Raw genomic sequence first — 115,292 nt, forward strand, 5'->3', positions numbered from 1 at the left:
GACATTAACTAAATGAATGACATTAGCTATGACATATATTTTGAGGTTGTTAACCTGCATTGTAGCTTTTAATTTTTAAAATTTTGATTTTTAATTGGTTTTCGCTTCTTTCTTTTTTTCACTCTGATTTTTTTTTTTTCTTGGAGCATCAGTCCTTGGTTTATGTGGAACAAGGCCTTGCTGTGTCGATGGGTGATTGGGCCTGGCTGGCCCCGCCCCTGGGATGATGCTCTGATTGCTCCGTTGAGCTCCTGAGTGATCCATTCTTGAGTGACTTGTGACTTTGGTCTCTTTTGTGCTCATCACTAGTGTTTTCGATCCTTTTTAATTAAGATCTTTAATGAAGAGTATGCTTTAATGATATTATTTCTACAATGTGAGTTTATTATTTAATATTTTCAAACAAATGTGTTCAGTAGAGGTGAAAACAGAAAAACTAATTTTCCATAAGCAGAAATTTAATTTTTTCTTAACATAAGACAAAGCTAATGGTCCAAATATTTTTCTACCCTTGGATAAGTTAAAACAAGTCATAATCAGAGGGTGCTGTGTGTGTGATCTGTGTTTATTAGTTAGTAACAAATTAGTAGACATTTTGTCTCTGGAAACTTCCAGTTTTATTTGATTAATGCATTCTAACTACAGTGGGCCTCATGGACTTTCAAAGGGAACATACTGATCTGAGAAATCATTAGAGATTCCCATGTAAACCTGTTGTATTTAGTTTGTCATATGCTTAGTTTAAAAGTACTTTTTCTGAGAGATAAAATGTCTTCCCTTACTATCTCAGCTCTAATTGACATCAGCTGTAGTTAGTCTACGGCCGCGGCATATAAAGAAATTCAGGGACTACTGAAGTTCAAAGCCATGGACCAAAGCCTGCTCTGAGTTGCTTCCTCTGTAACAGGAGAAAAAAATGGCCAGGATTTGGGAGCACTTTACTTTTTGTAAGTGTAATGTAAGTTCATATAAGTCCAGTTTTGAACACATTGAATGTTGAATCTTATCTCATGTTTCAGGCTCCAAATTAACTATTTGTTTAAACATCAGGGTATTTTAGGGGAAAACTTAAGTTTTAAGTTTTATTGAAGTCTCTCCTATCTAGTAATTCACTCCAACTGGATGTGTCTGACACAGGGTGCGTGATGGAGGGTGCGTGAATGAGTGTGTACTTTCTTGCTATTTTCTGTTGCAACATTGGAGAGGCGGCCACTCAGTGGCTGAGAGCTAAGACCAAAGACGAACAAGGCGAGATCGGAAACCCAGCTGTCCCACCTACTGCTGGTGCCAGTGCCCCGTCTGTAAAACATGGGTGATAGGAGTGCCTACCTCACACTCACAGGACTAAAGCACTCGGCTGGGGCTTGGCACATAACAAATATTCAAGTACTGAACTGGTAGCCATGATCCTGTTACCATATTTTTCTGTGTAAGCGCCTATGAATCTACACTAAATGTTGACAGGAAACTGCTCAGTGAGTTAGACATCAGACTGCTATCAGCCCCTCTTCTCCTTAAGCCAACTGGAGCCCTCTTCCCCCCCTAACCCCCTGCTACACCCCCGCTTCTGCCCATGTGGTGGAAGCGAAACAAGTTAAAAAGCTTTGCATTTGGAAACTGGAAAGCAGATGCGTAGAGCAGCGGCTGCCTCTGAATGCACATTGAAATCAGTTTTCTAATGCCGCCTTTATAAAGATGAGTTAAGCGATCCATTGACATATCATTATCACATTCTGAAGTTAAACAGCCACAGGACCTATGAACTCTCATCATGCAGTTAATTATTCCTGGATTTTTCTGTGCTCTTAAAACATATTTTATTTATTTAACCATCCCCTGGGAGCACTGGCTGCCTTTGTCCCCATGACAGGACCAGTGGTGTAAAACCTCTGCATCTGTCAGATTTCCCCATGTGCAGCATAATTGCCTGATTTCCATTTGAAAGTACAGCCCTGACATTACAACTACATAGACCCACCAATGATAACAATGACGCGCTGACACCTACAAGGGGACGGGGGTCCGGGGGGCATAATGCCAAATGCACCCCCGCCTTCAGATGGACCAGGCCTGAATTTACAGCTGCAGTGAAGTGGTCCTGGGGAACAACACCACCAACAAAAAAGAATATGTAAAGGAAATCAACAGATTAGCATCCGTGCAAGTCTGGTGGAGCCAGATGGCTCTGTGTAGAAATGGAGCTGCCCTGTTTTCTCCCCGTAACCCCGACCAGCAGACAGCAAGCCTGCTAAGAAGGGAGAGCAATGATCTCATTCCTCAGCCAGGCACAGACATGATTCGCCTTCTTTCTCTCACACACAACTCACACTGGAGGAAGTTGGAGAAGAAGAAAGGGTGAAAAAGAAGGGGTGGGGAGGTTGGGTTGTTACAAAGAATGAGCCAGTCATAGCCCAGCGGGAGGGTGAGATGCCAGCCCCTGGCCAGGCCCAAACATTCGAAAACAGGACTCAGATGTCTACAAAGGAAGGAGAAAGGGGAGGCAAAGGACCCCTGACAGATTCTTACCCCTCTGCTCGCGGCCATGAGCTCCACCTCCAGAGGCTTGGTGTGTGAGAGGTTGAGAGGTGGGGCAGCACCAGCTGAAGGCACCATGGGATGAAGCTCTGGGCTCCGCTGGGGAAGGATGGTGGACAGTTTTTAAGTTCTTACTGATGAAAGTTTCCATCTCTCTTCACGGGCTGGAGGCCTGTGAATTTGTAATGGTCTGGCCTGCTAGACCAGGTCAGAAGCCAGACCAGCCATCTGCTTAGATCTGAGTCTGCCCTGCCCCTGGGGTGGAGGGAGCTGAGGGGCTTGGAGCCAGACAGGGTCCCGGGTAAAATGAATGTAACCAGGTGTTGGTGGAGGGAGATGCCTCTCCTGGAAGGTCCTAAGGCTGGAGCAGGGCTCAGCCTGGAGTCATCCTGCCTTCCCGGCTGAGCAAGGCATTCACTTCTCGTAAACAAGTCTGTTATCTGGAAAGACAGCCAGAGGCCTGGCTGATGGTCACCAGGCAGACACCAGAGGCTGGAGTTAGAGCACTGGCAGAGGCTGCAGAGGGGCAGATGTCCTAAGAGCTACTCTGCACGCTCAGTGGATGTTCACACACTCAGGGGCGCTGGAGGGCTCCAACCTGGAGAAGTGCATCCGAGAGAGAACGCTCCCCTAGGAGCCTCAGGGGGGTCACAGAGCACACCAGCAGCCTGCCTGGGTTCCCTGGGCACCTGAAGTTGGTCTCTACAGTGTTTGTTCCAGAGTAAATAGTAGGCTCCAGGGGACACCAAATGCAGGATGGAGCCATCCGTTTACATGGGAAATGATTATTTCAATCATAATAAACATTGAACAAAATCCTCTCATTTTCAACCAGGGCTAGGGCACCTGCTTCACAAGGTCTGGCAGTCTCAGCACAGCTGCCAGCTGGGAGCCGAGGCCTCAGGTTCCTGCTCTTCTCCTTCCACTTCACCAAGCAACTGCTTTGCTCTTCATCTCATGGGCAATGCTACCGCCTTACAGAGTTCATAGTCCCGTTGGGTTCTTGCTCATAACTGAGCTGAAGGACTTGGAAGGAAAGCACAAGGGAAGTAAATAAGAATTATCTCTATCTTTTCTTGCCCCTAATTTAGCAGGGAGACCACTTAATAGCAATATTTTAAAAAATGAAAAGTACTGGCATTTAAAGATGCTTGCGAAGTGTGGGTGACTCTTTTAAGTGCTTTGTATATATTTCATATAATCCTCATGACACCCCTATGAAGCAGGTCCTCTGATCATTCCCATTTTACAAAGGGGACATTGAGGCACAGAGATGTTAAACAACTTTTCCAAACTCACACACCTGGTAGATGCTAGAACCAGGATTCAAACCTGCTTCCACCTGGCTCCAGGGTCCATGCCTTCGGGCTATCCTGTCCTTTTTGATGTTGTAATAACATAAACAGCACATGTCCTGTCTAAGCTATTCACCGGTACCAGTGGCGTGATCTCAGGCCACCAAATCTCCCCGAGTTTCTGTTTCCTCATCTGTCAAGTATCTGGAAGAGCTGTCTTATTACTAGGTTGTTGTCAGGAACGGAAATAACGTGTAACATGTGCGCAGGCCAGCGCCTAGCATGTGGTGGACGGTCAACAAATGTTAGTAATTACTATTATTGTATCACATTCATCTTTGGGCTCTTGTATTTTAATGACCCCATTAAAATACACTCACACACACACACACACACACACACACAACACCACCCCACCCTCAGACACACACACAGACAAAAACAGAAAACAAACAAAAAACACACCTGTGGGGTAAGTGAGGCAGCTGCCACTAACCCATTTTATAGTGGCTGAAACTAAGATACCAAGCCATCAGGTGGTGCAGTTTGGACAAAACCGTACCTCTTGACTCAGCACTTTTTGCTCAGTCTAATCTGGAGACTGTAGCCCTGTGAAACTATGGGCCACACCTGCCTATTTTTAGAGACAAGACACAGGTGCTATCTAGAAGAATGAATCAAGTTATTCAACTCTCATCACCTTTCCTTCACCTCCTGCCCCTGGAATTGGCTGGGGACAGAGTCAGATCCTGCCCATGCCCTCCTCGGAAGAGCTGAAAGTTAATGCCTCTGGAGAAAAGTAAGGACCTAATAAGCATGAATCACAAAATTTTGTGTGCCCTTAAGATTTTCTTTATTACCCAGGTACCAATATATATACATACATATATCTTTCACAGACAGTAAGTACAGCTGCACAGTCCATAGGTCACCGCACTGCAGCCCTCTCCCCACGCCGCACACCTCAGAGAACATTTCCAACCCTCTCCATTCCATGGCAGGTGATCCCACGCCTGCCGCGGGAAGCAGTGCAGGAGCGTTCTGTGCCGTCAAGGAAGCCCGCCAAGGGAGCCCGCCAAGGGCCCTGGGCGTCTGGCTGTGCTCTGCCTTGATTCCCTCTCTCCTAACTCTGCCCTTCCTGTGATTTTCACATTTTCTCCCCCACTTTACTTTCAGGACATCTCTGGGGAGTGCAGTTTCTGTTCTATTGCTTCATGCAATTTCTAAGGCTGGGAATGAAAATTATTTCCTGGCTGAGTGCCTTTCCCATCCAGGCTGTGTTGTGGGACGATTCATAAACTGGGGGTCTGGGTCTCCTTCCTCCCCTCTCCCTAATCCCAGCATCATTTAAAACAAGGCACTGCATGGACTGAGCTCCAAGGCCCAAGGTCAGGGTGTCCTTTGAAGGTGGCCACTGGGGCTTTTGCTCAGAGGCAGGGATTCAGTGGAGCTACAGTGATGGGAGCTGAAAGGCATTCACTCCTATAGGAAGAAAACAGAAACAACCCCACAGCCAAACTTGTGACCTATGAGAACAATCAAGACCCAAAGTCTCAAAGTTGTCTTTGACCTGAGACTATAAAAGCACATTTTCCAAACTTGTCATGATTGTGTTTCATTTCTAGACTTTTATTCTCAAAGGGACAGTGAGGAAGAGATGCAGCTTAAGAAATTTTGAGCTGAGGAATGAAAAGAAGTTACTTTGTTACCATAAACCTGAGTAGGGGGAAAATTAAATCAAGGTGTTCCCTTCCCCTCTGTTACAACAGAGCACAGACCCCAGAGGGCAGAGTGTCATTAACAAAGGGATGTGTCTCTGTCTGATCTGAAGATGGTTCTCTGTCAGCTGCCTCCACAGAGTCCTGTCCAGACGCTGGACTCCCTTCAGGCATCCACTCCTCAGAATCTGAAACAAGACAGACGACAGACGGGTGAGTGAATCAGTCAAGCCTCAGGCTGGTCTTTGCTTCAGGGGTGTCTGCCTAAGCCAGGCCCCAGAAAACACGGTGTGGGCACCAGAGGCTTTCTTTCCCACCTCCTGGGCAGGAGCCCATCTTCACAGCCCAGGCCAAAGAGGTGCATACAGGCCTCAGCCGTGTTGCCACATTATTTTTTTTTCATTCCACACTGTGACATCTTGTTGGTCACATACCAAATCTTTCCCTGTCCATAACTCACATACGAGCACGAGCATCCAGACTTGCTGCTCTGCGACTGTCCACAGGGGTGGGAGCCTGTTTCTGCCAAGGGCCATTTGGATATTTATACCATCATCCCCAGGCTATACACAACGATCAACTTAAAAATCACCCTGCTGTATTTGGCCAAACATTTAACCACCCTTATTGCCTTGGCAGGGCCAGACTACATGATTTTGCAGGCCTTATACCACCCTCAAGCCAGACTTTCCCCACCCCTGAAGGGGTCTGCGCATCAACAGCACAGAGGCAAATGCTCATACCCAGCATGGCCACTGCTCCTTATTACCAGCTCTGGGCCTCATTTGTCCTCATCTGAAAAGTGGGGAAATAATGATTACACCTGCCTCCCCGGGTCATTGGGATAATTAAATTAGATGATGTATATAAAGTGATTAGCACAGTGCCCCACATAGAGTACAACTCAAAGATGCCTGTTCTTAATTCTAAGTATGGAAAGACGACCCGGGAGAAAGCCCTGGAAAAGCCCCTGGCTCTGCGAGGCACAGCGAGGAGGGAGGGAGAGGACTCAGAGAAGGAGTGAAACACTGTCTCCACCTCCTGCTCTCCCTGCAGTTTCATTTGGAAAGGTCAGCATCTAAGATTTTAAAGTCATATAGCATTCCCTCTTCTTTCTTTTACACTAACCATTGTTCCAGAGACATTCAAGTTCAGAGAGGCTCCCATATTATATTTGAGGCTCTAGTGTCCTAGAAATCAGGAAATGCAAGAGGGGCTTCTATCTTTAGCCTCTGGATTAACTTTGTCTTAAGATAAAAAAGCAATGGGTAGTTTCCATCACAATTAGACTGAGACAAAGCTCAATGTGCTAATGCACTAGGCACTAATGAACGTAAGGGACGCTATATATGTATAAACCTCTCCCTAGTCTCTTTCCAGTCTCAGGCCCAGGAGGAGGTGAAAATTTGGGAAAGGACCTTCTAGAAAAGAAGAGGGCAGTTCCTGGGACACCTAGAACCATGTCACTGGTGCAACTCCAGGAAATGATTCATATGGCATATTTAGCTCATGCATAAATTGGGGCTAATCTGATAAGGAGTCAAGGTTCAAGTGTGACATTTTTATAGGATATGACCAAACTAGAACTGGCCTAGTGGAGATGTCCTTAGCTACACATTCACTGTACCACATCCTCCCCTCACTTCTGTCATTGAAAGACGGAATTGCGTTCAGCAATGTCTTTGAAAATTATTAATTTTTCAGGTATGGGGTTTTATTTATTTATTTATTTATTTGCTAATTGTCTACTAGTTTTATTACTTCAAACACTCTTTATTCCTTTCACTTGAAATTACAGGGTTTATTATGGTACTGTTTTTCTTTGAGATGTAAACAATATTATAATTTTAGGAGGAATTAAATTTTCAAGCATGGAGACAGGCAAGATAAATAATAAGGACAGAGTGTTTGAAAAGTTTGAGGTCAGGTTGGTTTTGGTATCATTGTAAAAAAAGAAAAAAAGGAGTTCATTTCAGATAGAAATGTAATTTTTTTTTTTTTTATTAAGAAGATATAGCTGTCTGCCTCCAGGTCTATAAATGTTCATCAATACTCCATCCAACATCTCTCTGTGCCTCAGTTTCTCCAGATGTAAAAGGAGAGTAAATAATACATCTATCTCCCACTCAAGTCACAGAAATGTTAAAAGGACATATGAGAGAAAATATCCACAAAATAATACTATGATCACAGAATTTACTTGTTTTGTGTCTTTGTAATTTTACCAAATGTTGAGGGTTACCCTAATGAAAATAAAAACAACCAGAAGGGGTTGGAGTTCTTAAGAAAAAAAGGAGGAAATATAGCAAAGAAAACTTTGCCTTCACCTGTCAACACTCAGGGTCTGAGTACAATGTGTGCCCACTGCCAGACAGCACCATGATTTCTTTGTAACCAAGATGAGAAATCTATTTTCTGGCTTAACCTCACACAAGGAATTCTAGAAGTAAACTCAATACTAGAAAATAACATTTTTCGTATCTCTTAGTCTCCCCTTTATTCAACACTTTCTGTTTTGTTTTGTTTTGTTTTTTTCCTTCTAATTTATCTTCTCAAAAGTTTTCCACTGAGCTTCCCATTACTGGTTTATTTCTCTCACTTCCACAGCATATTTCTCTCTCTTCTAACCTGGCCATTTTTCATTTTCTTGTTTGTACCTTCTCCATTTCTACTCCCATTTTTCTTACATTTCTATTAAACTAATTTTCCTCTTTCCTTTTCACTCCTTGAGGAAAATTTTCCTGGTCAACAGGGAGAAAAAGATGACGTGCTAGGTTTGTGTTGGGAAGAGAACTGAGAGGGCGTGTTGAAGCTGGACAGGCCAAGGATGACTCCATCAGTGCGAGTCAGTGCCGCCTGACAATTCCAAGCAGGCTTGGTCGGCCCAGATTTGCAAGACTCTCTTGAAATTTCTACCCGTATATATTTGACATTTTAACCCCAATCTAATTCCACAATACAGATGGTGGAAGAATTTCTTTGTTTACTTGAAATGAATTCTCATACATCATCAGTTGCTCCCACAAGACCATTGTAAGAAAAAAGTATATATGTATACACATTGGTCACCACCCTCTAAGATTGCCTATTAGTGCCATCATTTTCCTATAATAAATGCTCATCGTGCACATTGGGAAATGTTGCCTTCTGGTTAATTAAGTTTTATGATTCATTGAGAATTGCAATGTACATCATCCATAGATTACTGATATCTAGACATCTGGAATAATCTAAATACCAAAGCTAAATTGAACAAGATTAACCGTTCTTTGAAAGTTCAGAGGCAACATCAGGACTCACGGAATAGCAGGGTCCTTGCAGGTATGTTGTAAATGTGCAGAAGTGAAAGATAACTGGGTTTCCATTTGTTGCGATGTCACTGTGGCTTTTGATATGTGACAGCACAAGTTTTATGGGAAATGAGTGTACCATTTGAAGCACCATATGTACCATGGTACCATATGTACCATGTGAAGCACATATGTCTTTTTAAAAGGTCTCTTCTCTGTTTTGAAATATGTTTATATGTTCAAAAGAAAGTCATGACCTGTCAAGTTACAGAACACTGTATATGTGACAATCCCAATTTTATAAGAAAAAGTATATATGTATACACATGCACATACATAGACACATATACAAGTCTGGGAAGATAGGCACCAAAATTTTGATAGTAGTCTTTCTGATGGAATTACTGATGCTTTTGCTGTCTTCTTTTGGTTTACCTGTACTTTCTTGCTTAAAAATATAATATTTAAATATTCCCTCTATGATATAAATGAACGAACAAATAAGCCTTCTTTAGTTGAACAAACTAACACAGCCTAGTAAAGAATTAAAAGCACCACAGAAACCCATTTCAATATAAAATAAAATTGATTAAATTAAAAGAATGGTTGCAAAAGAAATCTTTTTCTCTATGGAAAACAACCATCACATGAGTCATGTTCTCCTATAGCAGTGGTCGGCAAACTCATTAGTCAACAGAGCCAAATATCAACAGTACTTCTTCAAAATAGACTCGCCCAGGCCGAAAACTGACTTCTGCACATGGGCCACAAAGTTTCAATCGCGCTGTATGTGCACCCGCACGTGGTATTTTGTGGAAGAGCCACACTCAAGGGGCCAAAAAGCCGCATGTGGCTCGCGAGCCGCAGTTTGCCGACCACGGAATAGCAGGGTCCTTCCAGGTATGGATCTATAGGAACTTGGGGTGCAGGAGTGATAGCAATATGAAGTTTCAGGAAATGCTATTATTTTTAGGAATGTGGGTGGAATTTGGGTCATTGCCCAGTTGTTACCGGCAAGGCTCTGTGGGTCATAAAGTATATGATTTGGGGTTATAATAAGGGATTCTTACATTGGCAATTAAAATAATTTCTTATGATGAATTCTGTACCTTTTTCTAAACTCCTAGAGAGAATAGATATGGGAAACCACATTTTGGTTTCAATATGACTCTCCATCATGTTGGGTGGGGGGCTGGCTTGAGCCTGAAGTCAGACCTTCAGCGGAGTTGTCTCAGTTGTCTAGGCTTTGCCCCTCCCGGTACTTCCCGGCCTGGGGCCTGTGGTTGGACGTCGTGTCCCTCTGTACCTCTCAGCCTGGCCCCCTCCTGGCCTTTACTCTGTTTGCTCTCCATGTGTGCTGAACACCCTCTATCCTTTCACTTGGTTCTGTCTGGGTTAATTTTACAATAAATCCACCTGCTCTGGGGAAAGGGCAAAGTTGACCATACAAGAGGTGTGAACAGAGAAAGGAGCCATGAATTCTAGAAGTGATATTTTTGGAGGAAAACTCCACCAGCAGGAGAATTTTATCCTAGAAATAAAAAGGGTGCAATGGATTCCCCAGCTTTCAGGAGGGGTTGCCATTCTAGAATCACCCACCCCCTTGCCTCCTATGTCTACGCACAGGCAAAAGAGGCCACACCCTGGAGAACTAGTTCTCCAGCACCCAGAAGCCCCTGCATTCTCTAGAGATCAGAGAGGCCACATCCTTGTTCCTGCGTCACCTGCACCTTCTCCTAAAGGTTTTCCATGTCTTTGGGGTCTATCCAGCGTCACCTGTGCTCGAAGCTGGCCCTGTAGCACCTTGCACTAGGCTGAAGTCCTGACTTCCATGTGCATCTCCTTCTGCCTGCTGATCTAAAGCCCCTTTGTGCAGCAGATCATTTTTATTTTTTTTAAATCTTCACCCGAGGGTATTTTTTAAATTGATTTTTAGAAAGAGGGGATGGGAGAAAAAGAGAGAGAGAGAAACATCAATCGGTTGCCTCCCATATGAGCCCTGACTGGGGATCAAACCTGCAACCTAGGAATGGCCCTGACCAGAAATCTAACCACATGTTGGTGTACGGGATGACGCTTAACCAACTGAGCCACTCAGGCAGGGCTCATTTTTATTATTTTAAACCCCTGTAGTACCTCTTACAGTTTTGTGCCAAGACTCATGGATTTGTTAAGTGAATGAATTCTCAACAATAGGGTCCCTAAGTGATTAAGCGGCTGTCGTTCCTGACATGTCTTCTGCACTTTAGTTTTCAGATGACATGTAATATCTCATCCAGTTCTCAAAGGTACCCCAGAAAGCAGGCTGTTGAAATGCTGAGACTAGGGGCCCAGCCCTAGTCTATGACCTCAGCCCTCAGAATAGAGAAATAAAGCATCTATAGAACATTGCTGTGTTAGCAGCTCAACTCCTAGAAAGACTGAGGTTAAAAACAGCTCTGCCATTCATCAGCCCCAAGCAGAAAAGGTCAGGAGGAGTTAACAGCCACACTTACAAAGGCCTCAGGAAGGGTGTTGAAACGCTGAGACTAGGGGCCCAGGCTCCAAGCCAGCTGGACCCAGGTCACCGGACATGTCTGGGGAAAGCGCTTGTATTGTCAAGACCCTGCAAAGTGAGGGGCAAGGACCTGGCAATAAGTGACCACAAGTGCATCCAAGAATCACCCATCAGGGGGACTACAAATTGTGGGGAAGTTCTTCCTGTTGAGAAAATAGAGCCTAATTTGGAGGAATCGGCAACCCCCTCGCCCCCAGCAGGCAGACTGCGAACCCCTAACCTCAGTCGGCAGAGGGACCCTCCCCACTAATATCCACCAGAGGAACAATTGGAAGTTGGTGAGGAAGGCCTCCAAACTGACTTCACCTGCCGTGAGCCCAGCAAGTGGACACCCTGGGCCTGTGATTTATGAGGAGGGGTCCCTGACAGAGAGGGGCCAGGGCTACCTGCCTCAGTGCTCTGTGAAGGTCAGCCTGGAGCCATTTCTATAATCGCTGGGGAAATCCGTTAGGACACAAGTAGAAGCAAGCTGGAAGTTGAAAAAGACACTAACAGGGGTCTGGCAGATGCCGGGAGAGCCTGCCAGCAGGGACAGCTGGAAGGCCAGTTTTTAAGTCACTGCTGAAAGGTGGTTGCTCAAATATCCAAGTCCACACACTGATTTCACTCTGGCTCAATACTCCCCTTTAATTGCACTGGGGAGTTTCTCCACAGAGATGATCTAACACCCAAATACAAAGTTCAGTGAAAGAAAAGCGTGTTATTGAAGTGCAAATGAGGCCCTGGGTGCAGCCTGCAGGCCTGGGTCCCACTGGAGTTTTTCCATTACCCCAGCTGATGGGCGAATATTGGATGGGCCTCCTTTTTAGAGAAAGCTGAAGGAAGGGGTGAGCATCCCATCTCAGCTGGCCCTCGAGAGGGGTCCAGATGGTGTGCTCCTGCCACCACTGCAGCTGCATGTGCTGCCACGACCCTGAGACCTCACAGGAGCAAGAGTCCTCACGGGAGCAAGGCTGATTCCCACACCAGGGAGCCACGTCAGATGGAAATGCCCCTGGAGAGCGGTCATAAGTTTGTCAACCAGGTAATATAACCTGTGAGTTTTGTGGCAGACGTGATCAATGAGTTGAGCCTGGAATGTTTTCCCGACTGCCTAGTGCCTGGGAAACAGGCAGATCTCTAAGGTAGCAAGATCTAACAGCCATTTAATTTGGGAGCCCTGACAGGTTTGGGCTACTGGTGGAAACACTTTCCCATAATGACGTCCACGTGGGGGCCAGGCGGAATGGCCCTGGGGCTGCAGGTGAGAGTGGGGGCTTCTGCAGTGACCCTGGCAGCCTTCACCTACCTCATAGCTAAGTATGACATTATGAGATCTAGCCAAACCCCATGAGAACTGGGACCTAAACCTCAATGAAAGGCCAGGCGCTGAGAGCAGGTGGTACAAAACCGTCAAGGCTAAAATCTGTGTCTGCTGCCAACCATTAGAGATAAGGAAGAAGCCTGTGTTGGGTTAAATTCAAAATCAAATTACCTGGGGAAGTTGTTAAAAGCAGTTCTGACTCGGTAGGTCTGGGTTTGGATAGCTGAAGTGAGGCCCAGTGGAGCACTGGCTTGGTTCTCATTTCTCCAAGCCTTCGGCTCATGTTGCACTTTATATCAGTCCCTACAGTGTGTCAGCTATTCCATATTAATACATCTGCCAGCCACACCCAATGATCAGAAATCTGTTCAAATGGGGCCCAGAGGATCTGAGAGAAGCATGGCTGGGCCACTGTGAAGCCAAGCAGTCCAAGTGCAGCAGCATCCCACTTGGGGTAAACGAAATCATTTTGGCCTGTCACTCAGAGGGCTCACATGGACATGGTCTGCCCCACACAAACAAGCCTGAAGATCAAGTCTTATTTCTCCCGCTTATGAGTTGTGGGCTGTTATATAAATTACTAGAGGCCCGGTGCACAAAAATTTGTGCACTCAGGGGAAGGGGAAGTCCCTCAGCCCAGCATGTGCCCTCTCACAGTATGGGACCCCTCAGGAGATAAGGACCTGCTGGCTTAGGCCTGCTTCCGGGTGGCAGAGGGCAGGCCCAATCCCTAGGTGCAGCCCCTGGTCGGGCTCAGAGCAGGGCCGATTAGGGAGTTGGGGCGCCGCCCCCTGTCATGCACAGAGCAGGGCGGATTGGGAGGTTGCGATGCCACCCCCAGTCACACTCAAGGTAGGGCCGATTGGGAGGTTGGGGCACCGCCTCCGTCACACTCAAGGCAGGGTCGATGGGGAGGTTGCGGCGCCACCGCTGTCACACACAGAGCAGGGCCAATCAGGGGGTTGGGGCTCTGCCCCCTGTCACGCACAGAGCAGGGCCCATCAGGGGGTTGGGGAGCTCCCCCCTCTCACGCACAGAGCAGGGCCAATCAGGGGGTTGAGGAGCTAACCCCTGTCACTCACAGAGTAGGGCTGATAGGGGAGTTGGGGCACCGCCCCCTATCACACACAGAGCAGGGCGGATCAGGGGGTTGGGGCGCCGCACCCTGTCACACTCAGGGCAGGGCCGATGGGGAGGTTATGGCTCTACCCCATCACACACAGAGCAGGGCCTGTGGGGGGAGGGGGGGGTGGTGCGCCACACCCTGTCACACAGAGCCATAGGGCGATCAGGGGGTTGGGGACCTCCCCCCTATCAGGCACAGAGCAGGGCTGATCAGGGGGTTGGGGTGCCTTTCCCTGTCACGAACAGAGCAGGGTGGATAGGGAGGTTGTGGCCCCGCCCCCTGTCACACACAGAGCCGCAGGGCGATCAGGGGGTTTGGGCACTGCCCCCTGTCACGCTAATCCCGGTGCCTGGAGGCCTCTCAGTTCCACTGATCCCGGTGCCGGGAGGCATATTACCCTTTTACTATATAGGATAGAGGCCTGGTGCACGGGTGGGGGCCGGCTGGTTTGCCCTGAAGGGTGTCCTGGATCAGGTTGGGGGTCCCGCTTGGGTGCCTGGCCAGCCTGGGTGGGGGGCTGATGGCTGTTTGCAGCTGGTCACACCCCCTTCAGGGTGGGGGTCCCCACTGGGGTGCCTGGCCAGTCTGGGTGAGGGGCTGAGGGCTGTTTTCAGGCTGGCAGGTGACAGAAGCTCCCAACCGCTCCTTTTTTCCTTTTTCTTTTTATTCTGGGCCAGCTTTAGCTCTGAGACTTGGCTCCAGCTGTGAGGCCTCGGCTGCTGAAAGCAGGTATCTGGTTAGTTTGGGTTCTATAATCGAAACACTGTTTCAACTCCAGCTCTGAGATCCCAGCTGGCTGAAAGCAGGTTTCTGGGGTTTTGTTTAGCTTCTATATTTGTAACAATGTTTCAAACTGCAAGCTCAGAGGCTGGCAGCAGCAGGCGGAGAACGTTGGAGTCCTCCATCACTGAAGCAAGCAAGCCTCATGTTCACTTCAAGCTGCCTGCCTGCCGGCCGCCATCTTGGCTGGCAGTTAATTTGCATATCACCCTGATTAGCCAATGGGAAGGGTAGCAGTGGTATGGCTAATTACCATGTTTCTCTTTTTTAGATAGGATATGACCTTTCAGAATTTCTAGTTTCTTACCAGTGTTCTGAGAATAGCCATGGGACTAATTCCATACTGTAATAGCACTGACAGCTATCGGGGCTTGAGCACTCTCAGAAGCATGCAACTGTAGGAAGTGCCTCTGGGTAAGGGCACAAAGTCCACTTCGAGCTTCCCAGAATCCAAGGATCCACCTGACTCCAGATCAGGAGGAGGAAAGCTGTGCTTGCTCTCCTCTCACCAGAACTGAACAGAAGGGTGCTGATCATTCCCTCAACCTCAGGCACTAGGATCAAACTAGAGAGAAGCCTTCAGGCATCTGGGCAATGCCCAATGCCAAGGGCTCAAGTGACACTCAATCTAAGAGACATTGTCTAATAAAAGTAACAATAGCTAACTCTTCTGTATATGAATCATTAAACTGTTCTAACTCTTCACATGAATTATCCATTGTCTTATGACACTTTCTCAGTGACCACAGATGGTTTTTGAGAAATCCCTGGGACACTGTACTCTGTCACAGACACACCCTGCGGCCTTGTCTCAAAGCTTCACTCCATTTGTGTCGTTTAAGGTGGGGTTTCCCAAAAGGGAGAGGGTGGCTGGGGCTGCACAACCCAGAAGGGAGAGGTGTGGGGGTGCTGCTGCTACAGGGACTCATTCTGCAGGCCCTCCCTGGCCCTTCATCATTTCCTGTGACCCACCCTCAAAACCCAGCTGTGCCCGAGCATGGCTCCCCAGGGAGCCAAGTGGCTCACCAGGGCAGCTGAGAGCAGCTTGAATTGGGAGAAACCTCCCCGCCCTCCCACTTTCAAGGAAAAAGTGGGGAGGGGGATCACGGGGCCAACTCTCTGTGGCAGTGCCAGGGATCTGGGTCCTCTATGAAGCACCATAGGGTGGCAAGGCGAGAGGTCGCCCACACATCTCATTAGGAGGCCCGCACTGCGGGCAGTGTGCACAGTAACTTCATTTAGTGGGGGCGTGGAGACTATTAGTTTTTCTGAGCATTAGAGATACTCAGAGGGGCCTCCCTGGGACAGTTGGGGTGGGGAGGTGAGTGGGTGGGAAAGCATTAAAAAACTTATTCAAAATGCAGTAAGCAGCTAGTCCAAGGCTTCCGGCCCAGGACCCCAAATTCCTCCCGAGCTGTATGTACCCTTCTGGCTCTTTCTGTCTCCCAGGAGCCGCACTCTGAGCCCGCAGCCCTCTCCACGCGCAGCACAGCGCTGGGGCTTCGCGCCTGCTCTGGCACTCACCACGGCCTGCGTCTCTGGGCAGGACCGGCTGCCGGCTGTCTGCGTACCTCATGACCCCTGTGACCGCCACAGTTTCGCTGTCTTGACTTTCTTGAGCACTAGCTCCTGCCAAAAAGCATGAGGAGAAGGAAAAGTGAGAACACACGTGCGAGCAGCCTTCCCTAGCGGTGCCTCTGACATGAGCAGCCCCTGGGATTCGCTCAGGTGCCCATCGCGAAGGACTGGACAGACAGGAGCGTCCCCTGGGCGACATCACTGCTGGGGAGGCCACAGGACATTAGTGTGTTTAATGCATTCACCACCTGGAAGAAGGAGGCGCAAGTCCCTGCTTTGGAGAGCGAAAGGGGGAAAGGAGAAAGGCTTGGGGAAGAGCTCTCCTGGACGCCATCCTTTCTTGTTCCTGTTGCCTCCTGGGTATCCTCTGTCAGGGGCAAGGCGGGTTGAGAGGGGGAAGGCGCTGCTGAGGCGCCTGCCACCTCCTGCTGGTCTACCGCTCTCAGCACGGGGTGCGCGTTCAAATCTCCTCAAGTCCATCTTGTTGTGTCCCTCCCAGGCCTCCCTGAACCGCCTGAAAAGCCAGTGTGTGTGTGCGCGCGCGGTGGGAGCCAATCTGAGAAGGAGGCGCCCTTGGGAAGCGCATTGCATGCATCTTAGTGCTTCTGCGTCCCCTCCTCCGCCACTGGCTTTGAGAAACTCCGCCCCTGCTGGTTAGTGGGGTCACATTCCGGAGCCTCTGACATTTAGGAAGCAGTGTCAGCCAGGGTCTGCTGCCCTTCTAGCTCCTGCCGGAACCTCCCAGGCTGCACTCCAGTGGGGACAGGAGGGCAGGCACGGAGAGGCAGGCACCCCTGCCCCAGAGCCTGGAGGCTGAGGCTGCCTGCGGAAGTCCTAGGCCGATGAGGAAAGGGCGAGGGAAATGCACAGAAGCACAAAAAGAAAGGCTGAGACCTCCACTCTGGGTTCCACACACTAGGTTGTGCCATTTCTCTTTGGAGGTACTAGTACCTGGCCAAGGGGATCAGGCGGGGGCGGGGGGGGGAGGGGGGGCGCTGGTGTCAGCCCAGAGGAAGGGGTGACTATTATAAGCCGTGCCTGGGGGCTACCTACTTCCCAGTTTGCACAGAGACACTGTTTGCGTCTGAGAGAGGCGACCTCTCCCTCTCTGCCCCCGCCCCCCTCCCCTGTTTCTCAGGGTCCATACTGAGATCTTCAGTTGAGGCACCATTACAAGTTTTCTACTTGGTTATTTTTCTTTTCTTTGGTTTTTCCAGCTCAGAACTGAAAGGAGGCTAGATTCTACTGACCCAGACCTAGAATCCCGTTTTTCAAACTGGAAAGTTTAGGAACCCCTGCAGTGGGAATGGGAGAAAGTAGTGTCAGGTTTGAGCGAGGCACGCCTTCTGAGCAAGGTTCTTTCTGGTCCTGGTGCTAAAGCCTTCAGCTCTGTCTTCTTCTCTCCCACGAGGAGGGGGCAAAACACCCCACCCCCTTCACTTTGTCTGCTTCTGATAACCAAGAAAAAATAGAAAACATGGTTCTTTATCCCCCTCTAGCAACCCTTTGTATTGTGGGGAGGATATGGAGGAGGAAGAAGATGAGGTTGGTGGGCAAGGCCCCTAGAGCCTAGAAATCCGGAGACCAAAAGCTCGCATAGCAGTCAGGGCGGCTCCTGACTTTCATTAGCCAGCTATTTCTAGTTTTTAGTTTAGATTTATCTCAGTGTCTCCATCAGTAAAATGTGGCCCAAACCAATAGCAGCTCACAGGGCCACTAAAGTGAACTGGTATAAGAATAAAAGCTCTGTGAAAACAATTTTAAAATTCCTTCAAATACCCATCTGTTTGTTGTCCCAAAGACACATCCTGCATACATTAACTATGTAAATGAGAAACCAGTGGATTTAGAAATTGTTCTTTGCAGGACCCTGGAGCAGCTAAAGATTAGTTTCTGTCCAAATAAATCCATGTTGTTCTCCAGTTTGGTTCAGCAGTTCATGATGGTCTGCCTCGTGCTACTGGGTTTCCCTTCCTGTCAGCGTGTCCCAGCATTAACCTGGATCCTTGTTAAGGGGCCCTGACCACCTGGGGTGGATGGGATCCACCTTGCAGCTGAAGGAGACCCCCTTGTTGAATTGCATGTGCTGCTTTTTTTGAGCACAATGAGCCAAACAGTGATCTCCGGTCCAGCTTAGCACTAGGTGGTTTAAACCCAAACTCATTCTTTTGCCATTCCTGGAGCTGGGTGAGTCACGGATTTTGTCCTTCTTCCCAGTTTTGGAAGCCAGCAGAAAATGAGGAAGGGGAAAGGTTCCAGTGTGTGAGGAAAGCCTGTTCCTGAGCCCCCGAGGCTGAGGAGCAGAGGAAGGCTCTGGAACCCTCCCAGCCGCAGGAGAGGCTCATGGGAAAAGCTCATTTCTAGGACAGGGAAGAACCTTGAAAACAAATTTGTGAGAGACCCTTAGACTGTCTACCAGCTTGGCTCAAGGAATGGCATAACATCCAGGATGCTAGGGAAGAGCGTTCAAGGCAAAATGGCTGCATTGATTCTCTGGAGCTGTTACCGAATGGAAGGTAACAGCTTGGTTGTGGTGAGGGATGATACCCACGCTGACCCTGCAACCCGAAGGACCACGCTAAACATGTCTGACATGGTCAGTGGGAAAATATTCACACCCATAATGAGGCTTCTCTTCTTGGCTTACCTTTGTGATCAAGCAGAGTTTGAGGTCTCCCCATGATCTCATCCTCTGAGGCATTCAAGTTCTGGATCAGAAAGTATGTGGTCATTTTCCCTTTTCCTTTCACTTGGATTTCACCTCTCTTAATTATTTCAAACCCTTGGTTTTCCAGGGCTCTGCACAGAGGGAAAATAAATGCACCAGATATCAAAGATCACAGGTCTGTAACGGGAGAGTTGGCTGCAATGGGACGGATAATGAGAGAGGAGATGTCTGAGGCTCAGGCACAGTGGAAGCGTGCCTGACACATCAGTAGGGCCTGCTAAAGGTGGCAAAGAGGCAAGAGGCAGGAGGAGGGAGGCATGAGCTCAGACACCTGAACAGGGTGCCAAAGGGAGAGGGAGAGCACAGGAGTCCCACCAAAACGCTGTGACCTGATCACCACCTCTCCTCCCTCTAGCACCCGGCTCAGACCCGCAGCCCTCACACCTCTACAGCCACATCCCAATGCCTGTGTGTGCACCATCTCTGCATGGTTCTGAAACAAGGGGCTCCAAGGAGATCAGCCCTCTTCTCTCCACCTTCTCCAAGTCCCCGATATACCCCCAAGGTGTCATCATGCTCATCCTAACTACCGAAGCTACTCCTTGATTTCTGACTGCCAAGGAAGAGGATAAAAAGAGGACCATGAAAAGAGACAGAGTTATGGAAAAACTATAAAATGTTTATTTATTAACTGGCCGTTGAGAGATGTTGGAGGAGAACCACAGAACAGTGCGAACTAGAAATGTTTCCAATTCATGGTCAGTTGCCTCAGCCAGGTCTCAGCACTCATCAACCTTCCCTTGTCCTGGACCAGTTTCATGGAGGTTTCAGACATTCACCACACTCCTCAATTTCCCTCATTTGGCACCTTCTCTCCTCACTCTCAACCAGCTGACTGTGCCTCCTAACTTGTGATCTGATTAATCTATGAAATTTTAATCATTATAGGTGAGACCCAGCAACTGCTCATCTCGTTGACCACATCCACCCTTTCCCCCAATCTCAGAGGATGAGGTGTCTTGTTCAAGAGCACCCCATCCATGCTTCCTTACCACCTCCTCAGGCCCAGGCCCCATCAGCCAACTCTCCCCTCAGCTTCAGCTCCCTCTCTATCTGCATCCTCCCCTCAGCCTGTAAGCATGTTAAGATCTCTTTCATCCTAAATAGAAACAAAAGAATTTCTCACTTGATTCTATCCTGCTTTAATCCCTCCAAAATGCTCTCTTCTTTTTATCCTTCAACCCATAATCCAGTGTCTACCCCCACAAGTCTACCACAACTTCTGAAAATGCCCCCCAAAACCTCTGGTGAATATTTTTCAGTCCTGTTACTATATTTGTCATGTTTGTTCAATTTCTCCCCCATAAAAATATCCACAAGGGCACTTCTCTCCCTGAACTTCCATGCCTGGTTCTTTTCTGTTTCTTCCACCTCATACCCGGCCTCCTCTTTCTCTACCTGCTGCTGTTCTTTTCACACTGCATCCTTCCCCCGGTGATCTTACCAACTTTCATGGCTTAATTACTACCTATGTGTTGCTTACTCCAAGTCTGGACGCCCAACCAACAACTCCACTTAAGATATTATTCATCCATTTCATTGCACCTTTACCTAGATGTTCCACAATTCCTTTGAATTCAACACTCCCAAACCTGAATTCGCCATCTGCCGTGATGACCGGGACTCCCTCTTACCTGTCCTATTTCATGTGATGAGGTTCAGGCCCTAGTCCCCCAAGGTGGAGACCCGGGAGACATTTGAGGCATCTCCCTCTTTCTCATTCCCCATTTTTAGTAATTACCAAGTTTAGCTGATTTTACCTTGCCCTAAATTCCCACTGCCAATGTCTGATTCAAATCAAACTCCTAACGGCTCTTCTCTTTCCCGTTTCTTGATGCTCATATCTGTGTTACTTGGTTTTGAGCGGAGAGCTCACACAGGACCCTGGCCTGGCCACTGTGCTCTCACCCTCCTTGGGGGCTCTTCCTCGCCTACTGCGTGAGCCCCAGCCCCTCAGTAAGCTAATTGTTTATAAGTCTCTGTACTGATTCTACCTCAGTGTTTATCCTGCTTGTTTTTCACTCCCAATACCCCAATTTGAGCTAAATCCTACTCTGGAACTCCTTGCTCAAGATTCCACTCAGGAATATCCTCCTCCACAAAGAATTTCTGTATTGGGTTGGGCATTCTTGCCCCATCACACACACTGTAATCCCTCCAGGCCTGATCCCCTGGGTTGTATCCAGGCTCTTCTCCTTCCTAGCCTACCTGTGATCTAAGGCAACTAGTTACTAACCTTTTAGTGCCTGATTTTTTCCATCTGTAGATAATAATAATAATAGTATATTTTCATAGAATTATTGTAACAATAAATGAACTAACATATGTAAAAAAACTTGGGACAGCCGAAACAGGTTTGGCTCAGTGGATAGAGCGTCGGCTTGCGGACTGAAAGGTCCCAGGTTCGATTCCAGTCAAGGGCATGTACCTGGGTTGCAGGCACATCCCCAGTAGGAGATGTGCAGGAGACAGCTGATCGATGTTTCTCTCTCATCGATGTTTCTAACTCTCTATCCCTCTCCCTTCCTCTCTGTAAAAAATCAATAAAATATATTAAAAAAAAAAAAAACTTGGGACAGAATGTGACCTCTTGTAAGTTCTCAAAAAACCATAAGTATCATTTTATGTATAACTTTATCATTTATCACACTTTTAAAATAATGATCTGTGAATATTTCTTTCTTCTTCCACTAGACCAGTGGTTCTCAACCTTCCTAATGCCGCAACTCTTTAATACAGCTCCTCATGTTGTGGTGACCCCCAACCATAAAATTATTTTCATTGCTACTTCACAACTGTAATTTTGTTACTGTGATGAATCATAATGTAAATATCTGATATGCAGGATGTATTTTCATTGTTACAAATTGAACATAATTAAAGCATAGTGGTTAATCACAAAAACAATATGTAATTATATATGTGTTTTCCGATGGTCTTAGGCGACCCCTGTGAAAAGGTCGTTCGACCCCCAAAGGGGTCGCGACCCACAGGTTGAGAACCACTGCACTAGACTGAGGGTCAGCAAACTTTTTTTGTAAAAGAACAGATAGCAGCCCAGCCCATATGTCTCAGTGGTTGAGAGTCAACCCATGAATCAACGTTCAATTCCGGTCATCGTTCAATTCCCATCAAGGCACATGCCCTGGTTGCTGGCTCCATCTCCAGTAAAGGGCATGAAGGAGGCAGCTGATCGATGATTCTTTCTCATCATTGATATGTCTAACTCTCCCTCTCCCTTCCTCTCTCTGAAGTCAATAAAAAGGTATTTTAAACAAAAAAAACAAACAAATAAACAGATAGTAAATATTTTTGGCTTTGTGGGTCATCCAGTCTTTCATAACTTCTCAACTCTACTGTTGTAACATGAAAACAGCCATAAACAGTGTGTAAATAAGAGCATGGCTGTGTTCTAGTAATACTTTATTTATGAAAATAAACATAAAGTGGCAGACTGAATTTGGCCTCCGGGCTATTTTTTTTGGTAATATTAAATATACATTTAGATTTTATGCTCCCTGAGAGCAAAACTATCTTATAGCAGAGGCTCAACAATATCTATTGTCTGACACAATGTCTTCTGTAAGCTAGTGTGGAGTGGAAGGAAAAACACAAGTTTCCTCCACTACCCAATCTCCTGGCTGCTAGGCCCTCTGTAAGTTCTGGAAGGAGAAGGGACAAAGGAGAGCATGAGTGAGTGAGTGGTTACCTGTAGGCTGTGGGGCTGAGGTGCACTTTGTCGGGAAGCCCATGACTTTCCATCCTAGAAGCTGTGTTCACAGTGTCACCAAACAAGCAGTACCGTGGCATCTTGTCCCCCACGACACCTGCTAAGACCGGTCCAGTATGAATCCCTACTCTGATCTGTAAAGAGAGAACCTCACTGAAAAGAGACCATCAAATATTCTTGCTCTTATTTTTAAACTGTGGAATAATTTACATAAAATAAAAGATCTTAAGTGTTTCAACAAATGTGTTTATCCTATAGCCACCATCCAAAATAAATTATAGATTAGCTAATATAGATCTCATAAAATATGTTGGGCTCCTTCCAGTTCAGTTCTATCCTCTCAGCAGAGGCAATCACCTTCTTATTTCTTTGACCATAAATTAATTTGCCTGTTCTAGAACTTCACGTAAATGGTATTATATAGTACAAGAGGCCTGGTGTGTGAATTCGTGCACCAGTGGGGTCCCTCAGCCTGGTGTGTGGGATCGGGCCGAATCCGACTGTCCAACATCCCCCAACAGGTCCCAGATTGAGAGAGGGCACAGGCCAGGCAGAGGGACTTCACCGGTGCATGATTGTGGCCGGGGAGTGATGTGGGAAGTTGGCCAGCAGGGAGGGACCGCAGGAGGGCTGCAGGGCATGTCTGACCCATCTCGCTCAGTCCTGATTGGCCGGACCCCAGCAGCAACCTAACCTACTGGTTGGAGCGTCTGCCTCTTGGTGGTCAGTGCACGTCATAGCGACTGGTCAACCAGTCGACTGTCTGCCCCCTGGTGGTCAGTGCATGTCATAGTGAGCTGTTGAGCAGCCTTAGCATATCATTAGCATATTGCGCTTTGATTGGTTGAATGGCCAACCAGTCAACCGGACACTTAGCATATAGGCTTTTATTTTGTAGGATATCCTGTTTTGAATCAGACTTCATTTATGCAATATAATGTCTTTGAGATCCACCATACTGTTGTATGTACCGGTTGTTCATTCCTTTTTTGCTCAATACTATTCTAATGTAAGCATATATCACAATTTATTTATTCAGTGTCCTATTCCCAAACATAAACATTAGGTTATTTCCAGTTTGAAGCAGTTAGGGACATTCTTGTACTGATCCTTTTATGGACATACATTTTCATTTTTCTCAGGTAAAGACCCAGAAGTGGAATTTCTGGGTTACAAGGTAGATGTATATTTAATGTTTCCAAAGGGAAAAAAAAGAAAAGTGAAGGAAACTTTGCCCAACAAGTCTCCAAAGTTGAAACCATTCTACATTCCTATGAGCAATGTGACAATTCCAGTTGTTCTCAGTCTCACCACCATTTGGTCTTATAGTGGGTATGAAATGATATCTCATTGTGGTTTTAATTTGCATTTCCCTGATGGCTAATGATGCTAAACACATTTTCATGTATGTATTGTCCATTCATATATCTTTTGTGAAAAGTCTTTTTAAGATTTTTGTTCATTTAAAAAAATTTAGTTGTTTATCTTTTATTATTTATATAGAGGCATTCTATATATATTTAGATATGTAATATGTACATTATAAATATTTGTTCCATTTTGTGATTTTGTATATTTAATTTCTTTAATATACAGAAATGTAAAAATTCTAAGAACATATTGGTTCGCTAGGGCTGCCATAACCAAATACCACAAACTGAGTGGCTTGAACAACAGAAATTTACTTTCTCACAGTTCTAGAGGCTGGAAGTCCAGGATCAAGATGTCAGCAGGTTTGGTTTCTCTGCAGCCTTTCTCCTTGGCTGGCAGGTGGCCACTGCTTACTGTATCCTTGCATGGTTTTCTCCCTCTCTGCATGTATCTGTGGCATCTGTTCATGTATCCAAATTTTCTCTTTCTATCAAGACACCAGTATGACTGGATTAAAACACACCTTAACTGCCTCATCTCAATTTAATCATCTCTGTAAAGGCCCTGCCTCCAAATAATGATCTGTGAATATTTCTTTCTTCTTCCACTATCCTTCCTTATCCCTAGCCTTAGGCTGAATAACCCTATGTACTTGGTTACATGTAAATATGTAAATTTCAGGGGGGGGGCACAATTGGCCCATAACATTGAAGTTTATCTTTTTTTCTTTTACTGTTAGTGCTTTTTTGTGTCCTATCTAAGAAATAAATGCTTACCCCAAAGACATGAAGCTATTCTCCTATATTTGCTTTGAAGAAGCTTTATGGTTCTACAATTTATGTTAGGTCTGTAATACATATTAAATTAATTATATATATATAAAGTGAGGGAGGTTTGAGGTACATTTTTCTTTATTAAATTATTAAATTGTAACAGAAACATTTCTCAAGAAGGGCTCCTTCCCACACTGAATTGATTTGATGTCCTGGTCAAAAATTAATTGACCTTAAATATGTACTCTATACTGCTAGGCACTCTATACTACTCCAATGATTTATTTTTTAATCCTTCTGCCAATTCTACCCTGTCACTATTACTCTAGAATAAGTCTTGAGATTCAGTATTCTACATCTTCCAATTTTATTCTTTTCTAAGATTTAAGACTAGATTTAAGACTAGTTTGTTTTTATTTAATTTCTAACTTTTGTTCTTAGAATATAAAAATTCAAATATTTTTTGTGTATAGTCCTTGTATACTGAGACCTTGACAGACTTACTAATTAGATCTTGTAATTTACTATAGCTTGTTAAGGTTTATTAGATGCACCATTATTTGGGCTGTGAATAATGATCATTCTACTTCTCTCTTTCCAGTTTTTATGTCTTATATTTATTTTTTTTGCCTTAATGCACTGGTAGGATTTTTTATATACAGTGGGGCCTTGACTTACGAGTGTCCCAACTAACGAGTTTTTCGAGATACGAGCCGTCTCTCGGACGATTTTTTGCTTTGAGTTGCGAGCTAAAATTCGGGTTACGAGCCAGCTTCAGATACCCCACCGCTAGTTGGCGCAGCAAATATCACAGTGAATGCCACAACATCAGCCCAGCATCACGTGTCATTGGAATGGTAAAAATTGATTTGACATACGAGTAATTTGAGTTACGAGCTCCGTCACGGAACGAATTAAACTCATAAGTCAAGGCCCCACTGTATGTGACTATATATTATATGTATTGTATTTATCCTGTTGTAGTTTGCTAAGCTCTTAGAAATGTGGGGTAATATCTTTCATAAATATTGAAAAATTTCAACCATTGTTTCTTCAAATATTTCTTCTGAGCCATTCTCATTCATTCTATTTTCCTTCTAGGACTCCAGTTCCACATATGGTGGTCCGTTTCATATTGTCCTACAGATGTAGGATGCTCTTTTTTTTTTTTTTTTTTTTTTTTTACAATTTTCTTCTTTGTGTTTCAGTTTGGATAATTTTTATTGCTCTGTTTTTATTTTTATTTTTTATTATTATTATTTTTTTAATTGCTTAAAGTATTACAAAGGGTATTACATATGTGTCTTTTTTTTTCCTCCCCCGCCCTTGTATTGCTCTGTTTTTAAAATCTCTGATCCTTTCCTCTACTTTGTCTAGTCTCTTTTAACACCATAAAATGAATTCTTTACTTCTGATTTCTGGTTCTTATTTCCATGGGCAAGATAGATAGATTGATTAATAGATAGGTTCATAGAGAGATAGTAAATAGATAGATAATAGAGAGAGTAGATAAAGTGTGTGTGTGCTTCCAATCTATTCAAACTTTTTCCCCCTTTCCAATAGATCCTTTAAAATATTTATCATAGTTATTTTAAAGACTCTGTCTAGTAATTCCAATATCTAAGCCATCCCTGGACATGCTTCTATTAACTATTTCCTCTCTTGGCTATATAACACATCACCATTTATTATGTCTTCTTGCATCTCATATTTTAAATTATTTAATTATATGTCTCATATTGTGTGTGAAAGTACAATAGAGACTGAGGTAGGTAATATTTACCCATCACAAAAGTTTATAGTCATTCTTTGTCAGACTGTTAGAGTGGAGACTGAATGAACCAATCTGTATCTGAGTGGGGTCTTGGCTTTTTCCAGGTATATTGCTGGTTTTACAGAGCACTGATTTCAAATGTTACAAAGACTGTATAGGGACTTTCAGTCAGCAGAACTTGGGATCTGAACACTAGCAAAGTTCTGAGAACCTCATCAGTCCTACCATGGCTCTCCCTACCTGAGGAGATTTCTCTCTGCCTCCAGACTTCAAAGGGTCATTGTAATATATTTGTTGAACTCCAAGAGTACCTCAGAGGGATTTCTCTTAGTTCTTCTTCTCTAACACCACCCTTCCATAGGCCACTCCCTTGCATTTGGGGAAGGCCCTATATACTTCAGGAACTGAGATCTCTCTCAACTCTCCTTTCTGATCCCTCGCCTTTGGCTGAATAACCCTATGTACTTGGTGAAGGCCTATGGAAAAGAGTTGGTAGATGGGTACAGCCTCTGTGGCCAGGACATATCAAAGACAAGATTTGGGAGATTCTAACCTGTCATTTCAGCCCCAGAGTGGCCATAACATGTTCACTAAAATTTAGACTGGTTTCTCCTTACCCTCAATTCTGGTGGATTACTTCTGCCACTCTACTAGTGGTGAATGTAATTATGGGTGTCTTCTCCTTGAAAGGGCTTGACATTTTCTAGAATTTAGCTCATTTATATTTCTTTGCTCTTTTTTTGTTGTTGTTGCTGTTTTTGTTTTTTAAGTTCTAGTATGCAAATAGCTCTTGCAGCTTTCTACATCTTAACCAGTTTTACTTTTCTTTTTGTTTTCATTATAGATTTTCTCCTGAAATATGATTATAAATTCCTCTAGGAAAAGGAGCCTTTAATATATTTCTCTGAATCCTTCAAAGCACCTAGTAATATTGTCTCATGCATTGTACGACCTCTGCAAAAGTATACTAAAGTCTATATTAATTAAATAATATATCTCAAAGAGTACTAATTTTAAAACTGTAGAAATGAAATATGAAATAAACTGAATATGACAACAAAAGAAGCTAAAGGTGGATTGTAACTGGATGCCAAGATTGATTCTAAATTATTCATGTGGTTATGGTAACAATGCAGTCTTACCCTATCAGCAAGTGATTGAAAAGACCAAAAGCCTTTCATTTAGAAGCCAGATGTTGACCATGAATATTGAGAAGAAATTTAGTCAGAATAGTAGGCCAGAGTATGCTAACTGGTCAACTTAAGACTCTGGCTTCTACTAAAAGACTATAAAGGAAAGCCAAAAACATAAAAATAAAAACCACCCCACAAACAACAACAAAAACAGCAAATAAAGGAAAGATAAAATAATAAAATCATTACATAAAGGATGACATACATTTTAGAAACAGCACATTGAGTAATAGTTTTTGAGAATTTGAATAAAATTGTCTTTGTTTCATTATCTTGTAAAAAAAAGAAAAGAAATGCAGCACAATTATATTAAGAGAGAAAATGTTTCTAGTCCTTTTCCTACTGCCTTAAATAAACCCACATGACATGCTGTTCTGATGGATACTTAAAATGCTCCTAATTATGTCCCTATTCTTATCTTAGAAATGACAATACCTTTTTCTGTTTTTTTGTTTTTCTTGGTAAACCCACCATGAGAGTTTCCAGTAATTTACTGTTTAATTTCATTCTTACCGTTGTAGCATGATTTATACCTCTGCTGCTATGCTTCTTTCACACACACACACACATACACACACACACACACACTATTTACACAGTAGTATATTTTCAATCATTTTTTTCTTTGATAGCTTCCATTAGTCCTTTAAACATATCTCTTATCTCTACTCCCCTCATTCCCGTTCATCTTAATTGGTTATTTCTTATATTGGAGGTTTTATTTAACAGGTTTATCTGTGTGCATACATCAGGCCAAGTATTGTAGACATAATGTTCTTGCAATTACCTAAAGCCAACTTTTACTCAGAAGACTACAGTGGACACAATGACCAGTATCTGCAGCATTTCTCAGCTTCGAAATTAGTGTGGTGAGGGTGAGTAGAACACATTTTCAGAGTCTCCTGCATAAGGGTTTATTCCATCCTACAATTGGCTTTATTTCTGTTTAGTTGGCTACTTGAAGATCTGACTGATTAGAACAGGGAAGTGCTTACATTTTAAAAGGCAGAAACACTGTTCTAAGCCATCTCAGGACAGTTACGATCTGCTGAGCAGACAGAAGGGGACACTTACTTTTCATTTCCTAAATTGCCCAACTTTTATAGAGTGAACTAGCTGCACAAGTAGCTTCCTGTGAGAAAGGAGAGCAGATGTCTCCCTAATGGCCATGTGGTGGAAGGAAAGCTATTGTGAATATCTTATGGCACCATGGTGTCTGGCCTGCTGGCGGGAGACAGTTTCACACCTCAGCCTGGGTTCTGAACCTGTCAAACAGCAAGAGGGATTCACAATTTTCTAAGCAGGAAAAGTTGGCTAGTGAGTGAACCTGACCACTTGTTGAAATGTGTGAACAAAAAGGTGGAATTATAAATGAGCTGGCTTCCAATAAAGTAAATGACGAGGCGTGCTCAGCACTGTCCTAAATTATGGGCATAGAAACTTGCAGTGAATCATGTGAAAATCCTGAGCTCCAAAGGCTCTTCTGAAATTTGAGAGAAGTTGGAATGATAATATCCTGACTAATATCTCTATTACTTAGTAACATATGCAAGAGAAGAGCTGGGAGAAATCATTCACTTGAATTACTGTAACATACCCAGGAATCATTTAAGCAGACAAATAAGAAGAATTCTACTTTTTTGTGTGAGATGGTTGGTATTAAGCAATCATCCACTTGCTCTCTACCTGGATGGAGTCCCCAGTAACAGGATTCATCACTTCTTTTGCAGAGATTCTCATTCCCAAAGCAAAATTAGCCACTCTTTGAGCATGGCTTCCAATAGGTACTGGAACACCCCCAACCACCATATAAGCATCTCCTATTGTTTCCACCTGTAAGGAAAAGAGGGTATTCAGAGGTTTTCCTAGATGCACCAAATATATCATTAGATATTCTTGTCATTTTTCACATGTTGGTAGAAGGACCATATCGGGGTGGTAATTATTTGCTAGGGCTATGAGGAGTGTGAAGAAGGAGGTGGGAAGAAAAATGACTCAGAAAACAACCAAGAGAAAGCCAAAAGCCTCTCTGCTTCTGGTAGAAACAAATCACAGGGACGATGAAGCTGCTGGGGTAGGTGTAAGATGCCGTGTATTCAATATGCATTATTTGGGTTTAGATTTGATGCTAAATTTAAGGAGTAGGAGGACACCTCTCTGGGAAAACAGTGTGCCCACCCCCACCCACCCCCCAAGCATCTTAGTATTGGGTATTATGAGGGGTTCCTAAGAAACTAAAATTTATAAAATACTTCCAATTCCCTTTGAGCTCTTCCTCCTCACCCTGCTCTCATCCACACCAAGCACCAGACCAGTAAAGAGAAAGGCCAGCAACTGAGGACCTGCCTGCCCGAGAGCACAGACAAACACCCCGCAGGACACAGACACTTACTTTGTAGACTTCGTGGACACTAGTTAATCTGTCAAACTTGGAGTACATTGAATTCAGCATATTCACTATTTGGATAGGTTCACAGGCAGCACAGATGTTCGTAAATGTCACCACATCGCTAAAGAGGATTGTGCAGGTTTTAAATTCTCCTGCAACAGAAACCAGGTATTAGTAATAGCCAAGGATATGGAATAATAATTCTATGAATTCTAAATTCAAGTGCCCCTTGTGAACCAAATCTGACTATGTCTTGAGGAAAATGAGCCAGATGCCACTGACCATTCACCATTGACCCAGCTGACATTTACTGAGTGCCCGCTATGAGCTAGTCATCATGCTGGGAAAATCATATAACATGATGCAGGCACAGACCCTGCTTTTAAGAAGCTCCCAGTCTAGAGAGGGAGACAAAAGAGTAAACAGATACTCAATAAGATGTGCCAAGTGCTGGGGATGTCAGAAATGGGTTGAGTGGGCCCTGACATAAGAGAAGCTCCAGGTCCAAGGCAGAGCCTGAGCTACAGGAGACCAGAGTCAGGGCTGGTAGAGACTGGTCACCATGAAGGACAGTAGTGAAGCTCCCATACCCTCACCATGTCCTTAACTCATCTGGCTGTTTTGACTCCTTTGCCATGCTTGCTAATTACATATAGCAGCCAGATGCTCTGTTTAAATCACATCCCTGATTCTTCTGCCTCAAATTTTCCATGACTTCCACACTCTTAAACTAAAACACAACATCCTTACCATGGCCGAAAAGGGGACCTGCTCTTCCCCACCACCTCTCGGGCTTCTTGTCTCCATCCCTCCCTCCAGCTCACTCCAGCCCAGCTGGCCTGCTTGGGGTTTCTCCAGCATAGCAAGTGCCTCCTGCTTGGGCCCTTGCCCCTGCTGTTTCCTCTGCCTGACACACTCTTTTCTCAAATATCCACAGGGCTCTGTCTTACCATTTCAAATGGAACCACCTCAGTGAGAACTTTCCCGACAACCCTATCAAAAATAACAGTTCCTAGATCTGTGTCCTCTTAGTCTGAATGCTGCCTTCCACCCCATAAGACTTATATAGCACGATATATATATTAAAGAAACATGCTAATTAACCAGGATGCCTTAACGGGTCAACCAGACAGGAGGAGGTTGCGCCTGCAGTGTCAGGGGCAGGGTGGCAGGGTCCTCCATGTGCCTGCGCTGGGGGAGGGCCTGATCAGCAGCAGCCCTGGCTGCTTCAAGGGCTGAAGAGGAAGGCAGGGTCAGACTGGCAACTCGAGGGTGGGCGGCGCCATGTGATTTCAAATCGTGCGCTGGCCTCCTAGTTTTAAGACTAGAGGCCTGGTGCATGAAAATTCATGCACTGGAGGGGCGTCTCTCAGCCCGGCCTGCCCCCTCTCATAGTCCAGGAGTCCTCAGGGGTTGGAGGCGACCGGACAATCAGTGGAAGGTGACACCCCATCACACCTCTGCTGTTGCCACTGCCGGCAGCGCAAGCCTCAGCCAGCCCTGGTTACCTGAGCCTCGGGCGGCCCTGGGTGGCTGGGCAGCTGACATCCAAGGCTTGCCATCACCTCGGGCCGTCCCTGGGTGGCTGGGGGGCTGAGGAGACTGGAGGACTCTGAAGGCATTGCTGCGCGCCTGCTGCCCTGGCGGGGCTGAGGGGACTGGGCACTGCCATCTTGTGGCTGTGGGTGCCACCACCTTTGAGGGCATGGCAGTCAATTAGCATATTCTCTCCTTATTGGCTATGGGCGCCACCATCTTTGCAATGGCGTGAGGGTCAATTAGCATATTCCCTCTTTATTAGATAAGATTGTTTATTAGGGTATTGCCTATCTCCTCCATTGAAACAAGCTTCATGAGGTGAGAAACTGTTTTGAACTCTGCTGTAACTCCGGCACCTGGATCAGGGCCTGGCACATAGTAGATGCTCAATACGTATGTGTTGAATGACTATATGGATATCTCTTTGACCAGAGCTGGATGCCTTCTGTATTATTTGTACCTATGGTAATAATCTCCCATTCATCTAACTTTCTATTCCCTGTGGCTTCTGGCCTACCATTCTCTCTATAGTCTTCTTACTTTTATCATCTCCTTTTTTTTACTGGCTTTCTCCCCTATTTACATAATAGGTGTCCCCTAAAGTTCATTACACACTGTCTTCTCTTTTCACCTCATGCCCCCTAGGTGACCTTCTCCATCATTCATAGGGTCTATGATGAACTACCATCCACCTTGGGATAACTCCCAGATCTTTGTCCTAGAACGTACGTTGAGCTCTCCCTACAATTCCTGACCACCTGTTGGTTATGTTATAGAGAGCATCCCATGGGCATTTCATACTGAACAGCTCTAAAACTGGCCGGGCTTTGCTGCCCTCAAGACTACTCTTTCTGTGAGCAAGATATTGAAAACCTATTTGAAGAAATAATGACAGAAAACTTCACCTACCTGGTAAAAGAAATAGACTTATAAGTCCAGGAAGCACAGAGAACCCCAAACAAAAGGAATCCAAAGAGGACCACAACAAGACACATCATCATTAAAATGCCAAGAGCAAAAGACAAAGAGAGACTCTTAAAAGCAGCAAGAGAAAGAAAGTCAGTTACATACAAGGGAGTACCCATACGACTATCAGCTGATTTCTCAACAGAAACTATGCAGACCAGAAGGAAGTGGCAAGAAATATTCAAAGTGATGAATACCAAGAACCTACAACCAAGATTACTTTATCCAGCAAAGCTATCATTCAGAATTGAAGGTCAGATAAAGAGCTTCACAGATAGGAAAAAGCTAAAGGAGTTCATCACCACCAAACTAGTATTATATGAAATACTGAAAGGTATCCTTTAAGAAGAGGAAGAAGAAGAAAAAAGTAAAGATACAAATTATGAACAACAAATATGCATCTATCAACAAGTGAATCTAAAAATCAAGGGAATACATAATCTGATGAACAGAATGAACTGGTGATTATAATAGAATCAGGGACATAGAAAGGGAGTGGACTGACTATTCTCGGTGGGAAAGGGGTGAGGGGGATGCGGGAAGAGACTGGACAAAAATCGAGCACCTATGGATGAGGACAGTGGGTGGGGAGTAAGGGCGGAGGGTGCGGTGGGAGGAAAAAGAGGAACAAATGTAATAATCTGAACAATAAAGATTTAATTTAAAAAAAAGACTACTCTCTCTGTTCTGGGGGAAAAAGAGGAACAAATGTAATAATCTGAACAATAAAGATTTAATTAAAAAAAAGAGACTACTCTCTCTGTTCTGTCTTATGATAAAGTATCACTTCTTTCCCTGCTATAACCCTTACACTCATCACTGACTCCTATCTTTTCCCTTCCCCATCTTATCAGTTATGAAATCCTCCTGATTCCTACTCATGCTGTCTTAATTCAGGCCTTTCTCATCACTGAAATGCACTTTTATGGGCTCTCAGTGTGCCTCCCTCACATGTGTTCTCTGCACTGTTACCAAAATTATATTATATTTAAAAAGCTAATCATATCACTTCCATTATAGGAAAAATACTTTATTGAATTCCCACATTTAAAATATAAAACAATTTTCTTTCCCATAGTAATCCAGATTCATCACTCTATCACCTAAGCCTCATCCCATCTGCCAGCCTCATAAGGCACCACTTTGCCATGTACCCCCATGTTCTAAGGACAATACCTACAGTATTTATTTTTACATGACCTTACCTTTCCTCTTACCATCTCACTCTCGCAAATGCCTCCTCCTTTTTTGCTGATATTCAGCCTCATGACCCAACTCAAGTGCCACACACTTTATATAAGCCTTCACAACACCACCTATTTGTTCTTAATTTCCCTGTTATCTGTGTTTCCACAGCACCTTATGTGGTAGAAAGAGCATGAATTTTTGAATTTGATAAACTTATTGGTTTACTCATAAGCTGGGGTGAATGTAAATTAGCTCAGCTGTACAGTATGGATAAATAACACCCCCCCTCCTGGAAATATTCAGAAAATTAAATGAAATAGCAAACATAAAATAACAGATTCTGGCACAATTCTTGCTCCTAAATGAATGTTCATTTCCTTTCCTTTGACCATACCATGCCCTCCCCCACTAATTTATTCCATGTATATCTCTCAAACCCACAAAACTATGAACTATTTCGTGTTCCTAGGACCTGGAATAGCACCCTGGCACTAAGTAAGTTCACCTTGCATGTATGGTGAATGAACACATGCCCACTACAACTGGAAAGTTCAGAGTGAACATAAGATCCTTCCTTCCAGAAATAGCTTGCTCTCCCAGAAGGTCCCCAACAGGCACTCCTTGATTTAATGCTTAGGTGTCTAATTTCCAATCATAGTGAAGAACTCTATTCATGGCCACTGAGCAAAGGCCAGTCTTCGGATGCAGCTTTAAATTTCTGGGGAACACTATATATGCTGGTGTAGCTGACAGGCATTTTTATTTAATCCCTATTTCACTTCTGTATTACTTTGATTATTGTCAAAAGTAGACAGGAGAAAACGGAGGATATATAACCCAAGATCACATTGCTCAGAAGCTATGGAGCCAGAATTCAAGTCCAGATCTGCCTGGTTTCAGATCCTATCCCCTTAACCAGTAAGGCACACTGCCTCACACTCGGAGGTCCTGTGACAGGAAGGGAGGGCCTTACCTGCATCCACCTTTTTGCCTTCCTTCAGCTGGTTGGCCACATGCTCGGGTAGCATGGCATAAAGCAAGGTCTCTGTTTTTTTCTTTTCTATGGCCAAGTGTTTAGAGAGGACCCGCAGCTCTTCCTTCTTCCTCTCCAACTGGGTGGACAGCTCCATCTCAGCCAGTCGCTGCTGGTTCAGCAGGATGAGATCCCTGGTGGTGTCGTGGGGGGCGAGGTCGGAAAGATGCATCTGGCGTTCCTCCAGCTCCTGCAGGCTGCGGAGCTTCGGGGAGCACAGGTATATCATGCACCGCACGGACTCCATCCAGATCATCTGGCCTTGCCATCACGGAGAGAAAGTGACAAGAAAGCCAGTCACCAACAGGAGAGGACCTGGCTCCCAGACCATCACCACACAGTGAGCCTTCCTAGCCAGGGCACAGTCTCACTCCTTCCATTTTAGTCAAATTTCGTGAAAGTTATCTATACTTCCTGCCTCCACTTATTCATCTCCCCGTCTCTACATGGCCTCCAAACACCTGCTCCTACACACGTCTGCCAGTCTTTCCCTTCCTCAGCCAATCTGCTGTTTGCTGGTGTGCAGCAGGCCATCCTCCCTGACACTGCTTTCTCCCTGAGGTTTCCCTGCTTCTCTCAATTATTCCTTTAGGCTTGTTGTTGTTGCTCATTCGTTAAATGTTGGTGTTCCCCAGGGTTCTGTCTTGGTAGTCTTCTCTTTTAGCATTCCACAACTTCATCTATACCGTGCTGAGAGTGAGTCTGTATTTCCAGAGGAAACCTTGCTTCCCAGACTCAATATGCACATTTCTTTAAAAATATGTATGCTTATTGTTTTAGTATAAAAGTAATGTGCATCCACTGCAAAAAAGGAAAATGTGGAAGACAAAAATTTGCTTAGAATTTCACCACATAATTACTGTTAATATTTTGCAGTATGGGTCTGCTTTTATTTCTTTTATTATTATTTATTTATTTTTACTTTTATTATTATTATTTTTTTTGTTAATCCTCACCCAAGGATCTTTTTTTCCATTGATTTTTAGAGAGCGGAAGGGAGGGAGAGAGACACAGAGAGAAACATCAATATGAGAGAGACACATTGATTGATTGCCTCCCACCTGCACCCCAACCAGGGCTGGGGATTGAGCCTGCAACCCAGGTACTTGCCCTTGACCCTTCAGTTCAAGGGCTGAAGCTATAACCACTGAGCCAAACAGGCAAGGGCTCTTATTCTTTAAATTTTGATTCTTTATTGTTGAAGGTACTATAGATGTTCCCTTTTTTTCTCCCATTGACCCTCTCCAGCTCTTACCCTTCCACCCCCACAACCCCCTAACCAGGCCTTCACCACACTATTATCTGTGTCCATGGGTTATGCATATCCTATATAATAAAAGCCTAATATGCTAAGTGTCCGGTCAACCAGTTGGCCGTTCAACCAATCAATGCATAATATGCTAATGATATGTTAAGGTGGCTCAACTGCTCATTATGACATGCACTGACCACCAGGGGGCAGGCACTCTGACTGGTAGGTTAGCTTGCTGCTGGGGTCTGGCCGATCGGGACTGAGCGAGAAGGGCTGGACATGCCCTGGAGCCCTCCCCAGCTGGCCAACCTCCCGCGTCTCTCCGGACCTCAATCGTGCACTGGTGGGGTCCCTTGCCTGGCCTGAGCTCTGTTGCAATCCAGGACTCCTCAGGGGATGTCAGAGAGCTGGTTTTGGCCCAACCCCACAGGGGGAGCACTGCTCAGCCAGAAGCCAGGCTCATGGCTGTCGAGCACAGTGGCAGTGGCAGGAGCCTCCCCACCTTTGCAGCAGCACTAAGGATGTCCGACTGACGGCTTAGGCTCCCAGGGGATTGGGCCTAAGCTGTCAGTTGGATGTCCTCTGAGGGCTCCTGGACTATGAGAGGGCACAGGCCAGGTTGAGGGACCCCCCTGAGTGCTCAAATTTCATGCACTGGGCCTCTAGTATGCATATAAGTTCTTTGGTTAATCTATCCCCACCTCCCCCAACACTCACTTTCCTCTGAGATTCATCAATCTGGCCCATGCTTCTATGTCTCTGCATCTATTTTGTTCATCAGTTTATTTTGTTCATTAGATTCCACGTATGAGTGAGATCATGTGATACTTGTCTTTCTCTGACTGGCTTATTTTGTCTAGCATAATACCCTCCATGCTGTCTCAAAGGGTAAGAAATCCTTCTTTTTTATAGCTGCATAGTACTTTATGTAATATATATTTTTATAAGCCCTCCCCTGCCCCCCAAAAAAGAGTTATCTGGCATCTTCTTTTTGTAATCTGCATTTTTCATTTAAAATATATAATAGATATTCTTCCATGTTATTAAATGTAGATATGCATCTTTTTTGCTGGCTACACTTATATGACATTTAAGCAATAAGCTAGAATTGATTATATTCCATCTCGTTTACTGATCTAAACAACATTCAATGAGAAAGTAACTTAAAGTAACTCATTGTGTACAATTATGGCTATTAAGTTAAAGGATATATTTTTATACATTAAATTCCTGAAACAAAGAATATGTTCATTTTAAGGCTTTGATACATATTGCTAAATTGTCCTCTAAAGAGATTGTGACAATTTACACTCCCATTAACAGTGATTTTTAAAATACCTATTAAGTATTTATATACATAGATATCACTGAATTCACCTTTTATCCCCTCTGCCCATCTTCTCTTTCTTTATTAATTCTTTCATAACATATGCACTTAGTCCCTGCTATGAGCCAGGCACGTGGTCTTAGACATTGAGAATGTAGCAGTGACTCAAACTGATGAAAGTTTCTGCTCTCAAGGAGTTTACATCATATCTTTTCTCCGTTAATCACCTTCATCATCCAGTTACCCAAGCAAGAAAATTAATAATTATCCTAAGTACTCGTTTTCAACTCCTACACCCAGTCACCAATTTCTGCCTTAATTATGTTGTGCCTCTGTTCCCTGATCACCACCCAGTGCCACTGCCTGAGTGCACTCAGTGCTTTAAAGCTTCCCACCTGTTCTCCAGTGGCAGCCTCCACCTGGCCTCCAGTGCTCCAATTCCCTACTCTCTGGGCCATCCTTCAGACGCCTCCTGAGTGCTCATCCTAAACCTCATATCTGGACATGGCAGACACTTAAAAATATTCCCAACTGCACAATAGAGCTCAGGTCCTCATCTTGCAGCCTCATCACCCATCACTCTACTCTACAACTCATTTGGGATTCCCAGAGCACATCATTTTCCTCCCCGGTATCTCTACTGTTTATACCGAGAACACCTAACTACAAGTTTAATAAAAAGACAGCTCAAAATGTGTCCTCTCTCACACCATATATAAAAATTAACTCAGAATAGTTAATGTAAGAGGTAAAACAATAAAACTCTTAGAAGAAAGCACAGAAGACCTGAGTGACATTGGATTTGGCAGTGATTTCTTCTATGTGACACCAAAAGCACAGTCAATAAAAGAAAAAACTAGATAAGTTGGATCACATCAAAATGTAAAACATCTGAGCATCAAAGGACTCAATCAACAGAGTGAAATCCCCCCCCCCCGCCCCAATGGAAAAGAAGAAAATACTTGCAAATCATATTTCTGATATTTAGTGAACTCCTACAACTCAAGAACAGAAAGACAAAATAATTAAAAAATGAGCAAAGGATTTGAATAGACATTTCTCTAAAAATATATATACAAATGGCCAATACACACATTAAAAATGCTCAATCAGCCTCGGTGGTGTAGCTCAGTGGTTGAGCATCGACCTATGAACCAGGAGGTCACAGTTCAATTCCTGGTCAAGGCACATGCCTAGGTTGTGGACTCAATCCCCAGTATGGGGTGTGCAGGAGGCAGCTGATCAATGATTCTCTCTCATCATTGATGTTTCTATCTCTCTCTCCTTCTTTCTTCCTCTCTGAAATCAATTAAAAAATATTTTAGAACATGCTCAATCATTAGGGAAATGAAAATCAAAACCATAATGAGATACCAGTTAAAATCCATTAGAATAGCAATTATAAAAAACAAACAAACAGAAAACAAAAAAGCAGGAGATAACAAGTGGTCATGAGGATGTGGAGTAATTGGGATTCTTGTGCACTCCATATGGCAATTTAAAATGTACAGCAGTTTTGGAAAACAATATGGCAATTCCTCAATAAATTAGAAACAGAATTATCATAAGACCTAGCGATTCCACTTTTGTTTTAAAGTCTATTTTGTCTGATGTAAGTATTGCTACTTCAGCTTTCTTTTTGTTTCTATTTGCATGGAATATCTTTTTCTATTTGTTCACTCTCAGTCTGTATGTGTCTTTTGATTTGAAGTTAGTCTCTTCTAGGCAATATATAATGGGTCACTTTTCTTAATTCATTCAACCACCTTAACTATGCCATTTTATTGGAACATTTAATCCCTTTACATTTAAAGTAATTATTGACAAGCATGTGCTTATTGCCGTTTTGTTAATTGTCTTGGCTGTTTTTATAGTTCTCCTCTGCACCTTTCCCTCCCCCCTTAACCTCTTCCTTTATGTCCTTTTTGTCTGTTTATTTTCAATAGAGCCTTTTTGTTCATATCTTTTTTTTTTTTGTATATCTTTTATAAGTTGTTGGTTTGTGGCTTCCAATGAGGTTTATGTGTTCCATTCTTTACATATAGCAGTTTATTTACGTAGAGCAGTTGATACATTTTTACACCTCCTCCCTCCCATTTCATGTCATTGTTGCCATATTTTAGAACTTTTATGTTTTTTGTGTCTTTATTTACTCTAGTTTGAATTGAATTTGATACTTTCTTTAATCTTTGTAGTAGCTTTTTAAATGTCTGATTTGCTGTATTTATGTTATGCAAAATTTATCACAAAGAAACTAAAATGAAAGCAAAATGTGTGCCCTATTAACTATAGGTCAAATGATCAGGTTATTATACAAAATACAGATGTTAAATTAGTACCAATAGTACCATGTGCGCTCTAAAAATTTTGGTAACAGAGGCCACAATTTCATTTTATATAAAATAAAATATATTTTAATGTTTTATAAAACATGCCATATAATGCACATGGTACTACTGGTACTAATTTAATGTCTGTATTTTTTATAGTAGGATGATATATAGTGTCCATTTGTGTCTAAACCAGAATTGATTGAAGAAATAAAATATATTGCTTACAGATCAAGCCAAATAGAAATGTAAGAAAAGTAACTGTTCTGAATGCATTCCCTGTCCCACTTTTTATCCAACTTTTTTCAGGAAATTGGAAGGCTCTGCCTCTTTCATTTCTAACCAATCTCCCAAACAGCGGAGAGCAAGGGGGGAGGGGGGAATTACTACCTCGGAGTTTGAGTGTGGGTTGACGTTTCCATGCTTCAGGCATCATTTCTCTCCGTGCCTTCAGGACAAATTGACTGTTGATAAATTTGCAGATGCTGGAAATGTTGAAGGTAACTTGAGGATGAATGATGGAGAAATATTCATCTAATCGAATCTTCTGTGTTTGGAGTCCTGGGACATACTTCTGAATATTCACTCCCATTTGCTTGACCCTCAGCTATGCACAGAGGACAAATATAAGACTAAGGAATGGAAAGCAACCTGCACCATTAACGTTCCCTTAGAAATATCTTTCTGGCCATTCTGTGTGACTCACTGGCCGGGGAGCGGGGAGGGGGCATGGGGGGGGGGGTCAATAATGGAATAAACACCAGGGAAGTAACAAATGTTATTTTAAAACTCAAATCCGCAGCTAATCTCTGAAAGAGAAAACAATAGTATTGAAGTGCTCAAAAGCATATCTTTGACTAACGAGAAACAGAAGTTAAAGCTCTCAACTGGGCTAATAGTACTTCCCTAGCTCTGTGAGACTTCTCTCTCTTCCTCTGTTTAGAATTAATTAATAAAGAAACTAGCAAATTATATCGCATTGGACCTGATATGCAGGCTGGGTCCAGGGAACACACAGAAGGAAGGAGCAAGGTGAGCACCCTTTACATGAAATGCCCAGTGCTAGTACCAGCTGTCCAAGCATACTTAGCTTTATCACCATGGGGACTTTGGGAGGCTATAGAAATCAACCTAACCTTATGAATTAGTATCATTAAATTTTCTGTTATTCTATTCCCAAAACTTAAAGATAAATGGATTTTTAAAAGTAAATCAGAATTTAAAATATTAATAGTAGCAATAATAATATCCTCGGGACATTAGGGAAAACCGAGGAATATTGCGTTATAATTTCCTAGTTAGTTCTTATGGGGTGTTTGGTTTCCTCAATTAGATAAATTCTTTGCAAGCATAGATGATCCTCAAGTGATTAAATGCCATAGTCTCTGTAACCAGAAGTTCACTCATAAGTGGTGATTAGCATATTTATGCATTCAAATAAATAACAGAGAGAGTCACAATGGCTGATAGCATGTTAACTAATCTTTTGAGTCAAATTTACTTTGCCTAATTGGCCTTTTAATGAGTTCATAATCAATTTAGTTGACATATGTTTTATCCAAGGAAATTGAAAATGAACAAACCTTATTTGTTAATGGTCATTCTCACAACACCCACAGTGGCCAACTTATGCCACTGACCTCTTCCCACCTTCAAGTTGCAGAAAGTAAAGCCGGATTGGCACACCCACGGAGGCATAAGGTTGATGAGTGGTCACATTTAGAATTCCTCTGCCATTGCTAATGACAGCGTTCCCTTATTTCTTGGGATTGTGAATTTTAGTGTCACTTCCTTTTTCTCTAGTGGCAAACTTTCTTATGCACTCACTAGTTCAGACCTCTTAGCGCTGCTTCCTCCCATATTTACCAAGAAGATTCTGCATCTGGTTTCTGGAGGCTGCCACAATGAAAAGGAAGTCAATGGTCCTATGCAGCTAAGTCCTGGTCTCCCAAACCCTGGGCACTCTTCAAGAACTTAAAAGTCACTACAAGCCAGAATGACTATACAACATGCTCAGGTCCCCAGAGTATCCCCAATCCAAGCTCCAGAGAAAAAGGGCCCCTTACTGATTCATCAAATACGACGTGGAAAGGAAAAGCATTGCAGAATGTCTTAACTTCAATCCAGAGCTGCTCGGGATAAAGCGGCACAAAGGTGTTCAGGAGATGCCCTGGAAGGAAAAACAGAAGAGGAGTCCTGTTCACAGACCACTTGCGCCACCAACCTGGCACAGAGTGGCGCTCAGGAGAGGATCTTAAATGTTTCCCAGGCAAAGTGCAGTCCCACTCTTCTGCACGCTCCCTCCGCATCTCCAGATGGCCACGGCAATTCCTCTTCCAAATTAAAACAAACGGAAAACTTGCTACCAGGTTGAGAAGTGCCCCTGCCCCCGCCAAGTTTCTGCCTGCCGCTGAAGAGTTTCTAGGCCAATTATGTCTCGCCATGAAAACAGAGTCTGCATTGAAACAGTGACAGCCAGACAATGAGCTCACAGAGCAGAGTGTGTGTGCCGGGCCCAGCGTCAGGGACATTTGCCATGGAGCTTTTGAGACTGACAGTTTTGGGTGACACATTAAAATTTAACCAACAGCCCTATTTGGCAGAGGGTAGAGATTCTAAATGGAGCCTTATTGATATGAAAATGTCCTAGACAAAGGATGTCAATTGTGTGTTTGAGTAGCTTGCCATGGCTCGAGGGACTTAAAATGCAGCCCTTTGAGCCCTGCAGACCTTCTCCCAGATGCATGTCATCATGATCCAGGGGGACTTGATGAGGACACGCTAGCTCCCTTCTCCTGGTGGGTCAGAACCCTTATTCTGATTCAGGCATTAGGTGCTGATCCGGAGACCAGCCAGCAGAGAGACTACTGACTTCACTTTTCAGATGGAAGATGAAGGACCTTGTTCAAGATTACACAGCTCCCCAGGGACAGAGCCAGAAATCTGGTCTCTTGCCTCTTGATTCAGTGTCCTTTGCATTACTGGACACCATGCTTATTAATCACAGACTTCTAGGCCAGAAATGCATGCCAGTGCAGAAGGCCTGAGGAGCCATGGATAATTCATTGTTCTTGATAATATGTCAGTACTCATCTTCCTTCTCTTCAGCACAGTCACCCAGTAGAGCTGATTCCAATCCTCTCTGACTACAGGGGAAACTGTATCTCCATGCCACCCAGCACAAATCAAGGGGGCAAAGGGAGGCAAGTTAGAATCTGACATTTTAAATTTAAAAACCATACCAGCCAAATCCAAATTCTGCAGAACCAGGGACATAACAATCATTGAGGACTTTGCCCTTTTGTGTGCAATCACTCTTGGGAGCCAAGGTTGGAAGAATAGCCCACTCACCTTTTCCAAACATGACTATACTTCTCACAAGTTCCCAGCGAGATTTCTTCACAGGGCAAACAGAGATACTCAAATATTTCTCCTTCATCCTTAGGAAAGCTGCCTGGAGGGCCTGCAGTGACAGGGAGAGAAGCATGTGCGCCTGGTCACATGACTGGTCATGGAACTGGAGATGTACAAGCCCCATTTGCTGTGATTGGGGCCACAGGAACAGCAAGAGCTGCAAGGTCAATCCTACCAAGACTTTGTAAGCCCTGAGATTTTTATATAATTAATCCTCAGGCTGGTTCTCTCTCAAAGGCAGCAAGAACCTTTTATAAGAGTGGGCTGGCAGGAAATCACACATGGTCATCTTCTCTTCCCATGGTTGTAGATTCAGCAGCGAACAGACTTGAGGTGGGCTTTGCTGTAAGATATAAACACTGTGTACTCCAGGAATCACAGGCTTATCTGAATATTTGTACAAGCTATGTGGATACAGAGCTGTGCATCTAATATATGTGGTGCCTAAAGAGATAATAGAACATCTGTAAGTCACAACTGAGGTAGCCAACCACAGGATCATGAGTTCGCTCCAGACCCCTGACTGGTCCCAGCTGCATAAATGGGCACTAAGGACTTGAAAGGTCAGTTTATTTCAGAAAGGTTGCAAAATAAGCCACAGGGTCAGATTTCAAAACTTTTATATTAGTATTTCTATAGGTGAAAATTTTCCAGGCTAAGGTATACCCCAGAAAACTTCCCAACACATATTTAGGTTACCTTAAACAAGTGGTTGTCAACTAGGAGTGATTTTGTCCCATACCCCTAGCTGGGGACATTTGGCAATGCTTAAAGATATGTTTGATTGCCACAATTGGGGGGCAGGGTGCTGCTAGCATCTAATTGGTAGAGACCTGAGGTGATGCTAAACATCCTATACTGCACCGGAGAGTCCATCACAACAAAGAATTATTTAGTCCTGAATGTCAGTAGCTCAGAATGAGAAACCTGCCTTAACCCACTAGCAGAAGGTGCCGTGACTCTCCCACGAGGAGGGACTATGCTTCCTGAGGACACAGCAAACCCCGTACCTCCGGGTCTCTCTGGATGTCCTGACCACCTTGTAACCTGTTTGGCTTTGCTCTTCTTATCTGTCTGTGAGGCTTCTGCACAATCAGAAACACAACGTGCTCCATCTTCCCTGTCCTCTCCGCTTCCTGATTCATGTCAAGTATATCCATGGACACATCAATGTCAAAGAAGTCTTTGGCCACAGCTTCAATGATACCTGTAGCCAGCAGAAGAACACCTATTAGTGAGGGATGGCAGAAGGCAGTGTGTCAGCAAAAAAAATAATAATAATCAAGTTATACAACTTCTGATGAATATTCCAGAGTTCACCAAGTCCGTGCCTTGCCTCAAGACAAGCAGCATATGAGATATTAATAAAATTAAAAAATAAAATAACTTTACAGAGATTTAAGCTATACATGGCTTAAACTATACATGACTGACTATACAAGTATATCCCTGCCACTCTAAATTAAGCATCTTTTGTGTGTTGGTTTATTTCAGGGAAGTATTTAACGTATTAAATGAACTCTGGAAATAATGTAATCAAAATTCATTGTAAAAGCATTAAGGACCATGTTTTTAAAGTGTTCCTCTGGGAATCTAACCCAGGGTTATATAAAAAAGGTAAAAGCATGCCTGAAGATGTTCATCACAGTACTGTTTACAATAGCAACAATGGTATCAACTAAAATATCAAAAATAGGGGATTGGTTAATTACAATGTTGAATATTGGAGATGCACAAACCCCATCCATAGATGGTGGTTTTGCAGACCGTACGAACATGGGAGGATGATTTTTCTATAATGCTGAATACAAAAAAAAAAAGTTGATACAAAAGAATATATGCAGAATTATTACAACTATGTAAAAACCAGCCTAATTTTCAATGTTGAAATAAAAGTGAAAATCATTCCTTTTTTGGCACTTTGAAAACTTATTTTAAAGACTCAAAACTTTGGGAATAATGGTCAAGGTGGCAAAGCGTCAGACACTGGAAGAGATGGAGTGTAACTTCCTGCCCACAGCTGGCTCTGAGCCACCTGGAGAATTTGTGGGGAAAGCCACCGAGACCTCATAGCTGTGCGACGGGTTAAGCTGTCCCCATACCTGGTACAATGTGGCACAGACCACTTCTGTCAGAGTAGTAATGGAGAAGCATTTTCTCGTCTGCTCCTTTCTCCAAACGAAACGATGGTGCATTCATCTCCTAATTAAAAGACACAGCATGTTTTTCCCAGTGAATGCAAGTTGTTTAAATTATGCTTCTTAAGGCTTTGTGAAACAAAAGTACTTATCCATTACAGCACACAGAACTATATTCCAACCCCCCTACTCATACAAAAACAAAATCTACCATGGTCCCTATATGTCAGGGATATATATTATAACTAACCCCCTAACCAACTACATATGCAAGTATGACCTTCATTTTAAAGTGGAGGAAACTGAGGCTTCAGGCAACTAAAGCTAAATTCATAATGGCACAACATTTTGACCCTCACAAAAGCCTCTCCAGCTATCGTGCTGCTTTCCCCCTCACTCCAAGGGTTGCCATGCTTGGTTTGTGACCAAGTTACCATGGATATCTTCACTCTCAGAAAGGTCAGGGGCTCAGAGGAATTTGCAAGTGGAAAAGAGTTTATTTCTTGTTCTGGAAGAATAATGTCCTGTGTAGCGAAAATTTTCACATTTGAAACATCAAGGATGCATCAGCAGAGATCATCTTTCTCCAGGAACTAACCATGTCACGTTAGAGGAATGTCAGGACGTGAGGGTGAGGACTCTGTCGGGGGAGAGGGTCTCTGCTTGATGAGCAGGTAGCTCAGCACCCTGGCTCACAGCTTTTGGTCTGAGTGAAGGAACAGATTGAGGTGCATTCTTTCTGAGATCTTCGCTCTCTCCCATGGTGGAGTGGATGTGTGGGAGGTGTGTGTGTGTGTGTGTGTGTGTGTGTGTGTGTGTGTGTGTTGGGAGAGTTGCCAGTTAAAATGAGAAGTTTTCCCCAAAATAATTATTTTATCTTTCCAAAAGTGTATACAAAGAGAGAGTGCGTGTATGTATGTATGTGTGTGTGTTTGTATCTTGACAGAATATAAAAAAGATTTGAAGTATCACATATAAAATTATGTGATAAAACAGGAAATTAAAAGTTACTTTTTAAAAAATTATATCCAAACCCTGCACAGTGGGGAAAATAAAGGAGTATAGAAGGACTAATTTAAAAATAGACTCACTCCTGTGACTTTCCCCACTCACGTCTCGTTCCCAGCCTAGGCCACTTCCCAGAGATACTTCTCAAAGTTTGAGCTTTCAATTCTGATCAGTGGCTCCAATGCTCTGAATAACATAACTATACTGTTATTTTTTTTATTAAAATGGGGCTTTATGGAAGTGGAGAATCAGAGCAAAGAGAAAGTAATGAGAAGCAAACCGGAGCATGGTTTTTGGAGTCAGGCACACCTGGATTTGGGTACTAGCTCAGCGACCACAACCTGGGCGATTTAGAACAGTTACTTGACCATTATGGACATCAGTTTTCTCATCTGTGTAGTGGGAAAAGTAAAGGTACCTAATCTTAGGGGTTAAGAGGATAATTCAATGTTTATAAATTAGCCCAATACCTGCCTCATAATTAGCACTCAGTGAAAGTTAACTACAGTTATAACCAGAAAATGAATGCCTGTAAGGGACTGCCAAATTATTAGAGACAACCATAAAGAAAAGCTGACATTATTTTACTTTTACCTAAAAAGACAGTCGATAATATTTTGCTGAGTATAAAGCAGCACTATATAGCTATCAGTTATCATTGCCATGTATTTTATTTCAGCTTGCATATGGCAACATTTATGTATTTTATTTATCTTATGCAAAATATCCTCACTTACCCCTAGAGACGTCCTATTAACTGCTTCTTGAGCATTGGTTTGACATATGAAGGAATAACTACCAGAGGGAAGGGAGCAGAAATGGGTATAGAAACAGTAGACTGGGGATTTCAGAACCTTGATGCCTTTCCCTCTTATCGTATTAGCGACAGTCACATGCTGAGAACAATATGTGGAACATAAAATATATTCCGTAATGTTTTTGATATAATGAATAAATGGAAGAACATGTTACTATGTTCTCCAAGACTGTGGCATAAAGTATTAGCCAAATTTTCAGATGAAAGATATGATATTAAAAAGTATTATGAAAGATTATTGAAAGGGTCTAACTATACTTTTTTATATTCTAATTGTAGAGTTTTAGCTAAGAAATTTGACAGTAAGTTACCATATAAATTATCAGAATTTTAAAACTAGCTATATTGACTGGAGAGAAAAGGAAGGGGAAGGAAGAAAGTCATTAAAAATGGAATGCTCCTTCTGGCCTGATTACAATGCTGGGGACTTCCACATGTTATCTCTTTAATCAAGACATCACTATGAGGTAGGATTCTCCCCCCACTATTTATTCTATTTTTTCACTGTGTGTAATGTCTAAGAAAGTGCTTGGCACAAAATAGGTGCTGAATACATATTTATTCAATAAATATGTGAAAAAATTGAGGTCCAGAGAGAGCAACTAACTTGTCTGGAATCACCAGCCAGGAAGTGGCAGTGTCTGACCTCCTAGCCAGGATCCTTTCACTCTCTCTAATCTATATGTATATTCTAGAGGCCTGGTGCATGGGATTTGTGCACTGGTGGGGGGTGTGTGTGGCCTGTGGGGATCAGCCTGCTGTGGGAGCACCGCTCATCCAGGTCAGCCGAGCAGCTGTGGACCTGCCCTCTGAGCAGCTGCTCTCTGGTCCGGCATCTTCCGTCGAGCCGGAGCACTCGCCTCTCCAGGGGGCCTGGTCAGGGCCAGGCCCAGGGTCAATAGCACTGAGAGGCGGCAGAGTAGGCCTCAGTCCACGGTGGCCAGGCCACGAACCTGCCTCCCAGCCTCTGGGGTCAGCTCTGCCAGGCCTGCAGCAGCACTGCGCAGTCTGTGGGCTTCCGGAGGAGGTGGCAGGTAGCGAGGAGGAGGAGCCTGGGGTGAGGAGGCGAAGATCGTAGCCTGGGTTCCTGCCAATGGGCCCTGGGTTCGCAGTGGGAGCAGCCGCTCATCCCAGTCAGCTGAGCTGCACTCCCACTGTGGTAGCGCACTGATCACCAGGGGGCAGCTCCTGCGTTGAGCGTCTGGCCCCCCCCCCCACCCCCCCACCCCCACCCCCGCCCATGGTGGTCAGTGAGTGTCATAGCAACTGGTTAACTGGTTGTTCCACCGTTCGGTCACTGGGCTTTTATTATATAGGATATTTATTTATTTCAGAGAGGAAGGGAGAAAGACAGAAACATCAATGATGAGAGAGAATCACTGATCAGCTGCCTCCTGCCTGCACCCCACTGGGAATTGAGGCTGCAACCAGGCATGTGCCCTGGCCTGGAATCAAACCATGACCTTCTGGTTCATAGGTCAATGCTCAACCACTGAGCTACACCAGCTGGGGACTGTCTCCATTCTTGAGTTGTTCACATTGTAACAACAAGACAGAGCCAGCTACTCATCCTACTAGAAGTCAATTAAGGTTTCTAAGCCTCTTATTCCCTCTCTGGAAACTGGAGGAAATAATACTTTTCCCTTTTAACATCTGTAAGGGTGCACTATGATTCATGACATTTTAGCATACATTATCGCATTTCATCCTCACAACAGTCCTTCAAAGGTGGTGATAAGCATTAAATATAAAAATGGTAAACTATAAAGGGCCCTAAAATAAATATAAACTAATTAAAATAATGAACTATTATTATGGTATGTGTAAATGTTGCTTCGTGTTTTCATTAAAACATTTTCTTTTCTAACACAGAAAAGTGAGTCTAAGTGTTTGAATTTTCAATGATCTCTACAAACAAGAAAACCAAGGCATGAATTCCAGAAGGACACTCCCCAATAGGGAAACTGGTTTGCTAAAACCTCAGGCAGTCACTCCATGGGTTAATCAGAGTTGGACAGTGTCCGATTCCGGCTCTTGGCCCTGCCAAGTCTTTCCTTCTGATACATGAATAAATGAATCTGGCTACAGAAGCTTTTTATCAGCTCCATCAAGGCCAGAAAACCTGAGGAGAGATTTTGCAAATCCACTGAAACCTGGCTGTTACCCAGCCTTAGTTCCGTGGTGATCAATCTTCTAGACTTAATTCCAAACCCACACCAGCCCCGTTAAACAGGTCATCCTCCACCACAAAGCTGACCTCTCTAGCTTGCCCTTCTTCTAGGGTTGACTGTTTTATAAAAGTGGTCAGCAGGTACACATTTTCCATTCCTTTCCCAAGAAAACTCTTCAGTCCACTGACACCAGGTACCAAGGATTCTGCAGGCCCCTTGCAACTGCCTGCTTTTGGGGGAGGCAGGGAGATGACCCCGGATGACCCAGAATGCCTACAGGCACTTCTTCTCTGGACCACCAAGACCAGCCTCAGGTCGCCTTACCCGATAAGAAAGTGCAAGGTAACTGTGGAGGGCATCTAGATTTTCAATAAACTCCGTGAGATCTCCTCCCAGTGTTCGTAACATCCTGTCATAGCCAGACTTCTTACAGAATTTAAAGAAGTATTCTCCAAAGAGTTTCAGAATGGCTTCCATGGAGACACCTGAGGAATGCAAAGCAGACCCACAAAATAAAAGCACCAGCAAGTGTTTGTTCTCATTTATTTCCAAAGAGTTAAACTCCTGGCTATGTGATATGTTGCTGACCTTCTCTCTAAGGCTTTACTTTCCACACCAGTAAAATGCCGATGATAACACCAAAGCCTGAAGGAGCTCAGTGCATCGCCGGCACCCGGTAGGTGCTCATTAAACATGAGCCCCCTCTAACTCTACTTGGATCTTTGCCTGGCCCCATAGCATACATTTCTCCACAGGCCAGAGGGCTACAGAGCTGCACAGCCTTGTGATGGCTGAATCCAGGATGAGGTTCACTCTGGCTGGGCAGTGTGTGGCCTCTGCAACTTCTCTACCACCTCTAGACATCGTTAAACACAATGGCCTTTCACTATGATAAAAAGCTACTTCTGAGAAATAGTTAATACTCCAACTAAAAAATACCGACAAATTTATAGTATCCTGATTTACCCAAAAGATGATACCAAATGCATGGAATGACTTCCCTTTTCTCTCTCTTCCTGTCCACACCTGGTCTCCCTTCAAGGTGCAGTTTGCACGCCACATCCTCATTAAGATTTCTCTCAATATCCCAGGTCACACTGAACTCTCTCTTCCTAAGTGCTGCATTTTTCTTTCCTTCCCATCTGGATGGCAATTCGGAAGGCAGTTACCTCTTTCTAACCCTTTCTGTGCTGACACACAGTCAGATAAACTCCTGGGGGTGGGCTTGCAGCATTCTTGGGGCTGCTGCCTCTGCCTGCACTTTTGGAATAAACCGTCTGCCATCGTTTGCTTTGTGGAGAGGCAGTAAGAGTTTTTAAAGAACATTTTTAAATTTCTAAAACACATATTAATCACTGTTATTTTACTAAATGTTTGCCAAAACCTTGCAAGAGAGAAATCTCTATTATCAGCTCCCTGTTGTACAGGCCAGGCCATTGACGATGAGAGTCATCTTTGTGAACTGACCCAAATCAACAGAGTTGCAGGGACTCTAACCCTAAATTTGGTTCCTTTTGTACCATATCCCACAGCCTCTGAGCAGCAGGCAGGGAAATAAGGGGTCTCCCCTGAGGTGGGGACTGCTGGTGGGTTTTCACCATTTGACACAGGAGACAGGGCATCCATCCACGCTGGTGGCCTGGTGCCTCTGTGCGAGAGCATGCTCTTCTTTACAGTGGTGAGGACTGGGTGCTGGGGCAGGTCCGAGAAGCTCAGGCTGATGGGAGACCTGCGGTTCACAATGACCAGCTCCTTGGCTGAACCCGGAAGGGCCCTAGGATGCTGTGACCAGGTCTGGAATTCACAGCCAGGGGTTTTCCAGGCCTCTTGAACTATCCATAACCAATTCCTACAGAGATGGCCGGGGGTCAGAGGAGGTCTTTCCAGCCTCTACTTGCTTCCAAAGATTCTGAGCAGCAGAATCCCTATAGTTCATTGTCCACAGTCAGACAAATGGGAAAACAGTCATTCTGTATCTGAACAGGACTGACCCCACTAAGTTGGTCTGGTCTTGTCAGAAAGGAGTTATAGATATGTCCCAATAATGTATTAACCAAGTTTTCTGGATCTAGATAAAGGCCAGGACAGAAGGTGGGAGGTGGTAATGGCCTGTGTTAATAAGGGAACTGAAATTAATTCCACTCAAGTCTTTTCCAATGCTTATGAGTTCTTGGAAGGAGAATTCCTGGGAAGTAAATGGACAGGTGTGTAATTGTTTCTTCCTGTTTCCTCCTTCCCCTCCTCCTTCCTGCTAAATCTAACTTATTCAAGTTGAGGAAAAACAGCTGCGCTGTGTGTCCTGTAGGCTCTGAGCAGGTGCAGCCTGCAAGCTGCCAGGAAAGCACAGACCCCATAGGCCAGCCGTGGGCAAACTACAGCCCGCAGGCCGGATCCAGCCCGTTTGAAATGAATAAAACTAAAAAAAAAAAAAGACCGTACCCTTTTATGTAATGATGTTTACTTTGAATTTATATTAGTTCACACAAACACTCCATCCATGCTTTTGTTCCGGCTCTCCAGTCCAGTTTAAGAACCCATTGTGGCCCTCGAGTCAAAAAGTTTTCCCACCCCTGCCATAGGCCCTTCTCCCAGGGACCTCCCTCCAGAGCACTGGGCCGTCTGCAAGCCAAACGAAGTTGTAGGAAGGGGCAGTGGTGGCCCTGTGTAGAGAGTGCCTGCTTGACTTTCCTTTTAAATCTGTAAACCTACACAAATCCATGAGATTGCTTGTTTTAGACCCTGGTTATTTTGCTTCTGGATGCCTAGCTCCAGTAATAGGAAAGGACATCTGGCTGACAGTGACTGTTCCTTGAACGAGGATCTTGGGTTTGGGTGTGGTGTTTTCCATCTGCACTGACTTGAGGCTTCTTCTGGGATCCTTGGGCAAGAATGCTTGTCTAGCAGAGGACAGAAGTCACTTTTTAAAACTACACCTGTATTGTGTTTATACCATTTTACGTCAGTGAACTTAGGATTCCATGAGCTCTCTAGTCATGGGGGATCAGGGATATACAGGAAATGGCAAGAAAATGCAAAAGAGAACTGAACACAAGTCATAGGTGTCTTACATATACTTCACAGTGCAAAGGAGGATCGATTGCATTCTTAGTGTTCTATCCTTTGTGCAACAAATAAGGGGCAATAAAGAAATATGCATCTATCTGCTTATTTGTACAGAATGAAACACAAGAAGGATAAACCAGGGACTATTGAGATTGGTTAGCTACAAGGCATTGATGGGGATGAGATGGAAAGGTTAGAAAAAGCATGGACTGGGTTGGGGGACTGACATTACTCTGAACACAGCTTTTGAACAGTTCTGGTTTAGTATATTATGTTAATGACTCATATACTTAGAGAAAATAAATAAGATCAATAGGAATAGGGAAAACCCTAAGATGGAATAGAAACAGATTAACAGAACAATATTTCAACAGAACAGTTTTGAATAACCTAATTATTCAGGAATGAAATCAACGCTGTAACATTTGAACACAGTATTTTGACTGCTTTGTCCTCATGCTAAAGACAAAAAGAACTTTAAATAAATATTTAACTGTAGTTAGCGGGCTTTCTTTTCATGTGGTGTGGGTTAGCGATTTTGAAACGACTTTCTGATAATCAAGTATTAGATAATGGGAACCAGGTTTTTCACTGTGTGAGAATAAAGTTAGTTATGGGAAAGAGAAAATCAGAATGAAACTTGGTGCTGTGTAGATTAGGAAATCTACCTTGTAGGACCAAGAGGCTGATCTGGTTTTAGACAGATAAATGGATGGATAGATGATAGATAGCTAGATAGATAGATAAAGGAAGGAAGGAGAAAGAGTGTGTGAAGTGTGTTTTTTTAATTAAATCTTTATTGTTCAGATTATTACAGATGCTCCTCTTTTTCCCCTCCCATAGCTCCCCTCCACCTGGTTCCCACCCCACCCTCTGCCCTTACCCCCTCCACTGTCCTCATCCATAGGTGTAAGATTTTTGTCCAATCTCTTCCCTCACTCCCACACTCCTGTCCCCCCCGAGAATTGTCAGTCCACTCCCTTTCTATGCCCCTGATTCTATTATATTCACCAGTTTATTCTGTTCATCAGATTATTTATTCACTTGATTTTTAGATTCACTTGTTGTTAGACATTTATTTGTTGTTCATAATTTTTATCTTTACCTTTTTCTTCTTCTTCCTCTTCTTAAAGAATACCCTTCAGCATTTCATATAATATTGATTTGGTGGTGATGAACTCCTTTAGCTTTTTCTTATCTGTGAAGCTCGTTATCTGACCTTCAGTTCTGAATGATAGCTTTGCTGGATAAAGTAATCTTGGCTGTAGGTTCTTACTATTCATCACTTTGAATATTTCTTACCACTCCCTTTTGGCCTGTATCATTTCTGTTGAGAAATCAGCTGACAGTCGTATGGGTACTCCCTTGTAGGTAACTAACTGTTTTTCTCTTGCTTCTTTTAAGATTCTCTCTTTGTCTTTTGCCCTTGGCATTTTAATGATGATGTGTCTTGGTGTGGTCCTCTTTGGATTCCTTTTGTTTGGGGTTCTCTGCACTTCCTGGACTTGTAAGTCTATTTCTTTCACCATGTAGGGGAAGTTTTCTGTCATTATTTCTTCTAATAGGTTTTCAATATCTTGCTCTCTCTCTTCTTCTGGCACCCCCATAATTCAGATGTTGGTATGCTTGAAGTTGTCCCAGAGGCTCCTTACACTACCTTCATATTTTTGGATTCTTTTTTTCTTTTTTCTTTCCTGGATGGGTGTTTTTTGCTTCTCCATATTTCAAATCTTTGACTTGATTCTTGGGATCCTCTAGTCTGCTGTTGGATATTTGTGTAATATTCTTTATTTCAGTCAGTGTATGCTTAATTTCTCATTGATCCTTTTTCATATCCTTGAGGGTCTCACTAGATTTATTGTGGGTCTCACTAAATTTATTGGCGGTTTCTAGAAAATTCTTGAAAAACCTTATAACCATGGTTTTCCTTTCTATATCCAGTAGTTTGCTTTCCTCCATTTCTGTCATTTGTGACCTGTTTCTTTGTCTTCGCATTTTGGCTGCTTTCCTATGTTGATAGAGTGGCTTTCTGTGCTAGGTGTCCTATAGGGCCCAGTTGCCAAGCCTCCCCAATTACCTGAGGTGGACACTCTTGGTGCACCCCTTTGTGGGCTTTGTGCACAGTCTTGTTGTAGTTAAGCCTTGATTGTTGTTGGTATCACTGGGAGGAATTGACCTCCAGGCCAATTGGCTGTGAGAATCAGCTGTGTCTGCAGTGGGAGAACTTCTGTGCTGGAGACACCCTTCTGGGGCAAGACTTGCTTCAGTGGGGCTTTGGTGCTCACTGAGTCTGCCCCCTGAGTGTGTCCCTTATGGATCTGAGGAGTTGTAATCTGGATGGTCCCACTCTGACCACTAGGTACACGGGCCCTTGGATCTCTAAGGAAGTGCTAATTTAGCCTCTTCCTGAGGCTACCCAGCAGGAGCTACAGAGAGATCTGCAGATTCCTCTTCTTTGTTTGGGGTTTGGAGGTTCCCAGATGAGGCCCAGCTGTGAAGCAATGCAAGCTGCTGTGGGGCTTTGGGCCTTCTTTTGGATGTTCTGGGCCTCTCTGACCCAGCTTCAGTTTTTTAGGTTATTTTAGATTACAAAGGGCCAGGTCATTCATATGCAAAAGCCTCTGCACACAGCATGGGTGGGGCAGGGTCTCAGGGAATCAACAGGGTGGAGCAAACTGCTATGGCTGATCCTCAGCCCTTCCCTAAGAGGCCCCAAGTCTCAGTGTCCCATGGTAATTGCTGCAAGCACCTCTGAGAGAAAGTCGCCCTCAAGTTCCACCTGATGCCAGACAGTCCAGTTTCTCCCTGTAGGAGTCTAGGTCCCCAGAGACTCGCCCGGAACTGGAGGTCAGAGCGGGAGCATGTGTCCCCCTCCCGATTGAAAAGGACAACGGCGTCCTCAGTTGCCAGCCCTTTCCGAGTGCACCTCCGTACCTCTGCACTTTACTTCCTCACCTCCTCTGAGTCTCAGTGTGCTTTTCTCTTTCCTTCTAGTTATAGAATTTTCACTCAGCCAGCCTTCCTGTGGTTCTGGATGATGTCCGTTTTGTCTTTTAGTTGTATTTTTGAAGTGGTTGTGCGAGGCAGCAAGTTCCGGTGTTTACCTATGTCGCCATCTTGGTTTCTCCCTGTGTGTGTGTGTTTTCAAGGTTCCTTGGGAAAATATTAAATTTCAGGATTGGGGCAGGGAAAGATAACATCTTGTCATTCCAGAAAGTTTTTTTTAAAACATATATTTTATTGATTTTTGACAGAGAGGAAGGGAGAGGAATAGAGAGCTAGAAACATCAATGAGAGAGAAACATCAATCAGCTACCTCCTGCACACCCCCTACTGTGCTCACAACCAAGGTACATGCCCTTGACCAGAATCGAACCTGGGATCTTTCAGTCCACGGCGTAACACTCTATCCACTGAGCCAAACCAATCAGAACATTCCAGAAGGTTTTTTTTTTTTTTTTTTTTAAAAAAGAAGACCAGAGAATAATGAGAACATGTTAAAAGGGCACAACAACCAGCTTAGAGGGGCTCCCACTAGCTAAATTCTGGAGAACTTGAGTACCTAAATAAATAAAGGATTTCAACCTATTTAAAAAATAAGAATGAATAGTTCACATTGATACAAATACTAGTAAAGAAATGAAGAAGAGGGGAAATTCTTCCTTTTAGAAGAAATTCAACTAATAAATGTAAAAGCAATGATATACTTAGAAAATCCCCATTTGAACACCATCAGACACATTGATTCAGACAAGAATCACCAATGAATAATAAAACTAGGGAAGGAGGAGCTTCAGAAGCAACAAAATATTTACATAGTCTGAAAGTATCTTTTCACAAGATACTAATTACAAAGGGGAAAAGAGTAACTTTACAGTGGAGAACCCTGGAAGATTCCATGCTAACCAAGCTATCATAATTTAATGTCAATAATGGGGCATAATGACATAAAATGCCTCCGATATGTGAAATGAAATGAAAAAAACATCACATCTGTGGTCTTTCTGTCAAGAAAGCATAACCTGAGGAGAACCAAGATGGCAGCATAAGGTATATACTTGTACGTGCTGCCCCCCACAACCACACCAAAACTACAACTAAAAGACAAAATGGCTACGGGAAAGCTGGCTGAGTGGAAGTTCTACAACTAGAAGAATAGAAAAAAGCTCATTGAGACTGGGTAGGAGGTGCAGAGGCACCAAGAGCAGAGGTACAGAGGCGGGCAAAACAGGCTGGAAACTGGGTGCACTGTTTTTTTTTTTCAATTGGAAGGGAGATACAAGCTCCTGACTGCTTTAAACTCCAGTTTTCAGCAAGACTCCTACAGGGAGAAACTGGACTGTCTGGCATCAGGTCAGAAAGCGAGGATGGCTTTCTTGCAGAGCTGCTCACAGGGATCATTGTTACTGTGGGGGCGTGGGACTCAGGGACGCGGAGATGCAGAGACCCGGAGACGTGGAGATGGCTGGCTGACAGCCACTCTATCAACACGGGGAAGCAGCCAAAATGCGAAGACAAAGAAACATGTCACAAACGAAAGAAATGGAGGAAAGCAAACTAATAGATATAGAGTTCAAAACCACAGTTATAAGGTTACTCAAGAATCTTCTACAAACCTCCGAGAAACTTAGTGAGACCTTCAAGGATCTTAATGAGAATGCCAAAAAAAATGAAAAAGGACTAGTCAGAAATTAAGCATACACTGTCTGAAATAAAGACTAATATACAGAAATTCAACAGTCGACTAGATGATCCCAAGAATCAAATCAAAGATTTGAAATACAAGGAAGCAAAAAACACCCATCCAGAAAAGAAAAAAGAAAAAAGAATCCAAAAATATGAAGGTAGTGTAAGGAGCCTCTGGGACAACTTCAAGCATACCAACATCCAAATTATGGGGATGCCAGAAGAAGAGAGAGAGCAAGATATTGAAAACCTATTAGAAGAAATAATGACAGAAAACTTCCCCTACATGGTGAAAGAAATAGACTTACAAGTCCAGGAAGTGCAGAGAACCCCAAACAAAAGGAATCCAAAGAGGACCACACCAAGACACATCATCATTAAAATGCCAAGGGCAAAAGACAAAGAGAGAATCTTAAAAGAAGCAAGAGAAAGACAGTTAGTTACCTACAAGGGCGTACCCATATGACTGTCAGCTGATTTCTCAACAGAAACGATGCAGGCCAAAAGGGAGTGGCAAGAAATATTCAAAGTGATGAATAGTAAGAACCTACAGCCAAGATTACTTTATCCAGCAAAGCTATCATTCAGAACTAAAGGTCAGATAACGAGCTTCACAGATAAGAAAAAGCTAAAGGAGTTCATCACCACCAAACCAGTATTATATGAAATGCTGAAGGGTATTCTTTAAGAAGAGGAAGAAGAAGAAAAAGGTAAAGATAAAAATTATGAACAACAAAGTGACAACAAATACATATCTATCAACAATTGAATCTAAAAATTAAGTCAATAAAAAATCTGATGAACAAAATAAACTGGTGAATATAATAGAAGCAGGGGCATAGAAAGGGAGTGAACTGACAATTCTCAGGGGGAAGGGGGTGTGGGGGGTGCGGGAAGAGACTGGACAAAAATCTTACACCAATGGATGAGGACAGTGGCGGGGGGTAAGGGCAGAGGGTGGGGTGGGAACCAGGTGGAGGGGAGCTATGGCGGGAAAAAAGAGGAGCATCTGCAATAAACTGAACAATAAAGATTTATCTTTGGAAAAAGAAAAGAAAAAGAAAGCATAACCTGAATTGAATCAGAAGGAAATGTCAAGTAATTCTGAACTGAGGGGCATTCTACAAAATAGTTGACCATAACTTTCCAAAGTATCAATATTATAAGACACAAAGAAAGGCTCCGAGACTGTCCCAGACTGCAGAAGGCTGAAGAAATGTGACAACTGACATGCTCCAGGCTTTCTTGTGTTCTAAAGAACATCATTGGGACAATGAGAAAATCTCAGTAAAGTCTGTGATGATATAATGGCACTATGTCAACGTTTATTTCCCAAGTTGGATAGTTGTACAGTAGTTATGCAAGGGAATTTTTAGGCCTAAAGAGACATCATATCTGTATCACACTGCCAATTCAGAAAAAATATATTTATTATAGGTGTAGATATAGAGAGAAGGATAGAGCCAATGTGGTGAAATGTTAACATTTGGGGAATATTGAAAAAACTATATGGGAATTCTTTGGATTATTCTTGCAAATCTTCTGTGAGTTTGAAATTCTGTCAAAGTGAAATGTTTTTGCTGATTGTCCTGAAGAGACCTTAGGAAATCGAATATAGTAAGACCATGAGACCACATTTATCTACAGCCAGCTGAGACAGAGCTGGATCTGGGCCTTTGGAATAGTATGAATTCTGTTGGATATAATCAGGGCATTATGATTATGTCTTAAAATGTCTTTAGCTAGAAATTCATGCTGAAATATTTATGAGTAAAATTAAGGGAAACCTGAGATTTGCTGTAAGGTATTCCAGAAAAAACAAAACCAGAAAAAGGTTGGGGGTGGGGGGGACCAGAGAAACAAAACAAGATAGGAAAATATTAATTTGGGGCTGAAGGATACATGGGCTTCAATACACAATTCTCTCTACTTTTGTATACGTGTGAAACATTCCATTAAAAAGTGTTTGTGTGTGTGTGTGTTTTAATAGAAGACTTCTTTGTTGGCAAGAAAATAATTGCCACAAATATCTACACTTGGCATCCAGAAAAGGTATGGAAACTTCTAAAAAACTTTTCAATTGCAATTATGTATAAACTCAAACTTTCTGACTTAGCAGGTTTGGCTCTTCTGTATCATCAGGAAATTTTTACTTTTTGTTGGGTGACAGCTCAAGGGACTGGAAACAGCAGGGTGGGCTGTCTAGGGCAAGAGGAGAAGATACTGTTATACCCTGAATGAGGGTGAGCAGGCAGAGGAATGCCACTGGGCCACAGCTGCCTATGCATGGCCTCCTGTGCCGTACCAGCACGGCCAAGGGTGAACCTGAGGGCGGGTAGTGAAGGATTGAAGAAAAGACAGACAAGAGAATACAGCTGGGGCTCGGTGGGTCTCCTGTGCCTGGATAAGGACCAAAAAACTCAGCCTGAAAACGGATGCTTTATTTTTTAGTCTGATTATAACAAGATTAACATGTATAGAAATATTCTTGTTTTGGCAACACTTGCTGCACCTCCCACAGCCCATTAGCTACTTAGGAAGGAATTAGGGAGTCCTACAAGGTTAGGCTCAATTATGCTAGGAGAGCTCTGTCCTCCAGGCTGGGACTTGTTTGTGGCCCTGCCACAGGTCAGCCCGAGGCTTGACCCTAGAGCCGCTCCCTACAGCCTCCTGGGCAAAGGATCCTGTCACCTGCTCAGGCTGGACTTCCCAAGACCGCTGCCCCCTCCCGTCACCCAGATACAACAACATCCCTCACAGTGACCCACCTCAGGCACCCAGAGAAGCATGTGCTCTTCCACAAGGTAGGGAAGTGTATGCTGTGCACTTTAGAAAGTTTTCCATTGGAAGTGAGTAATGTTTTTTCAAAGCTTTAGTATCCAAGGGAATAAGCTTCAGATATCTGAAGAAAGCCATTCATCTGGAGTGCTCTCCTCCTCAAATGGTGACACTTAAGCCAGGCATGAGATAATAGATGGGGAGATCTTTGTGAGTAGAAGGAAGAGGGGTGTAAGGAAAGGAGAGGAATAGCAACCATGTTGATGCCAGAGGTTGCAGGGAGGAAACAGACTCTTCACTGGGAGCGTTGGGTTCCAGGTGTAGCAATAAGTTTATCAGCACAGGGCAAAGCAGCTGGGAAATGAGTAAGGCAGCTCAGGCAGGAGGAGTCCCACTTACACCTGGTTGATAAGCTGTCTGCTTCCTGCAAACTTGGAAACAGAGAAGTCAGCCTACCAAGGACCAGAGCACAGGGACAGGAGTCCACAGGAGGGTGGGAAGGGGGACAGGGTGAGGGACTACTTTGTCGAGCACCCACTCTGTTAGGCAGTTTGCTCACATTATTGGATTCAGTCTTTACAACCGCCCTCTGAGGTAGGTGCTGTGGGAATCACTGCTGTTTGACCAATGGGGAACTTGCCCGTGTGACATTGCTAGGAGACCTTACAGCCAGGGGGCTCATGCAGGTCTGTGTGATTCCAGAGACATTTCTAGAGACCTCATCTCCGCCCCCGCACCTCTGAGCTGCCCCCCCCCCCACCCCCCCAGTCAATGGCCCCTGCAGTCTGCAGGCTTCAGCACCAGCCTCCAAATCAGGACACCCGAGTTCAGTCTCCATTTTCAGTTGGTCACATGGCCTGGGTTGCTTGTTCCACCTCAGTGGGTCTAGGAAAGATCAAATATTCTAATGCCTGATCTCAGGACTGGGTACGGTTATGCTGTTTCTCTTATTTTTAAAGAGGTATGTGCAGACGGTTGATGGCCTTTGCTGGTAGCTGACTGTTGAAATGCGTTTTGCTATGGGTTTCTTAGCAGGCAAAGTGCAGACTGACGCAGCTGTGCCAAAAGGCTGCTGTGTGTTGTCACTTCAGATCGCTAATAACCCACTTATACACTAAGTAGGCACTTATTCACATACAGAACAATTCGCTATGCAGTGCTCCAGCTCCATCTGGTCGCAGCCTGAGCTGTGCCATTTAGGAAGCACAGAGCTGTGCAGTGGGCGTCTGGAGAACCTGCAGCAATGGCTGCAGGAAAGTGGCCTCCTGGAGCCCACTTGGAAGGCAGGGCACCAACGGGTGCGAACTGAGCAGCTTTTTTATATATAAGGGAGACAAAATTACCTAATTTTGAATCCCAGCTTTTAATTTGAAAAATGCACTCACCATACTTATGTACCCTTTCAGGTATGAGCCAACACATGTTATTGAGATAAACAACAAGAAGAAAATACCCTTCTGATTTTCAGCTAGACAGAGAGAAATCACAGGGATATACTTTGGCTTTTGGTAGAAAGGTAGTCTGGGTCAGCCCAACATTGGTCTCTAAACTCATTGCTGCCTCTAAATGTACCGGCTGGTTTGGAACGGGGAATGCAGTAGGGCAGGTATGTGATGGCATCTCTCTGCTGAAGGTCCTGCACACACCACACAGGGCTCACTGTCACACAGCTACAAAAATGGCCTGGGCTTGATATTAGGCACATGTTGCAGTTCTTTCTGGAAATCTAAAAACTAAGAGTTTCTGTACAAGTCCACTCAGGCTACTATAACAAAACTCTAGACTGGTGGCTTAAGAACAGAAATTTATTTCCTCACAATTCCTCACAGGAGGCTGAAGTCCAACCGGAGACCTTTTGGTGCATGGGACGATGCTCAACCAACTGAGCTGCATTGGCCAAAGCTAAATGAAATTTTTTAAATCTTAAAAAAGATCTGGGTGTTAAAGATCCATTTTCTAGAGCATAAGATGACAAAACATTTTCAGTAAAGGGCAGACAATAAAAATTTTCATTTCTGCAATCATATGCTCTCTGCCACAACTACTCAACTCTGCCGTTATAATGCAAAGCAGCCACAGACAATATCCGTAACTGGCTCAGAGCCAAACTGGGGCGTGACGCTGCTGGGACTCTTAGAAATAAAATCAGGAAAAGACTGAAGTTGGATTTGTTTCCACCACCCAGTCCAAGTTTCATTGCTCTTCTATTATCTAAACTCTGAAAACTCTAGCTTTTCTGGTCAAGTCTCAACAGTGGTCTCTCAGGCACAGAATTCCCACCTAAGGGTTTGTCTTCTTCCTGTGGAAGGAAAGGAGTCAGGTGCTCCTCCCACTTTGCTGGGAGAAAGGAGGCAATTGTCAGCATTCAGACGTCCCTGTGGGCCAGCGGCTCTCACTAGTGCCCGTGCCTGCAGGACTGCCGGCAGAAGGGCCGGCGCTAGGCTCGTGAAGGTCGGGTAGTGCAAATTAGCATAAGGGAGAGGTCAAGTGGTCCTCCTGTCGGATTATCAGAAGCATATGTAACATCATAGCCTGTTTTAAAGGTTTAAAAAGTGATGTTTAAGCAAATAAACCGCAGACTCTCTGGCAGGTGTGTTAAAACCAGAGAGCCGAGAGGTAACGCTCTGGTGCTGCTACGTCTGTTAGCAGGAAGGCAGCTACTTAGAAGCTGAGCTGAGTCTAGTCTGGGGCAGTGCAGCGCTATAAAGAGCACACACCAGGGGTTCGACTCCTGCATGAAATCCCGTCTCCACCTGCCGCTTGGTAGCCCCGGTTCCACACAAGCCTGCCCTCTACCCTTAGCGTCAGCAGAATGGGTGACAAAGGGGTCTGGGAGCCCCCCAAACAGGCTGGCCAGGAAAGGGGTGGGATTTGCAGGTACCACAGACACTACCTAGGTCCTGGCTCACTTTTTCCTGGAAACTCTCTCTGTGAGGCTCTTTGAAAGGAGGAGTGGGCAGAGGATGCCAACCTGTGATGGTTGGGAGGCCATGGGAGCCCTGATTACAAACTGCCTATGTCCTCCCTCAGAGGGTCACACTGGCTTCCGAAGGCATTGAGAGATGCTGCCGTTCACGGAGCATGAGTTTCACAGCTGAAGGAACAAATGAACGTTTCACTCCCTGTGCTTTATTTCTGGCCTCAGACTCAGCCTTGTCTCCGCTCTATTAGGAGTGCAGGAGCTGAATGACCAGGGGCTAATGCACATCTGGTCAGAAGTTAATCACCAGCTGGTACCCCAGGTGTCTTATAGCTCCAGGCACCTCTGGCCTCTGCTTGGCTCTGTGACTCCAAGACAGACCAGAGCGGCCTGATGATCCTGGCACAGCAGGGGACCTCGCCCCTTGCTGAAGAGGATCTGTGATCACACACATCCAGTTTCTTAAGCCTCAGTGACTTCCCGCTAGTTGCCCTGGTGGGCTGGGTTTACCCTGTAACCACCTCAGGAATTGCTCCTGAGGACAGCAGGCCAATTTGCTGGCCCTCAGAGTCACCATGGAAACCAGCTGGAAACCACAGCTCCTACTGCCTAACCCTAAGCTGCACAGGAACCAGCTTGAAGGCTCTACTCACCCGGCCGCCCCCAAACTTCCAACAATTCTCCCCATGGTCCTGGGTCTAGGCAAGGATGCCGATGCAGTGCCACCTGCAATAATCCCTGAAAGCTATCTCCCCATGACCCAAAGCCTCACCGCCTGTGAGGAATGGGCAAGAGAATTTCAACCGGGATTGAAAGCGGCATGTTGTCAAAGAGCCTGGAAGTGCCAGGCGGCTTCCTCTGCTTTGTGCACGCAAGCCCCTAGAGCCTAGGACAACAAGGCTGCCCACCCCTCCTCCCTCGCCAGGCCCCGTTCAGGTGTGCTCAGTGCTGGTGAGAAGGAAGGAGAAAGGAAAGGAGGGTGTACGGGCTGAACAGTGTTCTCCCAAACCCGTGTCCATCTGGGACCTCCAAATGTTTCCTTATTTGGAATTGGGGTCTTTGCAGATCTAACTACTTAAATGAAGATAAGCTTGTAGTGGACTATGGTGGGCCCTAAATCCAATGATATGTTCTTAGAGGAAAGCTGTGTGGAGACACAGAAAAGAGGGTTATATGAAGATGAGGCAGAGATGCGAGCAGTGCAACTGTAACCTAGGATTGCCAGCGGCCACCTGAAGCCAGGCGAGTCCTTGGCAGAGAGTCATCTCCCTCAGAGCCTCCAGAAGGAATCAACCCTGATGGCACCTTGATTTTGTACTTCTGCCCCCACACCTGTGAGAGAATAAATTTCTGTTGTTTGAAGCCACCTAGCTTGTGCTACTTTGTGGTGGCAGCCCTGGGATTTAATACAAAGGGAAGGAAGAAAGTATTTTTTTCAGGGCTTATTATATGCCGGATACCACATTTGACATATTCACATGCATTGCCTCATTTAATCCTCAAAACAACTCTGAAGGATAAATATTATCCTTACTATTCTCATTTGACCAATGAAAAACTTCCACTGAGCAAGTAACTTGTCCTGGGTCATTAAATTAGAAAGAGCAGAGCTAAATTCTCTTTGTCCTGTTCCTCTTCCCCTCAGAGCCTAGAAAGTGAGCAAGTTAGTGTAATAAGCCATCTTTTGATAATAAATTCTTGGGAGAAATCATTCTGATATTACACGTGCATTGTAAATAGGGCCATCCACACATGGTCCCCCATTATGGCCCTGTCAGTGGTATTTTAGTGTCCAGGCAGATGAGCTGTTCCGTGGGTGAGCAGATGGGAAGAAGGGCCCTCCACCCCTACAAAGCACACCATGTCCATTTCTGAATAAACATGAGTGTGGTTGGCATAACAAGATTCTCAGTGTTGTTCCTCCTGACACCCAGAGATAAGCATGACTAGTCATTGCAAAGGTATTGCAACACCTGTCAAAGTCAACATCAAGGTCAAACAAGATGGTGGTGGTGCAGATGATGAAACTCAGGACATTCACAATTTTTGTCTGTACGAAGCCTCAGGCTGTTCAAGTGGAAAGGATAATATACGAGCCCTGTGATGGGTTAAATACTGTCCCTCAAAAATTCATGACCACCCAGAACCTATGAATGTGACCTTATTTGGAAATTGGGTCTTTGTAGATGTAATCAAATTAAGATGAGATCATGCTTGATTAGCATGGGCGCAGAATCCAATATAAACAGAGTCTTTATAAGAAGAGGGAAGTTAGGACGTACAAACATGAACACCCAGAGAGAAGACGGCCATGTGAAGATGGACACAGAGGTTGGAGTTGTGCTGCACAAGGAACACCTGGGAACACCAGGACCTGGGAGAGGAAAGGCCCTTCCCTAGAGCCGTCAGAGGTAGCACAGCCCTGCCAGCAACCTGATTTTGGACTTCTGGTGCCCTGAACTATGAGATAATAAATTCCCATTGTTTTAAGCCATCCAGTTTGTGGTACAGTCGATCCTCATTATTTTCAGATTCTGTATTTGCAAATTTGCCTACTTAATACAATGTATTTGTAACCCCAAAATCAGTACTCTCAGATGTTTCATAGCCATTCTTGGACATGCACATGGTGAGGAAAATTTGAGTTGCCCAACACATGTTTCTAGCTAAGGTCAAATAAGGCGATTCACTACGTTCTTATTTCAGTTCTCATACTATAAACAAGGGACCTTTTTTTACAATCTATTTAGTGCTACGTTCCTGCATTTATATCCTTTTTGTTGGTGATTCTTCTGTTTCAAATGCCCCCAAGTATAGTGCTGAAGTGCTGTCTAATGTTCTTCAGTGTGAGCAGGCTGTGAAGTGTCTTACAAAGAAAATATGGAGAGTAGATAAACTTCATTCAGGCATGAGTTACAGTACCGTTGGCTGTGAGTAAGTCCAATATTAATGAATAACAATATATATTAAATAAGGGGTTTTAAACAGAAACACACAAAGAACAAGGTTATATATTTATCAGTTGATGAAAATGTTGTGAGCAGAGGTTCCCAGGAACCTAGCTCTACATTTCCTCCAAGAGCAATGGTTGAATATTTGCGAATTCAGTATTCTGAGGACTTTATAGAACAGAACTACTTGAAATAATGAGAACTGATTGTACTTTCTTACAGCAACTCTAGGAAACCAAAACCGGTCCATTTCATACTCACCCAGGATCTTGCAGGCCTCTTGGATGAGCTTAATGGTGATGATGTCATCATACACTGTGTACGTCATGAAGGCATCTTGCACTTCAGCAGAATTTCTGAAAGATAAGTCACGGTGCAATAAAAACCCAGCAGCTGGAGCTTTGCCCCAGGAATATATCTACTGACTCAGAAAGATATAACATAGCAAGAGCGCTCCTGATCATAAGGAATGTAAGACAGTGGGGTGATTGGGTATAAATTCCTTGAAGAAGCCTTCCCCGGACCCCAATTTGGCCAAGAGCTCCCTTCTCAAATACCCACAGCAGGCCATGTGTTTAACAACTTAAGTCAAGATTCTTGGTCTTACCCCCTAGACGGGGCTCCTTGAGCATGGACACTGGGACATATTTTTATCTTTGAACCTCCAGCAGGCGGTGCTGTGCTTGGCACATGTAACAACCTAATACATGGTAATGAACTTGGAACTCAGTGGTCTTGGAGCCTTGTTCTCTGAAGCAGGCAGAGCCACTGCTTGAGAATCTCACTGTTTTAACCATGTGGTTGTCTGGTTAGTAGGAGTTACTTGGGTCTTGCAACAGCTAACCAAATCTGGTGAAAAGAGGCTTAACCTGGTAGTCATAAACCTTGCACACTTGGCTTGGTCCTTGTATGAACCATTAAATATAAATAGCAATTTAGTTAATCCAGGGGGAAGGAGGCTGCACAGGCAATGCTTTTCTGAGAAAGGGAGGTTTGACTGACACTGAAGGATGGTAAGCAAAGAAGAACATTCTGGACTGAAAGAATAGGCTCCAAGGCAGCAGAGAGAATGAAGACTAGAAAACAGTACAGAACATTTGAGTTCATATCAGAAGAACACATCATGGAATCCCAGAAATGGGAGAATTGTAGAATTTCCTAATTGTCCAGTTTCCACCCTATGCTATCTCTGAGTGTTGGTCTTCCAGTTGCCTCTTGAATGCTTCCAGGGACAGGAAGTTCACTCCTCTGCAAGGCAGCATATCCCATTTATAAACTGTTCTCTTTGATAGAAAGTTCTTTCTTAAGTTGAACTAAAACCTACTTCTGGGTCCTAAAAATACTTTCTATTTGTTGAGCATCTCCTTTGACCAAGAGATGACAGATTATTTCTGATTCTCCTTTTTACTGTTGAGGAAACTGATGCTCAGAAAGTTTAAGCATCTTATCAGGACCACCCAGTGGACAAGAGAAAGATCTGGACTCTGAGCTCCACAGCCCATATAATGCCTGCATTTGCCACTGCAATTTCACTGATTGGCCCCAGTCTTCCCTCCAGGGAAATGCAGAGTCACCTCCAGATATTAAGCCCTCTAATATTTGAAGATCCTTATTCATTCTTTTTTTTTTTATTTTATTGATTTTTTACAGAGAGGAAGGGAGAGAGGTAGAGAGCTAGAAACATCGATGAGAGAGAAACATCGATCAGCCGCCTCCTGCACATCTTCCACCGGGGATGTGCCCGCAACCCAGGCACTCGCCCTTGACCGGAATCGAACCTGGGACCTTTCAGTCCGCAGGCCAACGCTCCATCCACTGAGCCAAACCGGTTTCGGCTCCTTATTCATTCTTAAGTCTTTATTTTTTTTCTGGGCTAAACACTCCTTGATCTTTCTGGAATTCATCTTCCTCACTGTAAAATGAGGAAATAATACCTGTCCCACATTTCTGACAGGAGTATTGATGAGGGTGAAATAGGTTAACTGACAGGAAAGAGCTCAGAGAAAGTGAGGAACACACACACGTAGGCAAGGAGGAGCCGCAATAATGACGAGGACATCACTGAACCAGAAGCTCTCTGGGTTTGCCTCCACCTCAAGAATCCCTGTTTTGGTCCATGTCTGTACAGGGAGTCTCTAAGCATCGTCAGGTGCAGCTTTCAGAGAAGCTGACTGTAGCCCAGGGAAGATGGGGGGTGCAGTTAACCACCATCACTCACTTAAGTGGGGTGCTCTTGCCATGTTGGTATCACTCTCCACCCACATCCCCAGGGCATGCGGGCCTGTGTGACAACACATGCCCTCTTTCCGGGCCTAGGAGCAAAATAGAAACGTAATGAGCAAGACCCAAGTTTAAACTGGACATGTCATAATGTGTTCTGAAGTACCCAGAAGGGGTGTTTCATCTCCAGAACCCTTGGAAACTAACAAACTCTGTGGCACTACCCAGGCCCCTGGTGGAAGCATACGTTCATCCTCGCCTGGGGCTGGTGGCCTCTTCTTCCCTGTAAGCTGAACTGATGATACTTTAATGTCAAATATTTCTTTGGTTTGTATATAGGTTGCACGTTTCTGGAATGCCAGACAAGCCCAGACTGTTATAGTTACACAGGATTGCCAGCCCTGTATATTGATCTTCGTGATCTTGCATATGACACTTCTCACAGAGTCTGTGCACACTTGCATATACAGTCATTCAAACTGTTTCTTGGAACAAGATTAAAAAAATAAACCAATTGGTATCTTTCAAATGAGATAGCCATGCCTGTGATAAGAAGGGAAGAAAAGAAAAATGACCATCAGAAAACATTTTGAAGAGATTAGGGGTTGGAAAAAGCAACAAATGTGGGAAATAAACAGTTAGATGTTTCCAGCGTACACAAAGAGGAGTGCATTTCATGTAACATGAAAAATGTCAACCACATAGGTGGTCCTATATACACATAATTAGGAGATGTGGCAAATCAATATTTCACTGGGATCGTCAGCAATTAAATGTGTGTTCTCCTTTAGTTAGTTCCAACTAGTAAGACCCAAAATATCTGGGCAGGAAACTAATGCCAGATGCCTGTTACAGAATAACTTGGGAAGCAAAATAAACATACAGATTCCTGGGCCCTGGGCTGGTGTCTGTAAATTGATATATCTTTAACCACTGTCTCAGATGACTCCCAGGTCTGGAGAGCACTTCTAAGATTTAATCTGACAAAGCAACAGATTAAAAATTATAGATCTTATTACATTGTTCAACATTACCAAACTGATGCAATGGTTTCTAAGAGTCTGGAGTGAGCCATAAAATCCACAGGAAAATAAATAGCACTTTGTAGCAAGTTGCAGGCCAAGAAAATGGATCCATTCCAAGCTATGGGCTTATTCCTTCAAGAGCTCCCTTCTGGTAGTTAGGCAATTCATGTAACAAACTTGTGTGTCACCAAAGCATAGCTGGTGAGGTCCTGACAGTTGAAGGCTGGGCCTGGTGTCATGACCATCTGGTATTTAGAAGCACTGATGGTCTTTCTAAGCAGTCCTCCCTCGGGCTCCTCCAGCTCCCCAAGACTTTCATCCAGCCATCTCCCCTATCCATTCTATCTAAAGTGCCTGAGATGGGCCATGTCATTTCCTACCTCCTGACCTTCCCACAACTCTCCCTCCATGGGAAGGAAGGGCCCTCACTCCCTCTTATCTGGTTAACTTCTGTTTCTCCTTCCCAACTCAACCTAAGAATCACCAACTTGAGTGGTTGTTCAGAGCCACAGTCAGATTCAGACGTCTCCCTTCTGAGCCCCTGAGCCTTCCCAAGTTTACCTGTCTTAGTTCTGAATGCACATGTAAGATTTGATTTACCTGTCCACATGCTTCTTAGACAACAGAGTCCCAAGGGGCAGGAAAATGTCATTTGATTTTACATCTTTAATACCTAGTATTTTAACTGGGACACAATAGGAGCCTGATAGATATTTATAAAAGAATTTAGAAGCTGTGAGAGACATAACATTTTAAAAATAGTTTTTATTGATTTCAAAGAGGAAAGAAGAGGGGATAAAGAGAAACATCAATGATGAGAGAAAGTCATTGATCAGCAGCCTTCTACATGCCCCCTACTGGGGATTGAGCCCGAAAACCAGGCATGTGCCCTGACTAGGAATCAAATGGTGGCCTCCTGGTTCATAGGTTGATGCTCAACCAACTGAGCCACAGTGGCCAGTGCATGGGACCTAACTAGACAGAGGCTTACATGTTCTCTGTGTGTGGGTTAAAAGATCTGGGAGTGCATCTTGACTCTACCACAATCGAGATAAAGGACTTAGAACAAATCTCATTGTGCTTCCATTTCTTCATCTTTAAAATAATAGTATTAGTTTAGGGCAGTGGTCGGCAAACTCATTAGTCAACAGAGCCAAATATCAACAGTAAAACGATTGAAATTTCTTTTGAGAACCAAATTTTTTAAACTTAAACTATATAGGTAGGTACATTGTTATTAACTTAATTAGGGTACTCCTAAGCTGGCCTTTGCTAAAAACGTCCTCAATCTGATTGAGGTACGTTCACTGAGGTCGACCCCTTCCAACTCTCCCATCCACACTCGTCTTGTATACTTGTTTCATCTGTCTCCTTTCGTTCATCCTCTCTATATGTCCAAACCATCTCAACATACCTAACCACTGCACAATGAGACTGCTGACTGACTGGCTCACTCAACTCATGCATGAATCCCACGCGCCTCCGCGGCCGCCTGCGCTGCGTCTCCCCTCGCCCGACCCGAGGGACACCCCCCACTTCTTCTATGGCCACTTCTTCAAAATAGACTCTCCCAGGCCGAAAACCGACTTCTGTGCATGGGCCACGAAGTTTCAATAGCACTGTATGTGCATGCCTGCACATGGTATTTTGTGGGAGAGCCACACTCAAGGGGCCAAAGAGCCGCATGTGGCTTGCGAGCCGTGGTTTGCCGACCACTGGGTTAGGGCATTGTTTCCATGGGAATGTTTATGTACAACCCCTGCTTAACCTCCCCTCCATTCTCCCCAGCCAACACAATGTGATTTGCTGAGAAAAACACTGACACTTTAACCAGCAGTTCTCAAGGTGTGTTTCATGGAACCTCTGGAAGTCCCAAAGATGCTTTTAGGTGTCCATGAGGTCAAACGATTTTCATAATAAATTAAGACATCTGTCTTTTTTACTGATTAATATTGCACTAGTTGTGCAAAAAAGCATTGGTGGGTTAAACGGATGGGGCCTCAGCGTAAATCAAGGCAGTGGCGCTGCTCTGTACTAAGCAGGCTTGTAATCTTCACTGCCCCACCCTCGCAGTAAAAAATAAAATAAAAATGCTAGTTTCACTTCAGGTTGTCTGTAATGAAGCTGTAACAATTGTCAACTTTATTAACTCTGGCCCTGAGTACATCTTTTGAATAACCACCCGTGTAACGAAACGAGAAGTCGGTATCCAGCACTTCCGCTGTGCAGGCCGTGCGGATGGCCACCTCAAGGAAAAGCACCTCCACGGGTGATTTTCTGAGCTGAATTAGCCCCTTTTTCATGGAACATCACTTTCTATTCGAAAGAATCACTGACAGATGAACAAGGATTATTCAGACTTTGATATTTGGTAGATATTTTCCTTAAAAAAACACACAAAAGAACAAGCTTAGCTTGTCATTCAAAGAAAATAACTGACAGAATTTGTTGCCAATGAGAAAAATCAAGCTTTTGAGTGAAAACTAGAATTTTGTAAAATTTGCATCAGCTACTGTGAGCTCATTAGCTTCTCAATTCTTAGAGGCTTTGATGAGATCGTGGTTTGATACTGTATAATGTACTATGTCAAAATTCATAAGATCTGCAAAACCCAGTGAGTCAATGTTTTCCAAATGACTCATACATGATACTAACAAATGAGAGTAAAAAGTTTATTTCAAAGTGTAACAAGGCCACAGGCTTTTCGCGTAAGAGTGTATGGAAAAGGTCATTGCTGTGGTTTCACACTCAACATTGTAACTAATCTTTGAGAAACTACCACAGGTAGAGCTTTCATGAGATTTAAAAGAATTTCCGCAATTATCTGAAAAGAGTATTAAAGTACTTCCTCCCACTATATATTATTCACATAGTTCAACGAAAAACCACAGATCACAACAGGGTGCAGAAAGTAAAATGTTGCTACGTATCTAAGTCAAGCATTGACGAGATTTGCAAAATGAAGACAGTGTCACTCTCCTCACTAATTTTTTAATTTGAATAATAATTATTTTTCATAAAAGTATGTTATTTATGCTGACATGCGATAGGTTTTGTATTGTTATTTTTAGATGAATTAATAAATAACCATTTTAAATTTCTCAGTTTTAATTTCTAATATAGTGAATTTCAACAGCTAAAAGCTCTTTGTGGTTTTCAATAATCTTTAAGAGGGGAAAGGCTTCCTAAATCCCAAATGTCCTGAGAACTTCTAATTTAAACCCAGCGTGAATCAGATTTACTTTGGAAGCTAATGAAGCTAAGGCTTTGGAGCAAGAAGCAGCCCTGCCCAGCCCCCTCTCCTCTGCAGCCTGGGGGCTCACCCTGAATGCCCTCATGGTGTCCTGGGTGCCTGTGGGAGGGACCGCAGGCCACCCAGCCCCCAGAGCCATTCCTCTGGGTAGATTCAACAAGCATCCAGATCTTCATATGAGCTCCCCAAAAGCCATCCAAAGGTGAGGCTGCAATTCTCTGATTCCCAGAGAACTTCCCCAAATACATGGGAGGGGGCAAAGGTGTGAGGCATGGAGAGGAAGATTAAGGCCTGGTGTTCTCCTAGGATTTGCCAGCAGGAGAGAAGCATACCTCTGAGAACTGCTGGGAACATTGTAGATGTGCTAAAAGAAATGTGTCTAAGCTATCAATAAAAATACAAAACAATTTTTAGCCAACCATGTTAGAGGAATATACATTCTATTCTCTTTGTGAAAAAAACGATCTTATTGAATCATTGTCATAGGAATGGGTAAACCAAAAGCAGTCAAATATGCAGAAAAAATATATAAAAGTGAGTCAGGTAGCTAAATAATGATAGTAATAGTGAATAAATGTTACCTTTAGGGCTTTTGGTGTTTATGCTATCTGTCAGGTTTTTAATTTTTTTTTTTTCCTCATTCTAAATAAGTACTTTTGTAGCTAAAGTTTTACTTGTACTTTTATATTCTTTTTAAAACTAGGCTCTCCAAATTATATAATAGCAGGCCTTCTAATGTCTGTTTCTACTCCTGCTAAATTTATCTACCATATATTCCCACTAAACAAAATTATTTCTCAAGCTTTACTTTCAATGGCCTTTATTAGAAAAATAATTAATATTTTGTATGCATAATAATATAATGTTATATACATTTCTTAAATTTCCTAAGCCATTGGATATTCTGATATGACCTTTTGGGAGTAAATCTCCCGGTTGAAGTATTCTAACCAAGTGGATTTCTCCAGAGAGAGGGGAAGATGGCTGCGATATAGGCAGACGCGTCCCAGGTCCTGTCCCGGAGCAAATGGAGAGAGCAGCTGAAACTAATAGCATCCACCCCGAATTGGCGAAATTGCTCAGCTGGTGAGACGGTTTGCAGCCGGGAAGAGAAGAACTCCCCTGGAAAGGTAAAAAAACCAGGGTTTTGGGCAGGAAAGTTTGCCAGACCTCTGAGCCCAGAGAGTCGGAGTGAGACCGCGTGGCAGACAGCCGTGTCCCTTGGGACAGGCACAGCCCCTGACAGGGGAAAGGAGATCCTCGGGATTCCTGGCGACCCCGGGGGAATTGAGAGCTGGGTTCTGTGATCACGGAGGACTGAGCCTAAAGGGGGCAGCCTGAAAAGCTGACCAGACCATGCAGTCCCGGTAAGAGAAGAAGCTTATAGAAACCAAGCCTTCCCCGTTTCCGCGGCCGGCGTTTGTTTGATTGTTTTCACTGAATCCTGTTCATGGGACATTTCGGATACAGGCAGTCACCTGTGCTGAAGAGAGGGAGAGTGTGCGGAGGAGTGGAATCTGGGGAGAGACTGAAGAGAGAGGGGGGCCGGGAGAGGTGGCAGCGAATTGAATGCTGAGACACCCCCGAACCCAGGTCTGGGGCAGACATTCTCTCCGGAGGGTGAGACTCCTCCCCCCAGCCCCCAGGCAAGGAGCACAGCCACACCCAGATTCCACCCTGTAGGAGATCAAGGATTAAAATAATCTAATCAATCCCTGGGAGTTAACAGGGTCTGGCCTATAGAGGGATTTTCAATCCCAGCAACAACACAGCGCTGGTAACTAACTATTACGCAGCCAGCTCTGGGCAGTGAACTTCCACTGGACAGAGAGGCCCTATAGCCTCAGAGGCCAACCCCAGAACACTGCCACCCAGAGGCTGACCCACAAACTGACTCTTTGCTAAACACAAAATAAGGCAGTCTGGGATACAAATGCGGCCTGCTTTAAAATAAGGACTGTGGTTTACAACACAGAGGAACAGTGTATCGCAGGGAAACCCAACACTCTCCTGAATACCTGGCAGGTCTAAGGCGAGCCACACTGAAGAATAGAAGAACCGAAGGACTTTCACTACTGCAATTCTTTTTTTTTTCTTTTTTCACCTTTTAACTAAGAAACCAATATTTTTCTTCTTCTTCTTTTTTTTTTTTTCTTCTTTTTCCATCACCTCATTTTACCCTTTTAACTACTACCTTCTTATTTTTAACCAGTATTATTACTGCTACCATTTTACCATTTTTTTTAAAGTGCCATTTTATTTTCTCTTTATTTTATTTTGGGATTAGTGTTCTCCATTCTATTTTCATCGTCATATTATTGGTTGTTTCTAGTTTGCATTCATCTCCAGGGAGCTGTTGCTGGAATCTGTTGGGATTAATGGCGGTTCTATAGGAGTATTCTCCTCATATTAAAAGTCTCTTCCCCTCTTCCACTTCATTCTCTCTTTTTGCTCTTTTATTTTCTTTTTTTTTCTTTTTTCTCCTTTTTTTTTTCTTGTCTTTTCTTTTCTCGCTTTTTTTCCCCCCTCCTTTTTCCCAATTTCATTTTTGCACTCCTTTTTTTGGTCCCTACTTTTCTTTTCTTTTTTCTCTTTTATCTTTTTCCCTTCCATCCTCCTTATCCCCTAATTCTCTTAATTCGGGTGGTCACCTTTATTTGGGGTTATTAATATCATGAATATATTTGTGTATACTGCCGGGTACGTGGTGCCTTGTTGTGTTGTATTTTGTGCCTTTAAATCAACGCAGCAGATCGAAGCTACAGCAACCTCCAGAGCACCACACCTCTGCTGAGGAACAGCAGCTGTATGTGAAGCCTCGCCCCACCAGCCAGAAGAGCCACCTCAGCTGTGAACAGGACACACCAGAGGAGCTGCTGCCAACTGAAGAGCAGCTGCTACCGCAACCGCCCGAAGAGCAACCACAGAACAAGGAGTCACTGCCACCAAGGGAGCAACCACTGAACGACTCAACGTCTAGATATGTCAGTGAGATCAAACATGGGTAGACAAAGAAACCCCCAAAGGAAAGAGAAGGAGGACTCTCCAGAAAAGCAGCTAAGTAATACAGAGGCATGCAACATGACAGAAAAAGAATTCAGAATAAGGGTCCTAGAGTGCATAAACCGGATGGAGGAAAAAATCGACATCCTCTGCAAGAAGCAAGAAGAAACAGATGAAAAAATCGATAACATATGGAAGAAGCTAGAAGAAACAGATGAAAAAATCAACAACTTAAGTAAGACCCAAGAAGAAATGAAGAGTGATATAGCTGCAATGAAAAACTCCATTGAAAGTATCAACAGTAGACTAGGAGAAGCGGAGGACCGAATTAGTGAATTAGAAGACAAGGAAGCAAAACACACCCAAAATGTACTGCAATTGGAGAAAAAAATTAAAAGACAGGAGGAGAGCCTAAGGGAGCTTTGGGACAACATGAAACGAAACAACATACGAATAATAGGGGTACCAGAACAACAGAAGGATGAACAAGGATTAGAAAACCTATTAGAAGAAATAATATCAGAAAACTTCCCTGAGGTGGGGAAGAAAAAAGTCACACAAGCCCAGAGAGTCCCAAACAAGGTGAACCCGAAAAGACCCACACCAAGACACATCATAATTACCATGGCAAATGTTCAGGACAAAGAGAGAATCTTACAGGCTGCAAGAGAGAGACGGAAAGTTACATACAAGGGATCTCCCATTAGATTGTCAAATGATTTCTCAACAGAAACACATCAGGCCAGAAAAGAATGGACAGAAATTTACAAAGTGATGCAAAGCAAAGGACTGAATCCAAGAATACTCTATCCAGCAAGGCTATCATTCAAACTTGAAGGGGAAATAAGAAGCTTCACAGACAAAAAAAGGCTAAGGGAGTTTATCACCACCAAGCCAGCAATGCAAGGAATGCTAAAGGGACTGGTATAAAAATAATAAAAAGCTCAGAAAGAAAGCAGCCACACACACAAAAAAAGAAATGGCTACAAATAAGTACCTTTCAATAATAACTTTAAACGTAAACGGACTAAATGCTCCAACCAAAAGACATCGAGTGGCTGAATGGATAAAAAAACATGACCCATACATCTGCTGTCTACAAGAAACCCACCTCATTAGAAGGGACTCACACAGACTGAAAGTGAAAGGATGGAAAAATATCTTTCAGGCAAATGGAAAGGAAAAGAAAGCTGGGGTAGCAATACTTATATCGGACAAAATAGACCTCAAAGTGAAGGCCATAACAAGAGATAAGGAAGGCCACTTCATAATACTAAAAGGATCAATACAACAAGAAGATATAACCCTGATAAACATATATGCACCCAATGCAGGAGCACCCAAATACATAAAAAATCTTCTGGAAGATATCAAAGGAGAGATCGACAACAATACAATCATAGTAGGGGACTTTAATACACCACTGTCATCACTGGATAAGTCCTCTAGACAAACAATCAGCAAAGATACAGCAATACTAAATGACTCACTAGATCAGATGGACTTAATAGACATCTTCAGAACACTTCACCCCAGTGCCACGGAATATACATTCTACTCAAGTGCTCATGACACATATTCAAAAATAGACCATATATTGGGTCACAAGCAAAGTATCCCCAAATTCAAGAAGATTGAAATCATAAAAAGCGTCTTCGCAGACCACGATGGCATAATATTAGAAATAAACTGCAATAAAAACAACCCAAAATACTCAAACACCTGGAAGCTGAATAGCATGCTATTAAATATTGATTGGGTTACCAATGAAATCAAAGAAGAAATTCAAAACATCCTGGAAACTAATGACAATGAAAACACAACAATCCAAAACCTATGGGACACAATGAAAGCAGTCCTGAGAGGGAAGTTTATAGCTCTACAGGCCTATCTCAAAAAACAAGAAAAAATGGTAGTAAATCAGCTAACTCTACAACTCAAAGAATTAGAAAGAGAGCAACAAGAAAACCCCAGAGTGAGCAGAAGGAAGGAGATAATAAAGATTAAAGCAGAAATAAATGACATAGAGACCAAAAAAACAATACAGAAAATCAATGAAACCAAGAGCTGGTTCTTTGAAAGGATAAACAAGATTGACAAACCTCTAGCCAGACTCACCAAGAAGCAAAGAGAGAGGACCCAAATAAACAAAATCAGAAACGATAGAGGCGAAATAACAACAGACCCCACAGAAATACAAATGATTGTTAAAAAATACTATGGTCAGCTCTACTCCAACAAACTAGACAACCTGGAGGAAATGGACAAATTCCTAGAAAAATACAACATTCCAAAACTCAATCAGGAAGAATCTAAAAATCTCAACAGGCCAATAACTATGGAAGAAATTGAAGCAGTCATCAAAAAGCTTCCAGCAAACAAAAGCCCAGGACCAGACGGCTTCACAGGGGAGTTTTACCAAACATTCAAGGAAGAACTAAAACCTACCCTCCTCAGACTACTAAAGAAAATTCAAGAGGAAGGAACACTTCCAAGCTCATTCTATGAAGCCAGCATCACCCTAATACCAAAACCAGGTAAAGACAACACAATGAAAGAGAATTACAGGCCAATATCCCTCATGAACATAGATGCCAAAATCCTCAACAAAATCTTAGCAAATCGGATCCAGCAGTACATCAGAAAGATCATACACCATGACCAAGTAGGATTTATCCCAGGGATGCAAGGATGGTACAATATCCGCAAATCAATAAACGTGATACATCACATAAACAAATTGAAAGAAAAAAACCACATGGTCATATCAATTGATGCAGAAAAAGCATTTGACAAAATTCAACACCCATTTTTGATAAAAACTCTCAGCAAGGTGGGAGTAGATGGATCATACCTCAACATAATAAAAGCCATATATGACAGGCCCACAGCCAACATCATACTCAATGGACAAAAACTAACACCATTTCCCCTAAGAACAGGAACAAGACAGGGATGCCCCTTCTCACCACTCCTGTTCAACATAGTACTGGTAGTGTTAGCCATTGCAATTCGGCAAGAAGAAGAAATAAAAGGCATCCAAATTGGAAAAGAGGAAGTAAAACTGTCCTTATTTGCAGATGACATGATATTATACATACAAAACCCTAGAGACTCCATCAAAAAGCTACTAGACTTAATACATGAATTTGGCAATGTAGCAGGATACAAAATTAACCCCAAGAAATCTGAGGCATTTCTATACACCAATAGTGAACTTTCAGAAAGAGAGATTATAAAAACAATCCCGTTTACCATCGCACCAAAAAAATTAAGCTACCTAGGAATAAACTTAACTAAAGAGGTAAAAGACCTCTACTCAGAAAACTACAGGACATTGAAAAAAGATATAGAGGAAGACATAAACAGATGGAAGAACATACCGTGTTCGTGGATTGGTAGAATCAACATCATTAAAATGTCCATACTACCCAAAGCAATCTATAAATTCAACGCACTTCCCATTAAAATACCAACGGCATACTTCATAGATCTAGAACGAACTCTCCAAAAATTCATCTGGAATAAAAAAAGACCCCGAATAGCTGCAGCAATCCTGAAAAAGAACAAAGTAGGTGGGATCTCAATACCAGATATCAAGTTGTATTACAAAGCCACTGTTCTCAAAACTGCCTGGTACTGGCACAAGAATAGGCATATAGATCAATGGAATAGAATAGAGAGCCCAGAAATCGGCCCGAACCAGTATGCTCAATTAATATTTGACAAAGGAGGCAAGAACATTCAATGGAACCAAGATAGTCTCTTCAATAAATGGTGTTGGGAAAATTGGACAGATATATGCAAGAAAATGAAACTAGACCACCAACTTACACCATACACAAAAATAAACTCAAAATGGATAAAGGACTTAAATGTACGACAGGAAACCATAAAAATTCTAGAAGAATCCAAAGGCAACAAAATCTCAGACATATGCCGAAGCAATTTCTTCACTGATACAGCTCCTAGGGCACTTGAAACTAAAGAGAAAATGAACAAATGGGACTACATCAAAATGAAAAGCTTCTGCACAGCAAAAGAAACCATCAACAATACAACGAGAAAACCCACTGTGTGGGAGAACATATTTGCCAATGTCATATCTGATAAGGGCCTAATCTCCAAAATTTATAGGGAACTCATACAACTTAACAAAAGGAAGATAAACAATCCAATCAAAAAATGGGCAAAGGACCTAAATAGACACCTTTCAAAAGAGGACATTCAGAAAGCCAAGAGACATATGAAAACATGCTCAAAGTCACTAATCATCCGAGAGATGCAAATCAAAACAACAATGAGGTACCATCTCACACCTGTCAGACTGGCTATCATCAACAAATCAGCAAACGACAAGTGCTGGAGAGGATGTGGAGAAAAAGGAACACTTGTGCACTGCTGGTGGGAATGCAGACTGGTGCAGCCACTATGGAAGACAGTATGGCGTTTCCTTAAAAAACTGAAAATGGAACTCCCATTTGACCCTGTGATCCCACTTCTAGGAATATATCCCAAGAAACCAGAAACACCAATCAGAAAGGATATATGCACCCCTATGTTCATAGCAGCACAATTCACCATAGCTAAGATCTGGAAACAGCCTAAGTGCCCATCAGTAGATGAATGGATTAGAAAACTGTGGTACATCTACACGATGGAATACTATGCTGCTCTAAAAAGGAAGGAACTCTTACCATTTGCAACGTCATGGATGGAACTGGAGACCATTATGCTAAGTGAAATAAGCCAGTCAATGAAGAAAACATACCACATGATCTCACTCATTCATGGATAATAGAGACCATTATAAACTTTTGAACAATAATAGATACAGAGGCAGAGCTGCCTCAAACAGATTGTCAAACTGCAGCGGGAAGGCCGGGGAGGGTTGGGGGGCAGGAGGTAGGGGGGTAAGAGATCAACTAAAGGACTTGTATGCATGCATATAAGCATAACCAATGGACATAAGACACTGGGGCATAGGGGAGGCTGGGGGACTGTCTAGGGCGGGGTGATAAAATGGACACATATGTAATACCCTTTGTAATACTTTAAGCAATTAAAAAAAAATGGACACATATGTAAAAAAAAAAAAAAAAGTGGATTTCTCCAGGCCTTCTAGTTTTAGGTCTTAACCTATGACCTTAAGCAGCCAGAAAAATCAACAAGCATTCATGGCTAGGGATGCACTAGGAGTGGAGAGATAGGCAGCACCCTTGGTAAAAGTTAAACAGTAGTAACTCTCTGATTTCAGGTACTTTTTTAAAAAATAGATTTTATTGATTTTTTACAGAGAGGAAGGGAGAGGGATAGAGAGCTAGAAACATTGATGAGAGAGAAATACCGATCATCTGCCCCCTGCACACTCCCCACTGGGGATGTGCCCGCAACCAAGGTACATGGCCTTGACTGTAATCAAACCCGGGACCCCCGAGTTTGCAGGCCAACGCTCCATCCACTGAGCAAAACCGGCCAGGGCTCAGGTACTTTTTATCTAGGCTTTATTAATGTAAAAAGTAGAGAACTTGAAGGGAGTAGGTGCTTTCAGTCTCTAAGGAAACAATGAGTCGATGGAACGGAGGAGGTAAAGAAGTAGGAGAAGGAATGGGAACCGTCCTTTTCTGTCTCAAGTTGTTTTTCAGTGTATTTGAAGGGATTTTTTCTTCAAGATTCAGAATGTTAGGAGCATCTTATTCAGTAAGAACAAAATCCCAAGACTGTATAGGGAGGGAGCCTTGAACTTTTTAGGTCATAGAGTTCTTGGGTGGTCTGATGAATACCACAGACCCTCTCCCCAGAAAATACATGTAGACACTTGTAGACATTTTCATAGATGATTTCAGAGGTTCTCAGACACTCTCAGGTCCATCTATAAACCTCTGGTTAAGACCTTGATAGAGAGAAGCCGTGTCATACTACCCACTTCCCTACTAAATGGATTGGTTTGGGCTTGGTGGTTATCATCCATCAAACATTTATTGATTCACCTTACATTGATACACACATAAATTCATCCCATCTTCATGAACTTGTTTATACATGGAAAAGACATCAGACATGGTGGATCTACTCATAACCTCTTTTTAGAGACCCTGCCCTCTAAAGCCCACCTGTTTGGGCTACAGGTACTTGACCAAAGTTGGGTCATCCAATCCTCTGTCTCAGGCTTCTGGAATTGAGACCCTGAGAAACTGAGCCAATCAGATGATGGTGATCTCTAAGAATTAAGAGATTTACAGAGAGTCAAGAAAATAGAGTAAATATGAAGACAGGCACAGAAATGGAAACTGGCCTATTGAGCTTCCATCTCCCCTAGGTCTCTCTGCACTTGCCACAAGCAAGCTCTGTGAGTCCCCTGAATCTCCTAGTAACTCCCAAAAACTTTAGTTCACACAGTGAATTGCTGATCATTGCAAACAAAATTCTGGAGTAAGTTCTACAACCAAAGTGCCAGCTGCTCCACCTATACCAGTCACCCTAATCGTCACAAGTAGATGAGGTGAGCACCATTATTATTCCCATTTACAAGTGAGGACACCGCGGTTCAGAGACCTCAGCGACCCATTGCGGTTAGACTATCATTTTAACTCCTTTCCTTCTTCCACATAACTATGCATTCTGATCCTTAGTGACTTTTCCGCTTTCATCTCCTACCAGACTCTGGCTCATGGCACTCCAGTCACAATGAATTTTCTTCTCAAATCACCAAAGTCCTACCTCAGGACCTTTGCACTTGCTGTTCTCTGCTGGGAACACACACACTTCCCTGACTCAAAACTGGCTGGCTCCTCCTGCCTTTCAGCTCAACTATCACCTTTGCAAAGAGGTCTTTTTCGACCACTGCAGGGAAACTGGCATCTCTCTCTCTGGTCACTATCCTATATTTTTATAGCACTCAGCACAATCTGAGAAATTTTTATTTATTTTTGAAATTCACTGTTTATTGTCTGCCACCCACATTGGAATACACATTCCCAGTGCCCTTGTCAGTTCCCTTCACCACTATTCCCAGTGCTGAGAATTCTGTTTGGCACATACTAGGAGCTAACTAAATATTTGTTGAATAAATAAACTTGTTCAAGTCAAACAGCTAGTAAATGAGCTAGGAAGAAGGGAAAGGTGTGTCCTACTCCAGGAGCCTTATTCTTCTCCGTCCATTAGTTGCGCCTCATTGTTAAGTCTTGGTAACGTTTTTAGCTAGGAGATTATAAAAGAGTAGCTCACATAACTAGAAATCTACAAGTCTAGGTTATATGAAGGCAATAAACAGTGCAAACAAAGGAAGAGAAATATCTGTTACTGATTATTTCATATAAAATAAGATTTATACCATAAAATTTAGAGACATACTTCATTTTACCTAATTATTTCTTCTTAAAATTTGTATAGGAATGGATGGGTTTCTCTTTTTTAGCTAAAATTTTATTATAAAAGCACCAGGAAATTTGTTATTAAATGTGGCTTGAAACAAATCCTTTTACACAGCAAATAATCCTGTGTTAATTGGCATTTTATAAGATAAGTTTTCTGCACTACAGGTATGTTGTTTTTTTTAACAAGTTCTAAAATGAGGCAATTTTCATCATTTATTAGCTAGGCTTTGATTTTGGTTTAAAGATGCATTGTTAATGCAATCACAAAGGTGTCTATATACAAACATATCTTTTGGGACTCAATGAGGCAAAGGATTGGTACTTCAAGATTAAAAAGGTGAAACCTAACGACAGACTCAGGACACATCCCCTCGGGGTGTTCTTTTCCGGGACATATTTCTCTGATTTCCTTGTGCGCTTTTGCACCCCTCATGCAAATGTCCTTATGGCCTTGGAGTTCCTGTGGATTCTGGGCCTTCCTATCTGTTTGGGGATGCTGTGAGAACTGCCCCTCCAAGAGCAGGAAGAGAAAATATATCATTCCTCCCAGTGTGGTCACACCAAGGATCCAAGCTGGAAAAAGCCTCCTCCATCCACTTCTCGAGGAGAGCTATTTTTCCCCCCTGAATTTGCAAAGATATGCGGACTGTCTCAATCAATCAGGGTGCTGGTGGCTGGCATGCGACCTAAGCTCTGTCATGTAGGAGAGGGCAGGAGGCCTTCTTTAAACAGTGTATCTCAGCCTCCTGAACAGCTTGTTGTTGTACTTCCTCTCATGTCTCAGTGCTCCAACTACATCTGGTTATTTCCAGGTATTTTCAGAGCCCTGGCTCTTCTGGGCCACCAGCCTACCTGACACCAAAGGTCCTAACCAGGAGTTCAGATGGTACAAAGATCGTGAGTGAAAAATTAAACAACAAAAGTTTATCCCTCCTTCTAATGGCCATTAGTGTGTATGGGGGTCCTCAAGGCAGAGCTGGCTTATGGCCAGACTGAGTGTCTGGGAGATCAGTCCAAAAAGAGGAATAGAGGCACCAAATTATGCTAATTTTAGGAAGCCAGATTTACTCTGGGCAAAGAGGGCACCTTAGAGAAAGCATGTCAAACTCATGGCCCACGGGCCACATGCAGGACACAACGAATATTTTTGTGGCCCAGACAATATAACGGTATGTAAGAAACGTTTTAATAAAAATGTTGTAACTTAATTTTTCAATATCCTGTTATACATAATTCTATAATAATAAAAGCATAATATGCTAATTAGACCTGACAGCCGAACGTCCTTCTGGATGACCTTCCTGACAAAGCTGGGGCTGCAAGGGCCAAGGCAAGCCGCCGCAGCTGTGAGAGCCGAGCCTTGTTAGGTTAGGTGGCTCAGGAGGCGGCGCAAGAAATAGAGTCCAGTGAATCAGAAAAGAAAGGAAAGGAAAAGGTTTATTCTGCGTCCCCAGGAGACCCACGTACCCCAAGGACAGGGCACGTGGATTCACGCCAACAGGGAGGGGGGCGCTTTTTTTTATACTACGGTTGGGTGAGGGGCGGGGACATGAGCTGAGGAATTCTCTGCTGCAGGGAATGGGCAGAATATTCAGGACGAAGTTCTTATCTGTGTGGGGGGTATGTGAATTCAGGGAGAAGAAGCTGGTATCTGTGTCTGGCACCTTGATCTGTGAGAAATTCCAGGGGAAGTCCATTATCTTGTCATGTCTGCATGTGGATACATCCTGGGCTCTCTCCGACCTAACAAGCCTCTTGCACAAATTTCATACATTGGGCCTCTAGTTATTAATAACGAACTACAATGTTCGCTAATGACTGATTACTATACTCACGTTGCATTCATTTCCCTTACGCACCTTACGCGTAGCCACACCATTTCTCTCCACTAATACTAGCAGCGGATATTTTAGCAGCCAATTGCCAAGTCATCAGTCATGGACTGATTTGTTTGGTGTGCACAACAGGAAATATTCTACTTCAGAGAACAAGAAAAATAGGTTTATTTGTATTACATTTATTAATTTGTGCAGTTAATCAGTGTCTGGTAAGTTAATGTTTAAAAAAAATAATTTTTATTAAAATGTTCTGTTATTTTATGTTAATGATTACTCATTTATTTCAGCCCTTTGTATTCAGCATGTCTCTATCGAAATAAATCTACATTTCTATGAAAATTGAAGCCTTTGTTTTTTGCAGCCCACATAAACTTAAACCTTGTTTATTTGGCCTGTTAGCCTTTGAGTTTGACATGCTTGCCTTAGAAGAACACCTGCCTCAACAAGATGAAAGGCACAGTAATCTGACCAGCAACAAAGTGGAGCTTATTAATGTCAAACAGTATAATGTTAACGGTGCCCCTCACTGAGAGGGAACAATGCTTACTGAGGACCTACTATGTTCTGTGAATGAAAAGGGGCCACATGCTCACCTGATAAGCTCAGGGAAGGCCTGCATGGCAGCCTTGCATACTCAGAGACTTAAAGTAACCACAAAGGATGGTCTGAAACTAAAGCTTTTTAAATTAAAAAGCAGTCTATGGAGGGTAGTCATGTCCTAGGCTTGTATCTTCTCTGACAAAGATCAACTTTGAACCTAACTGAGCCTACTGTCTTTTTTCATCTACCATAGCATTCCTTTGGGACGTTAGGGCAACTTGTAACTTCTCTTTTTCTGGACCCCTCATGGCACAACCAATGCACCAGGGTGAAACCACAAATCCCCCCATTGTTATTGTTATCATGTGAATTGTTGACTCTTAACTATCTTGTACCCTCCTGGGTAAAAGAAGCAGGTGTCTATCATTCTACTTTTCTACCTAATCCCAGAGGTGTCCCTGCTTTTCTTTCTCCCACCTCCCTAATCTATCACCAGTGGATTTCATGTAACCCATTTGTACTTCCTCCTTTGATGATAATTTATAAAATTAGGTGAAAAACCACCATTCTCTGGAGCATTATCTCAATACATTGAGATTCTGCTTCCCAGCAATTGTCGACAGTTTGGCTCAAATAAACTCACAAAAATTCTTTACAGGTTTGAATGTTTCTTACATTAACAGCTCTATGAGGCATATTTTTGCATCATTTCCCTTTTTTCAATGAGAAAACAGCTTCTGAGAGGCAAAGCAACCTGCCCAAGAACACACAGTGCCAAGCAGCAGAGCCCGGACTCTGACCCAGTCCAGTGGGATGCATGCACTCCTGCCCATCCACTTCTCCCCAGCCCACCTGAGGACCAACATCTGCAAAACAGGCAAAGAATGAGCATCAGCTTTCATTTGTTCAGTGCTCACCACTAACCAAGAATTTTTTCTAAGTGTCTTGTTTGAATTATCTCGTTTAACACTTGCAACAACCCCTATGAGTTTAATCATTTTATTATCATAATTTTATGATGAAGCCTCGGCCACAGAGTGTTTAAGTAACTTTCCCAGGGTCATAGAGATAGTTAGGGTAAGGGCCCACGAGAAAGGAATATATATATATATATATATATATATATATATATATATATGACATATGGAGACAGCTCCAAACCACTAGGATGTTTATCTTACAAGAGGAGGGGGGAGCACCCGGTGAGCTTTGAAACTTTGAATCTGATAGTAAGCAGGGAAGGAGGAGACCGACCAAATAGGACAAAACACGGGGGACATAAAATGAGGCAGGGTCCAATTAGAAAGTAGCATGAAGAGATAAAGAAGCTGCCAGCATTTATAAACCCACTGACAAAGAGACTCACTGGAAAAGGTTTTTCCCATTTTGGGACTCCTCCCAGGGGGAGTTTGTATATGCTTGCAATAAACTTCTACACTTTTGCTTAAATCTTTTAGTCTACGAATTTTATTCTTCAAACTTCATAGGACAAGAACCTGGAATCCAGCTTGCCATTCTGGGTATCAATACAAACTGTAAGCAATGAATCGGGGCTTCAACGCCTCGCTCCAGGACCCCTGCTGAAACCAACTACAACTCCCTAGGCCCGTGGTCGGCAAACTGCGGCTCGCGAGTCACATGCAGCTCTTTGGCCCCTTGAGTGTGGCTCTTCCTAAGCCTTACGAGTACCCTAATTAAGTTAATAACAATGTACCTACCTATATAGTTTAAGTTTAAAAAATTTGGCTCTCAAAAGAAATTTCAATCATTGTACTGTTGATATTTGGCTCTGTTGACTAATGAGTTTGCCGACCACTGCCCTAGGCCCTTGCGGCCAAATCCAGTGACTTCTAGAGTACAGATATTTTATTTCTCCAGTTGGTGCCCAGCCCATGTCCCCCCAATGGCCAGACTGCACTCACCACCTCTCCCTTCCTCCTTCTCCTAAGACTGACCACATGCTCTGGCAGCTGACCTTCTCCTTCCAGTTTGTGACAGAGCAAATAATCCCAGTTTCCCATCTGACATGGGCCTCTGGCACCTAGCTCCTTCCTATGTCCCAGATGTATAGGTGGCGCTCCTACTTGCCTCGTCAATCCTTCCCGATTGTGTTTTATCTGTCCTAGGCATACTACCAAAGCTCAGTGCATGTGGGTTTAAAGAGATGTGCCTCTCTTTTCACCCAGAGACTTGGTAAGAATAGAAATCCATTCTATTGCCAGTCTTTCTCCCTTCCCCCAGGCAGTGTGACCATTTGAAAGAGAAGCCTTCACAGCTCCCAGCCCAGTTACCCAACCGATGGCCCTCAGCCAGGTCCTCCTTGGGACTCAGTTTCCTCCTGGGTGAAAGGAGACCATACCTGCCTTGCAGTGTCCTCATTGTAGATCATTACTGAAGGGGCTGGCCCAAAGTAAGCCCTTAATATGAGACCTTTTTTTCTTTCCCTTTCTTATTGAGTTTACCCTTTGGCAACGTAACAGCTGTTTTTTGGTGTGATTGTTTTAAGTCTCAGAGTCTTCAAATGTTTCTCTCACCAAGGTAGCTTAGGCCTCATTTTCCTCACCTGTAAAATGAGGAGGCCTTGGCTAGCCCGTGGTCGGCAAACTGCGGCTCAGGAGCCACATTCGGCTCTTTGGCCCCTTGAGTGCAGCTCTTCCTAAGCCTTAGGAGTACCCTAATCTAATCTAATAAAAGACAAACATGCAAATTGACTGTACCTTCGCTATGCCTTAAGCCACGCCCACCAGCCAATCAGAGCGACTATATGCAAATTAACCCAACCAAGATGGTGGCCAGCAGCCACAGAGCTGAAGCGAGCAGGAGGCTTGGTTGCCCCAATGATGGAGGAAGCCAAGCTTCCCAGCCGGCTCTGAGCTCCACTGAAGGTAACAAAGTTTCAATTATAGAAGGTAAATAAATCCCAGAATAAAAAAAAAAAGAAAAAAAGGAGAGGCTGGGAGCTTCCGTCGCCGGGGGGGCTTGGCCAGCCTGAAAACATCCCTCAGCCCCTCACTCAGACTGGCAAGGCACCCCAGTGGGGACCCCCCACCCTAAAGGGGGTGTGGCAAGCCTGCAAACAGCCATCAGACCCTCACCCAGGCTGGCCAAACCTCCATGGGGTGAAGGTCCCCACTGTGGGGGGCTTGACCAGCCTGCAAACAGCCATCAACCCCTCACTCAGGATGACCAGGCACCCGAGCGGGACCCCCACCCTGATCCGGGACACCCTTCAGGGCAAACCAGCTGGCCCCCACCCGTGCACCTGGCCTCTAGCCTATATAATAAAAGGTAATATGCAAACTGACCCTAACTGCAGAAAGACTGGGAATGACTGGTCACTATGACACACACTGAACACCAGGGGGCAGATGCTCAATGCAGGAGCTGGCCCCTGGTGGTCAGTGCACTCCCACAGAGGGAGCTCTGCTCAGCCACAAGCCAGGCTGATGGCTGCCAGTACAGCTGTGGTGGTATGAGCCTCTCCCACCTCCTCAGCAGCACTAAGGATGTCCAACTGCAGCTTAGGCCTGCTCCCCACTGGCAAGTGGACATCCCCCGAGGGCTCCTGAGCTGCCAGAGGGATGTCTGACTGCCAGCTTAGGCCCAATTCCCCAGGGAGCGGGCCTAAACCAGCAGGTGGTCATCCCCCAAGGGGTCCCAGACTGCGAGAGGGCACAGGCCAGGCTGGGGGACTCCCTGCCCCCCTAGTGCACAAATTTTTGTGCATCGGGCCTCTAGTTAAGTTAATAACAATGTACCTACCTATATAGTTTAAGTTTAAAAAATTTGGCTCTCAAAAGAAATTTCAATCATTGTACTGTTGATATTTGGCTCTGTTGACTAATGAGTTTGCCGACCACTGGGCTAGACCATCTCTCAAGCTCCCACCAGTCCACACTTTCTCTGATCATAATTGCTCAATGTGCCTCCTTGAAATATTGGGAAATAAGGATTATTTGCCTTATGAGACCAGAGTGTCTTTTTCCCACCCAAACTGTGGCACTCTAAATGCATTAGCCCAGAGATGCCATGGAAATGGCCTGAGGCTGCCCTTCCTTAGACTACAGGGCCAGGGCACACGTGTGAGCAACCCGCTGCTGTAGCCTGGTGCAGAGTGGGGCTGAGGCTGAGGAGCCTGCCTGGCTCCCCCTCAGTTTAGCCTTGTGCGTGCAAGTCTGTTGCACACTCAACTCTGATTATTTTATTTGTAAAATGGAGGTAGGACGGGGTGAGGAAAATTTTGAACTGATGTTTTTAAGTTGTCTTTACAATACAAAAGCAATGAAAACATATAAAATTAGGAAAATAGATATTAGGGTAAAAGTCAGTCACCCAGCATTGTTATGTTTCTAATTCAATTATTATTATTATTTTGGTCCTCTTTTTTTTCATTTGCAACCCCAGTGGCTATGTAATTTGTGTTTGTTTTGGGAGGCTTTGTTTTATTTCTTTTTGTTGTTGTTGTTGTTTTTACTTAATATTGTCATACAGTTGTATAGGCTGCTTCATAATCTTTGCAATCACCACATATAATGCCTATTGCTTTTGCCATTTCATTTGTCTTTTGGTTTGTTTGTTTTTTATATATTTTTATTGATTGCAGAGAGGAAGGGAGAGGGAAAGAGAGATAGAAACACCAATGATGAGAGAGAATCATTGATTGGCTGCCTCCTGCATGCCCCCTACTGGGGATTGAGCCCACAACCCGGGCATGTGCCATTGACTGGAATCGAACCCAGGACCCTTCAGTCTGCAGGCCAATGCTCTATCCACTGAGCAAAACCAGCTAGGGCTTGGTTTGTTTTGAAAGTTAAAGACAATTTTTCATTTCATTATTTATAAATATAAGACTATATTACATTGAATATATATATAATAAAGATGTAATATGCAAATGGTTGTTACGTAACGACCGACCGCATAATGACCAGGTCACAGATCAGCAGGAGGGTGGGGCAGCGAGCTACAATCGGGCAGCAGAGAGCTACAGGAGGGGGCAGGGCAGCAAGCCAATGGGGGGTGGGGGGAGGGCAGACTAGGAAACTAAAGGAGGGTGAGGCAGTGGGCAGAGAGCTACAGGAGAGTGGCAGCAAGCTACTGGCACACGGATTCATGCACAGGGCTACTAGTATATATATATGTTGTATATAGGTATATAGGTATGTGTGTTTCCATGGGAATAGAGTCTCAAGAATAAATTCTCAAGAATAGAATTATTACCTCAAAAGATTTCATTATTTTCAAAGCTTTTGGTGCATGTTGTTGAATTGCTGTCCAAATAGGCTGCACTGATTTACAATATCATCAGCAGTTACCCATTTTGCCACCTTTTAATCAAAATTTACTATTATAATTTCAAGTTTTTAGAGATTTAATAGGCAAAGCAGTACCTAATAGTTTTCATGTGCGTGCCATTGATTGAGGAAACTAATCATCCTATATAATAAAGAGCTAATATGCAAATTCTCATCACACCCTCATGCCATCACGCCGTGATGCCCTCATGCTGTCACAATCCATCACCAGGAGGCTGTGTGAGTGGGGTGGGCGGGGACCTGACGCTGCGTGCACAGTCCAGAGGCAGGACCCCTGGCTCCAGCCTACCACTTTGGGACAATCCATCGAGGAGCCCTGGATGGGTGGGCAGGGCCTACCTCTTTGGGGCGATCGATCACAGGGCTCCCGCACTGTGAGAGAGCACAGGCCAGGCTGGGGGACAACCCCCTGAGGGCACAAATTTTGTGCACCGGGCCTCTATTTTTTCTATAATTTTTTATTCCTCCTTCTCCATATGCCCACATGATTTCTGAGACCCTTTCAGCCTCATCCTCTAACATTTTAAGGCTGGCAGCTTCTAAGAAAGCAGAGGAAAATCACAAGATTGCAGGAATCAGACAGGCAACTAGATGGAGATCTATAACAGTGTAAATAACAGTGTGAAGAGTTTACCAGAGGGAGGCAGAGAGGAAAACCTGTAGTGATAACTGAAGAATACCTAAGGAGGAACTCTGGCTACATTTAAAGGGGATATATTCCCTCTTCTGTGGGATTTCAGCAGCTTTATTTGCGGTGGAAATAATGCAGTTGCTGCTTCTTTTGTGGAATTAAAGGTAGAGTGATGTTGGCATTATTCACACTGGGACCCTGTTCTAGGGCTGGCCTTAGAGATGGAGACTGATACCTTCCTTAGCAGATAAGGTGTAGCAGTTTTTTCTGTATCTCATAGGTATGTTTAAGGTAGTTGAATTGATCTCCTTAGCAACAAGTAACTGGCTTAATCAAAAGGTTCATAAAAACCCATAACCCTCAAAAACTGGCAGCTTACCAGTTGTACCAGGAATTCATCTTTCCTTTAATATACTTACTTTAATTTTTCCCATGTCTCTTCACCAAATTTCTCTATTAGAAGAGATTGCAGACAGGTGTTGATAAATCCGTACTAGAACACAAAATGAGAGGAAAAGCATGGGTAATGAAGCATAAAATCCTCAGTCCCTGACACTGGAGTGGCCCCTTTACCACAAGGGCAATGGTGTCCTCTTGGGGGGAAAATTACACCTTTTCCCTATTTCTCATGAGTTTTCTCCTTTAATAGCTGTGCTCATTCCTGACTTGGGCAAAAGTCATTTCCACAGAGAAAACATAGCAACTAAATTTGAAATCAGATTAGAATTAGAAGTGGTTCATTGTGATCACCTCCAACATAGGAAATTATATGGCCAGAACCAGTTAAAAAACACAACAGGGGCAAAACGGGTGCTCTGGATGGGGACAACAAGGTCACTCACCTCATATCAACTCAAAAAAGGCCGTGAAATGACAATTTTCTTTATGGGTGTGTGTGTGGAGGTCGACATAAAAAGTGAAGGAAAATAAAGAAGAGAAAACAACAATAAAGAGCCCTGGGTTAACAGGGAGCATTTTCTATTAGGGTTCCTCATTAATCCGTGAGGCTCCTCTCTCCCTCCAGATTAAAACAAAATTGTTAAGAGAGCCCATAAATGCCTCTGCTCAGTGAAGGGCAGGCCCACCCCCGCAGGCCACGCCTCTTGCCACACACAGGAGCCCCCAACCTAGGGGCTTGTGGGTGATTGGGTTACATTTGGAAGTACCAAGGGAGCTCAGTTATCTTCAGAAGTGAAGAATCCTTCGGTCTCACAAATATCAGGCTCAAGATTTATAAGTCTGGACGTTCATATATGAGGATGTCTTAAAGGGAAAGAGGCCGATGGCAACAGGAAGGAGAGGGGCCTAGACTCTAGCAGCTCTTTCCTGGGAACAGAATATGTGCCCCCCTCCCCCCGCCCGCCCCTTGAAAGGGAGATGACTTGTGGGTGTAAGTCTTCACCCCTCTCCCCATCTTTTCTTGGCTCCACCTGCCCCCATGTGTGACCCATTTACAAAATCACACCCTTGCCCGAGATTTTCAAAGCGCTCTCTAGAACTGTCTAGGACTCTAACTGCTCAGCCCTTCTGTGTTGTCATCACAACAAGATTATTCTGTTAAAATATCATATGAACATTCTTTTCTTCCTTTCTCTCTTTCTACTTATTTATCTATCTACACATGAACCAATACACACACATATGTAAAAGTAATATATATAATACATATAAACAATGTTATACATAACATATACTGGTTTTACATATAAATTGTTTCCCTCCCCTTTGCTGAATTACAAGTTTCTTGGGGTCAGGAAGTGGATGTAATTTATCTATTATTTTGACTACTGTGCCAAGACAGTGCCTGCGACATAGCAGGTATTTAATAAATGAATAAGTATTAAATTGAAGCCTCAAATCTGAACTCATGAAAACCTTTAGATACCTCCAGGCATTTAAAATTAATACAATGTATCCGAGTCACGGCACCAAAAAAAAAAAAAAATTAATATAACGTTAACAAGGATATAAATTGTGTAACCTAGCAATCTTTGCAAAAGAGCTCTGAGACAGAGAAAAACACCATGGCCACTGCCTCAGCCCTGAGTGCTAGTGACGCCTGCCCTTCTAGTGTCCGACCAAGGAAACGGAGGCACAGGGGAGTCTCAGGTCTGCTGCTGGGTCATAATCACATGGGATGATGTTTCTCAGCTTGATGGATTTGGGGTCAGTGAGACACGGGACAGCCGTCGGTCTTTCCTGAAGCCGGTGGCACAGCTAACCTGTGGGAACCCTGAGCATATAGGTTAGAGGGCAGCCTCCCACCGTGGCCAATTATAAACACGCCCCTGGAGAGAGCAAAAAGGCAACGGGCAGGCTGGTCCTGCACAATCTGTTGTGTATGCCCTTGGCCTCTTGAATTTGCCTCTCACACACCGGGCTGCAGGGATTTTCCTGGACACAGCCCTTACGCATTTGAGGGCCTGGTTGGAATGGGCAAGAATGATGAAAAGTACTCAAGTTCTCCAACACTCAGGAACTAGCACTGTTAAGCTAGTTAGATCAGCCAGAAGGTAGGGACTCGTTTTGGCTGGTGGCACCCACATCTTCTGGGGGCTACTTGAGTAGTCGTGACATCCCTGAGAATCATCAGTGTTCAAAGGAACCTTAGCCAAACTGTTAAGGTATACCGAAATCTTTCTCTTATAAAAATGACTTTGCACATTCCATACCCAATCTCCCTTACTGTGCCTGCCATCTGGCTGGGGGATGTCCCACAGCTTCAGTGAGTCTAGAGTGGGGTGTGACTTAGATGGCATAGCTTGGGCTCTGGAGCAAGATGGGTTTCTGTCTTGTGCCTTATAGCTGTGTGGCTTTGGGTAAATTACTTAACCTCTCTGAACCCAGTAGAGTCATGAGCTAAACTGAAAATAATAGTGCTTATTCTTGGGAAGGATTGTTGCTGTGGTTATGGTATAATGGTCTGGAGTCAGATTACACAGGTTGATTGCCGATCCCAGGTCTCACCAGCTGTTTGACCCTGGCCCTTCACCAAATCTCATTTATCTTCAGCTGTTTCATCTGGAAGATGGGGATGGGAATAGTCCCTTCCTCACATGGTTGTAGTAAGGATTCAATGAGATAATAGGTATGAGGCACTTGTTACATAGAAAATGCTCAAAAAATGACAACTATTTTTAGACCGTATGCATGTTGAGCAATGGAGGCTCAACAGACGCAGGCTGAGAGGCAGTCAGGACAGGGGATGCTGAGGACTGCTTACCATGTTGCCGCAGCAGCTGTCTTCAGGCCCAGGCAGTCCTGGAGGCGCCCCAGAACGTCCTGTCAGTCCCTTTGTTCAGGCAAATCCCCAGCATCTCTGGAAGCCCGTCTTGTAGAGGTCCGGGTGTCCACAGGGAAATCAGCAGCTTATCACTGGCCTCCAGGCAAGGAGCTAGCTGTTGGTCCCTTCCCCGCAGAGGGAACAAAAAGTAAGGCTGTCCCGCGGGTGCGGGTGCGTGTGCGGGACCTGCCATCAGGCTCCCCAGCGGTGCACATCATTAATGCTAAACCCTGGGGGCAGTTCCATCTGAAACCCTGAGGTGCCAACACAACAAGCACCATTCTGCCAGCCAGCGGGAAGCAGCCCTCTGCAGTTTGCTGCCCTCCTGTGGGAAAAGGCTTAGAAAACAAGCATGTCCGATCATGCTGGCCCCTGGGGCTTATTGTCACTTCCCTCTGAATTTTGCTGCAAATTCAGGAACTCTGGCTCCCTCTCCCACCGAGTCCTCCTCAGTGAGGCTGGCGTCTGACTTTCCACGAGGCATTCTTTCCTAGGTTGGCTGAAGTGGAGGCGAGGATTCCTGAAACCTGGCAGGCTTTTGAAAGTCATTTATCCTTTCATTTGGCATTTCACCGGGGGTCCTCTACCTGTGCAATGGCACCAGGATGAGCATGGGGCAATACAAAGGCTGAGGGTTTCAGCTGTGCTCCAGGTGGCCAGTGAGGCACTTGGCCCAGAGCACCCCTTGAGCCCTGAACTTGTCTTTGAGGATGCCTCTGGGGTTCTGCAGGAAGACTGCCTTTTAGATGAGATTGCCTATTAAGAGGCCTTTTTAGTTCTTTAATTGAACTTCCTTGGATATGATCCAAGAATGACCTGCCTTGACCAGAACTTGACTCTACAGTGTGAAATTCCCGGGTGCCTTTAGCCTCACCTTCCCCCCATCCCAGCTCCATTTCAGGCTCCGGTAGCTATTCTATAGAGGTCTATGCTCTGAGCAGTGCGATCAGAAGCGAGAAACCCAGCCACTACCGGGTCCAACAAATATTGCCTACAGCAATTCCAACAGACATGCCAGCTTTAGTGTAAAAACAAGAATAAAAATAAATAAATACAATAAAATCAAGGGTTAGGTGAACCCTTTAGGGACAAGACCTATGAAAGTGACTCATGGTCAAGGCAGCATCTCATGAGCCCAATAAGGCCATAGACTGGGGCAGCCCCCTGAAATGAATGCCCTCCTTAAAGTCCAAAGCATCTTGATCTTTAGATCTGCAACACCCAGCACATACCGTAAAATCCCACACAATTTGCGGAAAGACTTCTCCCTTCCCAATAGACACTCCAGCACTGCGCCCCGGCCCCACTGGGATCCCTCTCCACTCTTGCCTCCACCTCTTTCTGCACCTCCCCTTAGAAAGCTTCCCTTGCCTCTCCATCTATTAAGCTTTTTGTTGGTTGTCTTCTCTGTTCCCTCCCAAATTGCCTGCCCCACCCCTCCATCGAGAGACCTATAACTTGGAGAGACTGGTAACCCTCCCCACCCCCTCTTCCTCTCTGAAATCAAGGCTTTGCTTATTCTCAAAAGCTGGCCTCCCCATGTGCTGCTCCTATGAGGAAGGAACATGTGGTCAGGAGGAGAAAAAAGGCTCTGGGATAGGTGATTTCCATAATTATGCTTCCCAACACTTCGCCACCATTCAGCTGACAGTCTTCTTTCTCCCTGCCAACTGGGCTTGCTCTGGCTCTCATGGACCCCCTCCACTCAGCCCCAGCCCTGCTTTTTCAAACCCATCAGCACTCTCACATTTCACAATAAGTAAATGGTTTTTTAAAAAAATCTCCATTTTCTTTCTCATGCAGCAGATGGCAGGGCTCAGGAACTTGGTGGAAATTAGGCTTTCTGATTTTCTAATAAATTTCAGCATCTCACACAAAAAGCAGGACCTCATTTTGATTCTGATGTTCCGTACCATATGGCATATCACTTTGGGCTGTGGCAGCTTCATCCTCAGGGTAACAAGGCAGAGGGATCTTTCGTAGAACAACAAGACTGCGCTGGTATGGACCAATTGGATTCCTTGGTGAATACCATTTGATAACATTGTCTATGGCAATGGAGTAATTATCCCTCTTTTATGGTACGTGCTAATTTTCGCTGCCAGTTTTCCTAATTACAACTGCCCCAAAGGACTACTTTTTATAAATACTCTGTAAACATTTGAAAATACATAGGCAGTGCATGCATGAAGAAAAATGTCCCTGGATTTTAAAACTGCCTGGAAAATTGGCTGACGTTTTATGTTTGTCAATTGAATAGACAGCCTAGTGAGTAACTTGCAGTGTATGGAACATCTAGTCTCCTCTCTCTTCCATGACATACTCGTAGGCCTTCCTTCCTCGCTGGGAGTGCTGCTCTGAGGGGCATTTGTCCATGCACTTTGACAAATGTCCACACCTGTGTAACTCACACGCTAATAAAGACGTAGAACATGTCCATCACCACAGAGTTCCCTGGTGCCCCTTCTCTGTCAGCCCACTTCTCCCCACTCCTCCCTCCCCCCAGCCACCACTGTTCTCATTACTATCTCTATAGTTAGTTTTACTTGCTATTGAGCTCCGCATAAATTGAATCATTCAGTCTGTTCTCATCCGTGTCTGGCTTCTTAACTTTGAACCCATGTTTGGTGCAAAATTCAAACCTCATTCCCCAAATTAGATGCATCTCTGTAAATATACAGCCTCATTCGATAACTAGCCTATGATACCTGATGAGATCCTAAAGATACCTCTCATCTCCTGTGATCTAGGTCTGATGTGCAGTGAGAAACACAAGCCTTTCACTTTGCAGATGACAAGGGAGAAGGGGGGATACTATAGGGAGGCTGCTAGATAAATCTCTACAGTCTGAGGGAAGTCGTGAGAGGGAGAGTGAAAGTAAATAGTATCTGTGAAGAAAATGTTCTCTGATAAAATTAACCACCACATAATTTTTGTTTATTTTTGCGTGCTTTGACTATAGCTGCCTTACTCTTGGTGGGTCTCCTGCAGACCATTTGTTGCTCCCAGTCTACCTCGGGCTTCCTGGCTTCGGAGCTGCCTCAGACTTCCTACCAGGGCCTAAAGCAGAGGGACCTCAAGGTGGGATGTGGCTGAGCTGCTGGGCTCCCAGAAGCCCTTACGGTAAAAATATGCACCCCCCCCCCCCCGTGGGCCTGCCAGGTGTCTGCTGAAATGGTCATTGATTTTGGTTACAGCTTTGTAAACTTCTAACAAAATAAAAATAGTACCGATTCCTTTGGCTAATGAGATTAGCTAGTATACACCTGGCTTGCTGAGAGGGCCTGAGACAGAGAAGAGATAAACTCTAATGTGCATGCATTGGAGAGATTGAGAGAGAGAGAGAGAGTTCAATGTCAGTCCAAGGCATAGAGTGTTCTCAGAAAGGCGAGTTCTGCGTGAGACAGCAATGGGAGGCCCTGGATGGAGGCGGGAAGGGGATGCAAGTGAGTTCAACATCACATCACATCACAGATGGCACTGCTGGCCTTGCTTTCCGCCTGGAGGGACTCCTGTCTCACTGGAAGATGGCTTGGTGTGGGGGTGGCTTGGCTAAGGGTGGAGCTGTGATTTAGAGCCAGATTTCTTTCAGGCACATGTTCCTATTTGGAACTTTAGCATATGGAAACAAGAGTCACCTATCAGTAAGAATCTTCAGGGGGGATTTTCCAGAACACAAGGCAGTTTATTTTCTAAATGTTCATAGTAAGTGCTTGCTGTATGCTCACTGTGATAACAGCTCATTTCTACCAAGCCTCTCCAATGTGCCAGGAAGAAAGCACTGTAGGATGAACCTCATGAAACTGCCTCAATTCTGGGTCAAAGACCACTGAATATTGGCAATTTCATTCGATTCAACTCGACATTAACTCATCCTTACCACAAGCATATATGTAAGTCCCATTATCATTAATCCCCTCTAAATACGACAACACTGAGGTCAGAGAAGTTAAGCTAATCTTCCCTAAGGGTCCAGAACTAGTTAGTGTCAGAGCTGGTATTCAAACTCAAGGCCATGTCCTAAACAGCCTCCAATGAAGAATGAAAATGGGGGGTAATGACCCCTCTCTTTTTTTTTCTTGAAGAAGCTGAGGCCTCCTTTGGAGTCAGGTGGTATCCTCAGAAAAATCTCTTTTTCAGGGAAGTCAAACTCTAGCTCATGTGGGCCACCGTTCTGCCACCTGCCATGCTGGTGGGTGACAGCTACTTTGTACACAAAGTTCGACAATGTTGGGGGAAAACCCTGAAAAATGGTCTCCTACTGTGAAACTTGGGTCCTATGGTTTCAAACCAGAGCCTTCCCCTTAGGACTGAAGAAACAGCAAGCGTTGAGGCTTTTCCCAGCTCACCTCCACCCACCGATCCTGATAGCCCCTTGCTCCCTGGCACTGGCAGCTGTGCCATTCTGAGCAAGGGCAGGCCGCTTTCCTTTCCACTTGAATGTCACAGCCTTAATGGTACATAGCCAAGACCAGAGGAATAGCTAGGCCTGAAGCGCCACTGTGTGTCCAAATGACCAAATAGCAACAGGATAATCCCTCCACCAGAGGGAGGCCAGCCCACAAATCCTGACCAGATGGACGAGGCTCAGAGCACGGGAGGCAGGTTTGAGTCCTCGCTCTAGGATGGGTACCCAAGGTCAGGATTAGTCATGAAAAGCCATTCATCTTCCCTGACTGGCAGTTCTTCTCAGTGTAAAACGGGACTGTAATCTTCGGGAGGGGTAGGGCCACAGTCCAGGAACTGCAAAGTGAATACAAATTTGCCTCAAACAGTGGCTGTGCACTGCCGTTAGCACCCATTGAAGACCAAATTCAGCAACCTTCAAATGTACCCTTAACTGTACTTCTGTTTAATTTTCAGAAAAGCTGCAAATGAGTCACATGATCTGGGGACCATGTAGAAGAGGCATGACGATAAAGAATTGTCACATGGCAATAAACAGATCGTAAATTATATATTGATCCTTTCCCAGAGCCCATATTAATATTGATAGCAGTATTTACTGTGTGCTTGCTATGTGCCAGGCACTGTGCTGAGTACACACATTATCGTACCAGGTGCTCATAAAACCCAGTATAGTCGACACTGGTGCTGTGCCATTTCACATTTGGCAAACTGAGGCTGAGAATGGTTTAGTATCACATCCAAGGCCATCCAGCCATGGGTGGAGAAGCTGAGATTTGAGCCAGACCTCTGACGGCAGAGCCTGTTCTTAACCTTACGCTGGTTCAGTGCTAACTTCTTCCAAACAGTTTTTTCAGGAAGCAATACATTTCCCAATTGTGTCCAAAACATTTTAGAATTTCTCTTTTACAGCTATTTTTTTATTCTTCTAAGTGATGGCAAATCACCATCCTTTCATACGACAATAGCTAACACAATGGGACCAGGCACTTTTTTTTTAAATATATTTCATTGATTTTTTTACAGAGAGGAAGGGGAAGGGATAGAGAGTCAGAAACATCGATGAGAGAGAAACATCGATCAGCTGCCTCCTGCATTGGGGATGTGCCTGCAACTAAGGTACATGCCCTTGACCGGAATCGAACCTGAGACCCTTGAGTCCGTAGCCCGACGCTCTATCCACTGAGCCAAACTGGTTAGGGCAGACCAAAATGATTTATACTTTAACAGGTATAAATCATTTAACCCTCGCCTGTACAACACTGCAGGTTAAGAACTATTACCATCATGCCCAACTTCATATTTGAGAAACAGGAGGCACAGATAGCCTAAGTCACCTGCCCACCCTTATGCACCCCAGGCTCCTGGGTCCACAGAGGGCTGCTAAGTGAGGTTGAGTTGTTTGCTCATTTGTTGAGGAGGCAAGAGGGTCCTGAACCCACCTCACCACGCCCACACCTGGTATAGGCCAGAGTTCCCTTGGGGAAAGGGGTGCCTAAGCCATTGCAGCTGTCAGCAGGCGCCCTGTGGGGCTGGTCCATTACTCAGCTGCCTTTCGGGGGGGGGGGGGGGAGGGAGGCCTTGAGGTTTAGAAGCAGCCAAAAGAGACCTGGAGCTGGGTCTCTCGGACAGGTTCTGTGGGCATTCTGGACATAGACAACACCATTTTCAATCAAAATCAAGACCACTTTTCTCAACTGGCTTTGATAAGAATGCCCTGCAGACCCTGAACACCCCCTCCACTAACTGTGCTCCTTCTGCTCCCACCCTCTGCGGACAGGGAAATCCAGCTGCATCCACCTCACTGCCCTCCTTGGTCTCCACTCAGTGCCTAGTGACCACATCTCCTGTGGCTTCAGGTTCCGTCTTTATACTGGCAGCTCCCAGTTTTATACTCTAGACCAGTGGTCGGCAAACTCATTAGTCAACAGAGCCAAATATCAACAGTACAACGATTGAAATTTCTTTTGAGAGCCAAATTTTTTAAACTTAAACTATATAGGTAGGTATATTATTATTAACTTAATTAGGGTTCTCCTAAGCTGGCCTTTGCTAAAAAACGTCCTCAATCTGATTGAGGTATGTTCGCTGAGGTCGACCCCTTCCAACTCTCCCATCCACACTTGTCTTGTATACTTGTTTTGTCTATCTCCTTTCGTTCATCCTCTCTATATGTCCAAACCATCTCAACATACCTTTCTCAATCCTCACACTACATCTTCTTTCACTCCACAACGTTCCCTAAAATTAAGTTAATAAACTTTACTTAAAGTTTTAAGTCAACTTCGCACTGTACGTGCGTGCCAGCACGTGGTATTTTGTGGAAGAACCACACTCAAGGGGCCAAAGAGCCGCATGTGGCTCGTGAGCCACGGTTTGCCGACCACTGCTCTAGACCCAATCTGAACTCTACATACAGGTGTCTCATTTCCCACTTGGGAGCCTACACAGAAAGCTCTAAGATAATATATCCAAAATGGAACTTTTGATTTTCTCCTCACCATCCCACTTGCCCCACAAAAAACCAACCCCCCCCCACCCCCAACAACAACAACAAAAAAAAGTCCTCCTATCCAGGCTTCTCCTACTCAGCTTACTAAATGGCACCTCCAGTCACTAATTCCTAGGCTAAAACCCCATTATCTCCATATCTAACTTTTGGCAAGCCTCAAAACCTCACACAAGTCCCCCATCACACCTCAGACCTCCCTCACAGCACTCCACAATTCAAAGTCACATGTTTTGGTATAATCTTTGCTTGTCTTTTTCTCCCACCAGACTGAAAGCACTGTGAGAACTCTTTATATTATACTAGAGGCCCGGTGCACAAAAATTTGTGCACTCAGGGGGGAGGGGTGCGAGGGGGGTCTCTCAGCTCAGCCTGTGCCCTCTCGCAGTCTGGGACCCATCGGGAGATAACGACCTGCTGGCTTAGGCCTGCTACCGGGTGGCAGAGGGCAGGCCCAATCCCTAGGTGCAGCCCCTGGTCGGGCTCAGAGCAGGGCAAATTGGGGAGTTGGGGCGCCGCCCCCTGTCATGCACAGAGCAGGGCGGATCGGGAGGTTGCGATGCCACCCACAGTCATGCTCAGGGTAGGGCCGATTGGGGGGTTGGGGCACCGCCCCCTGTCACACTCAAGGCAGGGTTGATGGGGAGGTTGCGGCACCACCCTCTGTCACGCACAGAGCAGGGCCAATCGGGGTTGGGGCACTGCCCCCTGTCACTCACAGAGCAGGGCCCATCAGGGCGGTTGGGGCTCCGTACCCTGTCACACACAGAGCAGGGTCGATCAGGGGGTTGGGGAGCTCCCCTCTGTCATGCACAGAGCAGGGCCAATCAGGGGTTGAGGAGTTCCCCCCTGTCACTCACAGAGTAGGGCCGATAGGGGAGTTGGGGCACCGCCCCCTGTCACACTCAGGGCAGGGCCGATGGGGAGGTTATGGCTCTACCCCGTCACACACAGAGCAGGGCCCGTGGGGCAGGGGTGGGGGGGTTGGGGCACCGCACCCTGTCACACACAGAGCAGGGCCGATCAGGGGGTTGGGGCGCCTTCCCCTGTCACGAACAGAGCAGGGCAGATAGGGAGGTTGTGGCCCCGCCCCCTGTCACACGCAGAGCTGCAGGGCGATCAGTGGGTTTGGGCACTGCCCCCTGTCACGCTGATCCTGGTGCCAGGAGGCCTCACGGCTCTACTGATCCCGGTGCTGGGAGGCATATTACCCTTTTACTATATAGGTTAGAGGCCTGGTGCACGGGTGGGTGCCGGCTGGTTTGCCCTGAAGGGTGTCCTGGATCAGGGTGGGGGTCCCCACTGGGGTGCCTGGCCAGTCTGGGTGAGGGGCTGAGGGCTGTTTTCAGGCTGGCAGGTGACTGAAGCTCCCAACTGCTCCTTTTTTTCTTTTTTACTTTTTTTATTCTGGGCCAGCTTTAGCTCTGAAGCTTGGCTCCAGCTCTGAGGCCTCAGCTGCTGAAAGAAGGTATCTGGTTTGTTTGGGTTCTATAATCGAAACACTGTTTCAACTCCAGCTCTGAGATCCCAGCTGGCTGAAAGCAGGTTTCTGGGGTTTTGTTTAGCTTCTATATTTGTAACAATGTTTCAAACTGCAAGCTCAGAGGCCGGCAGTGGCAGGTGGGGAACGTTGGAGTCCTCCATCACTGAAGCAAGCAAGCCTTATGTTCGCTTCAAGCTTCCTGGCTGCCGGCCGCCATCTTGGCTGGCAGTTAATTTGCATATCACCCTGATTAGCCAATGGGAAGGGTAGCGGACATACAGCTAATTACCATGTTTCTCTTTTATTAGATAGTATTCCAGACACAGGGCTGGGCATAACACTGTAACCGTGAAACGCTCAGCCTCTCTGACTGCATCTTGTTCAATCCTGCTTGGTTCCCATGGCCTGCAGTCTAATAGCTCTGCATAGTCTTACATACAAGCATGCTAATCATTAGAGGAATCCTGCTTGTGGCCTGAGTTGTAAAATAACAGCCTTTCACTAAAAGGTGACACTTCTGAGGAGATAAGGGAAGTATGTAGAAAAATAGTGATTGTTTAGTTGAGATTTGCAGAAACCTCATCCAAAATCTTCCTTGGACTCCCACTGGCACTCAGATGTCTATGGTCATCAATCACCTCTGGGCCCTCCCACTTCCCCTTCCCTTGACATAAAAGAAGCCTGAACTCTGTACTTATAGTAGATTTGAGTAACCACTAGGTCTCCCATCTTCTCAGCTGGTGCCCGCTCAATGAATAAATCTGTCCTTACTCTAAACTCTGAGATTTCGAGTTTTGGCCTATTGAAGCATCAGGCACATGTACTTTGGATGGGTAATAGTGCATGCTCAACATTCTGGGTCAAACAACAAATAAATGAATAAACAAACATGGTCAGTTCCAGAAAGAGAATGTCCAGGGGACTTTGGCATCCTCTGTGGCCTGTGAAGTCAACCAAAATGGCCACATGAATCGATTTACAAAGTGTATCTGCCAAAATCCTCCCCTACCACACCACAGACCTTCTGCCCCTTTCAAGAATTGCTGCCAAGCCCTGGCCAGGTGGCTCAGTTAGTTGGGGTGTCATCCTATAAACCAAAATGTTGCTGGTTCAATTCCTGGTCAGGGCACATACATAGGTTTGGGGTTTGATTTCTGGACAGGGCACATATGGGAGGCAACAGATTGATCGATATTTCTCTCTCTGTAAAATTAGTTTTTTAAAAAATCCTACAAGTGAGGGTAAAAAAAAAAAAAGATAAAAGACTTTCTGCCAAGACTCAGAGTGTTGATAAAGAACTGGGGGTCCTGGGCATCCCATGTTTGATCTCTCCAGTTCAAGACCAGCAACATTTGATTCTTGATCCCCATCTGATCAACTCTATTTTTTCCTTTTGTCTTCCTCCAAACTATACAATCTAGCTTTCCATGGTTGCTCAATAAAAACCCTGCCTTTCAGTCAAGGGCATTGCCTTATGCACAACCCTTCCTGTGACTGTCCTGATGACTGCTTTTTGCATGGCATCCCCTTGTGGAATAGCAGCCATTAGCAATCCTCTGCTCAAGTCTAAATCTATCTTTCAAGGCTCCACCTCTGCCATGAAGTTCTTCCTGACGCCTCGAGCTAAGTAAGTGGGCTCTCTACCTTCATAGAACTCCTTTTGAGGGTAAACAGAGGTGCTTAGCACTCTTATTTATGTTCGTCCTATCTTGCCCCTTTGGGATTGCCAATTGCCAAAGGGAAAAGGTGTATCTACTACCATTTGCTTGGCACATAGCAGTTGCTTAATAAGAACTTGATGGCTTGACTGAAGAAAAACTTCACTCTGGACAAGCAGCAATGTTTATGTGGAACTGCTGTCCATTCCTCGTCCTTACAGGGTTGAAGGGCTGTTTTCCACTTGAGAATTCTGCATAATTGAAGAGTCTTTCTGAAATAGAAACCTGTCAGACAAGATGGAATTTCACTTAATAAAATTACAGGGTAGCAGCTAGAAGCAGAGGAATTTTGAAATGACAGCTAAGTCGGGATATTGGGCTGTTATAATCAAGCTTAAAAAGCAGCTGGGCGGGGTTGATACGAAGGACTAGAACACCTTGTGGTACTATGTGTAGTAGGCTGGATAATGGCCTATCAAAAACGCCCACACTCTAGTCCCCGGAATCTGTGAATGTCCCCTTATATCGAAAAAAGGGTTGTGTAGATTTTATTAAATAAAGGATTATCTAGGTGGGGCTGATGTAATCACAAAGGTCCTTACCAGAGGGAGGCAGGAAATCAGAGTGAGTAGTTAAAAATGTGACAGCAGAAGCTGAAGGTTGGGATGATGCAAGGAAGAAGTCACAAGCCAAGGAATGCAGGCAGCCTCTGGAAGCTGGGAAAAGAAAGAAAACGGGGAAAGGCAAGAAAATGAATTCTCTTCTCAAAGCCCCCAGAAGAAGCCACCTTTGCCCACACCTTGACTTATTCTAATGAGACTGATTTTGGTTCTTCTCACCTCTGGACTGTAAAATAATAAGATTGTGCTGTTTTAAGCCCCTAAATTTGTGATAATTTGTTATAGCAGCAACAGGAAACGAATCCACCATGTAAAAGCCATTGATGAAGGGAATGCCGTCTCCTGTACCACTCTAGGATCTTGCGTCTAAGAGAAGGCACCATGTTCTCAAATGCCTAGCAACCAGGTAAAGGGCTGAGTATCTATGGTTCAAACTAGAGATATTCATGTATCTTTTTCCATGAAGGAGAAGACATTTTGTGGTGGAAGCTAGAAACCAAGGGCTAAAGAACAAGCCAGATGCCAGGGACTCACATCTTCTTTTTGAATATTCTGTCTAGATTTTCATATATCAAACTGAGTCAGTCCTGGGAAAACTAGAGCCACTAACATAGTGCCCCAAGGACCAGCTGATCAAATCACTGGTCATTTCAAAGGGCAATACAAATCAATCAAATAATTTGTTTTCATTCATTCACTCATTTGTCTCAAAATGCCAGCAGACACCATTTCATGATGCCCCAGGCAGAGTTCAGATCCTGGGGTTTATTACCAATTTCAAAGACCTAAAATCATCCCAATGACAAGCCAGCCTTCTGTTTCCGAATCATGGAATTTTCGGGCACTCTGTTAGTCTCATTAAAGATAAAATATACAAAATATGAAAAAAAAGAGAAAAACATGGCTTCATGCCCCATAGCAATAAATGCTTTAAAAAAATCAAGACTCCAAACATCCTCTGTCATGTTTATTTCTTTCTTATCTGTAAAGTAAAATGTGTATAGTGTCTTCACCACATAATGTCAGGGCCCATACATGATAAACTGTAGTTTGATAAGCGGCAGAGTAAAGAGACCTTCATTCTGAGTTTACCTTCAGCAGCGAACTTTCATTTGTGGGGCTTCAAAACAAGCCACATTCCAGGGAAAGAAAGATACATGCTGATGTTAACTTGGTGTGCATTAATGTAGTTTATAAAACAGTCCCAAACATTTATTGTGCAATTAAGCTTCTGGCTATAGTGGGTTTAGTATAAGCAACAGAATGAAAGAAACGTCTCAAACATTGACTTTGGCACTCAAAAAATAATAAAGATAAGTATTAAAACATTTCCAGTATATTTTCATTTTGCAAATGTGTTGATTAAAATTTCTAAGAAAGCTGCATAATTATTAGGATTGTTTCCTACAGCAGTTGCAAGTACTTAGATTCAGGTAATCAGGTTCACATAAATAAAAGGTTCTTTCTTAAAACATTGAACAAAAAGAATATCATCACATGGGACTGGCAGAAAGGAAGCTGTATTTAATTCCCAGAGTAACCTTAGTATAGAGCACCCTGGCTTAATTTGGATTACTGGTTTTTCCTAGTCTATCTTTCTCCCTTATGCCAACTAGCACTCTTGCATTCATGGGCATGCACCCCCTACCACTGACTTCTTTTTTAAATTGAATTTATTGGGGTTACATTGGTTAATAAAATTACATAGGTTTCGAGTGTACAGTTCTGTAACACATCATTTGTATATTGTGCTCACCACCCAAAGTCAGGTCTCATTCTATCACCATTTATTCCCCTATTACCCTTCTACCTCCCCCAACTCCCCTTTCCCTCTAGTAATCACCATACTATTGTCTGTGTCTACGAGGTTTTTTTTTTCTTCATCCCTTCACCTACATCAACCAGGCCCCCAACTCCCCAATCCCTGACAGCTATCAGTCTGTCCTCTGTATCTATGCATCTGTTTCTACTTTGTTTCTTTATTTATTTTGTTCATTAGATTCCACATATAAATTAAATCATATGATATTCATCTTTCTCTAACTGGCTTATTTCACTTAGCATAATACTCTCCAGGTCCATCCATGCTGTCGCAAAAGGTAAGGTTTCCTTATTTTTATGCTGAGTAATTCTGTGTGAATTTTCAAAATAAGAAAATATCAGGACTTTTTTTAGTGAGAGAGATCCAGGATGGCATTGCAATAGGTAGATGCAGCACTCCCCTCCTCCAGGGACCAGGCTGGAATTGAAATAAAAATATAGAACATTCAACCTTAATAACCAACTGAAGACTAGCTGAATTGAAGTCTTATAACCAAGGATTTATAGAAGAAGCCACATCTAGACTGGTAGGAATCATGGCTGAGATTCAGAGGGGTATCTCAGCTGCCAAGGTTCCCCCTGAAGAGTGTGGGGTCTTAACATCTCAGAGCACCAGAGCTAGGAAGAGGTGCCCACATAACATCTGGTAGTGAAAATCAGTGGGGGTTCTGTCTGCCAGGGAGAGATGAAGTCCACCGTAAACACAGGTACCCTCTTAATGGGCCAATGCACAAAATCTGGTTTGCAGCTACTCACCATGGGCTCCAGCAGAGGGATGGCAGAACAGACTGGAGTCATGTGAGGGGAGACTGAGGTGTATGGCTCTGGGGAGAGAGCTGAAGGGACAGCCTCCTAGACTCTTGTGCTGAGTGGCTCTCCTGAACTGCAGACACCCTCTTTCTTGGGTGGAGTACTCCCTTCCTTACAACAGCAGCTGGGGGAATGCAATAGCCCAACCCTCAGAATTCCCTGTTGCTTCACACTGTTGTCCTGCTGAGAAGTCAGTAGCCTGGGTTGGGTTATAGAGGTCTGGACAGACTAAGGGGATGTCAGAGACTGAGTTGGGTCACTTTGGGGTAGGTCCATTTCCTCCACTTACCCATGAACCTACCTGGAACCTCCCCTTCACAGGAGATCCACTAACCCCACCCACATGACTCCCAGTGATTCCTCCCTGTTGAGCTCAGGCTCTTGGCAGAATCTTGGACAAACTGAGTTGTTTGGCTCTAGGAGAGGGCCATTTTTCTGTCGCATGCTCAACCACTCTATACATGACAAAATCTTGGTCTGTTTAGGCCTGAGAAAATCTTCCAGCCTCACCCTGACAACTCTCTGAGGCCCTGTCCTACCACAAAGATCTTCGAACACCCAGTGGGTAGAAGCTAGACTTGGTATAACCTGGAAATTTTGCAGAATAGCCTCAGATCCAGCACTGGCACCAAGTTTGAAGCTGTATCAATCTGGTGAACACCACTCCCTCCTACCTGGCGACTCACTGAAAACCTACCCTGTACCACTAGAGGCTCTTTCAGCGACTGAGCCTATCAGGCAAAGGGCAAGCAAAGGTAGGCAAAGAAGAATCTCAGGGTGAGTTGGGACTTTTGCTGACCTGCTGGTAAAGGGCTATAATGTGCAGCTTGGTCCTTCCTGTGCACATGCAGACCCATCACAGGTAGACACAAACTGTGGGTAACTTTGTAGCTCCAAACAGGTTGCCCAGGTCCAGTGACAGGAAGCATCTAACATTGGCCTGCACTAGAGACCCTCCCAAGAAGTCCCAGAACCAACACACCTAGTAGCCAGCTTCAGACAACATCAGAACAGGATCCAATTAGCTTCACAAGCAGCATATGCAAAGGAAGACTTCAGCAGGCACCAGACCCTGCTGAGCTAATTCTGCTTTGTATGGTCAGCATCTGCACATCAGCTCACACACTGTGGTCAGGGTCAATTCTCACAGCCAGCCAGCCTGAGGGCCAATCCCACACATAAACAGGCCAATAATAATCAAGACTCAATTACAACAGGAGGGCCCACAAAGTCCACACAAAGGACATTCCTGGAACACCCAGATCAGGTGATCAAGGAGACGGCAACACTGGGTCCCACAGGACACCTACTAGCTAAGGACATCCTACCAAGATTTGAACTCATAGCAGATATAGCTAATATATACAAACAAACACAAAGAGGCAGCCAAAATGGGGAGACAAAGAAATATGCCCCAAATAAAATAACTAAAGAAATATTTTTTAAAAAAAAAACCTCAGTTAAATGAAATGAAGGCAAGCAATTTACCAAATATGGAGTTGAAAAAAATGGTTATAACGATACTCAATAAACTTAGTGAGAAGTTCAACAGAGATAGCAAGCATAAAAAAGGATAAAGAAACCATGAAAAAGAACCAGTAGGAAATAAAGAGTACAATATCTGAAATGAAGCAGAGATTCGAATCAGCAATTTGGAAGACAAGGTAGCAGAAAATACCCAATTGGAGCAGCAAAATAAAAAATAATTTTTTTAAGCCAAAAAAATGAGGCTAATGTAAGGATCCTCTGGGACAACTTCAAGTGTAACAACATTAACATAATGGGGATGCTGGAAGGAGAAGAGAGAGAGAGCAAGAAATTGAAAACCTCTGAAAAAAATGACAGAAAATTTCCCTAACTTGGTGAAAACAAAAAACAAACAAACAAAAATACAAGTCAAGAAAGCACAGAAAGTCTCAAACAAGATGAACTCAAAGGGTGCTACACCAAGACACATCATAATTAAAATGGCATAGGTTAAAGACAAAGAGAGAATCTTAAAAGTAGCAAGAGAAAAACAGTTACCTACAAGGGAGCTCCCATAACATTTTCACTGGTTTCTCACAAAAATATTTCAGGCCAAAAGGGATTGGCATTAAATATTCAAAGTGATGAAAAGCAAGGCTACTTTACACAACAAGTTTATCATTTAAAATTGAAAGAGAGATAAAGGGTTTTCCAGGACAGAAAAAAATAAGGGAGTCTGTTACAACCAAACCAGTATTATAAGAAATGTTAAAGGGTGTTCTTGAAAAAGATGAAGAAGGAGAAGGAGGAGGAGGAGGAGGAGGAGTAGGAGGAGGAGGAGGAGGAGGAGGAAGAGAAGGAGGAGGAGGAGAAGGAGGAGGAGGAGGAGGAGGAGGAGGAGGAGGAGGAGGAGGAGAAGAAGAAGAAGAAGAAGAAGAAGAAGAAGAAGAAGAAGAAGAAGAAGGAGGAGGAGGAGGAGGAGGAGAAGGCAAAAGAGGAACACAGTTATAAAGACTAAAATAACAATAAATACGTACCTATCAATAATCACTTATATAGAAATGGCTTAAATGCTTCAATAAAAAGACATAGGGTAGTTGAATGGGTAAGAAAACAAGACCCATATATATGTTGTCTACAAGAGACCAACTTCAGAATGAAAAATACATACAGACTAAAAATAAAGGGATAGAAAATCCAGTAGTCATCCTATCTAATAAAAGAGTAATTTTCATGCAAATGGAAAATTTTTTTAAAAGTTAAGGTAGCAGTATTTATATCTGGCAAAGTGTTTATTATAGACTTTAAAATAAAGGCTATAGTAAGAGACAAAGAAGGACACTACATAATGGTAGATTATGAGAAATCCAACAAGAGGATATAACCCTTGTAAACAATTATGCACCCAACATAGGAATACCTAAATATACAAAGCAAATCTTAATGGACATAAGGGGAGAGAGGAACAGTAATACAATCATAGTAGGGGATATTAACACACCATTAACATCAGTGAACATGTCTTCCAGACATAAAATCAATAAGAAAATAGCAGTCTTAAATGACAATCTAGATCAGATAGATTAAATGATATCTTCAGAGCATTTTACCCCAAAGAAGCAGAATATACATTCTTTTCAAGTGCACATGAAACATTTTCTAGGATAGAGCTCATGTTAGGACACAAAACAAGTCTCAGTAAATTTAAGAAGATTGAAATCAAATCTTCTCTGACTTCAATGGTATGAAGTCAAAAAACCAATCATAAGAAAAAAACCAAAAACACATAAAGAAATGTAAGCTAAATAACATGTTACTAAACAATGAATGGGTTAACCATGAGATCAAGGAAGAAATCAAAAGATACTTCAAAACAAACAAAAAGAGAACACAACAATCCAAAATCAATGGGACACAATGAAAGCAGCCCTAAGAGGGAAATTCATAGCATTACAGGCCTACCTCAAGAAACAAGAAAAAATCTCAAATAAACAATCTAACTTTACACATGAAGGAACTAGAAAAATAACCACAAACAAAGCTCAAAGTGAGTAGAAGGAGGAAACAAAGATCAGAGCAGAAATAAATGAAATAGATTCAAAAATATATATACAAGAGATCAATAAAACCAAGAGCTGGTTCTTTGAAAAGATAAACAAGACAGACAAACCTTTAACAAAACTCATCAAGAAAAAGAGAGGACCCAAATAAATTAAATCAGAAATGAAAGAGGAGATGTAGCAACTGACCCCATGGAAACACAAGGGATTGTAAGAAAATATTACAACAACAACAAATCCAGTACTCATCCTATCTAATAAAAGAGTAATATGCAAATTAACCGTCACTCCCTCACTCCCTTACTCTGTCACAAAAATGGCAGCGGCCACAGAGCTGGAGCGAGCAGGAGGCTTGGGTTGCCCCAGCGATGAGGAAGTCAAACTTCCTGCCTGCCCTGGCCGGCCCTGAGCTCCACTCAAGGCTACAAAGTTTCAATTATAGAAGATAAATAAATCCTAGATACTTGCTTCCAGCTGTCCTGGCCTCCGCTCAAGGAGGGGCTCAGACCAAGGCTACAAAGTTTCAATTATAGAAGTTAAATAAATCCCAGATACATGCTTCCAGCCCGCAGGCGTGGCCAGCCAGAAAACAGCCCTCAGCCCCACATCCAGGCTGGCAGGCACCCCAGCGGGACCCCCCCCCAACCCTGAAGGGGCTGTGGCCAGCCTGAAAACAGCCCTCAGACCCTCACCCAGGCTGGCCAAACCTCCATGGGGTGAGGGTCTCCACTGGGGGGCTTGACCAGCCTGTAAACAGCCATTAGCCCCTCACCCAGGCTGGCCAGGCACCCCAGCAGTACCCCACCCTGATCCAGGACACCCTTCAGAGCAAACCAGCCAGCCCCCACCCATGCACCAGGCCTCTATCCTATATAATAATCCTATATAATAAAAGGGTAATATGCAAATTGACCCTAACAGCAGAACAACTGGGACTGACTGGTCACTATGACACACAGTGACCACCAGGGGGCAGATGCTCAATGTAGGAGATGCCCCCTGGTGGTCAGTGCACTCCCACAGAGGGAGCTCTGCTCAGCCACAAGACAGGCTGACGGCTGCCAGTACAGTGGTGGTGGCAGGAGCCTCTCCCGCCTCCTCAGCAGCGCTAAGGATGTGCAACTGCAGCTTAGGCCTGCTCCCTGCTGGCAAGTGGACATCCTCCAAGGGTTCCCAGGCTGCCAGAGGGATGTCTGACTGCCAGCTTAGGCCCAACCCCCCAGGGAGCGGGACTAAGCCAGCAGGTGGACATCCCCCGAGCGGTCCCAGACTGTGAGAGGGCACAGGCCGGGCTAAGGGACCCCTCCGAGTGCACAAATTTTTGTGCACCGGACCTCTAATTTATGATAAAAATTCTCAGGAAAGTTGGAATAAAGGGAACATACCTCAACATAATAAAGGCCATATCTGACAAAGCCACAGCCAACATCATATTCAAGGGGCAAAAATATAAAGCATTTTACTTAAGATCAGGAACAAGACAGGGATGTCTACTTTCACCACTCTTATTCAACATAGTATTAGAAGTCCTGGTCACAGCAATCAGACAAGAAGAAATAAAAAGCATCCAAATTGGAGAGGAAGAAATAAAACTGTTATTATTTGCAGATAACATGATACTACATATAGAGAACCCTAAAGATTCTACCAAAAAACTACTAGAACAGATTAATGAATTCAGTAAAGTAGCAGGATACAAAATAAATACCCATAAATTAGTTGCATTTTTCTACACCAATAATGAACTGTCTCAAAGAGAAACTAAGAAAACACTTCCATTTACAATTACATTAAAAAATACCTTTGAATAAATGTAACCAAGGAGGGAAAAGACCTGTACTTAGAAAATTATAGGACACCAAAAAAGGAAATTGGAGAAGATAGAAATAAGTGGGAGCATATGCTGTGTTCATAGATAGGAAGAATTAACTTCATTAAAATGTCCATACTACCTAAAGCAACCTATAGACTCAATGCAATCCCTATCAAGATGCCAATGGCACATTTCACAGAACTAGAACAAATATTCTAAAAATGAAGTGGAACCACAAAAGACCCTGAATAGTCACAGCCACCTTCAGAAAGAAGAACAAAGTTGAAGGAATCATGCTACCTGATATCAAATTATACTACAAGGCCATAGAAATCAAAACAGCATGGTACTGACATAAAAACAGACACATAGATTAATGGAACAGAATAGAGAATCAAGAAATAAAACCAAGATTTTATGGTCAATTAATATTTGACAAAGAAGACAAGAACTTTAATGGAGTAAAGATAGTCTATACTAGTGGTCAGCAAACTGCGGCTCGGCAAACCGCAGCTCGCGAGCCACATGCAGCTCTTTGGCCCCTTGAGTGTGGCTCTTCCACAAAATACCGACTTCTGCGCATGGGCCATGAAGTTTCAATCGCACTGTACGTGCACGCCCGCATGTGGTATTTTGTGGAAGAGCCACACTCAAGGGGCCAAAGAGCCGCATGTGGCTCGCAAGCCGCGGTTTGCCGATCACTGGTCTATACAATACATGGTGCTGGGAAAATTGGACAGATACATGCAAAAAAATGAAAGTGGACCACTTTCTTACACCACACATAGAATTAACTCAAAATGGATTAAGGACTTAAATGTTAGACTCAAAACCATAAAAATTCTAGAAGAAAACATAGGCAGTAAAATCTTGGACATTTCTCCCAGCAATATTTTTTTTCTGATAATGTCTCCTCGAGCAAGGGAAACAAACAAAAAAATAAACAAATGGAACTATATCAAACTAAAAAGGTTTTGCACAGCAAAAGAAACCATCAACAAACTAAAAAGACAACCCATTGAATAGGAGAACATATTTGTCAATGATACATTGATAAGGGGTTAATATACAAAAGTTATATAGAATTTATAAAACAACACAAAAAAGCAAACAATGCAATTAAAAAGTGGGCAGAGGACCTAATCAGACACTTCCACAAAGAGGACATACAGATGGCCAATAGGCATATGAAAAGATACTCAGTGTCACTAATCACCAAAGAAATGAAAATTAAAACCATAATTAGATATCACCTCACACAGAACAACTTCAGTAATAAATCAGTAAACAACAAGTGTTGGCAAGGATGTGGAGAAAAGGGAACCCTCACACACTGTTGGTGGGAATGCAGATTGTGCAGCCACTCTGGAAAATAACATGGAATTTTCTAAAAAAAAATAAAAATGGAACTCCTCATGGCCCAGCAAATTCCACTTCTGGAAATATATCCAAAAAAACTCAAAACACTGATTCCAAAGAATACATACACTCCTATGTTCATTGCAGCATAATTTACAATAGCCAAGATTTGGAAGCTACTTAAGTGCCCATCAGTAAATGAGTGGATAAAAAAGCCGTGGTATATTTACACAATGGAATACTACTAAGCCATAAAAAAAATAAGGAAATCTTACTGTTTGGGACAGTGTGGATGGACCTGGAGAGTATTATGCTAAGTGAAATAAGCCAGTCAGAGAAAAACAAGTGCCATATGATTTCATTTATATGTGGACTCTAATGAACAAAATAAACAAAATAGAAATAGACTCATAAATACAGAAAACAGACTGGCAGCTGTTAGAAGGGAGTAGGTTTAGGGGGTTGGGTGAAAAAGGTGAAAGGATTAAGCAAAAACAAAACAAAACCTCATAGGCAATGAGTTGTCATGGCAACTAGACAACAGCATAGTTATTACCAGAGGGAAAGGGCAGGTGGGGAGGTAGAAGAGCTTAAAGGGGGAATAAATGGTGATGGAAGGAGACTTGACTTTGGGCAGTGAACACACAATACAATATACACATAAAGTATTATAGAATTGTATACTGAAACCTATATAATTTTATTAACCAAATAAATTCAATAAACATTTTTTTAAAACTGTAAATAAAAAAAAATGAGGATGGACAAAGTACATTCTCAAACTTGGGCATGCATGAGTATATGCAAAAAGTACATGAGGAATGCAAAGAATACATTTAAATAGTAATTCTGATTCAGGTAGTTTCTGAAATACAGAGAACTTTTCTAGTCCAAAAGAGCTAAATGATTTGATTGCCCTCTTAATTGGGGAAAGAGAGAGACATAACCTGTCATAACCTGGCTGCATGGGTATCTAGAAAAAAAAAAGCACCACTTCATCTCTCTCCTTCCCTTCCCCAGCCAACTGCCTAGGAAAAGTGGGGCTGTGTTTTGGGTCTGGGGGAGATAGCATGGCCTCAA

General features: G+C 43.8%; 1 protein-coding gene across 1 annotated transcript; it reads right to left on the minus strand.

Annotated features, from left to right (window-relative positions):
* Positions 1–4,665: 4,665 nt before the first annotated feature.
* Positions 4,666–66,064, minus strand: LOC308513025 (guanylate cyclase soluble subunit beta-2-like). The gene is made up of 14 exons (XM_081082812.1): positions 65,983–66,064; positions 49,648–49,808; positions 45,292–45,391; positions 44,200–44,396; positions 43,127–43,238; positions 41,842–41,945; positions 40,166–40,382; positions 34,807–35,127; positions 30,144–30,292; positions 29,438–29,584; positions 22,620–22,774; positions 18,830–18,981; positions 16,129–16,233; positions 4,666–5,736 (listed from the first exon to the last, which is right to left on the minus strand). Exons 1-14 carry the CDS (start codon positions 66,047–66,049, stop codon positions 5,591–5,593), a joined length of 2,133 nt encoding a protein of 710 aa, XP_080938938.1. The 5' UTR covers positions 66,050–66,064; the 3' UTR covers positions 4,666–5,590.
* Positions 66,065–115,292: the final 49,228 nt, after the last annotated feature.

Source organism: Myotis nattereri, assembly GCF_964212035.1.
Source record: "Myotis nattereri genome assembly, chromosome: 2".
In the NCBI taxonomy this organism is placed as follows: domain Eukaryota; kingdom Metazoa; phylum Chordata; class Mammalia; order Chiroptera; family Vespertilionidae; genus Myotis; species Myotis nattereri.

Bases quoted from the DNA above. Each gene is read 5' to 3' on its own strand.
- LOC308513025 (XM_081082812.1), bottom strand. From the start codon at position 66,049: ATGACGTACACAGTGTATGATGACATCATCACCATTAAGCTCATCCAA. The intron at 44,397-45,291 runs GTATGGGGACAG...TGCTGGCTACAG, and splicing joins TCTGTGCCACATTGTACCAG to GTATCATTGAAGCTGTGGCC. The intron at 41,946-43,126 runs GTGAGTGGGCTA...TTTTCCTTCCAG, and splicing joins TATAGTCATGTTTGGAAAAG to GGCATCTCCTGAACACCTTT.